Source organism: Varanus komodoensis, unplaced genomic scaffold (assembly GCF_004798865.1).
Source record: "Varanus komodoensis strain SLA01 unplaced genomic scaffold, ASM479886v1 scaffold37, whole genome shotgun sequence".
NCBI lineage: Eukaryota > Metazoa > Chordata > Lepidosauria > Squamata > Varanidae > Varanus > Varanus komodoensis.
The window spans coordinates 4,324,769-4,442,268 of NW_025335889.1; the positions used below are offsets into that span (position 1 = coordinate 4,324,769).

General features: G+C 42.7%; 1 protein-coding gene across 5 annotated transcripts; it reads left to right on the plus strand.

Moving 5' to 3' along the window:
• The first annotated feature begins 4,302 nt into the window (after window positions 1-4,302).
• Window positions 4,303-83,837, plus strand: STK4 (serine/threonine kinase 4). 5 transcript variants are annotated; one of them, XR_006415686.1, is made up of 12 exons: window positions 4,303-4,422; window positions 9,441-9,521; window positions 17,293-17,421; window positions 18,806-18,920; window positions 19,749-19,913; window positions 21,468-21,635; window positions 23,360-23,497; window positions 24,462-24,590; window positions 26,425-26,611; window positions 44,300-44,451; window positions 56,332-56,453; window positions 80,166-80,180. XR_006415686.1 is itself a non-coding variant. In XM_044440247.1 (11 exons), the coding sequence occupies exons 1-11, from the start codon at window positions 4,391-4,393 to the stop codon at window positions 80,322-80,324; spliced, it is 1,455 nt and encodes a 484-aa protein (XP_044296182.1). In that variant the 5' UTR covers window positions 4,303-4,390; the 3' UTR covers window positions 80,325-83,837. The 5 variants fall into 5 exon arrangements, 4 of the variants coding, with proteins under 4 accessions (XP_044296182.1, XP_044296183.1, XP_044296184.1 ...); XM_044440247.1 differs by lacking the exon at window positions 56,332-56,453 and having other exon boundaries at window positions 80,166-83,837; XM_044440248.1 differs by lacking the exons at window positions 56,332-56,453; window positions 80,166-80,180 and adding an exon at window positions 66,306-66,375.
• Window positions 83,838-117,500: the final 33,663 nt, after the last annotated feature.

Consider the following 117,500-nt stretch of genomic DNA (forward strand, 5'->3'; position numbering starts at 1 on the left):
GCTTGCAGTCATGTACGTACAACTCGGGGTGATGCGACTGATTTGTGTCCGCCCGGAGAAGAGCTTTCTGTGTAGGTTCTGTTTCCTACCTGGTAGAGGTCAGGCAGGCACGAACATTAGGACTGATTGCGTTTTTGGCACCTTCTGAAAGCATCGATATTCCAGGAAGACTTCCCTGGTCAACCAGCCACGGTTTTTACTAATTTTGTGCTAACATACTGGTTTATCCTTTTTATCTTTTTATTAATTGCTCCTGCATTATAATTGCTTTTTATTAATTGCTCCTGCATTTATAATTGTTGTAAATACGTAATAAACCCATTGGGTGTCTCTGTAACTGTGCAGAAGTATGTTTCATTGATTTCATTGGGGCTTATTCCACTCCCAGGTAGCTGTATATAGGATGGGCGCCTAAGATAGGAATCATGGCATTTTCACATGAGGCAAAGGCAGGGATTCTTATGCAAATATCCATGTGAGCAACTATCCATCATTTTAATTAAGTGGAATTTAGCTTCTCATGAGAAAATGGCTTTGATCATATGCACACTTAATTTGAGAGTAAATCCAATTGAACTTGCAGTATAATACTGCCCATTCATTGAGTTCAATGGAATTCCTGGGGAACTGTTTTACTACCCAATTTACCTTTTCCTTCTTTGTTGCTTTTCCTTGTGCACTGTGTAAGCCGTAGGCAGGGGCTTTATTTTATTATTTGAGAGCCACTCCAATAACCATTTGTACTGAAAAGCAGAATCCTTACTCATTTACACACACTCTCCGCGTTTCAGAATTCTGGATAAGACATTTTTCTGTCTAAACATGCACATAACTGCATCATAAATAAATGTGTTTAGAATTGGCAGCTGAGTTACTTTGGGGTGGGGGTAGATAAATTTGAGCCTTTCTTGAGAAACATCACACCCTACCTGCTTAGTAGTTTTAAGAAAGGGCTGCTTTGAGGACAACTCAGGTGAGAAAGTAGGCTCCCCACAACAACCTCTAAAGTGGATCACTAGTATATTTAATTGCCCCAGCCACCACAAACTTCTCTTGCCGCTGGACTGGGTGGGAACTGATACTTCTCAAGTGTATGATTTGGCCCTGGAACCTCAAGTTGCTTATTCCTAAATTTTACATTCATATGTGTTACAATCTCTAAAAAGTAAAGAACAAAAAAGTTTTGGTTACATCTGAAAGATAATATGGTAGGACTGGAAAAGGTCCAGAAATAGGCAACAAAAATGATCAAGGGACTGGAGCAACTTCCTTATGAGGAAAGGTTACAATAGCTGGGACTATTTAAAAAAAAGTGGGGGGAGTAAGGGGAGACATAATAGAGGGGTACAAAATTATGTGTGCTGTGGAGAAAGTGGATAGGAAGACATTTTTCCCTTTCTTAAAATACTAGAAGATATAATACTTGGGCTCATCCTATGAAGTTTATTGGTGGGAGATTCAGGACAGATGAAAGCAAGCATTTCACACAGCACAGAAGGGAATTCACTGCCACAAAAGGTAGTGATGACCACTAATTTGGGTAGCTTTAGGAGGGGATCAGACCAAATCACCAACAGCTCCTAGGAATGATGGCTATATACAGCCTCCAGTACTAGAGGCAATATGCTGATGAATGCCAGGTATTGAAGGACACGAGCAAAAGAATACTATTGCAATCGCACAGAGGGCTCTACCAGCACTTAGAATCAAAAGGCATTGTCCAACTTTTGTGTCTTTCCCTCTTTAATGTTTTTTTTTTTCCTGGTAAGAAAAAAATGTAAAAACCAAAAGCAAACTGATGATGAGAAAGTCTGATCCCCTTATGTGAAAGAATAAAAAGATGCATGTGAAAGCACCCTGAAACACAAGGCATTTAAAAAAAATTGGGATGAAATAGTTTTCTAACAACAGTCTTAAGCACATTAAAGATTAGCAGGTCAATTGTGAATAACCTTTGTTGACAACAGATCACTTCATTATTTATTGATTTCATTTCATTTTAATGCCACTCAGTACCTGCATTAGGTTCATAATGACACAGGCTCTAGTCTGTGCAGAATATGCAAAGAACCTATTTACACATCCAGGCTAAAACAGGCTTTCCCACTCAGGATGTAGCTTTCAAACTGACCAGAGTGCCAGGTAAGAACTTCTATGGGGTGGCCATGTTAATATTTTATGGTCTTGAGACACCTTAATGTCTAATGTTTGTGGTGGCTCAAGCTTTATGCCACCATTAAAGTACCAAAAGACTATTTGAGCCGAGTAGCTTGCCTTTAAAGTGACAAAAGACTCTAAGAGTTGCTGTCAGACTAAGAAAGCTGTCCTACTGGATAGAGCCTTGTTAAGCTCAGTGTTCTTAAATGCCATCAAGTCATCTCCAATTTATAGTAACCCTATGAATTAATGCCCTCCAGAATGTGCTGTACTGGACGGCCCTGCTCAGCTGTGACTTCCATTATGGAATTGATCTCTCATATGTGGTCTTTCACTTCTTCTGCCTTTGACTTTCCCTAGCATTATTTTCTTCTCCAGTGAGTCTTGTCTTCTCATAATGTGCCTGAAACATGTCAGCCTCACTTTCATCATTTCTGCTTCCATGGTAAGATTGTCTGTTAATCCAGGCTATTTGCAAAGCTCTCATCCAGCTTTTTTCCCTGTCCAGCTTTCACACCTGTACATAATGTTCAAGAAAATGTGCATGATCTTGACCTTGGTCTCCAGTGAAACACCCTTACACTTGATGATCTTTTCTAGTTCCTTCATTAGGCTCAGTCTATTCTATGAAAAATTATTTCACAGTACGGCTATTAAGCCAGCTGCAATCCTTTGCATGTTTACTGAGAAATATTTTTCACTAAGTTCAATGCACTTTTTTCCCCTAGAAAGTGGCTTTAGGGTTGCCACCATACAGTACAATCCTAAATATGTTGAGGTAGAAATGTATGCCTTAGAAAATGTTTTAAGCTGCAGTTTTACTGCAGAATGCTATGGACATATACTGAGAAGTATATCTGCCCCCTACCAGTTCAGTGGGGCTTAGTTCCAAGTGTAAATGTAGATCGGACTGTAATCATGCAGTGCAATCCTATGCTTGCTTACTTGGAGTTCTATTAGAAGTGGTTACAATAGTGGACTAGGATAGGGCACATGCAGGTTCATATATCCACTCATCCTTGAAGCTTGCTGGGTGAACATGGGTCACTATTGCTTTCTTTCAGCTCAGTGTAAATCACAGCTTGTTAAGAAAACAAAGGGAGGATAAGACCCTGTATGCAGCTTTAGCTCCTTGGAGGAAATGTGGGGTAAGTGTGGTGTGGTAGTTAAAAGCACAGATTGCGACTCAGGCTATCTGGTTCTAGTCCCTGCTCTGCCACGGAGCCAATTGGGTGATTTTGGGCCAGTCACACTCTCAGCCCAGTCTACCTCACAGGGTTGTTGTGGGGATAAGATTGAAAGCATCAGAATTATGTGAACTGCTTTGGATTCTTTGTAAGAAAAAAAGTGGGATATAGATAATTAATCTAAGTAATAAATATGGCTTACTTGTGCAAATGATTATAGTCTTTCATGGCGACCTTAAACATGACTAGTCAGAAGTCCTATTGAACTAAATGAAACATTTCCTAGGTAAGAGCCACCTAGAGATGCCAGTGGTGAGATAGGCGGTATATAAATATTTAAATAAAATACAGGATTATTGCCTTTGGGGATAGACGTGCCTGTGCCCACCCCCACTCGTACCTCCCTTCCCTTCAGGTGCCAAAACCAATAGCCTAATCCGTGGCACTACCTATACACTTGGAAAAGGAACCAAGGCTGCCCTTTGCTGTTGAGCCTCAGGCAGCAAAATCTCCCCGCTGCTTAAAAAGAAGCGCGCGCGCGCGCGCGCGCACCTCCCCGCGTGCGTTATGGGGAGCAATCTTATGCCTGCGCAGACAGAAAAAAAAGTCCGTAACTCCTACGACGCCCCAGCCAATCACGCTGAGAGGTGCAAGGACTTCCTCCCCCAACACCGGTCGAAACAAGTATGCGCTCGCGCCTTAGATGCGAACGGATGTAGTGCGGCATCTGAGAAGAGTCCGGGGCCTCGCCACGCCCACCCAAAACACCGGCGGAGTTACTGCCAAGAGCCGCGAGGCCACGTGGGCCGCCTCGCGCTCTCCTTCCCCCCCCGCCGCGGCGCCTGGCTGCCAGCCCGGGGGCGGGGCCCGCGAGAGCTGCGGGCGCGCGAGGCGGAAGTGCCCGTGGTGCTGGGGAGGCGGGGCCGGCGCCTTGCTCAGGGCTGGTGGAGCAGAAGGCGAGCGGCGCGGGCGGGGATGGCGCGCCCTTGAGCGGTGGGGCGTGCGCCGACCTGCCCCTTCTCCTGCCGGCTCTTCCTCTTGAGGCTATGGAGACGGTGCAGCTGCGCCATCCGCGCCGGTAAGGAGCCGGAGTTTGGGGGCCGTGCTTGGTGGCGTGATTAGGGCGGTGGTACAAATGCGCTCGAGTCGTCGGGGTGGCAGGGGATGGCGACATGGGTGTACTTATTCTTTCTTCCTCTTAGGGCCTTCCCCCTCTTAGCTGGAGAACGCGCTCGTGTCATTGCTCTGCCCGTGTTTGCTGTTCAGGGTTCCCACGCACACGGTAGTGTTGTTGCTGCTGTGCAAAAATAAAGGAGTAGAACCGAGGGGTTTTCTTCTTTCTTTGGCGGGGGGAGGGGTCTTTTGGAAGTTACTTCTCTGAAGTGGAATCTTAGCTTCTGAAGGGGATAATCGGAGTAGCTTGCTTCCTTTTGTGGCGCTTTTATGATTCTTTTTTCTTAAAACTAACTGCTGGTTTGGTTAAATAGCTGGAAGTGTGATCACGTTAGTGATTTGGTGCTAGTTTCTGAATGGGAATGGTTTACAGTGTTTCCTGACTCAAGACCTGGTTCTGTTCTTTAACGTCGACCTCTATATATGATCATCATATAATAATTATTGTTGCATATATGAACCTGATTTTCTGATGCATGTTTTTAAAAACCTAAAGCCAAAAATAAAAGGTGACTCGATTAGTGCTTGGGATGGGCAATTCTGGGAGTTTGACTATTTTTGCTTCCCAAACCTGCCACTGCATGGTCTTCTGGGTAACCTTAAAATTTGAGCTGTGGTGGGGGGGTTGCTGTCAGTAGTGCTATGAAGCACCAAAAAGGTCAGATTTAGCACATTTGCTAGCTAAATTTGGCTCTTCTGGAGCTTTGTTTTTTTCTCCCAGGGGGCAGAGAGTGACGGGAGTAACAAACCTTAATTCCATTTATAGGCAACTGTCATGTCAGCTTGTTGACTAGTACCACTTTCTTGAAGTGATTGCTGTGGTAGAAGCTCTTCAAACTCTTAAGCAGGAATCTGTCCCCAGCAGTTGAAATTCCATGGGTTGACTATGGGAACTTGTGCATGCAAACATGTGCTCATCTTTTGATTTATGGGTCATTCTCCAGTTGAAGGCCAAAGGGATGGGCAGTAAGGTAATAGGCCTTCAGTAAGCAGAATATACTATTTGCCTTGAGAGCCATTTTTTAGTAGAACGGAAAAGTACACAGCAAATAAATGAATAAGATCTTGCTTAAATGCAAACTATTTCCTACAAAAAAAGTGTTTCTAACATAAGAATAAATAATGCACAGCAGTCACAAATTCATGCCTTTTGCTCTGTGTAGGAAATGCGTTAGGCCCAAATAGGAAGTGTTGATCTCTATTTGCTAATTTATCAGGGTAGTAAGCAGAAGTGAGTAAGGGAGTCTAGAGATGAAGAAGGATGTAAGAATTTTGGATAGCAAAACTTAAAAAAAGCCTAGTCTCTTCCTCTTTACATGAGTTTAAATGGTCAAGTAATATTTTTGAGTATTCCAAAGGCTTATTGTATGCTTGGCCGAGGGTGCTTGTGAATTGCACAGTCAGCTTACTGAAACAAAAAGCAATGGCTTAGCTTTGGGTGTAAAAATAATTGAATCAGAGATAAAAGTTTAGGTCAAACTTTCAGAACCTGGTGGATTGGATCTTTTGTGGATTGAAGGTGTCTTTCTCAACAGCCCATTCTATGCAAAAAAGTCTCCTCACCTTGTGTGTTGCATTTTGGGGAGGGGGGGAGAGCGCACTTCTGTCACCCTAGTTGCATGCTCCTAAATCAAATAAACCTACATTGTTTCTTATATTGCCCCCAAACCTTTACTAGGCTTTTAGTAGCAATACTGCTCTGAATGAACAAACGTAGAAATAGAGTTTATAGATCTATTTCACCCCATTTCTGCAATCAATCTGCAAGTTAAAAACTGCAGAAGAGTGTGTTATGTTTGAATATACATATATGCACCTGACTCTTAAACATACAGCTTAATCTAAAGTACAAATTTTGGTATGCAATTTTGAGCTGAAAACTGTATCCTAGTAACATAGAAACAGAGTGCGTTAGAAGGGTCCTCCCTGGCCATGTGCATGCCCAGCCTGTCCTTGAACACCCTCTCCGATGGGGCTGCAAACACCTCCAGTGGAAGCCCATTCCATACCCTTGGGGTCCTAACTGTCAGGAAGTACTTCCTGGCATCCAAATTGAACCTTGTCTCCCTGAGCTTTGCTCCATTGGAATGTTTCTTGCCCTCTTCCACAGGGGAAAACAGGTCTCTACCCACATCTGTGTGGCAACCCCTCACGTAAACAAAAGCATTATGACATCTCTAAGCTAACAAAGTTGTTATGGCTTAAGCTTTTTGGACATCTTTCCCTTCATTATCATCCTTTACACCAGGGGTACTGAACCCCTTTGAGAGAGGGGTGAACTTCATTTTAAAAAGCTCCTGGAAGCTGCATTTAAGTGCTGGATGTGTCCAGGGGGAGTGGGGCTAAATATTTCACGTCTTAATTTACATTTGTTACTGCCAGCATCTAGGCCTTAAGAGAGGTATTAAGAGCTTTTAGAATTGGAGGCAAACTGTACATCAAGCAGGAAACCACCTATTAGCAGGTGGGGCATCACTGTCTGGGGGACCCCAGAGGGCTGTACGGAGTCCCAAGCTGGGCCAGCTTTGGTTGCTGGGTTTGAAGTTCTCCAGTTCTGCTTTATGTACTCTGGAAGAAAGCTGTTTCTGCAGAAAGCACTACCAGGTGTACAGCTGTGGAAGTAGAACTAAATATAGCTGAGCATTTGTCCTCTCCCTTCCCATTAGCTGAAGCACAGTTCTGTGAAGTTTGTCCCAGCAATATGTTTAAGAGCACTGTTCTAATGCAGGGTTAAATTTGGCATTTTAATTTATTTCTGGTTTGACATTTTTAAGGAAGTCATTTTAGACCATTGTGAGGAAAAATGACTCAAAGGCTCATTCAAAACAAATGAGTCCCCAAAGAGACAAATGTCAAGTGGCAAGATGTGTTTTACATTTGTATATACTATAGTTATTTTTAAACTAGAAAAACTTTAGGATGTGTAATGCTTTTGCTGCATAATATGATAGCTGGTGATAGACACTGATAGTGCATGGTGAAGTGTATGTGATGGAGAGCCGCAGAGTGGTGGTTAGTTGTTGGACAGGAGACCTGGGAGATCCTGGTTCTAGTTCTCACTTAACCATGAAGCTGACTGGGTAAGTTTGGGCCATTTACAGACTCTCGGCCTAACCTGTCTGACAAGGTGGTTGTTGTAAGGATATAAATGGATTTGGAGGAGAACTATGTAAATCCCCTTGGGTCTCTCACAAGGGTCAAAAAAGCAGGATATAAATGCAGTGTAATAATAATTCAGTATCTTCCAGCTTTAATTCCAGGGTACGAAGATACTCATTGTTTGTCTGAGGGGACCAGTTTAATCAGTTGCTAGCCGTCTGCCATTACACTGCAGTCTACAAGTGAATAACTCTGGTCATGAAACCAACCCCTTCAGCCACTCAAGTTCCTGTTGGGTTAGAAGAGCTAATGAAGATGTGCAGATACTTTTTGTCTCGGTTTTTTTCTGGAGCATTGCATGAACAAAAAAAGCCTGCTTCCTTTGTTCCTTTGTGGTGTACAGAGAAGTACTTTTCTTTTTTATTCCCCTTGCCATCCAGTAGCATGTATACTGACCGTGTTTCCTATGTATTTATGACAACATTCAAGAAAACTGCTTTTTTTTTACTTATTCTTGAATCTGTTTGAGTTACTCATTATTGCAGACCAGCTAATCAGTATTTCAGTTATGTTATCACTGCTCATCACGGTTCAGTGTTTGCTTTCACATTTTATAAACACTTTCCAACAATGAGATGAGTCTGTTAAATATAAGTATGCTTAAATTTTACTGTCACAAAGCCCTAGTTTATAATAACATGCAACAAGTTTGAGTAGGGTAGGGACACTGGCTTGTTGGTTGCCAATCGTTTAACTTGGTTCAGTTGCACAATGAAGCCAAGAGAAGGAAACATGTACAATGCATATATATGTGCATTGTTTCAGTATAACAGTACTTACAAATGACTTTGCTGAAGTTGCTATATAGGTGTTTTGTTCAAGGGTGGGTTAAACTCAATTTATAACTTGGGCTTTGTAATTAGAATATAATTCCTTTCTTTTTAAACTAAATTTTATGCTTTAAATGTCAGGGTTTTTTCCCAAGTGAGTGGCTGAGACTGAAATATGAATTCAGTTTTTATGGCTGGGTTCACAGAACACAGCAGCCTGTTCTCAAGGTTGAGTGTGGGTTGTGTGGTTGGGTTCACACAGAAACCAGTCCATAGTTCAATAATAGCCCATGGCTCAGGTACAACTCACATTCAAGCCATCCCATACTCAACCTCGGGTATATGTTGATGTCCTCTGTGAACCTAACCAGTGGCCTGGTTTATACAAGCACCATGGCTTAAGCATGGTGGGGTTTAAGCCATGGTGTGTGCTTTTGCTTCATTACGCACCTAGGCACAGTTTGCTGTTTGGCTTCAGATGACATAGCTAGGTTGACGGAGAAGCGACCTTCAAATAACACATGATCTATTTGGGGGTTGTTTTTCCCTCAGACAAGCCTTCCTCCAGGCTCTCGCTGACCCACCCAAGCAGATAATTAGCAAATTGGGCCTACAGTCCACTGCAGCTTAAGTCACTGTGGTTTGTTTAAGCTTCAGTGATTATGTGAACCAGTCTAATGTGAAGTTAGCTTCTAAAATTCTTGCATAGTATTTTGACTTTCCAAACTGTTGCCCTGCTTTTGCTTAGTGGTTGTGTGTGTGGGTCTGTGTGTGTGTGGGGAGAGAGGGAGAGAGAGACTCAAATATGAATTTTATTAATATTCCTTGCTACCTGGGAAAGGTGATCTAGCTGTTGACTTCTCTTTCAAACAAGAGGAAATACTGTACTCTTAGTGCTTAAAGCTGAAATTAGCTTTATATTTCATCATTTCCTGGCTTGTGTTCTCTGTGAAATCTGCACAGCATAGCTCAAATGTTCTATCTTTGGTTTCAGGCAGCTAAGGAAGTTAGATGAAGATAGCTTGACGAAACAACCTGAAGAAGTGTTCGATGTGCTAGAAAAACTTGGAGAAGGGTAAGTATATTACCCCCCCCCAAAAAAAACCCCAAACAACAACAAAAACCCCAACCAAACATGAAATGCTTTCACAATGTAATGAATGCATTAAGCAGGAAAGCAGAAATTTGCTGGATGCTTCTTGTAGGAGGTAAAATAGCTGGTCATATAGTTCAAAATCCAGTGAAGTAAAGTAAAAATAAGCATAGAGCTGTGCCATTGTTAACTTTGGGAAACAAAATTCTACTTTTACTGTCTATAACTACATGCACAGGGCTTTGTTGTAGGTCTGAATTGCTCTCTGTAAATTGTTTCAGGTGCCATTAGTGCGGGTGATTATCATTACAATCCAAAGATTTATTTTTGCTGTTACTTTGAAGGTGCTGCTGTTTATGCCGAAACAGTATTTTAAAATCAAATTACAAAGATGGGGCAACACTTAATCTTTTCCATCTCTCACCTCCCTTTACATTTCTCATTCTTATAATTCTGTAGATAAGCTTGATAATATGCTGGCAATAGATGGATAAGTGCTAGATGAGAAAGATGCCAAAATTGTTCCAAACATGCTTCTAAATTTCATTTCTAATTTGATTTTCATATTTTTGATGAGCTGCTTTATGGTTGTGGCCCCATAGTCATCTCAGCAAGTTGGAAGACTGTGTTAAAGCAGACTTTTAATATATTGCTGTTTTTTCCAATTCAATAAGCATTTGCTTTCAAATTATACCATAGTTGGTGGTGTAAAATTAGTTCTTCGTCGTGGCCCCTGTGCAGCACACATATGGGTTCTGCGCCTGCACAGTGCCTTTGGCCGGAAGATTAACAGCTAACGGTTTTTGGCGGGAACTCCGCTTCCCCTCCCCCCTAGCATTATATGAGGAGCGGAGTGTCCGCCATTTTCCAGTCTTTGCGACCGCCGTTCGTTGTGCCTAGTGCCGCTTCGCTCTCGCTCAGATTGTTACTTACCTTCTTGTTCGTCCGAAAATCTCTCTCTTTCTCTTACCAAGTTTATATCCCATGTTCTCGCTGTTAGTATTTCACTTATATTTCTTTAACTTTGCACCATTTTTTCTTCTTTATCGTTCCTATTAAAAAAAACCAAAAATATTACTTTCCCGCTTTACTATCTCCTTTTTTCTTTTTTCTACGATGGCGCAACGGGCGGCGTTCCATAAGTGCGGAAAATGCGGTTCCAAAATGCCCGCCGCGGACCCGCATGATCTGTGCCTCCTTTGTTTGGGGGAAGGGCACAGAACCAATAAGTGCGGCCATTGTTTGGTCTTCTCTAAACAGGCGAGGAAGAACAGGGAGAACCGCCTCTGCAAACTCCTTTGGGATCAGGCTCTCCTCCAATCTGATCGGCTGGTGGCTAAGCTTTCCACTGTAGTGGCCCCACCCGAAGGCCGTCCAGCTTCGGCTGACCTGTCGCAACGTCCGGCCTCTTCCTCCATTGCTCCACCCTCACGCCCTTCTGAAGAAGGTGCTCATGCTATGGCCGATCAGTCTGTTTCCTTGCTGAAAAGCAAAAGGAAAAGAGAAAGCACAGCGACTCAGATAAATACCCTGTGCATAAGAAGGCCAAGAAAGATAAGACGGGCAAGCCGGTTAAGAAGCCGAAGAACCCCGAGCAGGCAAAACACCGTCACTTGGGCTCGGCCTCTTCCTTGATTCCAATACCTACTTCGGAACCGATTCCCTCGGTCCCGACCATCCAGGCGGCTATGAGAGTAACCCCACCGGGCTCACCGCGCCGGCCGGCAGCCGAACCCATTATGGATTTGAGGAGGGGTTCTATCTCTGATGGGGAAATACAAGACTCCCCACCTAGGGCTCGATCACCAACCCCGATGCCTCCGATCCCGATGGATACTGAGATCGCCATCTCCCCTCCAAGAAGCCATAGAAGCCGTTCCTCGGATGCGAGGTCTGATGATTGGTACCACTCCAGGTACTCCTCTGCTCTGAGACGGGAAGAGTACCACTCTACAGCCTACTATCCAATCTCTAGGGGACAATCTTCACCATCAGCGCCTCGGCAGCGTTTCCATTCAACGCCCAGAGACGCCCCAAGAGCACCATCTAGAGAGAGTGGCAGATCGGAGTCTCCAGGAGATTCTTCCTCCAGTGTACCACCCCCCTACTGGATGGAATCCGAAGAGTCTGAGGCTGACTCAACCTCGCCGGATGCTGTAGTTGCTTCCCAGGGTCCGGGGTCACCTGAGGAACCGTACATATCGTTTAACGATCTGATGGCCAGACTAGTGAGATCGCTCGATAAAGAAGCCCACCAACAGCCGGGACCGAGCACTGATCGTTTTTATGATGTGGTTAGAGGTGAACGATCCACATCTATTGCCTTGCTGTTTATTACAACCTTACGGCAGGCAATGACCCAGCCATGGGACCTCCCAGCTAATCCACAACCGACCTCTCGTAAATACGAGTCCATGTATCGGGTGCGGGAAGAGGACATCCCATTTCTTCTCTGCCACCCCAAGCCGAATTCGGTTGTTGTAGAATCCTCTCAGGGTCGGGAAGCCCGTGGACACACCTCACCTCGTGACAAAGAGGGTAGAAAAGTTGATTCTCTCGCCTGCCGGGTATATGCAGCTTCGGGCCTTGGTTTAAGAATCTCCAATTACGAGGCAACCCTGGCGCGTTACCAATATTTCCTGATGCAACGCCTGGACGCCATCATCGATACTCTTCCGGGAAACCAGGGCGAACTTGCTAAGACTTTTGTTAAGGAAGCTGTGCAAGTGGCGGTGCAACAGCTTTCTACCACGAGGCACCACGTGGACTCTGATTCGAGGTCGCTGGTCGGTGCAGTTTCCCTCTGCAGGCACGCCTGGTTGCGTAATTGCAATTTTCCAGATGAGATGAAGCAGAGAATTGAAGAGATGCCGTTCGACAGTTCCGATCTCTTCCATGCAAGGACAGACAGCAAATTGAAGAAAATCCATGAATCAAGGATGGCTGCCTGTCGTATGGAATTGCAATCTCTACCCCGACGTAAGTGGTCATGGTCACATCCACAGTACCGTCAACAGTTTCCGCCTCGGCAGCAGCAACCACATCAATGTCAGCAGCGTCGCAGACAACAACCGCCACAGCGCTTCCAACAGGGCCACCGCCATTTCGATACAGACAGGCGACAGCGCTGATGTGACGAGCGAACCTCTCCTCTCATTCCAACTCCCCCCTCCCCCCTCTCATTTGGGGATCGACTGAAGAGTCGACTCTCCATTTGGGAGTCCATCACATCTGATGGATGGGTGTTATCTATCATCCAGCACGGATATGGAATTGAATTTGACGTTGTACCATCAGCGAATCCTATTCGATATACTCCGACTTCTTTGGTACTGTTAGACGAGATGCACCAACTCCTCGCTAAAGGAGCTATTTGTCGCCTGTCGTTAACGGAAGGATTCCACGGATTCTATTCCAGATACTTTACGGTTCCGAAACGAGATGGGGGTCTAAGACCAATACTGGACTTGAGAGCTCTCAATAGATTTATAACACCAAAGAAGTTTCGGATGACTACACTTCAAAGTATTCTTCCGTTGCTGGGAAGAGGGGATTGGTTCACCTCATTGGATCGGAAGGATGCGTATTTTCATATTTCAATACATCCAAGTTATAGGCGTTTCCTTCGTTTTGCGGTGGACTCTGAAATCTACGAATTCAATGTGCTACCGTTTGGATTGGCCATTGCACCAAGAGTTTTTACGAAATGTATGGCCCCTGTCTGTGCACACCTTCGATTACGTGGAATTCGGATATACCCATACCTTGATGATTGGTTGCTGGTTGCCGACACAGAAGCAGGACTTTCATCTGCTGTTGAGTTTACATGCACGATCTCGGACTCTGTATTAATCAACGGAAATCTTCCCTTCTCCCTACGCAGGTGATCAACTTTATCGGAGCCCGACTGGATTCGACGTTGGCAAGAGCCTTCCTTCCTCGGGACAGACGACATGTGATTGCTCATTGCATCGCTCGGATTCAACAAACAAGAACTGCTCCCGCCCGGTCTATTCAGAGTCTGTTGGGTCACATGTCTGCTTCCATTGCTGTAGTTCCACATGCCAAACTCAGGCTACGTCCCCTTCAACTGTTCTTCAATGGGGTGTTTCGACCACAGATAGACCCCCCTACCAAACGGATTCGACCCCCGGCTTCCGTTCTTCAGTCCCTGTTATGGTGGATAGACCCAGCCAATCTAACCATAGGCGTTCCATTCCGACCTTGGTACCCTACAATAACCCTCGGTACTGATGCGTCTCTACTGGGATGGGGAGCAATCTGTTCCGATTTATGTAACCAAGGGATATGGAGTCAGCGGGATTGCAGGAACCATATCAATTTTCTGGAACTTCTTGCCGTTTTCAAAGCCCTTCAATCATTCGAGGATGTGCTTCTGCACCAGGTCGTCCAGGTGACCTCGAACAACATGGTGACAGTCTTTTATTTAAACAAACAAGGGGGAACCCAATCCTGGAAACTAGCCTGCCTGGCCATGCAGATTTGGGACTGGTGCATACCGAGAGGTATCACCCTTGTGGGAGTGCACCTTGCAGGCACGGAAAATACAGATGCCGATCTCTTGAGCAGACATATGTCGCGGTCCCACGAATGGGAGCTAGACCATCCGGTTCGCAACATGCTATTTCACCTATGGGGCCAGCCAGACATCAATCTGTTTGCCACGCAACGGAACAGGACATGCACGGCATATTGTTCCAGAGTGGGAGTGGGTCAGGACTCCCTCGGGGACGCTTTCATGATTCCCTGGACAAACATGACTTTTTATGCTTTCCCTCCGATCCCACTCATCATGAGAGTGTTGGCAAAGATCATTCACGAAGGGGCCACAGGGGTACTGATCACCCCCTGGTGGCCTCGCCAACCATGGTTCTCAACTCTCCTTCACGTCTCCAGAGAAGAGTTTCTCCAACTCCCTCTTCTTCCATATCTCATTATCCAGAGGGAGGGCGCAATCCGTCACCCAGGTTTGCTATCGCTGAAACTGACTGCATGGAGGATACAATGATCGCCTCTAGTACAACGGTATTGACACCACAAACTGTTCCAACTATTCCTGCTCAGCAGAGTCTACACCCAGACCTACAGTATATCCTCGAATCTGCGCTACGACCATCTACTAGGAAGTCGTACGCGGCAAAATGGCAGAAATTCTCTAACTTTGCCAATTTACACTCTTTTCTGGCCCCTTCAGCTTCTGTTTCACAGATACTTCAGTTTCTCTTTGAATTGCATCAGTCTGGACTCAAACCCTCATCCATAAAGGTTTATACAGCGATTTTGCATTATCGGGGAACTATACATGGCCTCTCCATCTTGGCTCAACCTCTGATTAAAAGATTTTTAAGAGGATTGAGTAATCTACATTCAACTATAAGACCTCTAATGCCCACCTGGAGTCTTTCGGTGGTTTTACAAGCACTGACTCGACCACCTTTCGAACCCATGGCAACGATCGATCTACACCTTGCTTCATGGAAGACGGCCTTCCTTGTTGCAGTAACTTCAGCCCGTAGATCATCTGAACTCTGCGCCCTTCGGGTAGACCCCCCTTTCCTAAATTTTCCTAAGGAAAAGGTGGTTCTTCAAATGGATCCGTCTTTACTTCCAAAGGTCGCTACTTCGTTTCAAATGCAACAGGAGATTGTTTTACCGGCATTCTTTCCGACCCCTTCGAATCCGATAGAACGATCTCTACATATGCTGGACGTTCGTCGTTGCTTAGCTTTTTATAGGTCCAGGACTGAGTCTGTTCGGCGTTCCAATAGACTTTTTGTGAAATATTCAGAACATGATCTGGGTTGCCCAGTCACCTCACAACGTCTTTCGAAATGGATAGTAAATACAATTGTCCTATCTTATCAGTTGGCTAAGTTGGACTTACCATCTACTCCAAGAGGCCATTCTGCAAGAGCTGTTGCTGCTTCTTCGGCCTTTGCATCAGGAGTCCCGATAGAAGACGTGTGCAGAGCAGCCATTTGGGCTACTCTGTGTACCTTCGCCAGACATTATAGACTCGATGTCCGTGCCAGACAGGATTGCTCTTTTGGCAGAGCTGTTCTTTCTTCTGTCCTTTGTTGATGACACCTCCCTCCTCCATTTCGGGTAAGCTTGCTATTCTACCCATATGTGTGACTGCACAGATGGCCACTTGAAGAACATCAGTTACAGGTAAGCAACCTGTTCTTCTTCATCGTGGCCTCTGTGCAGTCACACAACCCACCCTCCGACCCCGCTTGGTGTCATGGGTGGTCCGACTATTTTCTGTGATACTATGATATCTTTTTTCCTATGTGTCGTACCACTACTGAATTTGGATTTCTTGTCATTCTGACAAACCTTTTTTATTATACAACAAACACCGGTCTTTCAAAGACTGGAAAATGGCTGACACTCCGCTCCTTATATAATGCTAGGGGGGAGGGGGAGCGGAGTTCCTGCCAAAAACCGTTAGCTGTTAATCTTCCGGCCAAAGGCACTGCACAAGCGCAGAACCCATATGTGTGACTGCACAGATGGCCACTCGAAGAACATCAGTTACAGGTAAGCAACCTGTTCATTTGGAAATGAAAAACCAAGGGCATTTCTCATCGTGATGATGGATTACAGAAGTTGCTGTTGATTACACCTTTATAGATTGCTGTGTTGAGGCTCATGGAGATTGGGTATAGTGTTTTAGAACTGTAAGCCACAGCAACCACAGAAATGAACTTTCTGCACAGGCACAAACATCTGTTACAGGCCTATCTATTATTCATCCCCAATACTCTGTATAGATTGCACTTTGAACAGTTTTGGATATGGATATTGATGAATCAGAAGGCATCATGTTGTAAGGAGGCAGTGTGGATATTATTAACGCAACTTCTGGAAAGACATTGTCACCATCAACTTTCTTGATCAGGGTACTTGGTTTTGAAGGGAGATTTTGAATCACAGAGGTGTAGATGTGTGGCCCACTATTGAATAAGCTCTAGATAGCATGTGAAGTTGCTGGAAGAGCTCAGACTGGTCATCATGGTGATCAGGAAGAGCTTTTAAAGCAATTTTCATTGCAGCAGCAATAGCAGCTTCTTCTGCCATAACTGAATTCTCAGCACACAGGAGGTGAGCTAGCAGTCATGTATTGTACTGCTTTAGCTATAGAAGCAGGGCAAATTGAAGGAGAAATTGAGGTGATGGCAAAATGAAGGAAGGATGAAACTTGGAGTCAATGAAGAATACATAGCCAAATTAATGTACAAAAACACTTCAGCAAAGCAGAGGAAATGGCCACAGAGCCAAGCTTTATAATGCTGATTAAGCATGTGGGAAGTTGTGGTGAGAACATTGGTCAGTAAAAGTATTATCTGGGGTGGGGAGCCTCCTGTTGCTGCCACAGCAGGAGAACCACACTGGCCAGCCTGCTGAAGCAAACAGGGCTTGGTTCATCCACCAAGTTTTTCCATTTGTTTTGCTACAGATACCTGCAGAGCAGTAGGTGATAGTTTTCATATAGGTGAACTAGGGGTGTGTTAATAAATTTGATCAAAGAGTGGGAAAGTAGTGAATAAGTGGGTACTTTATGCAAATTGTTTCCAGCTGTATGTTCCTTGATGTTGAAAGAGTTACGGGTTTCAGGTTTAAGTTTACATAAGTTCTTCAGTGTGTGGGGACACCCACATAGAAGTCATGCATCTTGGCTTGTTTTGTTGGTTCTTTGATGTTTCAAATCATTCTGTTGTTGTTTCAGGTCCTATGGCAGTGTATTCAAAGCTATCCACAAAGAAACTGGCCAAGTTGTTGCAATTAAGCAAGTTCCTGTTGAGTCTGACTTGCAGGAGATTATTAAAGAGATATCCATAATGCAACAGTGTGATAGGTAAGTGCCAGGATTCAGTGTTTTTACTTATCAGTGGTGAGAGTTCCTCTCTGATTTTGCTCCATACTTTTAAAAATCCAACATGTGGTAGAAACACAGTTCTCCCTTCCATGGCTTCTGTCCAGCAAGCTGGATTTTTGTAGGAAGAAAAGGGAAACATGTCCTTCCATTCCACCTCCACAGTTCTTTGAGTCGAAGGAGAGAAAAGGAGAGAGTGATAGCAATCCCTTCTTGATGCCATTGTTTGCAAATCTTATAGGAAAAAAGAAAAACGGTCCTTCCTTTTCTACAAGAAGTAGCTGTTTCTCTCTTCCAGCTAAATTTTGCAGGAGATTAGGGCAGTGCAACACTACCGAAGCTTTGTACAAAAACCCAGCTTGCAAAAGAAACAGGCCCTCTGTTTTCCATCCTCTGTTGGTAAAATAACTATGGTTTCTTTCCCTTCTGCTGGGGTTTTGCAGTAGGTACAATAGTGATACACTGCATGAGCCTTCTGCAAAAGCCCAACACAACATGGGTTGGGCTTTTGCATCCCAGCTTCTCTGCACATGCCATAGGACTTGGGGAGGGGTCCATGGTGATCACAAATACTGTCTTAACTAATATGGCAAGAAAGAATTTGTGGACACTTCATGTTCTTAAATCTGAACTTTTGTGCAAAGGCCCAGTCCACAAAATGCAAGTTGTGTTTATCTAAAGTATATCATGGGGCACTGTTTTCTTTTTAGATTATCATTGCTTTGAAATAAAGTTTCAGCTTAATTTGGGGTGTGGGGGTTGCCTCTACTTATGAAATTTACCATTTCCAACTAGCACATCGTAGTATATTGGTCAATTATTAAATAAGTTTTCTGAGGTAGTCCTGCATAGTGACTCTGTAATGTCTTCTAGATGACTTGATTAAGCTGTTTTATTTGCGTGACTTTTTATTGCTTGCATTTTTGTGAAGTGTGTAAGGGCACAATCCTGTACCTGCTTCAAGCAGTCTAGATGGCCATAGGCTAGATTGTCATCTAAGCTCCAAGTACAGGAATGCCTTTTCAGTGATTCTGAAGCTGTGATTCTGACAGCAAAGTGACCTCACCACCAGTGTGGCTCTTTCTGCTTGGACTGTGGCTTCAAAATCACAAGTGCAACGTTGGAGCTGAGGTGGAAGAGTGAGCCTTCCCTTCAATAGGAGGAGTCCCAGCAGTGCCTCAACCCCTCTTCTTTGTGAATAGGGGAAGAAGATACAGATGGCCAAAATCATCTGTTTATGTCTTTGCTGAGTGGGAAAAGCTTGATGGGATGCCTGTAATCCTCCAGGTTAAAGACACATATTGGATGGTGCCTGAAAATGTATATCTTGTGCATTTCCGTAAAATATTCTCTTAATTTTCCTTAGTCCTCACGTAGTGAAATATTATGGCAGCTATTTTAAGAACACGGACCTCTGGATAGTCATGGAATATTGCGGTGCCGGATCTGTGTCTGATATTATTCGACTGCGAAATAAAACGGTATGTGGTCATTTAGCATAGGTGGTTGACATTCTGCCTATTAAAGTTTCAAAGGGTAATAGGATATTTTGATCTCAAAAATACTAGATTTGATACCAAATGCCATGTCGTTTGCTGGCTTTCTAGTCGTTAGCCTGATGCGTATGTGAAACTGCACAAATGTTCTATTTCTTTTCTGTGTTGTCATTGAGATGCGACAGCATCCGTATGCAGTAACCCTTTCCATGGTGGATACAGCTGTGCATGGCAGTATTACATTTGCACATATATTAGGAACCATATAGTAAGTGTGTACATGATTGCAATTGAGTGCGCTAGGATGCAGCAGGATATATTAGTCGTCAGTTACTTTAGAACAGCCATCCTCACCTTGGTGCCCTCCAGATAAATTGGGTTGCTGTCTGGAAACACTGGGAATTACAACCCAACAAATCTGGAGGGCACTAGGTTGGAGAAGGCTAATGTAGAAGATCCTCGTGGCTTAACCTTTCATAGTCAATAGATTCAGCAGAAGAATGGTAGTTCAAATGTCTGAGGACTGGAGGGAGAGTGGGAACCACTGAGCATGAGAGGAGGCAAGGAGGTGCTGCTGCTTTTTAATGCAAGTGAATGTGATGACCTGGTTCTTATAACGAGTTCTGATCATTGTGTCTAAATAATATTGGCAATGAATAAGTTTGTTGTAGCATTCTTCTAATAGGGTGGTCTTTTTATATTTTTATGGGACTTTTTATATTTTTATGGGACTTTTTATATTTTTATGGATCTTTTTATATTTTTATGGCAGCAGCAAGCTGTTACAGCTAATTAATAATTTTCCTTTTTCAGTTAATGGAAGATGAAATTGCTACAATAGTACAGTCAACACTCAAAGGACTTGAATACCTGCATTTCATGAGGAAAATACACCGTGACATCAAAGCTGGCAACATATTACTCAACACTGAAGGACATGCTAAACTTGCAGATTTTGGGGTAGCAGGCCAGCTTACAGTGAGCAGAAATTACCTATATATTTATTTATTTTGATTGATTTTTGCGATTCGGTTTACACTTGCTGAGCCTTATCGTGTGACTGCCTTGAAAGGGACTTCTGCAGAGGCCGGGAGGGATTTGCACAGATCTGCCATTTGGTCAGTTCTTTTTCCATGATTGCATACATTATAACAGAGATGGGCTACTTGTAGGTCAAAAAATCTGGAGCAGTGGTGGCGAGCCTATGGCACGGGTGCCACAGCGGGCACACACAGCCCTCTCTGTTGGCACGCAAGCCAAGTTGTCCCAGCATTGCCCTGGCAGCCAAGCATCGAATAACAGCGCATAGGGGCCATGCGCATTCTCGGAAAGGAGAAGTGGTACCAGGCGATGACGTCACAAGCCTCGACACATTAGCCGCAACTCGTCTGAGCAATATATATATATTTGCTTGGACTGGCTGTTTTCCGTTTTTATTGCAGTGTTGGCACTTTGCCATTAATAAGTGGGTTTTGGGTTGCAGTTTGAGCACTCGGTCTCTAAAAGGTTCCCCATCATTGGGTTAGGGTTAGAAAAACAAGGTGTCCTGGCATGATTTTAATGGTTGGAATGTGTTTAGAATGGGCAGAAAGGATGAGCTGTGCAGAACAAGCTACTCAAGGAAAGCTTTTTCAAAGTCGCCCTCTTTTCAGTGGTACTTTAGCCCTATATTAGGGTTAGGCGTGTGCACCAGGGTAAGGTTAGGCCAGTGGTATTGAACCTATGTCACGCATGCCACAGCGGGCTTGCAGAGCCCTCCCTGTTGGCATGCGAGCCAAGTCACCCCAGCATTGCCCTAGCAGCCGAGCATCGGATAACAATGCACATAGGGCCCATGTGCCTGCTTGGAAAGGAGTAGTGGTGCCGGGCGATGATGTCACGAGCCACAGCTCATTAGCCACGACTTGTCTGAGCTTTCCCATGGCTGGTCCATGCACTGCCAAGGATATAGATAGATAGATAGATAGATAGATAGATAGATAGATAGATATATTTGCTTGGACTGGTTGTGAGTTGTTTTTCTAAACTAAAAGCTCAGTTTTCAGGTTTTATTGTAGTGTCACTTTGCGATAAATACGGGTTTTGGGTTGCAGTTTGGGCACTCTCTCTCTAAAAGTTTCGCCATTACTGATCTAGAGTATTATAACTCCCACCAGCTTTTGCTAGCATAGTGTTGAGGACTGATGGGAGTTGTCCATCCCTGCATTGCAGTGCCTGTGTGAGCAGTCCTCACATATGGTGCTAGTTGACTTTCTGGCTGCAAATGTGGCTTTGTATGGTTTTCAAGTACTCTCTTGGTGATCTGAACCAACTCTGGAGAGACTGATTTTCTATGACTGTTAGCGTCATTCTTTTGAATATCCATATTTAATTTTAGTCCATTTGTGTTGACCAGAATGATTAGGAGGTGATGGTGTTATTTAATACTGCCTTTAAAATACGATATTCTACCTAGCTGTAGAAGTGTTCTGTTTCTTACCACACCTTTGGTTTATTAGCTTGCTCATTTTTTCTTCTTTTGCTTGTATTTAGGATACCATGGCGAAAAGAAACACTGTGATAGGGACTCCTTTTTGGATGGCACCTGAAGTGATCCAAGAAATTGGATACAATTGTCTGGCAGACATCTGGTCTCTGGGCATTACTGCTATAGAAATGGCTGAAGGGAAACCTCCGTATGCTGATATTCACCCAATGAGAGTAAGTATTGGGCAATCACTTCACAATTGTAATGCACTAAGTAGATTGAAATCCAGTTCTCATGACAGTATGTCAGTATTGGACAATTAGGCTGCCACAGTTGGGAAGTACAAATTCATTATATACTAATGACTCCATGCACACAGGGAAGAAACACTGCTGATCGTGTTTAATAAGATGTGTATAATACAGTGGTGCCTCGGCTCACGAATGCCCTGGTTCACAACCAAATCGGGTCACGAACAAAAATTTCATGAAAATTTTGACTTGAGTCGTGAACTCTGCATTGGGTTGCAACCAAGATTGCAGCCATCTCCCCACCCCCCTGAGTGGGGAGATGGCCACGATCGCAGTTGTGTTTGTGCAGGAAAGACGTGCATGATCACAGGCACGCTCCTGCAGGAAAGACGGGCGCAATCTCGGCCACCCCCCCATATCAGCACGATCATGGCCATCCCCCCCCCCCCCACCCTAAGTGGGGAGATGACCACAATCGCAGTTGTGTTTGTGCAGGGAAGACATAGAGGAGCTGACAACAGAAGAACTTGCTGAACTCCAGAGTGAGCAGCAGAAGGCACTTGCTGAGGAGGATTCCACTGAGGAAAGGAAGACAGGGAGGAGGTTAGCAGTGATGTGATACAATCCATTATGTGAAAATGGAATGAGTGCTAGGATTTCTTTGAGAAGCACCACCCCAACATAAGTGTAACGAACAGTGTTGAATCTGATGAACGATAACGTGCTCTCTCATTTCCGAAGGGTTATGCAGCACATGAAAAAACAAGTGACTATAGACAAGAGTTTTCACCAAAATTGACCCTGTAGCTAAGAGGCAAAGAAGAGAGGAAACCCCGAAAGAGATCTCCCCAATATCCTTATGGGGGGGGACTCTCCCTCAAAAGAATAACCTCCCCCCCCCACCTAGGTTAGTGGTCTCCACTGTACTGTACAGTACTTTGTTACTTTGTTTCAAATTTTTCTGATTAAAAAAGTAGTTACCTGTATTAACCTTATTTTCATTGAACCTTATGGGGAAATTTGACTTGGCTCATGACCAAAAATTGGCTCACAACCACATTTGGAGGGGGCTGAACGGATTAACCTTATTTACATTGAATCTTATGGGGAAATTTGACTTGGGTCACAACCGGAGTCGTGGAACGGATTAAGTTCGTGAGCCAAGGTACCACTGTATATGGGTGCATCTATTACAGGAGTGGGCAACTTGTGGGCCAAGTCATTCAGAGGACCATGAGTCATCAAGCCTTGCCTGCTCAGTCAGTGGTGAGGGATAATGGAAATTGTTAGCCAGAACACCTGGAGGGCCAGAGCTTGCTCACTCCTGAACTATTGGCTCCTGTTAACTCCTGTTCAAACATGACTTTTTTTTACCACTTTCACCTGTTCTTAGGCAGAGTACAATTTTTGTGGGGTTTCTTGAAGAGTGATACAATCTTGGTTGGCATGTGGGTATAAAATGCAGCACCCATGGGAGCTGGTACTGTGCATCCCTAATTTTACTGGTGGGCCTCCTGGGGTGGGGCGTTGCTGGGGGGAATAGGCATGCTCAGGGTTCCATTTGCCACTCCCTGCACAGAAGTGTCAGTGGAGCACTGGCCCTTTGGAGTCTTACAAGTAACTCCTCCAGTATGCTAAGCCTCTCTTTTCTCATAAGAGGAGCAGAGGGTGTCTGCCTGTCTCCCTATCTATATTGTTGTTTGCAGGCCATTTTTATGATTCCAACAAATCCACCTCCAACGTTCCGAAAGCCAGAATTATGGTCAGACGAATTCACAGATTTTGTCAAGCAGTGCCTTGTGAAGTGTCCGGAAAAAAGAGCCACAGCCACCCAGCTGCTTCAGGTCAGTGTCTGCTGAGTTGTAATGTAAATAAACAAAATGACCCTCCTTCCCCCTTTGCCTCAGTTGTCAATATAACAGGTGTTCAGCATTCCTAATGGTGTGCTTTGGAATGCCTGGTTTTTATACATTTATTGTATATAGCATTGCAATTATATCCTGTGTTCTTTATGATTACAAGGAATACAAAGTGGCCCATACGATCCATCTGTCCTCCAGTTTAGCCTGGCAGCAAACCACTGAAGTGGATTAGACTGAGAGTCAGTGACTGGCTCAGAGTCATCCTGTAAGCTTCATGTCCAAATAGGGACTAGAAGCCAGCTCTCCATGTTCAATACTCTGTTATGCCACCTTATGCTAAGCACCTTCACCAGCTTTTCTAGTTCACCCTAGACATTAGGTTTGTTTCCTTCCCCCTGTGCTAAGATGCACATATGCATGTGTATATAAATATGTGTCTCTCATATTTTTATTGTGCATCTCTTTTGAAGACGTTACATCGGTACAGCTTTCAGTGTATAAATTGAAACTGTCATGCAAACAAGTGAAGTCCCTTCTTATGCATGCTTATTCAGAATTAACTTCCGCTTAATTCACTGGGGTCTCCTTCTCAGCAAACATGCAGAGGATTGTTACTGGCAGATTCAATGGAGCATTTGGAGGTCACACATATATATATCTGAACCTGAAGCTCTGATGCTGACAGACTGGGCTCTATATACTGCTTACTTGGCAAGGGTAGTTCTCATGCATTCTAGGCTACTGAATTATTCTAACATAGTGCGCTGGAATCTCCTTTGCCTTATGAATTGCACAGATGGACTAGGACTGACTTGCCTTTGATTAAACCTGTTGGTTTGCCACCAGCATACCTATTGGATCAACAGAAATAAAGTGATAATTGTAGCTATGGAGTTAAGGCTTTTAAATTTTAGTTCAAAGTTCTTAATTTTGATATGTGTTTTAGCATCCATTTGTAAAGAATGCCAAAGGAGTTTTCATTCTGCGAGACCTGATAAATGAGGCAATGGATGTTAAACTGAAAATTCAGGAAGCTCAACAGCGTGAGATGTATCACGATGATGAAGAAAATTCAGTGAGTACAACTGCTCAAACCACTACTGTTCTTGTAATAGCACAGTCAACTTGTTTCTTCTGGTTCACTGTTTATAATTCTTCCATTAGAATTTTTTCAGCCTGGCACTACATTTCCTAGATAGACTTTTTTTTAAGAAGCAGGCCAGCAAGATAAACTGTCGCTCTGCCCTCTCAAGTGGTTGTGCTGGACTCCTCTTTCCTTTTCATTGAAGCTCTCAGTTCTGAGTCACCTGCTTTGTGAGGAAGAGCAGACCGCCACCTGTTCTGCAGCTGATGTGTGTCAGCCAGGCCCAACAACCGCAAAAGTATTTTAAAGTGACAGTGGCACTCACATATTCCACTTGCATTTCCAATGATCTCTTTATTGGGGGAATTTCTTAGACTTTGGGCCAGTCAGAAATGAAATAATTTTAGTAGCCATTTGGAAGTTTTAGAATAGCCATTTCCTACTTGGTTACTTTTAGAGATTTTGAATCCTAAAACCAAGCATTCCTCCTATTGGTCATGCTGGCTGGGACTGATAGCAGGTGAGGTTCACAGTATTTGGAGGGACCCAGTAGAGAGAAGGTTTAGATAAAACTATATTGTCCGAGATAAAGGGATTTTTCTGAAACATGTCAGAGCAATACTTTAGCACAGCTGTCTCTTTCTGGTCAGATGGCTGGTTTTGTTGTCTGAGCACTCCCCAGGCCTTTCCTGCCACAGCAGAAGTGACAAAAGGCCTGTCCTGTAAAGTTAGCTGTGTCTGGCTACATTACAATCGTTTCCAAGAAGCTCAGAACACAGGCATCAGCAGCTTGTCAAAGGTCCTCTTCATATACTATAAACAGCCTGAAGGAAGAGGATTACCCTTCCTGGAAGTGATAATTTTATCTTGTAACTAAAATCTGTTGCCTGGGTTTGCTTCATTCCTTCTCTGTCCTAATCCATTTTCCTTTTGTATTGTCTTCTGGATTGTAAACCAGAGGGCAGAGGCTGTCTTACTGTTGACCTCTGTAAGGCATATGCTCCTAAGAGTCTTTGATCTGAAGAACCAGATGAAAATTAAGTCCCTCAGTTTTTCAAGTGCTCTTAGAACCAAATGTAACATATGCAATATAACAGCCAAGCAAAGTAACTTAAAATAGGCTATTTTCTTAGAACTGAATGGTGGTGGTTGCTCTTAGAATGTCTTGGAATTTCCCTGTAAAGTTAAACATAGTGTTTAGCATCATTTGGCTGTTAGGCAGCATATGGACTATTCTTTGAAGCTGAGAATTCTGATTAGATGCAAAGCTAAGATGACAGTTTTGAATAAAATTAAACAAATATTTTGGCTTTTCCTTTTTCCTATCCTGGTCTCTCTCCAAGGAACTTGAAGAAGCATGCAGAGTCACTTTTGGCAAATACGGCATGAGTTCAGGACATTAACCAATTTTACCATCTTCTCTGGTGCTTTCTTTTTATATTAGCTAAAATATTGGCTTCTACCATAGCCTTGATTTTAGAGGTTAATTCAAAACAACAAGAGCATAGGATTTCAGTAATTTGCTCTGTAGTTACATTAAATCATCTCTATTTTTTTCAAACAGTTTAATCTTATATAACTTGTTCCACAGTTTATTATTTTTAAAGCTTTGCAATGTTCCTAGTTCATCTAGCATGTGATACTTCCACTGTGACCAAATACAAGGTTTCATTCCATGGAACAGGTTGTGACTGGATGCTGGAGTAGAATCACATTTGTCAACATTACATGCCCTTTTCATCTTTATGGACATAGTAGCAGAGAGGTGCTGTTCTCTTGCTTAGAGTAACTGATTCAGAAGTATATCTCTTGCATCTGTGTTCAGGAAGAAGATGAAACTGATTCTAGGACCATGGTGAGAGCAAGGGGACAAGAAACTGGAACAATCAGAGCTGCTTGTGGAATGAGTGATGGCATCAATACAATGATAGAATACAATGACACCTTAGAGTCACAATTGGGAACAATGGTCATAAATACAGAAGATGAGGAGGACGAAGGGACAATGAAGCGTAAGTGCCGCAGTTGTAGCAAAATACAGTGCAATGCAGAGATGTGTATGCTTTAGGGGTTCAGTGGAGGGAAAGTACTCTCTAACAGGTGACATTGCCAAAAATATAGCAGGGTTGCAGGATTTCTTTCAGCCCAAGGGCTGAATTCCAGTTTGAAGGTTTTGGGGATGGGCAACCCAAAAATAAGAGGGGTGGGGTGAAAATGACATCATATTTTACTTAAAGCTCTTGTTGCCAGTCATTGCACCTGAGAAAGAGCATTCCGACCTTTTAAAATGGGAGAGACCCTATACAGAAGGTGGCAAACTGCCAAGTGATAGCTGATTAGGGGAAAGTGGGTAGGGCAAAGGGAAGAAGGTATAGCTGTCAGGAGAACCCTGGGGAACCATAGTGGGACCCTGAAGGGGCTGGATTTGGACCATGAGCAAAAGGTTTCATACCCCTGAAATGTTATAATAACCTACCAATTTTGTGCTCTTGGTCATTTTTCTTGATCTTTTTTTCCTGTAAGACCAGAAGGACTTAATTAGCTTTAACCATAGAAGAACAGAATTGCTCCAGAAAAACCAAGTTTTTCCCAGATACTGTTAATCAAACTGGGTTCTCAAACTGTTCCTTTTCATCAAGGAATTGTTGGTCTCGGTCTCCTATGAATTACTAAATATTACCCCATTGGACTAAATCAGCTGTTTATGCCATTTTCTTTCTTGATCTTCTATTTTTTCTTGGTTTCATACATCAGTATGCCATGTGGGCCTACTGGGGCTTTTGGGTTATGTTTGGGTTATGAACAGAAACCCACCAATGACAGGGGCCAAATTTGGAGCATGTTTGTTTGAAATAAGAGTGAGAAGCTTCACCCTAATCACAGGCTGAGTTCAGGCCTTTTCACATTGGGACCTTTCCTGTAGTGGAGCTTGCTGTTGCCATCTCTCCTTGCTCTCGCCCCTGCATCCTGGCCCTGGCCACATCCTTCCTCAAAATTTATCAATCACTTGCAAAGTTTGAGGCCTTTTTCTCTGGTGTGTAGGATGTGGCAGTATTCAAAGTGCCATGGAACCTGAGAAAAGTTCTCCAGAACATCTTAAGCCACAGAAGTGTGGGAAGACAAACATCCTTCTAGCCTCTCACCTTCTTCCATCTCCCCTTCCTGCTACCAGAAAAAGAGAAGAGCTGGACAGCCATCAGAAAGCAGGAGTGAGTGAAGTGTTCCAAAGGGTGTCTCTAGCTGCTGCTCTCTGTTGTTGGGCTGCAAATGCAGCTTGCTGCCTCCTGGCCATTGTTTGGCTACACTGCTCTGATTCACAGTAGCAGGAAGCTGGGGACATCAGGGTTTGCACAGAGATAAAGGATGCTGCTGTATATAAGCTGCTGGTTGCATCCCCAGCTTGATAATACGTTGTGACTTTTGCCTGATTCATTTGGGGAAAGGGGAGCCAGGGGAACACCGCCAGGTGATGAAGTGCAGGAAGAAGTGCTCCTGATGACATAATTCAGGGTTCTGAATTGAGATTATTTTCTTCCAAGGTATTTGCTGGTTTCTTGGGAAGTGACTTATCTTGGCCAGTCTGAATTGAGCAAACCCCCACTGGCTCATAACTTCATGCAGAAAGACGTTCCCTTGAAATGAAGGAAACTTTCTGAAGCCATCTGTGGGTTAGCCCTAGGGTCAGAGGAAAACAAAACGCCTTTGAGTATGCTCTATCAGCTCTCGTGCTTTCAGTCAAAAGGTTTCCCTGCTGGGTAGAAGGCATAGAACTGTGAACTCCATTTTTGGCATATTATGGTGGCAAGAGGAGGGACATAACAGAAAAGAGATCTTTCAGAGGTGTCTTCCATCTGTTTCCTTGCATACTGACAGTGTTGAAACACAGGTTGCTTCTGGTAGGATGTAGCCAGGTGATACAGACAACTTCTGTATCAATGAGTACTTCAGGATTGATTGATTGATTGATTGATTGATTGATTTAAAGCTTTTATAAGCCATCCTATTATATAAAAATCTCAGGATGGCGTCCAATGTTTAAAAGAACAATTAAAACCACAACAATTTCTAATAAATAAATTAAAACAGAATAATATATAATGCGAAACAGTAAATCACAAAACAAAACAAGAGAGACTGACGTTAAAAGTTGATATATGATGGAGTTGAGAGGGTGTTGCCAGTATTTCCTGTGCCCCCAGCAATGATGATCTAATATATGTTTGCATAGGTTATGTGTCTGCTTGGAGTAGTGCCATGTCATTTGCAGAGTAACCTGCCTTGTATATTTTCTAGGTACAATTCACAGCAACCTTCCCCAGCCTTATTCCCTAGATATGAATTACAGCAACTCCTGTTATTCCCTTCTGGGAGGAGCAAGGCTGGGGAAAACTCACTACAGTTTTAATTGAGGAATGTAGGCAGCTGCTGTACTGAGATAGCCCTGGTTTGCATATAATACTAATCATGGATTATTTATCATGGCCATCTTAAGTAGACAACCAACAATCAGTGATGGGATGTTCAAACTTGTAGGCTAATTGTGGTTTATCCTACAACCAGAATGGACTGTATCCATTCAAGCTGCAGGTGTGAGATGCCTTTATGAATTGCTTAATTTAAAGAGATTTCTGAGCAAAGTGCAAACATACCTCTTGAACCAGAAGATAAGATTACCTTCTAGGGAATGCCTGTGGGAACAGATAATAGACTTGACAAAATTTAACCAAGAGGGGGAGCTCAAGCACAATTTTTAGTGGAAAACTAAGTCGGGGAAATTGTGTAGCACACCGGAATGTTCTTCCATCTCAGTACTAGCATTCTGTTCTGGTGATACCAGTCATGAATAGTAATTGAATTTCTTCCATACATTAGTTTTGCATAAGAACCAGTTGGGACTTCAGAAGCCCCTAAAATGAATGTGACATGAATGAGAGATGTATTTAAAATGTCACTGTCATGTTGTACAACTATATTCATCAGAGACATTTGTTCTGTGGCTTCCTCTTTGCCTTGATGGCAAACCTAGATTTATTAATTGTCCAGGAAACCAGCATGCCAGGTAAGTATTTGTATGATGCACAACCATTACTTATCCAAGGTGAAAGAAATTGATCATGTGTTACCCTTTTGCAGGAATGGAGAACCTCTGGCCCTAGGGCCAGTTTGGTCCACTGCACCTCTTTTGGCATCAAGGAAAGAGGGATTCCTATGGTGTTTCTGCTGTGAAATCCCCTGTGTGCCACTCCCATCTGTTGAGTGGCTGAGCAACATGTTGTTTTGCCTCCACTGCATCCTTCCCCATGCACAAAGGTGCAGGAGTAGCAAAACTGAGTCCCCAGCAGTAGGACCAGCCAGAGGAGTTGCAGTTGGCTCTTTTGCTGGGGATGGATGAGGCCTTTAACAACACGTTGCTGTGTGGAATTCCTCCAGTGTAGGCTCTGTCTTCTTTCAGAGTAATTTTCCCTCCCTACTCTTTTTACCTGCCATTCTTAAAAGTCCTTTATTATCTTGCACACTTTTCTGGGTGCCAGTCTACCCTCTGGCTTGATCTTGTTCCCTTCTGCATTCTTTCCTTGTTGTGTTAAATAGTTTTAATGGTCTTTAATGTGATTGGTGTCTGTTTTAAAATCCATTCTCCAAATTGCCTAAATGGGATATAAACATTTTTCTAAACATTTACAAACCTCTGTGAAATTCAAAGCACCCGTTTTTATGCTCCTTTCCCTAGTTTCTTATGTGGAATATGTTGTCCATCAAAGGCAATCAAAAAATGCTGTGGTTGGGAGAATGTTCGTGTTTTCCTGCTTGCATTACTCTACCTTTCCCTTGGATTCGGAAGTATGCAGTGGAGTCTGTTCCATCTGTTGGGCTGCATGGCCTATCTGTAGTTCAGACACTCAGCAAAATTGTTGGGAAACCAAAGTAAAGCTTTGTGTGCTATTACTGCCCGACGCAGTGAGGAGGAAGGTTAGTAAGACAAGACATAAGACAGACACAGGAAAGAGGAATGCAGAGAGATATGTCTATATATGATATAAGACATGACAGTAAGGGAAAAACAAGTGTGTGTGTGTGTGTGTGTGTGTGAGAGAGAGAGAGAGCGCGAGAGCGAGCGAGAGCGAGTGCACTGTGCTATGAAGAGAAAATAAAGTATGTCAATGGAGTGTCCAGAGGGAGTTAACAGAATTACTGGGTTCACACAGCATGATAGGCCATGGTGGTCTTCTAGTCGGAACTCTGCCAGAGTGGTTTGTGCATGGTTCACGCTTGCTGCTGGATTCAGAGAACACAACAAGCCACCACTGGCTTATTGTGGCTTATTGCCTGGCTTATGTGTGTGTTGCGTTTTGGAACCCAAATGAGTTTAAAACAACATTATGCTGAGATGCTCTTACAGATTCTTCTTTAAACTGGAGATGCTGGCAATTGAGCTTGGAACTTTTGGTATGCAAAACTGATTCTTTTACCATTAAATTGCAGCACACCCCATCACCACATTTCAATAATCTGTGTTGATGACCATTGTTAAAATTGCTCTAAACTACTTGTTACACTTCCATACTCAAGTCTTACAGGACTGGATACTCTTGCCATGTTAATTTCTTTTGGTATAATTCTTTTTTATCTAGGTGACTTGTGCCATAATCCTTCTGTGGAAGCTCTGCATCCCTGTAAATTGCTTCAAGTGCTCTATCTATTACCTACAGTAATGTTCCTTTCACATTCAGTTAAAATTGATTTGGCTTTATCAGCCTTGAGTAGAATTCTTCTGAGGAAAGAGTTTTAATAATCAGTTTAACTCAATAGTATTTTAAATGCAGTGAAATTGAGGTCATTAATATCATCCAAGTGGTACCTATTTCATGACTGGTGTTACAGCTGGTGAAAAGGAAATTACTAAATTTAAATTATTTTTGGGTGTGCATGTCAGGTATTATAGGGTAGGATTTTCTACATCCCCCTCCATTTAGGTGGGGGAACCTAACATTCGCACATCAGTTTTTGTGTTCTGTGTCTGAAAGAAATTCTTTGAAGCGGAGTTGCAAAGAAAACTTTCTGCGCCTATTTTTCAGATCATACTTTAATGCACAGATGCTGGTATTTTGTTCCAGAGAAATAGTATAGTGTGGCAAGGGATTTTTTGCACCTACATGTTTTGCAGCAGGCTAAATATGAGCCAGCAATTGGATGCAGCTGCAAAAAGGGCAAATGCTATTTTGGGATGCATTAATAGAAGTATTACTTCCAAATCATGAGAAGTAATAGTTCCCCTATACTTTCACTAGTCAGATCTCATCTTGGATACTGTATCAGGTGCAAAACAATTAGGGTTCAGAGGAGGGCAACAAAAATGATATAGGATTTTGAAACACTGCCCTTTGAGGAGAGACTGAGAGAACTGGGTATGTTTACCCTTGAGAAGAAAAGGCTGAGTGGGGATATGATATCCCTCTATAAATACCTCAGAGGCTGTCACAAAGAGGAAGGGCCAGAGCTCTTCTCTCTGATACCAGAGTGTAGGACATGGAATAATCAAGTCAAGTTGTGACAGCCCAGTCATCTGAGTGGGATGGAGTAAATTGGTGTCCTGCAACAGCAGGATGTTGGATCCAAAGGCTTTCTTGGTCCCTCCTGTCACTACTATTTCAACTCTACTATTCTGTGACCATCTATTTGCATACATTTATGTCTGTGTGTTCACTTTGAGAATTCTCATGGCTGCTGTGTGCATAGCTAAGAGATCTGATTAGATTTACATCTGGATTTTCTGATAAAATGATGCAGAGGTATTCTTGGAAATCTTTGGATTTTGGCTTCTTTACAGATTAAATCAATACTGACAGAAAGCCAGTGTGGCAAAGTAGTTAGAGTGTTGGACTGGGACTCAGGAGCTCCATATTCTAGTCCCCACCCAGCAAAGTTCACTGAGAGGCTTTAGGCTAATCACAGCCTACTCTGCCTCACAAGCTTGTTGTGAGGATAAAATGGAGAAACCGAGAACCTTGAAAGCTACCTTGGGTTCTTTTGAAGAGAAAAAAAGGGGTATGAATGTCATGTAAAAAGAATTACTAGGAGTATTTTAGAGCTACACTTAGAAAAAAAGTTTAATCTTATACCTGAAGGAGTGCCTATTTCTGTTTCAACTTTCATATTCTTAAAGATAATCTTCCAAGGCTTTATTGTAACTCCATCAGAGATGCAAGGCAGGGATTTCATAGCAGTGGTACCCCACCCCCCAAAAAAAGCTCATCTGGTATCAGTGCTGTGACCAGTTAGGCACCAGGCAAAACTACTTCTATTTAACTAAGCTTTTCTAGCTCCCAGTAGCATAATAATGGGACATAAATTTGAAATCTTTGCTAACGCCAGTTGCTTCTTGGTTACCATTTCCAGCTTTGTAATGCCCTTTTTGAGATGAGATAACCAGAACAGTACACAGTAAGTAATTAGGGAGAAGACACAGCTCAGTGGTGTTGAATAAATGCTTTGCATATAGAAGCTCCTGGGTTCAGTCTTTAGCAACTACGTGTAGGCTCCTAGGCCAGAAACCCCAAAGAACTGCTGCCAGTCGGTGTAGATCAAGAATTGCTGGCCAAGGGTCCTTAGAGCTGCCTGCACCAACCAAGACCTTCCAGTGCACCTATCAGATTACTTGCAACATTGAATTGTCTTTCCCAACCTCCTACCATTGCTGGTAACTTTCATGGTTCCTCTGAGTTCCACATCCTTCCTTGCTCTTTCCTTTGCCAGCTATGCCTTTTGTTTCATTTGAGCTGTCCCAGGAGTAAGAGCAAGACCTTGATGCCCTAGAAGAGTGTGAGAGGACATCCAACTCTAATGTTGCTCCTGTAATAACACATCATTCTATTTATTTAGAGCACAGTCCTGAGGGGTATGCCTTTATATTTCCAAACTTGGAGGGGTAGGGCATCCTATGCAGGGTAGGTGGAGTGCAGAAGTGAAAATCCCTTCCATGTTCTTCCAGCCCTGCAAAATGACATTTTGGGGAGGTAGTCAAGGAACCTGTCAGGCTATCTCATATCTGGGCGGTTCCAGTCCCCTTCCTTCTCCCCAGAATGCCACCAAAAGCCCTTTTCCGAGGTTGCTTTTTTGACCTCTAACATAGTTTTTTCTCTGTCTGCTGTAAGGGCAGAGGGGATTCCTGCAAGGATCCTCAGCTCTGAGGTCAGAGTGACTTTTCAACCTTGTAGCTGGGAATCTGAGAAATCCTGTGACTCTAGATGCTTTCTAGTGGCCATAGGATTGCTCTTGTCATTTATTGAACTTTTATATTACCCAATACTCTAAATTCTCTGGTAGTGTCCAATATATTAAAGACATATATTAAAGACATAAAATACATAACAATACAAGAATGAATAAATCCATCACCTGTATAGCCAAAATAAAGCTGGCAGCAAAAAGTAACAACACCATGACACACAAAACCACCAGCAGAATAAAACTGCAATGCTCTACAAAGATAAAATGCTTCTTAGAATGCCTGGGAGAATGAAATGGTCTTTGGCTGACACTGAAATTCTACGAAAGCCTTTCTGAGGAAAGCATTCCCCAGACAGAGTTTCTTCACTAAAAGGTTCGTTCTGTTTTAACCATCTACCTTGCCTCATTCAGCAATGGCACCTGGAGAAGGGTCTCCAATTCTTACCTTACTGTTAGGGTATGTAAGTATGGAGATGTTCCTTCAGGTAACCTGCTTCCAAGAAACTTTGAGTTTGAATTTTTTAAAAAATGTGTGAGCTGCATTGAGCCTTTGAAAGACGCTTGGAAAGAAACCCCACTAACTAAATGCAAGGCATATTTCATATTCATCTCCTATGTTGGAAGTTATTGGATGAGAAGAATTAAATGCAATTCAGAATTCATCAGTATTGATCTTTGTGCATTTGTTGACTCCTCTTTGCAGATCGGTAAGACCCTAACTATTAATCAAGTCTGATTGTACCTCATAGTGTGACTTAAACTCCTTTTCTCCTAATTCCCAGTTTGATATGTTATTCAGTAGTTACTCAATGCTAGAAGGAAGGCATCTCATGTGTGCTTCACCTCCCATTATTCCATGTTTCCAGCAACAACATCCATCATTCGAAATGGTATCCATAGTAAGTTCTGATCTAGTTCTAACTCAACCCTTAGTGGGGCGCTGTGAAACAATTTTCACCAGACATTCAATTTTGAGCAATTGGATAGAGCTGAAGCTAAAGTGGTGAAACCTAAAAGATGGGCAAAACATTACAGCATCTTCTAGCTTAGAACTCTTACTGTCAGTAACTAAGCCTTAGAAGAAGCATGACAAATCTTTTAAAGTTGGTGGAAAACATCACAACAGGAAAGTAGATGGGTTGGGGCCTTGGAAAGGGAGCACGGTCATTTGGGAAACCTGAGATAAGCTCCCCACTCCTGTTCTAATGTGACCTTGCCTATGGGGGAAAATGTCCTTGTTTTCTCTGAGACATTTTAAAAAACTTAATTCCTCTAGGAGACCCAATTCTTTGTTTTCACTCTTAAATAGAAATGAAAGTACTTATATTTTGCAACAAAATTCCAACAACCATTGCTGGATATGATTTGCTCAGCTACTGAAACATTATTTGGAAATAAATGAGTTTATTTATTTATCTGTTTAAGCTCCATTTTCAGTAGTGGTGAAAGTCTGTTACATGTGCTTTATGAATTAGTCACAGTTTTGGTAGCCTTATATTGGGAGCTTTGCTGTTATTGTACACAAAAATTCAGTAGAAAGCTTAAGCTAAAATGCTTTAGTTCAATAAACCTTTCACTCTGAAATTTTTCGTGTAAAGGAATGGCTCTATTTTCTCTATAAAATCAGAAAACTGAAATGGAGTGTAATTAAATATCGGTACCTCAGAAGGCATCCATTCAATATATAGTTGGGTTACAGTTTCAGACAAAGTGTTATTGATCTGGGCTTTTCTATAAAGGAGAGATTAAGGTAGTTTAATAGCAGAAGGTTTCCTTTGTCATTGCACTGGTTCTTAGCATTGTATGTGGTTCTTACTGCTGAAAAGGAGGATCACATTGTAGCAAATGAGTTTATTCAGTATTACAGCTAGCTTTTCCTGTTTCCTTGGAACAGGATCTCTGAATTTTAAAAGTATGTCTACCATTTAAGAATACAGCAGGACCTCCCATCCGCTGTCTCATTTACAGTGGTTTCAGTTAACCAAGGTTGACTGTTGGCCCTCCACACTCATGGGGGTTAGTGGTGCAGGCCCTCCACAAAAGCGGCAAAACCAAAAATATCTTTAGGGAACTATGCATTCTGTTTGGGGATGCCACATGCTTTGTCTTGATACTCGCCAGCCTCATGTTTTGTCTCTTGGTGGAGATATTTGTAATGTTTCCACTTTTGAGGGGATTCTGTACCCCTGCCCCCTGCAAATGTGTTCACCACTATCTGCAGTTTCACACACATGCTGGGGGGTGGGTTGGAACCCATCCCCTGTGGATATTGGGGTCCTGCTGCATTACTGATACTATGTACTGGATTCATTGAGGAAATGGTAAATACCTAGAGAGATTAATGTTCATCTTCCTCACTGCATTGTTTCCATTACTTCATACAGAATATAAATAATGGCGAATAAGTATCATTTTGCCATCTTGCGAAATTTGGACTACTTTTGCCATCTGGGCTAATAATATTCTGATTTGCTGCATGTAGGACATGAGCCTGCGTTTGCTCTGTTGGTTCTACTAAGTACAGTGCTGCAAACATCCTCTTGAATTCTTTATCAGAGGCACAGTGAGAGCCAGTATGGCATGTTGTTTGGAGTGTTGGTCTGGCAACCAGGAGATCTGGATTGTAGTTCCCGCTTGGCTATGAAAGCTCACCGGATGTTTTTGGGCCAGTCACTTGCTCTCAGACTAACCTACCTCGCAAAAATGTTGCTGTCAGGATAAAATGGAGCAGGGAAGGGGTATGTAAGCCACCCTGGGTTTCTTATAAGAAGGAAAGAAGTGTTTACTGCTTTTCTTGTTTCATTCCAATAAAAAATCATTTTAAATTTTAAATGAAACAAAAATGTTTAATATGCTCACAATCTGACCAATCAGTTGTGCCTTCAAATATTTAAATATGATGACTTGTGCTGATTTTCCATTTGTTTCTTAAATGTAGACAGAGTTCTAAGTGCGAATATTACCCAAATCCCATTTTAAGGATACAGAAAGGTAAAAAAAACAAACAAAAACCAAACCCATTCTTACATAGCAGTATGTCTGGCAAGACAGATATTATTCATCCTTGGAAAATTGAGTCTTTGACCAAACAGGCTTTGAGGTGTGCTCTTGGAAGGCATCTATGTGATTATAGCATTCCTTGATGTTAAAAATTCAGGCAGAAAAAACTTAGGAGATTGTTCAGTGAAAAATAGACGGATTAGAAATACCCCAAATAAATAAATAAATAGGAAATGCAATTAGCTGTAGTATACTTAGGAGATTGTTCAGTGAAAAATAGACAAATTAGAAATACCCCAAATAAGTAAATAGGAAATGGAATTAGCTGTAGTATACTTAGGAGATTGTTCAGTGAAAAATAGATGGATTAGAAATACCCCAGATAGATAGATAGATAGATAGATAGATAGATAGATAGATAGATAGATAGGAAATGCAATTAGCTGTAGTATACTGGATTCTTAAATAGTAGCAAAAGCTTAGTATGGTTTTCACACAACTTAGTCCCAAAATATATCCATGAATATTTGTATGAGGAAGCATCTGGGCAGTATCTCTCAACCATAATAGTACAGTAGCATTCTGGGGTAGGTGGTAGTTTCTGAGAATCAAATGGAGTTTCTTTGGACCAACAGCAGTTGGGAGAAGGGTAGGAAAGTGTTAGAGTACTGCAGAATTCACCAGTAGGTGGAATATGTAGCTGCCTGGTGTTTGAAAACTTGATAATTATCCAGTTCAAATTAGAATTCATCTTTTATTTGGGAGGTAGCCATTTAAATTAACTGCTATTCATATTTGAACATCTAGGGGCCAGTTCTGAGGTTTATAGACTCATGATTGGTTTACTCTTCTGGTGAAAAGCAGAAAATTAGTGAGTTCCAACCGAGTTCCTTCTTGAGCTACTTCATCAAACTAATAGCCTGAAATGCAAGTTAATTTTGCTTCGACAGCTCTCTACCCCATATCTTGCAGGAATGCAGAGAGTTGGTGGTCTTGTTCTCTTTCTGTTTTGGAGTGTGTGTGTGTGTGTGTGTTAGTTGTACAAGCTCCATATTAAGTATTCTTTTCCCCAAGAGGTGATGGAAGCCCAACATGAGCCTGTTAAAAATATTGGTCCCTGCAATGATTAGACTTTATATTGCCACTTAGGGTTCTGTGTGCCCACTTAGGGTTTAATAATGCAAGAGAGTTTTGGCTATTGGGCCAGTATAATGCAACAAGTAAATAATACTTTCAACAATTTCTTAATGATGTGTTATTGACAGTACACATGTGGAAAAAAACTTCAACTGTGGAATTTTGGGGCTAATTAGCCAGTGATGGAGTCTGTTTACAAAGTGTAGACTGTGGAAAAACTGTCAACTTAAGCCTGGTTACTAGTGGAATGTTTTTCCTACTGGCAGACATCAGTTGCTGAACCATTATTACAGGCTGTTATTCTGCTGCTTATGTGCATATAGGATGATTTACTAGCACAATCTTTAAAGAATTTTCAGCAAAAGCAACAAAGTTTTATAGGACCTTAAAACTAAGATGGGCATTAAAGCATTCATAATGAAAGGTTCTCTCATCTGAAAAGGATCCATACTGGTCACATAGTAATATTCTTCTTTATTTGTTCACTCCAGTTCTTATGGGTCAAAATGCAAGACACTGAACCTTCAGCTGAGTAGAGTGTATGTGATACATTTTCCTTTAACCATTTATTTTAATAGGAATTTAATAGTAAAATTGTCAAGGTTGTCCAGTCTGGCTGTCCAGCTTGGTAACATGGGATATTTTGGGGCTTTGTATGCCTCAATTAAATTAATAGGTAGTTGAATCTACTATGAAGACATTGTTATTGCCTTCTTGGAAAAATTATGCAAGCATCTAAAAATGTAAAAATCAGTGGCTTCATTTGGCTCATCCCTATTAAATCAGGAGTAACTTTGCTTCTTTTAAGTTGTTTAAATTGTTGGTATTATTTTTATCAAATTGTACTAATATTAATATAATATTGGCCTTAGTTGTTTATGGGATGTCATATAATACACAAATGTTAGGTCCATCAGACATTTTAAATCTTTGCTTAACTGAATCAAATATGTCAGCATTTTTGTCCTTTTCCATATTCTAACCTCCTATTTAATTTTCTTGATCTGAAATTATGCAATGAGGATGGTTGAAAGGGGAAGCTGACAGCAGCAGAAGAAAATTGCTTGTCCTTGATAATTCAGAAGTTGATGCATTTATTTTTACAATTGAGTTCACCTTTGAACCAGGAATGATTGTTGACTTCCCACTGTTGTGTTTGAAGGCTTCTGTTGATATTTTAAGACACTGTGTACACACTCCCTTTCATGTCTTCCCCCCAGAACATTGTATCATGATAATTAGAGAGTGTTACCAAATAACCATCTCTTTCTTTTATTTCAATTCATTTTGATGCCTACCTCTCCGTGCACAGAATATCCCCCTTTAAAACCTTCTGCAGATGTGTATAACTACATACATGCATATTGAAAAGATAAATGCAAGAATAAAATAATATAGCAGAATATCTCTGTTCGTTGAGCCAATTAAAGAAGGCTGTGGAGTTTTAAAACAGTTAAAAATCATTTTCAAATCATCATTGACTGTGAAAGTTAGGCAAAACTACACCTTGGGTTGCATCCAAAGGTTTCCTTTTTTCCCTTTGAACCTTTATTTCTGTTTCTATTATTCTTTGGGTAATGGAACTAGAAACTGGAGTGGGACTGTTTAATACTCTTCCATTTAATCTGTTTCCTCCACGTGCTGCTACCCATAGCGTTTATCTTCCAGAGAGAGAAAATGTGGCTGGTATCTTTTATCTCTTGGAGTAAGGGTGAAGTAAACCGCCTGAACAGGAATCAAAGAGATGAGAGAACTAGCCTCTCCCCACAATCCCTTAGTGTCCTACCAGGGCTTGGTCCTCTGAACAAATGATATCTCAGCTCCTTGAAACCTGACTTGATTAGAGGACATGTTAAAATCTCACGTTGCCCTTGCTTTAAGCAGAACTACAAGCATGAAGTTATATTCTTAGTGAAGGGCTGAGAAATATTTGCCCAAGTCCAAGTTTACCCTCACATATTTTGCAGACTAAAATGACACAAGGGTGCATTATATCTTACCTTGAGGCTTAAAGGTAATAAGTGCAGTATCAAGAAAACCAGAGATAATTGACTTTAGCTTTAATTTGTGTTTCCACTTTCACATGTAAAAAAATGTGTCGAACTGTCTTGCATGGAGCTGTACCAGCAAACCCAGCACTGTGTAATCTGGCAGTGATGCCCCTGTGTAAAAGTCTGTTCAGCCCTTCCACCTAAGATCGTAAAAATAAAGCCTGTGTAGTGGAACCTACAAATGCCATTTCGTGGCATCAAAATGTGTACTTGACCAATGAGTTATGGTGCTTTTCCTAACAGCAGCCGGATCCAATGGTTGCTGAAGAAAGATGGGAGTCTGTGTGGAAAGCATCTATTTGATAAAAAGCTGCTTTGGAAGAGGGTCACTTCATGTGCAGCTTTGGCAAATAATTTCAAGTGCCTGTTTCTCTGTAAATGACCTAAGTTGTTTCACAAACTAGTTGAGAAATATGACTAATTCTCACTCTGTTTATGTTATCCCCTTGACCTGTACCCATTGCATGTAATTTTGCTTTTGGTACATTTTTCTTTCAACACCTGCTGTTTAAAATGTTCAGAGGAGATCTGTTGCATTATATAAAAACAACAAAGAGTCTTGTAGCACTTTAAAGACCGAAAATGCATTCTGGCCTAAGTGCTCATAGACTACAGTTCATGAAAGCTTATACCAGAATAAATTTGTTAGTCTTTAAGATGCAGCAATACTCTTAGTACAGTAACATGGCTCCCTTCTAGCAACTGCAATATGTAAGAGACTGCAATTTTAAGGTCTCTTTTCCCTGTGTCTAACTATTTAGAGTGCACTGATTTGATGCAGCAGAGGAAACTCTCTCTTGCTCTCTGTGTAGGTGGAATAATAAATGCAGTAGTCATCATACTGGGAAACAATATTGCATTTAGCTATGAGTCATCTTGGTAAATAATGTTGGAACACTCATGATTCTAAGACTCCTTAAGGCCCCCCTCTTCATGATTCATTTTGCAGACACATGACGGTCACTTTTGTGAATTCCATGTAGAGAATATAGACAAGGAGTATTTAAATTTGACTCTGCAAACCTGTGAGTTCTCCATTTCCTTCTAGAGTACCTGGGAGGGCCCTCATTTTAATGGTTGCACAGATAAGAATGCAGCAGAGAAATAAGGGTTCAATGCTGGGGATTCATTTTCTGAGAATATAAAAACTTTGCATCTTCGAGAACTGCACATTTATTGGATATTTGCTAGCATTTCACTCATATTTGGGATAAGCATGCCTGAAAATAAGACAGAATAAGTACCACTTTCAATATATTCCTTCTTGTCTACTGAGGTAGGCTGGGTGCCCTTGCTTAAGATTTCTGCCCAGGAATGTAGGTTAATGAGAGGCAGGGGCAGGGGACTTTCTCAGTGATGTTGTGGAGCTTCTAGCTCAGAGAATGACATTGGCCCCCACTCTCTTCTTCTGAGCAGACAGTAAAAACGTGACTGTCTTCAGCAGGCTTTTGCTTCTGTCTAGGACAAAGATGGAGGTTTTATGTAAACTGTCATTCTGAATGGCTTGTTCTCTGTGTTATGATTGAGTGGGTTTCATTATTTTTAGATTGTTGTATAACACTTTTGAGTGTTATGCAGTAGGAAAGCATTTTATAAATGTTTAATAATATGAAGGAAACATCAGAGGACAGTGGATGGATGGCAGCTTCAGCTTTTCCTTTCCATTGCCAGGTTGTACACATCTTGCTGTGCAATATGCAATCTATGTTGCAGAAGCTTTATTTCTGGCCTGTCTGCTTGTGGAAAAGCTTGGCAACACATTAGAATACAATAAATCTAATGAGAGAGCATATCCATTAAGTTATAAAATATTGCACAATATGATTTTCTCTATATAACATGTTCAGTGGAGCAGTCCTATACATTTATATTCAGAAGCCATTTATTCAGTAAGGATTAGTTCTATGTCAGTGTGCAGAGGGTGGCAACCTAACTCTGTCTCACTTTGGCTGCTAAAAGTCGTCTTATCCACTGGGTGGAAGTTGTGGGGGAACTATGGAGCTCGTGAATGAGACTTCTGTTCAGTGCATGGATTGTTAGCCAATATAGATGTGCTTGATAATGCACAGTTTTGAAATCAGGGTCCTGGGACATTATATTGTTGATTGTTTAAATTGCTAATATTATATTACCATAGTGTATTTTCAGGTTTTGAACTTTATAAGCCACTCAAAGCACTTTGGCTGTTGTGTAGTATAGAAATGTAATAAATGAACTGTATCTGAGTAACACAACGATCTTTAAATTAGACTCACAGTTCATGATTTTGTATGTCCAGCAAACACCAGACCTTCGCTCGGGCTCTTTCTTTGGATCAGGAAACATATTTATTGGAAAAATACAATAATTATATACATAAAACTGGAATAGGACCAGGAACAAATTAAGTCCACAGAGAAGTTTAAGAATGGTGGGAAGAAACAGAGATAAGTAGAGAAACATGCAAGTGACTTAAATGCATAGTGGGAAGTGCTGCCTAGTACAACGTGAGGGGAGGCTGACATGAGCTAGATGGACATCCATGGGGTATAATTAGACTTGGACCGAGAGAACCCATGTAAATGCTTGAGGCTACGCAGTTGAAAAGGAAGGGAAGAGTTCAGGCAGAAGACATAAATCTAATAGGAAGAGAAGGGCTGAAGCTCAGATATCGCTGGCATTAATCTGAGAAGAAGAAATGGGATTCAAGGATTTGCCATGATGCAGGGCTTACCTGGTCAAGCAAAACACTGCAGTAGTAGTTCTGTACTAGTAGTTACAAATGTGGATCACTGAGTATCTCGACCTGCAAAATACACTATGTCCAAGGCTGGAAGTGACTTTCTAAGGTCCCTTCAGCCCTAACTTTGAATGCAAAATAATAATAAAAAAAATCTGGGTGAGAGAGGGAGGAGGAAGCAAGGGCTGGAAGGTAGGAATAGCTAGAGGCAGAAGGCTGAGAAAAATGTACTGAAGATTAAGTATTCCTTACACTATATGAGCAAAGATTCTTCCAAAAAGCAAAGCAAGTAGATGACGAGTGGGTAGGGATAATACATTTTTCTTACAACTGCATTCCATATTTATTATTTAAGCAAGGAAACTGAGGTGACTTGCATGGTTCTCTTCTTGTCTCCATTTTATCCTTATAACAAACTTGTGAAGTAGGGTAGCTTAAGAGCCAGTGACTGGTCCAAAGTTACCCAGTGAGCTTCATGGCCAAGTGGGGAGTAGAACCCTGGTTTTCCAAATCCCAGCTTTACTGTCTAACCATTATATCATGCTGTTTACCATAGGAACTTGGGGGAAAAGGATCCTCTGTGAAAACCAGAGTGGAGGTCTTTAACCTTACTACTAATGAAAGTTGATGTACTTACAGAGACTGCTTTGGAATGAAGCTTCTTTTCCACAGAGCCCAGTTAAAGGGTTGTCCCTGAGGGATGCCTTGATTGCAGTAGGAACTCTATACCCAGTGAGGTATTGAAATTTTCACTCCTCTTTCTATAGCAAGGATAGGCTATTCCTAGTTTATATGTTACAATGAGGGCAGTGGATGCATACTGCCCTTGCTCCTCATGCCTCCAGTTGATTCTTGTTCCCCAGGAGAAATTGAGATAATAGGAAGCTTAAAATGGCAGTGATACAGCTTCTTGATAACAGGATGTATCTTCAATATGATTTTAATTTAAAGCTCTTTGATGGAATTATAAGGAATGGAGCAGATGCTAAAGTATTTTAATGGTTTTTTGGTCAAAACCAGTGCCAATTGGAAGACAGCTGGGTCTGTTTTATCAGTGTCTGAATGGTGGGAAGGATCAATATTCAGTGTTTAGCCCCAACATAATGTAAAATTCATTGGAGTAGTGTCATCTCAAAGGTATAAATAATGAGTACGTGAAACAAAGAGAGCCACCACCTTCTCACCCGGTGGAATTGGTAATGTATATTCCTGATGCTGTAACCTGGGCTCTGTGGTGCAGACATTGATGTATAAACAGCCTAAGGTTCTGGACATGAGTGATTAAAAGAGTAGGAACCCCATCTATTATATTCCTAACACTCCTATTTCTAGATTCTAAAACCTGTTCTCTTCTCTGCCTCTGATTTCTATTTAAGTGAGAGTGTCTGTCTTTTCTCAAAAATCTTCAAGTATTTACTCCTATTCAGGAGTTTTTAAAATTAACATCTCTATTTATCAATTGTGGGCATTGCTGGCAGCAATGTGGTTGGCAATTATTTTGTTTAATGGGGCATAAAATATTTTGCCTTTGAATTAATGAAAGTGATACTTCTGTCTTATATTTGTAGGGAGAGATGAAACAATGCAGTCTGTCAGACCATCTTTCCTTGAATATTTTGAACAAAAAGAAAAAGAGAATCGGAGAAACAACTACGGGAGGCAGGTGTCTGAAAGATATTCCTCAGATTGGAGAGTACCTCAGGATGGTGATTATGAATTTGTAAGTAAAATACTCTGGATATATTCTGGGATCGCAGTTTGCTCCTCTCTCTCTTTTTTTTTAATAATATAAAACAGAAATGATCCCTGACAAACAGAAACATGGGCAAGACAATCTGCTGTTTGTTCAGAGTGTTCCAACATTTCCTAAACATTACCATGCTCCTGCCAACAAGGTGGACTAAAGGAAGGAGAGAAGTGTGCTGCTCTGTTCTTCCTTGTTTGCTTTTTAAAACTCCTCCTGTCATGATGTTGTAAGAAAACTTGAGGGCTTGTTGGAGGGCTCTGCATACAGTGAATCCAGCATTTTCCCCATTCTTCCTACACCAAGATCATCTCCTTCTGCAGTGTCAGATCTACCCTTGTAAGAGAAGGAAGGGAGATGAGAGATCAGAGTGGGAAATCTCAGGGGTAGTGAGATTGTAGCCATAAGAATCAAAACACTGTTACATACAAACATCTAAAAGATTCTTATTTAAAGCAAGATATTAAATTATTTTAAAAGAATACAAATAAAATTAGCAAGTTATTTCAAGTAATAATTTGAATGTATGGCAAGCAAACAATCCATCTAATAATCCTTACAATTATTATTATTATTATTATTATTATTATTATTATTATTATTATTATAACATTTCTATGCCGCCCCTTGCCGAAACCTCGGGGCGGCTTACAACATGATAAAATACATTGAAATACAATAGTACATGATAAATTACCATTAAATATAAAAATACAAAAAATACATTGATTTACAAATACAAAATTAAAATTATCAGTATAAAATAAAAATATAGGAGGAGAAAGAGAAGGAAGAAGAAGTTGCCCAGGCCAGATCATATGTTTTAACAATTGAAATGATGTTTAAATAAAAAGGTCTTTACCTGGCGCCGAAAATTAGGCAGAAAATAACAGTTCTGATTTTCATTGAAATAGTGTGTAATAGTGCTGTTCGCTAAATTTGTTTCACTCCTACGGTGGTGTTTAGAGGTATAAAAAGCATCAGAGTTTACCTGATTACTTCATTATCCTACAAGTCATGAAAACAGTAAAAGACTGGAAGACTCTAAAAACTAAAGGGCTTAGGCTAGTGGTATATAGCCTATTCACTTCTGAAAGCAGCTCTTAATTTTTCCTCACCCTAACAATCACATCATGTTGTGTAAGGGATTTTTCCCCTCTTCACAGCAATAGAATAATTACCCTATTTTTAATGTTGTCAACTAGGAAAGAGAAAATTGATTCTTAGTGGTTGGCACTTCTTCAGCCTGTAGAAGAGGCGGAGAAGGTCAGGGGACCACTGTGAGCTCTGTTGAGAAACTGCCTTCACTGGGTTTTGTGCTCATCCTCCAGCAGCTGGTTCATCAGGCTATAGCAGAAGGAGGGAGACAAAACATGGCCACTTCACTTGCTCCCTTGAGAGAACGTCAGTTTTTGGTTTTTCTTCTTCTAGGTGGTCATCTTCTTAATTTGTTGGAAGCCGTCCAATAGCAGCATGCTATTGGTAGCATCTGGTATAACTTTAGGAACTGATCCCTGAGTCACCTTATTTTCCACTTCCCTTTCCATCTTTTGTTTTCTTCATACATATATTTTTAGATTTTGAGCCTGTGGTCAAGGGGCAAGCTTATTTTTATTAATCTCTAAGCTAGTTCAGCAGCTTTCTGGATGAACAGCATTAATAGCAGTGCTTTAAAATCAGTCTTTCCCAATCTGTTCCTCCCCACCCCTTTCCTGATATTTTGGACTAACTTCCATCAGCACCAGCCAGCATGTCAGAGTTGAGAAATGCTGGGAGTTGTAGGCTAAAACATCTGAAGGGAACACGGCTGAGGAGGACTGCTTGAGATAAACAAATCTACTGACAGTTTTGAAGAATCTCGACTCTGATTGTTGGACAGATTATAAGCACAACTGGATCTGTGTCAGTCAAACCTTTCTGTTTCCATAGACAGCGGTGCTAGAGGAAGAGTTATGTTTTGTAGCTTAATTAAATGTTAAAGGGATTTTGACAGTTCGTTAACTGTTTTAGAAAGGAAAAATCTGTGTTCCTATATTTTGGTAAAATTAATCAGTCATGGAAATCTGGACAATGGGTGTACCTGGTGAGCAACTCCTGGTTACTGTTACGGCTTCTCTTGCTGATCAGACTCGACATATGCCCTGCTCCTCTCTCTGCTCAGAGCTCACATCCCTTGATCATACAGGGTGTTAAAGGTGGGACAGGGATATGGGAGGTGAAGCTCGCATAGGCTTTCCATTCCTCATAATGGCCTGGCATGCTTTTATTTGCATGTGGGCTGGGATGGAGGGAGGTGGAGAAAACAGCTGTGTTAAGCATTTTGAGGATCCCTCCATGCATGGACCTGGATCATGCCTTGTTGGGACATTTGCTAGTGTTTAGATAGTTTAAATTTAATGTCCGAGCTGTTCATTGTGGTCTTTGTTTACTGCTGAAAGATCAAAGTAGATTCCAGTTCAAATATGTGTACACATCTAGTGGACTATATAAGCAGGGGGATAATGTGCAAAATACACCTTGCCCTGGCAGGTATCACCCCCTCCCCCCCAATCCCACCGGTGTATCACAAACTGCTTTGTCATGAGGCAGAGGAACATAGGAAGCTCTTCATATCAGGTCAAGCTCTTTGTTCACCTTCTAGACCGAAATGGCCTTGCCTTACTGTCACAGTCTCTCCAGGGCCTCAGGCCACAGTCTTACAACCTGCTTCCAGATCATTTTAAATGGAGATGCAAAGGACTGAACTTGGACTTTCTACCTTCAATGTGTATACTGCCCCATTTTGCTATGGTCCCTTCCTATAGTTTTCACTTGCAGCTGTTTTTAATTTACATACTATTCAATAGACACCTTTAAGGACAAAGGTTAAACTTCTGAAGAACCATATTGTGTATTTAAGATGCAGACATATTAATGTAGTGTTTTGTATTTGAATGGATACTACAAAACCTTTGCATAAAACTCTATAGGTTACAGCTGTTGGAGAGAGTTGTGCATACAGAATTTCCAGTTATAATAATCCAGAGCAGTTGTAGTGATCCAATAATAGAGGCTTGAATGCCATTGCACCAGTGCATGTAATTAGTCACGTACTGTTGCAGAATTAAATAAATCATGCTGCCCTTTTTATCCTGAAGGTTTTACTCATATGATGCACCATTTCCTTTTTCTTCAAGTGAAGTATAGCATAATTTGGGGTTTACAACTTAAGAATTACTTAGTAACATTTCCAGTCTTCTCAAAACATCCTTAAGCTAAGTAGGTCCACTTTCAGGTTTCATTTATTTGTCAGTTGGGAGATGTCTAAAAAAGCTTAAGAGGTTAGAATGTCATTCAGTGCGCAGGTTTACTCAAGATTGTCATGGAAATACATACCCACAGTAAATACTTGGGACTATATTATAGTTACATAGAGAACTGCTTGTGCATAGGTAAAAATAAATGATGCTGCTATGTCTAATAGAATAGCTTTTTAAAAATGTAGCTTTCCCCTTTAGCATCTCTCAGTATGGCAAACTCTTGCCTATATTAGCAAGAATATTGGGAGGGGGAAAAAGTAAGAATAATTGGCTTTCTTCCTGCTTACAGTACAAGATGTTAAGTGTTCCTTTATTAATCACTCTTTAAAAGCAAAGAAGCATAATTCAGTGATTGTGTTCCTGATCTGTGATATGAATCTAAACAGCTGTTTTCAGTACTACAAACTAAAGAACCTTTGACCATGTCATCCTATAGCTGATATTCCTGCCTGTATAAATGAGGTTGCCTGAATACATACATTCTAAGATATGCTGGGGCTGTAATATGGAGGTATTTGCATTACCATAGCATCAACAGCATCTTTCACTACAGAACATGGTGGCAAGAGCCAAAGTGCTTGTAGTGGGATTCTTCAGTGGTATCTTTCATAAGCCCTCTTGTATGAACTGCAGGCCAAAGGCCAGTCTAGCCCAGCATTCTGTTCCCTCTTGGGCTCACCCAGCAATTTGTATAAAGAAGCCCTTGATACTGGAGAGAATGCAAAACCATGACTAGTAGCCACCGACATCCTTATTCTCCATGAATGTATCTAATATTAGATTAGGTAACCATCTCTACACCCTATTGTAGCAAGTTCCATGATGTAATTACCTCTTGCTTTGTGCATTGCAAGCATAGTATTTCTCATCTGCAGTATTCCTGGCCTGGTATATGTCATGCTGCTGTTTAGGCTTTAAATCACATTAACTCATACTTGCATTAATCCCGCCAGTTTTGAAACTCTGTTCACAACTGTTGTTCCGCTTTAATGTCTCTAGGTTCCTTAAATTTGCCACTGCACACAATGTATCTCATGGAGGCCAGGTGCAATCCAATGTCTGTGAACTGCAGTACTGTAGACATGCCTTTAAAAAAAGCACTTCCTGATCCTTATTTTGAGAGATATTGGTAAGATTATGCATCTGCCATGAATCTCCAGGCATATAGGCCAAATATCAGATGTAATACTTTTGAGAATTTTGGGACAACAAATCTTGTGCTTTGGCTCTGTGGGAATCTGCTGCTGAAAGTGTTAGAAACGTCACATGAAATCCGTAATCATTCTGGAGCTCTACAGGATGTCCATTGTTTAGGATGTATATCAGGCAAAGAGGATGTTATGCAGGTTCATGACTGGCTACCTGTTAGGTGGAATGAGATAGCCAACTCAGTAAATCACTAGTTATTTAATTTATTAATGTTATATTTACTGCCAAGGAGAGTCACTTGTGGGATTTCTTTTTCTCAGGTGCCCAAATGACTTGGTCAATCATGTGCACTGTGTATTTTGAGCTGAGTGTGGAGGTGGGGAGGCATTTGCAGTACTCCCACAGGCACTAAAACTGTCTTAGGCCAGCCCTAAGCAGATTTATGAGGCTGAACTACTGACTCATCTGACCTATGGGTGTAAAGACTGTCTCGGGGGGACCTGAGGTTCCATTCTGACACTCTAAGAATCCCCGGAAGGTCAGGCCCCTTCCCCCAAGCACAAATAATTTGGTGATTTCCTGACTTTCTGATAGGTTAGAATGCCTCTCCAAAGGCTGAGAGAGTTAGCAGAGTTAGTGTTGGACTAGGACTTGGGAGATCTAGATTCTAATTCTTACTTAGTCGTGGAGCTCACTGGGTGACTTTGGGCCAGTCATAGACTGTTCGCCTTAGCTACCTCACAGGGTTGTTATGAGGATTAAATGGCAAAGATGATGACTTTGTAAGCCATCTTGGGCTCCTTGGAAGAGGAAAAAAGTGCAATGTAATAAGAAGAAGCTAAATTGTGTCATTTTTTCTCTGCCCCCCTTTTTTTGGGCTTGTCAACCACTGGAATGCTAACCTGTGAGATGCTTCAGGCTCAGCATGGAACCTTTTGTGTGTAAAGCATAAGGACTAGGCCCACTTCCCCCAAAATACAGCACTGCAGGGTGGATACCTCAGACTGAGACTCTGAACTGGAAGAAACAGTGGAGCTAGACTGTTTAGCTGAAATGCCAAGGCCAGCCTGCTTTGAGATACACCAAGCAGCTGGTGAGAACCTCTGGGGAGACACTGTAGAAGAAAGAAGGTCAGAAGGAGAGGGGCTGACCACAGGCAGGGGCAGAACTCAGTCCCTAATTAGCTGGCTCATTTATTTGACCTTTTACATTGTATCAAAAAGCCAATCCTGGCTGACCAGCTTCAACATAAGACTGTAGTAAGAAGTTCCTTGTTTTGATCTGCTGGGAAGGGAAAAGGAGAGAAGGTGAGATGGGGAGAGACCAGCTCATGACACAGAACATGTGCTGCTATTCAGATATTGCTCTTTCCTTAAATGTGCAGTATTCTTTAAAACAAATTCTTGACCTATGACTGTATGACTTAACAGTGATTTAACAGCCCAATTTCAGCTGTATTGACATTCATCTGAGTCCATGTTGGGCCATATTTGCACATATAAACAAGTACTCCTGAGCAATTGTGAACTATGTATGCAACCTTCTCTCCTGGTCCCTTTTTCTGCAAACACAGGAAACACATCAGTCAGTCAGGTTTGTGCCATTTTTAGCTTTTGCTTCATTGTAGTATGGTTTATCTTCTCCTTCAGTCCTGAAGAAGTTTGAACTGCCATGCACAAAGAACTCAGTCTTATTACACTAAAGCATTTATTTGTTCCTGCCAGCTGCATCCCTTTGGACGTCCATAAAACTACTGTATATATCTCTCCTTCAGACCCTGTAAAAGATGTCTCAAATCACAGTAAATGCCTTGCCATTTATGAGCAGGGAGAACTTGCTATGTAACTGCCCTAACCGTGCTGTACATTGTGGCAAGGTAATGTAGCCTCCCAAATCTCCTTTCTTTTCTCTAGCCTAGTAGGTTTCTGGGCCTATTCTGAGGCAGGGCTTTGTCTAGGAAGCTGTATTTTAATGCATCTGTTAGCTCAGTTCTCAGAATAATCATTCCATGTATGAAGTGCATCACTCACTCTGACACACGTGAGTTTTCTTAAAGAACATACATAGGCCCACCCCATCATATGGATTGGGACTACAGCAGCAAGAGGAACGGGTTTGGTTCAAATCAGGCCCCTGCAACTGCTATTTATACTTTTAAAAAAAGTTGCAGTTGCCGATTTAATACCACAGCTTGTTCTGTCCGAAGTAACCATGCTCGCTCTAGCCACGCCTCTGGGATTGTGTGATAAAGTGTGTTTCCAAGATATAAGTTTGTGTACCTTTGAATCCTGTAGCCTAAAGAAATATTAATATTGCTTATACTTAAACTGTGAATTGGTGGTGTTTACTTTTACTTCCATATGTTCTGGGAAATGTGAAGAGGCAAATAGGAATCGTAACGTAACTGCATTTCCCCACTCTACTGCATATGGAATTGTGCTTGCTTTCACTCAGTCTCAACGTTTACATTTTTAAAACTTTCTGAGTAACTAATGCTCTGTTACCATCAACATTTCTACTTTGTTTCTGTTACACAGTGGTAACAGAAATTAATGAGGATTTTGAGCAACTTCAGGTATGTTTCACATTCTAAGCATTGATATATCATCTCATTTATAACTTGCTCTGAAGAATGTTAATGGTTTCCCCAGTTGTGCAGAGGAAACATCTATTATGCTTTCTCAAAATGATTGATAGTGAGGAACTGCAAGATGCCAAGTGATTTATTGTTCATTGATCAGCAGAAACACACTCTGGTTTACAATGTCCTGTCTGCAGCATTGCAAGTTTTGGGGCTGGAATCATTTGTCTTATGAACAGACTGGTATCCTGATACTTCACCTCCCCTCCCCTCCATAGTTTATTTTCTATTTTAAATACCAAGGTTAAATTGAACATTAATAACTTATGGAACAATTGAGAAAGAATGACTACAACTCCTATCATGCCCCAGTTCTGGCTGAGGCATGCTGGGAGATATAAGCCTTTCTTCCTGTCTAAATTTGCATAGGGTTGTGCTTTAGATCTCTTTATTTCTTCTTTCCCTTTTTTAGTCCCTGTTTGTTTGATTAGCTTCATCAAAGCCTTGAGCACTATAGAAACAAGACTATTCTGCATGTGCCGATTTTCAAGGTCAAAACAAGAGCATGTATCTAAACTTCCCAGTGTCTCAGCCTTTATGCTATAGGGAACAAGTTTTATATTGACAGAGTGATTTTGGAGATTCCCTGCCATGGCAATTCTCGTTTAGAAATTAATAGATTGCTTTAGAGCAGGGGTCCTCAAACTATGGCCTGCGGGCCAGATACGGCCCACCAATGTCATTTGCTCGGCTCGCCTCAGAGCTTTCGGACTCATTCGGAGAAAACGATCTCCGAATGAGTCCAAAAGCTCTGAGCCAGTGCAAGTGTACTCTGAAACTCTTTCAGTTTTGGAGACTAGCAGAGAGCCAGCACACACGCCAGATTGTAACAACTACCTTCAACTGCACATGCACTGGCTCTCTCTGCTAGCTCTGGCTGGTTCCTGCTGCTCTGCTGGTCTTGCCAGCGTGAATTGTGCACATGCCGGCTCTTCCCTCTATTGTACGCATGCATTGGCTCTGAATACAGAAGAGAGGAGCAAATATGGTACCGGACACTGACCATCTCATTAGTCAAAAGCAGGGCCATACTTCCCATTGAAATACTAATAAGTTTATGTTGATTAAAATTGTTCTTCATTTTAAATATTGTATTGTTTTTTCCTGGTTTTTTGCACTACAAATAAGATATGTGCAGTGTGCATAGGAATTCATTCATATTTTTTTCAAACTATAGTCCGCCCCACCCCCCCAACAGTCTGAGGGACAGTGAACTGGTCCCCTGTTTAAAAAGTTTGAGGACCCCTGCTGTAGAGAGCTTGATTTTGAAGGATGCATACATTAACTATTAACAGTCTCCTCCAGTGAAGAGAGAACTTGGGTCATGTCCTGGCTCCTGATCTCTAATGCAATGGGGATTTATCAGTAATTCTGCTAGCAGAAACATCTGTTAAAATGAAACATAAACTGTGGTGCACTTAAGATTTTATGATTCAAACCCAGCACTTTTACTGAATCTGAAGGGGTTTTTAAGTCCTCCATAATGTCCACTGGTAGATTGCAGGAAGAAAAAAAACTGCTTAACACTGCCTATGCAAAAACACACCACCCCTCTGGTATCACACTTTGACCATTCTTTAAATGTGTGCTTGATAGCTTTGTATGTTAAACTGGAGGTGAATGGATTGATGCATCTTGGCTGTAGTTTATCATAGATGATCCTGTGTTTTAGAATGGGATAGTGTTTTAATGTGTCTGCACTCTGCTGCCTCCATAATGGAGAAGTTTTGTCTCCATACAAGCACTGCATAATATTAGAATTTGAGAAATGAAACACTTCAATAAGATGAATTTCTGTACTAGTATTAGGCTTTCTTGTGTTGTATGGTTTTTAATTAAATGTTAGATGAAAATCTATAGTGTTGAAATAATTTTTGATGCAAGCACCTGGTGCATTTTCTTCAAATAGCATTTCTTGGCATCAGTATTTCATGATATGGATAGCTTTTCAGCTAGAGCATTCCCATTCTGCATAGACAGGGCTTTGTGCAGACTTTACTAAAAGTGAAAAAAGGTAAATTCTGCATCAAAGTAGTTCAGATTCTGTGACAAGAAAAACAGGTTTCTAAATCTTGTGCATGTTTCTTTAATACAGATCTTTTTCTGCTTCGGCTTTTGCAGAGTAAGGCAGTGAAGTACCACTCTCTGTTACTTCACTCTGCTTCCTTTTGAGACTTTACCAGCACTTGAAACCATAAAAGTTAGAGATTCCATTCATTATGGACACAATCCTATAATCTCCAAATGTTATTTGGGTGACCATAGAATTTTCTAAAGCTGCAGCTGCAATCCTGGGGCTGGGACCTCTTCACAGCCGGCATGGAAAGAATCACTCTAACTGCCTCCTTCTCCAGTTTCAACTGGGCCCTGGAGGGGTGGAAAGGAGTTGTGCCAAGGAGAGGAGGCTGGAGCCAAGGACTTGCACTGATTCCTGTTTGTTTCTTAGCTTCCTTCCCTCCTGCTATCTAGCCGAAAACTGCCATTGAGATAAAACACTCATTGTGAGGAATGGCACCAGTAGAGATTCCCGCTGGTGCACCCTATTCTGGGCTTAAGGTGATGTAAGCTTCAGAGACATACTTACACTGAGGGCACAGGATTGTGCCTGAGAGCAGTAATCATACACACACTTACTGAAGAGTAACTCCCATTGATACAGTGATCCTTCCTTCTGAGTAGATATGTATAGGGCTATACCGCAGAAATTATGATACCTTATTTTGTGCCTTTCTGCACTTGAGATTCTGTTTGCTGTCATTTCCAGACTACATATCCATCAGTCTGACTTCAGGCATGACATAGGAAGTCAGGGTCTTGCCAAAGTCCTTTCTCTGTTATACATATGCAGTATTTGTTTGTTTGTTTTTTAGTGATCTAATGAATTTAGTATCCAAGGAACCTCTGACATTAGGAATCCTTTATGAAAGAATACCCCATCGCACACCTTTCAGAATCTTTTTTACCATATATGAACATGATGCTGTTCATGACTGCTTTATAGTTCATCCTTCATTTATATCAAGATACATGCATACATACATACATGCTCAGCACAGAAGCTGTGAATTCCGTGGCATCCCACAGTGGGAGCCTATCACACTTAAATTTAGAAAACCTGTAAGTATTTGAAATTTGGAGAAGTCAGGTAGCTTGAAAGGTTTCCAGATCCTGGCACCCTTTTATCTCTCTCCTTAATTGGGATAAAATTCCCACTTCACAAGATAGGCTCATCATTAAGTTTTACTTTTTTAATAAACTGATCTGATTTGATTTGTAAAAAGTGTATATCTCGATTATTGTTGCTAAGGTCATATAATGCTATGTGTTATCCATCTGATTCTTGAAAGTATCACTTCCATGAATTTAAAAGAGGCTGTAAAAGAATGTTCTGTTCTCCCTACATATGAGCAGTATCTGTTCTGATTAGCTGAATTAACTAGCCTTAAGGTTGCATGGCCATGGGGTAGCCCAGTGGGATCATCAGTCTAAGATAGTCTCCTTGAGTTTTGGTAGTAATGAGAGTCAGTTGTAAGGAATTGGAGGCAGGGGTCAAAAGAGCATTTGCTCCTTAGGAGATGGAGAGAAATGCATGTGACTAATATGCAGAGAATCTGGTTGAATGGTCTGTTAGTGGCTTTTGCAAAGAACTCTGACTTGACCTTTTTGACTTTGTGTCCCAATTAAGTATTAGTGAGTGGCAGTACCAATGAGGCATTGGACAAGTTTGAAAGATGGGACTTCATTCTGAGGAAAACAGTGAACCTTTTATCTGCTAAGCAATAGCCATAAAACTTTACTTGAAAAGTTTCTTCTGTTTCCTTTCCAAGTCAATTTTGCAAGTATGAGATAATGTGCTAATGTATGCCATGACAGTCTGTTCTGTGGCTTCTGTTTTGCTTATCCAACGCTCTTTGGGAATTGGATATGCTAGGGTTATTTGAGAGTTAAACAACAGACTTTGTGCACTTACTTAAGCCTTGCATAATCCATGCCCACTGACTTTGCATGACATGATAACCCACAAATTGCAGCTTGGACATACAAAGTGGTGCCTGAAAGTGCCACAGTTTAGCATGGATTAAAGGTTGCAGCTTCTGGTACGGCATGTGATATATGGCCATCATGGCTAGTAACTGTCCACCATAGTCTCAAATGCTCTTTGTCAGTTCCCTTTATATCGGACCTCATTATCATAATACCCTTTATGAATAGTTTTATTTTAGCATACAGTAAACGGCATTTGACACTTTATTTCCCATTCCTCTGTTACACCAGGTAATCTTAGGGAACATGTACCTTACGGAACATGCACCTTAAAAGATGGTGCTTGTCCACTAGATTGCTTTGAAAGATTTGAGATCTTTTGCTGGGGTTTTTACATGTGCTTCCAGAGAGAGAACAGCTTTGCATTTGCACAGACACACACAACAATTAGAAACTAAAGGAAAGCTTATTCAAGCAGAAAATACAGAGTAGCTTTCTAGTTTCTAGGCAGCCAATTTTCCTGTTGCATCCCATTCATATGCTATATTTCTAAGAGATAAAGAGCCCAACAGCCTCATAGAGATAGGCTAATAGAAGATGAGAGTTTTCTAGACTACTACCTGTCTTTTGGTTGTCCTGAATGCTACACTTTCAGTAGCAGTCCTTTGATTAGGCAGGAAGGGATATAAGAAGTCCACATTCCAGGCTGGGTTGTCAAGTCTATGTTCAGAGCTTGCTTGCTTTCATTTTCTAAGTCCCTGGTCCTTAAACTTCTTTCAATAGGAATGGGAAGCTTTCCATTGTTTCCCAGACTTATGTTGACTTGATGGGTGCCTGATTGCTCCTGGTGACCTTATCTATTGCTGTCCACTCTGTGATCATGTCTGTTTTCTATGGGTAAAAAGGTAAGTTCTTTTCTGCATTTGTTGGCTGCTGTTGATGGAATAGTTTGCAGGGGTCTTAGGACAATAGTTGTCATCCTTGCAGGGTGGTTTTGTCTAATTTGTCTAGGAGGAAATGTGTTGAGCTTGACCGTTTTGCTTCAAGAATTCCAGCATTCATTATTCATAATTCATCCTTATCTCATTCACACAGGTTAGCCCAGGATAATAGGTCCCCACTGCTGAACAAAGGCTTACCCAGCATGGCTCGGGAGCCTGTCCTTGTGGCACTACTTCATGGCCTGGGAGCTTATCTTTGTGTAGCTAATAATGATAGTATATGCATGTGCTATACCCCCCCCCCCTTTGAAGAGATCCCTTTTAAGCTCTGTGTGTGGTGGTGGGGGTTAGTCCCTTTAAATAATGTACTGCCATCAAATTTGGCACTTTCACTGGCCCCAATAAAAAGCCTTGTGAGACACCACTGCTTGTATCATTCCATTGCAAGAACTGCCCATTTATTCCTACTGTCTGCTGTCTGTTTTTAACTAGTTAATGATCCATAAAGAACCTCTCCTCTTATCTTTCGATTGTCACATTTGCTCCAAAGTGAGGCAATCCAGTTTTAGAATTTCTAATGAATAATATAATCTGAATATAATATAATCTGAATAATATAACTCCTACCCACATGCTATTTATTCTGAATATTTTGTTTTGCTAGTCACATGCTAAATAATCTGTTTTAAATATTTGAATGAAAAGTTCTGCTTCTACTTGCTAGCTTTTTTTTTGTCTAGAAGGTGGAACTTCATTCATGTTTAATACTTGATCTGCCCTTATCACCTGTGAATGCACATGTTTTTGAACAGGTACATAAGCACTATTTTTGAATGTGAACTCCAAAACAACCTACCATCCTTTAAATGTGTTGAACTTCAAACAACTTCATTCCAACAAACATGACCATGCTGATGTGGGGTGATTGGAATTGTAGACGAACACTGCAGGGGTGTGGGATGCATCAAGCAGGAATCTTTGCTTCCATTCTCAGAACTTTACTTGAAACCTTCCTGCACTTCTAACTAGGTAATTGGTGGTGTTAAATGTGTGATGTTCTCTAGCTTTTATTCTGAAAACCAAGTTTGTTGAAAAATTAGTTCATAAGTTGGATCAACAAAGTTTTGAAATTACTGGAAGCAATTAAAGTAGCATTAAAGGTTGCTTTTCCCCTACAGATTCTGGGTGTGGACTTTTTATCAGTGAAAATGTCCTATACATCTGCATGGAAGTAGAATTATATAACTTTGGCCAAGTGCAATATGTAGGTTAGCTTGACTGAATTATATTCTCATAAATGTAGACTAGTGCTGTTGCCAAGTATTGTATTTCCTGTCTTGAAAATAAGAATTTTGGAAGCTTCCAGTGCTTGTCTCTTGTACAATTCAGGTACCCAAGTTTTTGCTCTGCCTTGGATTTTAATCAGAGATGGAAAGGATTTTGTGTCCTCCATGCTTCTCTTTGTAACTACTGTTCACCTCTTTTGATGCTCTCCCAGCAGTTACAGGGTGTTTCTCTTCTGTCCCTGGCATAGAGACAGACAACTTTTTCCATTACTCTTTTTGTGCTCAAGGGCACATTGGTGCCTCTACATTTTTCAGGATTCTTTTTTCTTCCTCCCATTTCCTTTTATTCTGGTGAAAATTCCCTGCTCTGTACCTTTCCTTTCTATCATCCTTCTGCCACCATCTCTCCCCCTTCCCCCATGTTGCTGCATAACATTGAGGAAGTAGATAGTCTTTCAATAGAATTAGGGAGAAGGAGCAGCTGAAAGTGTGGTGCTTGTAGAGTTGATGTACATGGGGTGGGGGGTGCTCTTGCCAGGAGTCGTAATGGTTTTTTAGTACCCCTGGGTTCTGTGTTACCCTTGATCTAATGTTAGTTTTCTGTTACTGTGGTAGCGTGCCCTTGGCAGCATGTCAGAAACCAGAGGTTGCAGGAAGAAATCTCCAGCTAAATGGAGTGAGGACGGGATCCCACCCCCTATGCCCGCATTTCTGGATGTATAGGAAAATCTGATGTGACTCAGGATGGGTTTTAGAATCAACTAAACTAATTTGATGGGAGTTGTTTGAAGGGAAACTAGTTTTCTGAGTCTGACCATGGGAGTCCTCCCTGTTGATAATACAGAGACTGCTGGATGGAAACAGAGACTGGACCAGTTGTTCATCAGGATAGATTACTGCTTTCCATATTTAAGCCATAATAGGTGAAGGCAATTAGAATTTAGAGGTGATCGTGAAATTGGAACCTCTTTGACAATGGAGCCAGTTACGCTGCAGCTGTTCTTACCCACCACCAATTTTTTGCACCTTTTTCTAGGGTAAATATGGGTCTACTTAGGTGACTTTAAAAAAAATAATAAGAATTGGGGAATGGCACATATGCCAGTGCTGTAGTGGCACAGTTTGAAACTCATCATGAGTGCTTTCATCATTTTGCTTTTAAAGAAAATCTATTGTCATGGCCCCATTTTTCATTCTTTTACATTATTTGTATTCCAAGCAGCTAAAACTCTGCTTTAACTCTCAGATCATCCTGGAAAAACCACTGCCTTTGCTTTAAAACATGAATCACAGCCATCTTAACCTCACATAACAGTTTACAGGGTGTGACTCAGTCCTATGCATCGTAGCTGACAGTAAGCTTCGGGATGCTTGCTTATGATCTCACAGGTTCGACTTGACATGCACACTAAGCTTTAACAAAAATACTCAGCCAGCTGAAATGCAGCATTAGGACTTAATTAGAAATGAAAAGATTTTTGCAAAACATGGTTGTTTAAACTATTTGCATGAATTAGGAACTCCATAAAAGATTTATGAATCCCATCCACACTTTTTGTCTGTTTCCTCAACTGCCAAATGTTTGATGATTTCACTGTTGTTGTTGTTTGTTGTTGTTTTGTATTTGTGCCCCTTCCCTTCTGAAAGATCAAAATGCCTCTTCTAGGGCTTAGCTATCAGCAGCAAGAACTTTAAGATGAAGTACTCTGGCATTCTTTTCCTTCAGCCCAAAAGCTTCTCCCAAAATCGAATTTAGTCTTCTGGCTAGAAGAGGTTTGATGCTTCTGCTCTTAACTGTGAGAAACTGTAGGAAAAATTTGAAGTTCTGTCAACTTAATCTCTTGTCAGAAAAAGATGGAGCTTTCATTCACCCTGGTTCTCCAAGAGATTAGATGATAGTGTCAATTCTACGCTGGAAAAAGATCTGGATTTGTGCTTCTCCTTAACTACACTACTACATATAGCTGCCTGAAGGTAGTAGTTTGAAAAATCCAATATGTCACCCCTTCAGCTGTTCAGGAGGTAGTCCTGTATACAAGGGGTCCCCCACTTTTTGGACCTATGGGCACATTTGGGAATTTGAGAGGCTGATGTGGACACCACCACAAAATGGGTCACATGGAGGATGTGACTAATTACATCAGGGGTCCTCAAACTTTTTCGATAGGGGGCCAGTTGAAAGGCCATGGCTACATGCGCAGGCCGGTGAGGTGGGGTGCCTGGGAGCATGGGCTGGTAAGGTGCCGTCGGGTGCGTGTGAGGTATCAGCGGCTTGCTCGCTCGGAGACCATCTCTGATCTAGCGAGCCACCACCTCCCTACACTGCAAGGCAGCAGCAAGCGCGCGCCTATGGGAGGCAGGCGGTGGCTTGCTCGCTCAGAGACCATCTCGGATTGAGCGAGCCACCACCTCCCCGCCTGTGCAGCAAGCACGCGTGCGGGTGGCAAACGGCGGCGCAGGCCAGATGGATGGCCATGACAGGCCGGATCCATCCGCGGGCCGTAGTTTGAGGACCCATGAATTACATGATGACTGCTATGGGACCCTGGCTAGAGAAAACTGAGCTAGCAGTGGGGGTAGGAGGATCATAGTCTGTGGCTGGCGGGGAGGGAAAATAGTAAGAGTTAAAGAAAAAGCAAGGCTAGAGACTAGGTGGAGGGAGAAACTGAGCTAAAGAGATAAGGGACTAGCAAGGTTATTGATATTATTAGATTTACACCCCGTGTTTCTTCCTCAAGGAACTCAAGGTATCATATAAGATTTTCCTCTCTATTATATCCCTACAAGGATAACTACCCTGTGAGGAGGGTTAGCCTGAAAGTCTGTGGCTGGCCGAGAGTCACCCAGTGAGCTCCATGGCTGAAGGGGAACACAAACCCAGATTTCCCGAGTCCTAGTCTAAGCGCTGCACTACACTGGCTCTCTGGCTAAAGGCTGGGAGGCAGGGGGGAAATAGCAAGGCAAAGGACAGAGGGAGAGATGCTAGAAAGGAAGAGAAAGAAAACATTTTCTGGAATTTTTATATTAAGAAAAAAGGTTATAGACAGGAAGTGGATAGCTTCGTGAGCACCATTGGAAGTTCTCCTGGGTGTCATGTGGAAACGCCTCCCTAAATACTCAAAAAATTGTCTTCTACCACGTCAGACCCTCTGACCATTTAACTCAATATTGCTTATGATGACTGGCAGCAGTTTCCTAGAGTACAGGCAGAGTTCCTGTCCTCTGTTATTTCATTCTTTGTTAGCTGAGATGGTAGAGATCAAACATGGGACCTTTTGCATTTAAAGTATGTGCTCTACCACTGAAGAGTAGTCCAAATACTGTTCATACCCTAGAGGTTCTATAAGAAAAATCATATGGGTGTAGAAGATAATGCTTTCTTGTTGTGGAAAAACACCTGAAATCCTAAAGTAGAAAAACGTAGGAAACCAGACCCAACACTGTAACAAGGACCACATTCTAAACAAAGTGAAATATCTCAAGGTAAACAAATAGAGACATTTTGGATGTACTCAAAAGAAATCTGTGCTTCATGAATCTTAAGCTCTTATTTGTACAAATAGAGGGTAGTTATGACTTTTGTGCTGCATCTGATCTTTGAACAAATGGATGTAATCAAATTCAGTAAAGCTCTCTCATTGTGTGATGCTTTTTTGCTGAAGGCAATTGATGTAGAAGCTCGCAAAAGTTCAGTAGGGTTGAAATGATGGTAAATCTAGAATGTCTGTTTTCTCATAATTGTGAAGATCATAGCCTTGGCTCCTGTGGCTTAAGCAGAAACACAACATTTCAGCTTTATACTGCTTAGGTGGCTGCAAATTGCACTGACTTTTATTGATGATTCTTTCCTACTAACTCAAATTGCATTTCAGTCTTATTTTTCATCAGTATTTCCACCTTAATTTACATCTGTAGGCTGCATCATCATTACTTCCATCAGCTGTTATCAGTATGGAAGTGTTGTATCATGACCAGTTGACCAGGCAGCTGTTTGTCCACTGTATTTGCAGAATATTGGACTAGAACATTTGCTGTGACTCATCATGGCTGCTCTTAAGTTCTTATGTCTGTTGTAAATAACATTTATTCAGAATTAAATAGGCAGAATGCTCTTCTCAGATGGCCTGCTTTAAGCAAAACTAAAGGTACCTAATACCGTTGCTTTGTGTATAAACCATACACATGCATGACCTTCAAAGACAAGCAAGTTGATTTATTGCTGTGTCAAATTCTTAAGTACTCTGCTTGCTGAAATTGGAAAAAGGAATAATCATTTTTACAGAGGAAATATACTGTCATGAAACTGCAGAACTCTGCCAGTATGTAAGCACTTTTAAAAGCATCAGCTCTAGGAAATAAATATCTGTCTGAGGGAAAGAAACTTTGTCTCTCTGTAGGTGTGTGTGCATGTGCGTGTGCGTGTGAGCATTTGTCTTTTTGTTGGTCCAGAGAAATTGACATTTGCTTGTCATGTAATTCAGTTATAGGGCAGGGGTGAGGATAGACGAGCCATGTCCTTTTGTGTGTTATTGGATTAAGTCATCAGAGCCTTTTGATGTCCTTTAAAGATTTAGGAGATGAAATGTTTGTAACCAGGTATTGTGAGACAAGACAGCTGAGGCACCTTGACATTTCATTCCTTTCAATTAAGTGTGCATAGAATTCAAAATGCTTGTGGCCATGAAGCAAGCTGCCTGCAGTGCATAGAATTACAGGCCTAAAAGTTACTTGCTTTGACTGTTCTCCTTGGTGGTTTGGTTTATACATACATTGCCAAGTCACAAATGGGGAATTTTTGTTTAATGTCAGTTAACTAACCAGATTAAGCCAGATTTATTATAAATTAAATGGAAGGGATGATAAAGCTGCAAATAGGTCTTTGGGGAGTTTTCATTCAAATCATCTGGAGTCCACTGCCATGAATGAACTGCAGCAAACACAGAATTTCTCAAAATTGTTAATTCAGCTTTGGTTTTTTTTTTATTTTTTATTTTTTTATTTATTAAAACATTTTTATGCCGCCCCATTCGCCGAAGCCTCGGGGCGGCTTACAACAGCCGTAGAAGCATCTAATGCTCCCATGATTAGATGCTCCAAAACTAATTCCTAACTTGAAGTATGCCTGTCTTTTTGTATTTACATCCATCCCCGATTGATGAGTTCAGAATGGATTACATCATTATTGCTGGGACTCCCAGAGGGATGACAGGTTTATGTTAACCAAATGATATTAAGTTGTTTATTAAGGGGTAGATTAAACAAAAGGCAAACATTGTTTTCCTCATCTTTGTATACAATAGGCTTGCATATATTTGCTTATTTTGCATTCCAGTTTGCTAGACATGGGGAAGTATAAAGAATTACGCATAGCACTAAAGGGCCATTCCAGTAGATATTTTCCTTCAATCTCTAACCCTAGCTCCTTGGATTCTTCTAAGTATCCCACAGCTTCCAAAGAATTGCTGAAGCTATAAGAATTAAGATTTAGCAAAACTGAGATTCTCTGGTTGCTGAATATATATTGCTCACATTCCTAACTTTTTCTGTATTGGCACCAAACTGTAGAATTAAAGTAAGCTGTTCAATTATGCTTCATGGTTTGTGAATTTCCACTACCCCATTCTACTTAGTTCTGGTGTGTGTGTGCGCGCGTGCGTGCGCATGCGCAGAACTACCAACAAGCTGGGTGCAAGATTATGGTTCCAATTTATTTTGTCAATAGGGGGTCATACATACTGCTGAAATTTGCTGCAGTGCAGTGATGGGGATATGCAGTTCTGTGGCTTGACTGCTGGTCTTTAAACCCGATTGTTTTTTTAAATGAGACATTCTGTTTGTGCTAACTAACATTCTTCATTGGAGAGAGCTTAATTGGTTGGAAACAGAATGCAACACTTTATACATGCTCCCCTGCCTTTTCTTCTCCACAAAACATTTGGGTAGTCTTTAGGAAGCTTTATTCACATTTCCAGCTTGTTTGGTTGTTGTTTTTTAACCATTGCTACCTCTTCCCAGCTGACCATATTGCATAATACTTCCACACATTTTAAATGTGCTTCTCATCCTTTTTGGCCAAGCTTGCAGTGTGTAAAAAGTTCCTCAGGTTGTCTTAAGTAAGTCTCCTAGTCCTTGTTCTGGAACTTGTGCTTTGGGCAAATGGGTTCCCCTTTACAACTTTGAACATCTTGAACCAAAATTCAATGTACTTTGCTAGAAATTGCTTGCATGCTGTAGCCCATAGTGTCGTTCTATCCAGCAGTGTACCTAAATAATTAAGTTGCATTAAAAGCAGAAACTTGTGCTAATTTTTTTTGGGGGGGGGTTGTTTTTTTGTTTTTCAAATCCTCTGAAAGATTAATATCATCTGTGTCAAAAATTCACAGGAATTCCCTCATGGTCAGCCATTTGCAGGCCTTCCCAATTTTCTCTGTCCAATCCATAATAAATTCTGTGCAAGCCCACCACCCCCACTCAAAAGGAATATATCAGACTTCTCAGATCTAGTTTTGTGGTTAAGTCTTAAGTCTTATGACGGTTTGGTTCATCTAAAAAGTAATAACTTGACACTTCATTGAGTTGCAGTGGTTGCTTTTATTATTATTTAGAAAATTTGAATGACACTAGGAGAGCTTTCTTGTACCCTGTAAACCTTTTTAAAGATTTTTTTTCACAAATCTGTTTTGCAAGCATTTGGGACACATAGACACACAACTGGACTATCGTTCAACAAAGCCAGAGATTCTCTCTACTCTTCCCATTATTTAATTTTTTAAAAAAATCACCTTTTTCTACTAGGGGTTCTATTTATGCCTGTTTCCTTCCAGTCACTGATCCTATATTTCCTTTCAGTTCTGCCTATGCTTCTCTTTGTTTAACAGCACTGCTTGCTCCCTACTCACTGCTAGCCCCCAGGGAGCCTCATTGAGTACCAGCAAAAATCAATGCTGCTTAAGATTCTTATACTAAGATTCTCAATAGCGCTGTTTTGATTAAAGTGCCCTTTATTTCTGTGAGACAGTTTTAGTTGATGAGTTCTGGTTTTCTTCATTATGTTGCCCCCCCCCCACACACACACACAAGGTGAAGCAGCTAAAAAGAACTACTTAGTTTTGCAACACCGAATTGAAGAGCGTAATGTATAGCTGTATTATTACAGGAAATGTTGAAGTCGCTATGTTGCTGGCATTTGATGAAAGAAGATACTTCAGTAATTTGAAAGGTTTCTTTCTCATCCATATCTTTTCTGGTTCTGTGATACAGGCAAATAATCAGTTTCCCCATAGAAATGCAGATGAAAGCTTGCTTGAATTTCCTTATAAAATTTAGAAGGGTACATAAACACTTGAAAGGTTCTTGCCTATGATTACAGCAAATCAAGTATTAAAAAAGGAAATATCAAATTTCATTACAACTGGGAAAGAATTAACAGTTGTATTTTTCTGTTGCTAGCAGGCTTTGACTCTTGGTAAGGTAAAGTGATTGTCCCCCTCCCCCCCCCAATAAACCCTTTAAATGAAAGATAAATAGAGGTATACACATATATATCTGCCAGTTAATCACACATTTCTATATATTATTTGTTTATACTAATAAAGTGATACATCTGATGCACTTTTCCAAGAGGGAGTTGTATTAGTATGTTGCAGCATAAACAACATAGAGTCTTGTGACACCTGAAAGAATAACACAAGGTTTTGTGTATGCTGTTCAGTTTATCAGATACATGAACTGTTATCCTCAAAACTGAGGGAAATATAAACTGTGTTTGTCAGAAGGGATTGAAATGCAGAAAGTACAGTTATGGCTAATTACATGAACAGCTGCCATTCACAAAAGCTTCTTAGAAGTTCACATGGAACATCATTGCATTGCTGAGCTGATTAACATATGTAGTGTGATAAAAACAGCAACTTGCCTTTGTCTGTATTCAAATCACAAGAAATAGAGTTGAAACCTTTGATGATTTTTACATTGCTATAGAATCACAGAATCATAAAATAGTAGAGTTGGAAAGCGTCAGTAAAGCCATCAGGTTCAGTCCCTGGCTCATGCAGGACCCCCAAGTTACAGTTGGTGGTAACAGACATTTCTGGCTGAGATGGATTATCTGGATCTATTTCAATTGGGGTTCAAGCCTGGTTTTGGCACAGAAACAAATTTGGTCAGCCTGTTTGGTCACCACCTAGGTTGGGAGTGAGACAGGGGGAAGCGTAATCCCATTGGTATTCCTAGACCTCTCAGTGGGTTTTGATACCATCGATCATGGTATCCTTCTGGGGCATCTGTCCGAGTTGGGAGTGAGTACTATATTGCAATGGTTCTGCTCCTGCTTGGACCACAGCTCCAGAAGCTGGTGCTTGAGGGATACCGCTCAGCCCTTGCACTCTCCAGCATGGGGTTCCTCAGGGATTAGTCCTGTCCCTCATACTATTTAGCATCTACATGAAACTGCTGAAGGGTGCCATCTGGAGTTTTGGAGTGCAATGTCGTGCTGATGACACACAGCTCTATTTCTCCTTTTCATCTTCAGGTGAGGCTATTCATGTACTAAACTGGTGCTTGGCTGGGACAGTGGACTAGATGAAGGCTAACAAACTGAAGCTCAATCCAGACAAGACTGAAATGAGTGGTACTACTGTCCAGATGGAGGGAATTCAACCTTTTTTAGTTGGGGTTCTACTTCCCCTGAAGGAGCAAGTTTGTAGCCTCAAGGTGCTCCTGACGCCATTTTGGTTGTTTAAAGCCCAGGTGGCATCAGTGGCTTCGCTTGGAATGCCTTTGGCTGATGGATCAGCTATGGATGACGGATCAGCTATGCCCTTATCTGAACAGGGTTAGCCTGCTATCAGTAATCTATGCTCCAGTCTCTAAAATATACTACTGCATTGCATTCTATGTGAAGCTGCCCTTGAAGGCAGTTCAGAAGGTACAGCTTGTGTTAAATGCTGTAGCCAGATTAAGGACAGGGATCAGATCATATAACACCAATTCTGACTCACTTGTATTGGCAGCCTATATATTTACAAGCCCAAATTAAGGTGCTGTTTTTGACCTATAAAATCCTACATGGCTTGATGCCACAGTATCTGATGGAGGACCTCTCTCAGTCACAGTCTACCCAGACACTACTATCAAGTTCTTGGGTCTAACTCCAGTTGCCACGTGCAAGCAAGGCTCAGCTGGTAGCAACAAGAAGAGGCTTTTCAGTGGTGCCTCCCTCCCAGTTCTGGAACCTGCATGGCACTAGGTTAAGACTGTCCTCTGTTGTAGGGCATTTAATTAGCTGAGGGGTGGTGGGAAGATTTGTTGGATATACAACTCCATCAATCAGTGAAATAATTAAAGCATCCCCAACAGACGGTTGTCTAACTGCATCTTCAGTGCCTCCAGTGTGGGAGAGACCACAGCCTCTCTAGGTAATTGGTTGCACTGTTGTACTGCTCCTAACAGTCAAGAGGATTTCCCTGGTAGAATGATTGAGAAGATATCTTGGCCCTCCTCTGTGTAACAACTTTTCAAGTACTTTAAGAGTGCTATCACAGCTCCTTCCAGTCTCCTTAAGGCTAAGCATGCTCAGTTCTTCCAGCTTATCCTCACAGAGCATTTTTTCCAATCTCCCAGTTATCTTTTCTGCCTTCCTCTATTTTTTCCCAATATGTCTGCACCTATCTTAAACTGTGCTGCCCAGGACTGAATACAGTACTCAAGATGAGGCCTACACAGTGCTGAGTGGAGGGGAATTATGTCATGTGATTAGGAAGTGATACTTCTATTAATGCAGCCTGAAATAGCATTTGTCTATTTTTCACCATCACATTGTTGACTCAACATTCAGCTTGTGATCTACAACAATTTGAAGATCTTTCTTAAAGACTCATAGCATTTTTTATTCATGTTTTCCCCATCTTATAACTGTGCATTTGGCTTTCCTAGGTGCAGAGCTTGGCATTTGTCTCTGTTAAATTTCATTCTGCTGATGAAAGCCTAACATTCCCAACTTACCAAGATTATTTTGAATTTTTGTTCTGTCTTCCCAAGTATTAGCAACCCCACCCAATTTTGTCTTACAGACAAATTTGATCAGCATTCTGTGCACCTCCCTTTTCCAGAAGAAGACTGGGACAGAACTGTGCTCTTCTGCTTTTTCTTCTTTTCATCTTACTATTTTGTAATCCTCATTTGAGTGGTTCAACTCTCTTCTTTGACAAGTAGTTGAGCATTTCTTCTTTGTGGCCTCTATGCATCACACCTAGGGGATCTGCAGCTGCATGCAGCCTGTTGTAGGGAAGATTTTTCAGCTAAATGTCAGTCTGGGTGGGAACCCTGCCCTTTCCTGTTCCCTGCTTGCATGGGAGGGGCTCCCTCCCATTGGCTCAGTTCCTTTTCAACCATCTCCTGCCTAGATCAGGAAGTTCTTCCCTTCTCAACTTAAGTATTTTTTCAGTGTTTCCTTTGCCTTTTACTATGCACATATCTGAATAAGGATTCTTTATTGCTTTTAGCATCCCTTGCTAACCATCCCTCATTCTCAGCTTTAGTTTCCCTGATCCATCTCTGCAGTCTAATGCTATCTGCTTGTACTCTTTCTTAGTAACTTGATTTCTTCGTCGTGGCCTCTGTGCATCACACTTTGGCCTTTGGCCGGAAGATTACAAGCTAACGGTTTATTTTGGCGGGAAAAGCTCCGCTCCCCTTCCCCCACAGCCTATAAAGAGCGGAGCGCCCGCCATTTTGTTCAGTCTTTGCAACCACCGTTCACTGTGCCTCGTGCCGCTTTCGACTGTCGCTCTGACCGTTACTCATAGCCTATTTTCCTCTTCTTTTACTCCCAGTTTTATATCCGCTACTTTCTTACTTCTTCTAAAAAAACAAAAATATATTCTTACCCTCTGCACTGTCTTCTTTTTTCTTCTTCTTGTGATGGCGCAGCGAGCGGCCTTCTGCAGATGTGCGGAATGCGGGTTGGAGATGTCACCATCTGACCCGCACGACCTATGCCTCCTCTGCTTGGGTCTCCCCGTCATGTGGCTGACCTCCCGGCCGAGCCGCTTCCATCTCTCCACCAGTGGTCGATCTCTGATGGGGAAATTCAGGACTCTCCCCCCAGGGCTAGGTCACCCACACCTATGCCCATGGCCACGATGGAGGCGGATGTAGTCGAATCCCCGCCCAGGGCCTGCCAGAGTCACTCCAGGGAGCAGCTGTATGAGCGATTTGAGGACTGGCGTAGCTCCGACTACCCATCTTAGTAGGACCTGGCCATACTCAGCCGGGTACTATCCTGCGCCGAGGGATCGGTCCCCACCACGCTCTCATGATCACCCACTGCCGCTGGATCCGAGGCGCACATCCCCGCTTCCCCGGGAGGAAAGCAGCCGGTCCGTTTCGCCAGTGGAGTCTTCTTCTTCAGCCCCTCCATACTACAGCGCGGACTCCAATGACTCAGATGTCGATTCTACCTCTCCCGACGTCACGGTGACCTCCCAGGGCCCCGCATCACCGGACGAGTCCCACATTTCTTTTGCGGAGCTGATGTCCAGGCTCGTCCAGTCCCTGGACATCGATGCTGTCCAGCTCCCAGGACCGTCTACAGATAAGATCTATGACGTCGTCCGCAGGGAGCAGTCCACCTCCATCATCCTGCCCTTGATCACCACCCTACGGCAGGTGATGACCCAGCCCTGGGACTTGCCCTCTCACCCTCAACCAACATCACGGAGGTATGAAGCCATGTACCGGGTTCGGGAGGAGGACATACCATTCCTCCTCTGACACCCCAAGCCGAACTTGGTTGTGGTGGAGTCCTCCCAGGGTAGAGAGGCAAGAGGCCATACCGCTCCGTGAGACAAGAAGGGCCGCAAGATCGACTCCCTGGCCAGGAGGGTCTATGCAGCTTCAGGCTTGGGGCTGCGTATCTCAAACTACGAGGTGACATTGGTGAAATACCAGTATTTTATAATGCAACACCTCCCCAACGTCTTCTCGGCCCTCCCAGACCAACAAAGCGACTTGGCCAAAGTGCTAATCAAGGAGGCGATGCACGTCACAGTCCAACAGCTGTCCACAGCCAGGCACCATGTGGACACTAACTCGAAGGCGTTGGTCGATGCCTTTTCTCTTCGTAGGCATGCGTGGCTGAGGAGCGCCAACTTCCCCGAAGAGACCAAGCAGCGTATCGAGGAAATGCCCTTCAATGGGTCCGGGCTTTTCCATTCGAAAACGGACCATAAACTTAAAAAACTTCATGAGTCCCACATGACGGCCCGATGAATGGAGCTCCAGTTGCTTCCGAGGCGCAAGTTGCCATGGAACCGTCCACCCTACAGACAGCCTTACCATCCCAGGCAACAGCCTCAGCACAGGCAACAGCAACAACAACAGCGCCATTGACAACAGCCCCAACAACGCTACCCACAGGGCCGCCGCTGATATGACAACAGGAGGCAGTGTTGACGGGACTGGCGAACCATTCCTCTACCCTATCCTATACCCGCCCCCCCTCTCATCTGGAGACCGGCTGTGAAGCCGACTCCCCATTTGGGAGTCCATCACATCTGATGGATGGGTATTGTCTATTATACAGCACGGCTATAGGATAGAATTTGATACCGTTCCTCCATCGAGTCCGATTCGGTTTACATCTTGCTCACCAGTACCGCTCGATGAAATACAACAACTGCTTTGTAATTGAGCAGTTTCATCAAGTAACTCAATATGACGGACTTCACGGATTCTATTCTAGATACTTTACAGTTCCCAAACGGGACGGTGGCCTACGTCCGATTTTAGACTTACATGGTCTGAATCGATTTATCGTGACGAGGAAGTTTCGGATGACTACCCTCCAAAATATTTTGCCGCTGCTTAGGAAAGAGGATTAGTTTGCCTCATTGGATTTGAAGGACGCTTATTTTCATATTGCAATCCATCGCAAGCACAGACGTTTCCTTCGCTTTGCTGTTGCCTCCAATTTCTGCGAATTCATGGTTCTACCTTTCGGTTTGGCTACTGCTCCGAGAGTGTTTACTAAATGCATGGCCCCTGACTGTGCTTACCTACGCCTCCAGGGCATACAAGTTTATCCTTACCTTGATGACTGGCTCCTAGTCTCCAGGTCCAGGGAAGCGCTTCTCACTTCTATCCGTATTACCTGCGCCTTATTGGACGACCTAGGCCTTTGCATTAATACTGAGAAATCTTCTCTCCTTCCGGTACAGAAGCTTACGTTCATCGGAGCCAACTTGGATTCGACGTTGGAAAGGGCATTCCTCCCTCGGGACAGACAACTGACTCTCGCTCGCCATGTTCATCGAATGCGATGAGACAGATCGGTTCTGGCGAAGTCCATCCAGAGGCTTCTAGGACATATGGCTTCCGCTGTTGCGAAGATGCCACATGCCAGACTGCGACTCCGTCCTTTGCAGATATTTTTCAACAAAGTGTTCTACCCACAGAGAGATCCACCGTCGAAACTGCTTCGAGTCCTATCCTCGATACTCCATTCACTACTATGGTGGTCGGTCCCGGACAATCGGACTGCTGGGGTCCCCTTCAGGCCCCAAGGCCCATTGATAACAGTCGGTACCGACGTGTCTCTTCTGGGTTGGGGAGCGTTATGCTCCGACCTGTATACTCAGGGCACGTGGACTCGTCAGGAATCCACAAATCATATCAACTTCCTGGAATTGTTGGCCGTATTCAAAGCCCTATGCTCTTTTGAAGATGTTCTTCAACATTGGGTTGTTCAGATAACATTGGACAACATAGCCACCGTTTTTTATCTGAACAAGCAAGGTGGGATGAAGTCTCCGACCCTGGCCAGACTTTCTATGAAGATCTGGGACTGGTGCATTTCGAGAGACATTACGATAATAGCAGTCCATCTGGCCGGTATGGACAACGTGAAAGTGGACCTTCTCAGCAGGCACATGCTCATCTCTCACGAATGGGAACTAGACCTCCAGACAGGCGAGGACCTTTTTCATCGCTGGGGGTTTCCCGACGTGGACTTGTTCGCCACCCAACAGAACAAGGTGTGTGCGACTTTCTGTTCGAGAACGGGAATCGGGTACGAATCCCTAGGGGACGCCTTCATGATTCCATGGAACAACCTGAATTTCTACGCCTTCCCACCAATTCCTCTGGTGATGAGAGTCATAGCGAAGATTGTTTGGGATCGGGCCACAGGGATACTAATTACTCCTTGGTGGCCACACCAACCTTGGTTTCCCACACTACTGGACATTTCTCACGGGGAATACCTTGATCTTCCACCACTCCCGTACCTGATAACCCAGCAGGATGGTGCACTTCGCCACCCAGATATATTATCGTTGAAACTAACTGCGTGGTGAATCCGATAGCTGACTTCGCTACGTCTATACCGACGACTACTTCAAGTGGTTTGAATCCTACCTTCGAATCCACTACTGACTTTGTTACGTCTACACCGATGACTGCTTCAAGTGGTTCGAATCCTACCTTCGAATCCACTACAGTTGCAACCTTCGAATTCGCTGGAGGTGGCGCTGCTCCAGCACTGTCAGACCCAACTATTGTGCCATCGAATCTGACAACCTTTCATCCGAACATTCAATACATATTGGACTCCGCTTTAAAGCCTTCTACATGGAAGTCTTACGCAGCTAAATGGAAGCGTTTCTCCACCTTTGCCGACTCTCGTTCATTCTCTCCATTTACATCATCGATACATCAAATTCTTCAGTTCCTCTTAGAACTACACCACTCTGGACTGAAACCATCTTCGATTAAAGTGTATACAGCGGCGATCGCCTATCATCGTGGTATGGTGGACAGCTCGTTCGTTTTCTCTCAACCCACTATTAAAAGGTTTCTGAAGGGACTTTATAATCTGAACCCGTCGATCAGACCAATAATGCCCACCTGGAGTCTCTCTGCTGTTCTGCAAGCGCTTACGAGAGCTCCTTTCGAACCGTTGGCAACAATCGATTTACATCTTGTCTCGTGGAAAACAGCATTCTTAGTTGCGGTTACCTCAGCCCGGAGGGCCAGCGAGCTGTGCACCCTACGCGTAGACCCACCTTCTCTCAATTTTCATAGAGAAAAGGTTGTCCTGCGGCTCGATCCATCTTTTCTGCCTAAGGTGTCCACACCCTTTCATATGGGACAAGATATTATTTTACCTGCCTTTTTTCCGGCTCCGTCTACTCAGTTAGAAAGGTCATCACATTCACTTGACGTTTGGCGCTGTTTAGCCTTCTACATATCCAGGACGGAATTTATTTGACGTTCACATAGACTTTTTATTAAATATGCTACCAGGGGCCAAGGCACCCTGTCACTCTGCAGAGACTTTCTAAGTGGATAGTTCATACCATCACCTTGTCTTACCAGCTGGCCAGTATCGACTTGCCCACAACCCCTCGAGGCCATTCGACTAGGGCTGTGGCTGCCTCATCGGCCTTCGCATCGGGAATACCGATTGACGATGTATGTAGAGCTGCTACTTGGGCGAATCCTTGCACTTTCGCCAAACATTACTGCTTAGACGTCTGTGCTCAACAAGATTGTTCCTTCGGCAGAGCTGTTCTTTCATCTGTTCTTCGTTGAGGACACCTTCCCTCCTCCATTATGGTAAGCTTGTTAATCTACCCATATGTGTGATGCACAGAGGCCACGACGAAGAAAAGCAGGTTGCTTACCTGTAACTGATGTTCTTTGAGTGGCCATCTGTGCAGTCACACAACCCACCCACCAGCCCCACTCGGTGTTGGTGAGTGGACCTTAGTCGTTATTAAATGTTATCATTGTTTCTTGGTACCGATATTCATTGTTCTCTTAGTACCGATACTGTTCACGGTAGAACTCATTTTAGAAATCATTTTTTCCACATGGGGGTGCCCGTTCGGTCGTCAAAGACTGAACAAAATGGCGGGCACTCCGCTCTTTATAAGCTGTGGGGGAGGGGGAGTGGAGCTTTTCCTGCCAAAATAAACCGTTAGCTTGTAATCTTCCGGCCAAAGGCACTGCGCAGCAGCACCCATATGTGTGACTGCACAGATGGCCACTCGAAGAACATCAGTTACAGGTAAGGAACCTGCTTTTCTGTTTGATGCCGGGAAGTACTTCCTGATGGTTAGGACCCCGAGGGAATGGAATTGGCTTCCATGAGAGGCGGTTAAAGCCCCATCAGGGAGGGTGTTAAAGGATAGTCTGGACATGCACATGGTAGGCATATTATGAGTGGAGCCAGCTGGACCCGGGAGTCAGACTAGATGGCCTGGGAGACCCCTTTTGACTCGCTCTATTTCTGTGTTACCAGGATATACTTTTAGCTCAAAATTACGTACCGAAATTTGTACTTTAGGTTAAGCTGTATGATTTAGGCTTAGGTGCATACAAACTGCATATGTTATAAAAAGTATATTCAAACATAACACACTTTTCTACAGTCTTAACATGCAATTTGATTGCAGAAATGGGGTGAAATGGACCTATAAACAAATGCATGCAAAACTTAGACTGGAACTAATCTGCTCTATCCATCCCTCTTCCAGTTGGTGTGGTGGTTAGGAGTGTGGGACTGGGACTCAGGTGATCTGGGTTCGAGTCCCCGCTCAGCCATGGAGCCAACTGGGTGACTTTGGGCCAGTCACAGACTCTCAGCCCAACCTGCCTCACAGGGTTGTTGTTGTGGGGATAAGATGGAGGAGGAGGAGGAGGAGGAGAATGATGTAAGCTGCCTTGAGCCCTGTGTAGGAAAAAAGCAGGATATAAATGGGGGGGGGGGATTAAGTACTAGAAGGTGGCACTGATGTATCTGGCACGTGGCACTGTCTTCTGTGATTTAGTCTGGTTCTGGAGAGACCTGTAGCTATCCCCTTTACAGCTATACACTTACTGTTCTGCTTTGCTACTTTATTGCAGCTCTGTTGGTGCATAGGCAATAGATTACTTGCATTTTGTATTTAACCTTTTTTGAACAGTTAAGGGCACTGAGAGGGGAAATGTTTTCCCTATCTTCAGTTTATGTTCCAGTAAGTCTCTTCATGAAAATTGAAATTGCCCCATTCTATCTTGAGGAAACAACCATATAGCTGTTATAAAATGGTCTCCGGAGGTCAAAACAGGCCTCTGATGCTATAAAGTTACTGAGCAATGCGCCCTTGAGAATATGAACTGTGACTAATGTGTCTGCTTAGCTCTGTTATGTATTCTTCCCATCTAGTTTCACAGATTCAGTAAAACTTGGTATATACTGGCATGTTATTTTGACAGATAAAAGATTATTTTAAAAGAGAAAGGGGAGTAGGATCTTGACACACACTCCCTATGTCAAAATTCCAAGGTGGCCATACATTTCTCAGATTTGAGTGCAAAGTAGAAAACATGGTATGCAACTCACCACCCCAGATCCAGATGTACTCTTTAACCTTGCTGTTTAAGGTCACACTTGCACAATGAGACTACCTTATATGCCCACTGTGTTTCCAAACATATGGAAAAGTGTGATGCTGTTCATAAATTTGCAGAGTTTTATCATCCTACATCTTTATTTGATACTGTTTTGTGTACTTGCCATGCAATAAGCTGAAACTGATGCTTTGGAGGAAGAGTGTGAAGACTCATTAATGGCCTACTGGTATTACGATTTTGTCTGCATCTGCTTGACTTATCTAGTTTGTTCCTGACCACTTTTTATTAAATGAAACCTTGGGAAAAAATAACCTTGAACACAGTGCATTTTGTGAGCATGGCAGCCTTCCTACCTTGTGCTTTACTTCAGTTACTGTATTTTTTTGAACAGGTTTGCTAAGGAAAAATGGTGGTAAAAAACCCAACCTGAAATTAGAGGAAGATCTATTGATGTTGGCGAGCAGTCAAGGCTTAAGTGGAAGCAAATTTGATCAGTATTTCTGTGCTAATTTCGCAAAAAGAATTCACATATCACAAAAGTGTAAAGGCTTTCCACAGATTCCTTTATTTTGTGATGTGACATCATGGCACTCTAATAAGCCAGTTGCAGAATGCAATGGAGATAAATTACAGGGGGACTGTAATGTAATATATCAAGAAAACCATGCAATTTCCAAGATTTCAAAGGCACTCTACCTCTTTCCACCAATGGCAAGGGAAAGGGACCTGTTCCTCTCCCCTAACATGCATATCAGCACTACACTTTTACAGAAATAGGAAATCTCTAGGTATATCCCATATGATCATCCATCCCCATTTCTCTTCCAATCAGTGAAGGAACAGGCACCCAGGGTATGTCTATATGAGAGGCATGTACACATCTCATTCCCTTTAACGGCTTGGCAAAATGAGTACCTTATGGAGTTCCCTTTCCTTGTAAGTACTGTAGCCACATTGGAAAAAACCGTGTAGCTTTCCAAATTCTTTCTAATATAGGCATTTGTCTAGTACTTTTTACTAAAAAGTACTAATTGGTAGTGTTGTCCTAATGCTCCAGGAAGAGGATATTGGACCTCTTGCCCTTTTTGCTTGCAGTATATTTTTGGATGCCTTTTGCAACATACAGTCTTTGGCAGCCAAGGATGCCAAAAGCTTCAAGGGCACAATCAATTGATCTAAACACTTCTTCATAAGCACTTATATTGCCACAGCCCTGCTTTGGTTTCTCAGCCTGTAGACATTGTGTCTCCACTTAAGCAACAGTATGAATAGCTCTGGAAAGAATTAATTTGGAGAAGTTGTAAATTACATCACTTCACATGTTTGTGAGTAACTGTAGTTGAAATGAGATTGTTGCCTTACCTTTAAACATACATTGCATTTCCATACTTTTCTTTAGCTAAAACTGTCCATTCATATTCAGTATGATAAAATATAAAATAAAACCATGAACATTCAAAAATTTAAAAACAGTTTAAAAACAAGTTAAGCAATTCAAATTACCAGTACCTGAAATGAATGTACTACCAATGAAAATGCCCCATTGTGTGCTGTCAAATGGTCTGGTTGTATACCAAAGTCTTACTCTGCTGCTGAAAATAAGAGAATGTTGGTGCCAGACAAACCTCACTGGGAAGAGTATTCCTCGGTCAGGGGTGTGGGCTATGACTGAGAAAGCCTTCTCAGTCTTGTTGCTATCCTCCAAACCTAATTGATACCTCTGAACAGGCTAACATGTAAAATGCATTTTTATATCATCCCTTAACTTACAGTCTAGAATCTTTCTTCAAAGGATAGCATAGCCTATTCACATGGAATAGTGTTGTACTTATTCCATATGCTTTCTGTTTACTGTAAATCTGGTCACTTCAGCAAAACAAATTGGCCACGACATGGATAGATTTTCCTTAATACAAGTGCAGTAGTTCTCATGGCTGTTTATAATAGACAAAATCAAAAAGGCCCATGTATGTCTAAGCATTAGACTTCCCCAGGCCAAATTCTTCCAGTTGTCTTTGCTTGCTCTTCCCCTCAGCTACAGTCACCATAGTCAGTGATCATAGTTCTTAGACAAAACAAGTGGGGACCAACCAGGGGAAGCAGGATTTGATTTTATTTCCTTTTGAGTTCTCAGCTCTCTCTCTTTCTGACTTGGAATTCCTTATCTGGGAAAGCCTGGTTCAAATCCAGTGAACTTTGTGGCTGAGCATGGATGTTCTCCACTTAAATAGCATTGCTGTGAGGGCAACTGAGGGTTGAGAATAATCAATGCTCCCCCGCCCCCCAAGCTGCTTGAAGGAAAGACAGGATTTAAAAATGCAGTAAATTCCTTATATTGTCTCAATAAAAATCGGATACCTTAGGCAGGAGCTTGTATTTTGATGATTTGTACTGCATCTTGTGCCAATGTAAGTGCTCCAATAAATGGACAGGAACCAGTTCTATTTTCTGCTTATGTCATTAATGCTTCAACAAGCCACTTGCGTGCTGTCCCAGTTGCCATTATATGGCACTCGTGCCTATAGCTGTGTGGTTCAGACCTGCAACCTGTTTTGATAGCCCATGGAACTCCCAACTCCTCCTTGCCCCTCTGAATTTAAGCTAAACAAAGTAAACACTAGCAGAAACTAGTGTATTTAACAGTTAAACATTTTTGTGAAGCACTTGTGCTCACAGAACTCTGGTTGGAAATCACTGATCTGTATAATATCCAAAGAATGTTTGATGCCTAGAACTGGGATTTTAAAGCAGCAAAGAGATAGAGGAGAGGAGAAAGAGTGGGAGGAGAAAGGTTAATGAACCTGAGGTGGTTCTGTGGTCCCCAGTTGAGAGAGAATGAGAGAGAACCAAAAAGGATAGAAATAATTCATTCTTTCCCTCTCTCTAACATGCACTCACCTCTCATGCAAACTGAAGACAGGATTCTTTTTAGTGGTGCTTCAGCAAAAAGAACTATTCTAAAATATTAGGTACTGTATTTTGGTGATTAAGAGAAACTTTAGCTGTAAAGCCAGAAGAAGATGATGGAAGATGTGGTACCAAGTGGAACATCTGGCAGCCTTCTAATGGTTAGAGCTGACTGCGCTCTTTAATCGACACACTCAGCACTGAATTAATATTTCCTCCTTTTCTGTTATACTTTATTATATCCTTTCAGCTCCTGAGGGCTGGCTATTGAACAATTGCCTTCTCTGAAACAGATGTTATGCAATTAGCATAGACTAGTAGCAGGTCTCATACATCAACTTAAAGGGCCATCCACTAAAACTGTGTTAATGTGCATGCATAATGCATCTAATGAGGAAAGTGCTTTTTTTCCAATGAACAGAGGCAAAAATCTGCATTTTCTTTCTCTTGCACTGTAATCTATTATTATGAATAACTTTTAACACAAGTGACCAGTGGTAGGGAAATGGAGAATACTTGTCAATAGCAGGCTGAACATGAGCCAACAGTGTGATGTGGTGGTTAAGAAGGCAACCGCCACCCTTGGATGTATAGCCAGAAGTGTGGCTTCCAGATCTAGGGAGCTGTTGATACCGCTCTACATGACTCTGGTGTGCCCACACCTGGAGTCCTTCATGCAGTTCTGGGTTCCACATTAAAGGAGAGACATAGCTAGGTTAGAATCAGTTCAGCACAGGATCACAAGAATGGTAGCCAGATTGGGAGGAATGAGCTTTGAGGAGAGATTGTGGGAACTGGGTTCAGTCTGGGTTTCAGCCTGGAAAAGACTCCGAGGGGATCTTTTAGCAACTTATAGGTATGTGAGGGGATGTCATGTGGAGGAGGGCTATGACCTGTTCTTCCCTGCACTGGAGGGCAGGATGCATTCCAGTGGGGCAAAGCTCAAGGAACCAGGCTTGACAGTTAGGACCCCTAGAATATGGAATGGGCTTCCAAGAGAGGTGGTTAAGACCCCGTCAGTGAGGGTGTTTAAGGAAAGATTGGACAACCACATGTTGGGGATTATATAAGTGAAACCAGCTGGAGCCAGGGATCAGACTAGATGGCCTGGGAGGCCCCTTCTGACTCACTTTGTTTCTTATGTTTCCATACATTTAGCTTGCTGAAAAGATGATAATGAAATTGCACAAGTCACGCTATCTCCATTGCACTTGGGAACTTTTGTGACCTCTTCTCCATGAGAGAAGTTTGTAGTAAATTCACATATGTGCTCTGCTGTGCTGGAGAAATGCAATTTATCCCTTCCCTGTGTAAAGAGAAACACCAGACATACCTGAGAACCAGATATGATGCAGTCCGAAAGGTAGACTTTCTAGAGTTCCTGTCTTGTAGGTGTTCAAACTAAGTAGAAGACAAGGTTAAAAATGATCAGATTCTAATAAACACGTTCAAGAACGTGTGGTGACAGTGGTACCTCGGCTCACGAACGCCTCAGTTCACGACCAAATCAGATCGCAAACAAAAATGTCATAAAAAATTTGACTCAGGTCTTGAACTCCACATGGGGTGGTGTAGGGATTAAAGCTGGGCACCATTTTCTTCCCCACATCTTTCCCCAGTACAGTTCTGCTCACAACTATTACTGGTTCCCCCTTCCCTCTGCAACCCTATTCCTGGGGGTTGGGGGACCCATGAGAATAGTATGGGGGTTGGCAGAGGGGGTTGCAGAGAGAAAGGAGAATTGGAAAAATCTCCCTTTCACCAAGGATAAGCTACCTCTTGATCAAAGGCCCTTCCACAAACAGAAGAGCTCTTACAGGAGCAGGAGTCCTTTCACAAGTTGATGTGTCCAAGCTGTAGATTCCACTCAGGATCCTGACCATAGTTTTTTTTCCTTGTGCATTTAGTACATTTTATTGTTCTTCATGCCAGATCATTATTCTTGAAGTAAAACACATTCGCATTTCTGCTCAAAGCAGGTAGAACAAACTTTGTAGTGCATAGGTGGATGTATCTTACCATTTCTTAATCTCTGATTTTTCTGCCACTTCAAGCTCAGCATTTTTGTGTCTTTTGTGTCCCTTAGTTGAGGAACTGGACCGTTGAAGAACTTCAAAGGAGACTTGGGGCACTTGATCCCATGATGGAGCAGGAGATAGAAGAAGTTCGCCAAAGGTATCAGTCAAAAAGGCAGCCAATTCTTGATGCCATAGAGGCGAAGAAAAGACGCCAGCAGAACTTCTGAGGGAGCTTGGAAGTAAACTAGATGACCATCATCCCTAACAATAAACTTGCTTCTACTACTACTGTGTAGGTGGATTTCTGTTTTAATTGTGTTAGCAAAAGCAGGCTAATGTCTGCTCTTCATTTTACTGTAGCACCTTCTTGAACTCAGGAACGCCATTGTGTGGAGTCCTTGTGAACAGATTTTGAAGTGTTTCAATGTTAGATGCATTTTAAGTAGATTGCATGTTGCTTGGGAGGAGTCCTGTTAATGTTTACAGCTAGTCTTTTGGTTTATGAATCCACAAGACAATTGGAAGTGAACTAAAGAATGTTGGCCCTTAGGCTTTCAGTCAGTTTCATAGGTCTGCATATGAGTTCAGTCTGCACTGTGATCTTGAACTACTTCATTTATGTGTGAAAGTAAAATGAGACTTCTTGCTGGATGAATTTATGTTGATGTGCAAGGAATGCAAAGTACAGAATCCTTGAAAGTGTTTGTGAAACATATTTCTCTAGTCACTTAAGTTGATCCAAGAAAAGATGCATCATTTAACTTTTTCTGTATTGCCTATTTGCAGTAACAGCTGTTTATTAAACTACTCTTTCTTTTATCTTTACCCTATTAATGTTTTAATGGAATTTTGGAAACAGTTTTAAAAGGAAAAATATTTCACTGCCAAGAATATGCAATCTGTTCTTGTATTTGAAATGGAATATAAATTTCTTTTTCCCGTCCCTTCCAAAAGCCTCTAAAAGCCCCATGCCTTACATTGACCTTTGTAAAGAATTCTATTTCAAGCTTGCATTTCTGGCATTTCTACTGTGTATGTAACTTGAAGTGACTGATGATACCTTTTGAATGATTTCTTGGCATTTTTAATGTGAAAGCAATCCCTTGCTCAAGATAACGTGAATCCTACAACCTTTATATTTTTTCAGAATCCCTTACAGCAAAGGAATGTCAAAGTACTGCAGCTCAGGAAATTATAAACTTCCTTGAGATAGCAAAAGGTTTAAAATATTTAAGGAATGATAAACATTTATGGACTTGGCTATATTTGGCATAATTTGCCTGACACTTCCAGTATTAGTTTTAAATTTAACCTGGTATGTATTTTCAGGTTATTTGGAAAGGTTAAAGATGTCAGATTAAAATAAAGTTATGGTGACCCATAAGAATACTATCAAAATGCCCTTTTAGTCAAACTTGGATGTGGCAAGTTTAATAAAGCAGTAGTATTTCAGGGAACTGGAACTCTACTAAAGAAAATGAGAAATGTACAAGAAGATGTCTGAAGGCTTGTGCAGTTCTCAGTACTCTTAGATTTTCACAGGTGAAGGTTTTAGTGGATTGTGCTTGTGACTAATTGTGGTCTTCCTGGTTTTCAAAAGTATAAACAGCATTGCCTCTTCTCCCAGTTTTCATAACATGTATGAAAAGAATGGAATAGCTGCACTTCAGAGAGGATTCTTTGCAGATGCGAGTGCTTCATCATGTGACTAGGGAGTCTGATAGTCTTCTGGTCTTGCAGCACCTTGTTCACATGGCCTCTTGACATCTGGAAGGTGCATGGGAAGAGTGTGGCTCAAAGGTCACATTTGTGCATGGAAGGCTGTGCAGGTACTTTGGATGCTGGATAATGTCTACCATTATTGACTCTGCAACTTGATAAACGTGCACTGGAATAAAGGCAGAAGTGTACAAATCCGATCTACTCTTGCTGTTCAAGGCCTGAAAATATACGCAGGAGCCCAAGTATAATTTGAACTCCACCAGATTCTTCTCCCTATCCAACTCTACTGTACTGCTGAAGCAGAGGTCCTTATTTACTGTATAACTTCTACTCTGCTGTTATCCATGCAACAGTCTAAGTGTGGATTCACCATGCATTCTTTCCAGACAAGTACACACTTTTTTGTGAAGCAATCTAACCTCCAATTTCAAAAAGAAGTAGAAAATTAAAGAGACGATCAAGTCTTTCCTACTGCTAGTGAGTCTGATAATTGTCAATGGAGCCTAGGTCTTTTCAGCATTAATGCTGTGGAATTTTGCCTGCTACAATGTAATGGTTAAGACTACTGATGTTCGTAAGATCCTAGTCATTATTAACTTGGGCTTTGCTCTGAGTTAGAAGTACTAAAAAAGCCAAACAGCTGTTTCACTGAAAACAACATACAAGTCATAGAACTTTGATGGAAAGAGAAGCATTGAATAATAAACCAAAGTATCTTCTATATGAAGCCATTCCATTCAGATACTGGGCAACTACCTATTCTTGACATGGTGTTGCTTAATGGAACAACAGTTTTGAACAAACCCTATTAAGACAAGTCAGCTTGAAATACAAGCCAGCCTTTTTAAGATAGGTTTTCTGGTGATAGTTAAAACATTCCAGCAAATAGACATCAACCATGGAGACTAAAAAGCTGTTCACTCACCATGGAATATGCCAAAGTAAGGAGGTGCTATCTGCAGAACAAATGACTTTGGTACCATTCATTCCTTTTGTATCCCTGCATGTGATTTCCCTGTCTTTTCAATACAGTTGCCACCTATACAAACAAGGTGGTGGTGTGTGTGTGGGGGGGGTGGGGGCTTGAGTAATGGATGAAGCCAAATGGCTTCCGAAGTGAGAACATTTTACCTCTGGTTGTGATGCTTACACAGAATGTGACTTGTACATGGATCAAGTTGAATATGTTGCTTTAGCTAGGAATGCTTACCTCTTCCTGTACCATATGTGCCACTGATTCTCTTCCTCCACACTCCTCCAAACTGGTGGTAGGGAAAGACACATGTTCAATATGTGTTGAGCTAGTGAAATTCCTGTCAACCTGTAGTGAAATGAAACTTTTTGCTGTGGAAAAAACCCAGCAGTCTCAGTAACTTATTTCCTAACCCTCCTCCTCCCTGCACCCACCAAACAAACTAGATGAGGACAAAGGAAGGACATGCTTTCTGCTCTTGTAGTGTAGCATGAAAAAGCCAACTTTGTCAAATTCAGTAACTTCTTTCTAATTACCAGACTCCATTTCTCATTTCATTTTGGAATCTTCTGCAAGAATACATCGCTTCATCTGTCATCTGGACTGTAATTTCAGAGACATCTCCTGAAGGAATAGTGCCCAGCGCAAACAGTATTAGATCAAATATTCATATGCTTTTTCACACAGTTGATGGTCCCATATTGCCCAGCTAGAAGCAAATCTAAATTAGCTGCCACATTTTCTTTTTGCAGTCATAAATCAAATGCCTGGTGTCAGTTCCGTGAAAGACTTAATGTGGAATTAGTAGCTTTAATGATTTGTAATAATTTAGCTCATCATACAACTGTAACTTGAAATCTGATTTGTAGAAATCTGTTTTGTATATAATATTGAATCTTTAGCTTGTATATGTACAAAAATAACTTTTTATTACATTTGTGAGTTTGATACACAAAGTTTTGTTTTGGATTTTAAACATCTTGCCTTATGTGTTCAAAAGGGCAAAATAAATTGCCCTAATAATAAAAGTGTTTTTTTTATGGTATAAGACCATTTTATTGCTGAAAGATACAATTTAAGGCAATGCCTAATAGAGCTGGATTACATGTTGTTTAAGGACCCTTAGAGAGCGATCCTGTTGGGTGCCATAACCCTCTGACTTCTTTGGTCTTTGTTCTCCCATGTTTCTAAAACAAGATATTTGTATATACTTTCTCACAGAAAAGGAGCAGAAAAGAGATCAACTCTTGATTGAATAGCAACCCACACACACCTGATCACAGTTCACTAAGAGGGAGTTGCTCTGGGCAAAGCAAATATCTGGGTTGTCTCCAGTCAACACCTCCCACTGATGAAACAGATGTCATTGGTAGAATGGGACTGTTTCCTCTCCTGGGAGGAGGTACTGAGAAGGGGAAGTTTGCTTGCATGAGTTGGATCTCACTCCAAGCATTTCAATAGACAAACGCCAGTGTAATATAGAGAAGAAAGGAGAGATGCACTTTGGGAAGTGAGCCAATCCTAGTTCTGGGTAGGCTAGGCGTCTACCAGCCATGCAGAGAGCATCATTCAGTGAGGCTGTTGATGAAATACACCTATCCACGAAGTGAATGGCATGTACATGTGAATTAAAGGTAAAGGTAAAGGTTTCCCCTTGACATTAAGTCCAGTCATGCCTGACTCTAGGGGGCGGTGCTCATCTCCGTTTCCTAGCCGAAGGAGCCAGCGTTTGTCCACAGACAGTCTCCGTGGTCATGTGGCCGGCATGACTAAACACCGAAGTGCACAGAAGTGGCACCTTTTTATCTACTTGCATTTGCATGCCTTCAAACTGCAAGGTTGGCAGGAGCTGGGACAGAGTACGGGAGCTCACCCCGTTGTGCAGATTCGAACTGGCGACCTTTTGATCTACCAGCCCAGCAGCACAGCAGTTTAAACCACTGTGCCACCTGCAGTCCCTATACATGTGGATACATACCAGTAAACAGGATGATTCCAACAAAGTTTTTTTAAGACTTCAGAACTTATCATTGTTCCATACCACCCGATAGGCAAAGCCTTATTGTAGTGTTAGGCAAAATAATTCACTAAGCTTTAGAATTCTAGCTAATTCCCTTCACAGTTTATTTTAAGTGGTTTATTTATGCCATGTATAGGCCATCCTGGACCTGAAGTTTTTTTCTGTGTAATTTGCTTGAATTAAAAATGTAAATTTCAGTAAGACAAAATACAATGAAGAGTGCTATTATATGGTCACAAAACTCTTTAAGTGGAGAAGACTTCCACAGCAATGGGGGAAAGGATATTAAAGAAAGGAATTGTGTTTTGGTGGGCTTGTAGAAATGGAGGAAGAGGCCCGATTTAGAAAGGGGTAGAATTGCCAAGAGCAGGTTTTGTTGTCAGGGAGATGGGGAGAACAAATAGTGTGCAATGAAGGAATTTTTATGAATGGAATGGACTGACAAGAATGACAATGTAGCCCTAATTCAGAAACATCCCCCTCTGTTAAAATAAAACAATAATAGGGCTATTATTGTAATATTGATCAATATTGGTAATATTGTGTGGATAGATAAAATAGAAATCTCTTCATCCCAAAGTGTGCTTTTGGAGCTCAGGACAAATAGGGAAGGAAGAGAATGTGGTAATTCCTAAAGCAGAAGCTATAACTAAGATCACACCAGGGAAAAGCTGTCCCTGGGCTGCCACAAAGACTATCCTTGTTGCTCCACCAAAGACTATCCTTGTTGCTCCACCTAGCACAGCCTTGCCTAAGCTGATGCCCAGCACACTTGTGGGAGTGTGTTTAATGGATCTTAATGTGTTCATTCTCTGATCCCATGTCTTACAAAGTCAATCCAGACATTTGTTTAGCAAAAACTTGCAACTTGCACCATCATTTCAGTTACAAAAAAGCAGAGGCCCCAGGGATAGGAGAAACACAGGAAAGGAGAAATAGATTTTGGAGTTGGATTGTTCTCTCTAGATGGGTCAGGTCATTCAAGGAGTAATTACATCCTCAATACAGCATATCCAAGCTGCAAATTAATGTGTCCTGTCTTTCCTTTATTATCATCTATGGTACAGTGATGCCCTGTATTGAACTAGACATCAGTTTCAATGGTCAGAAATAAACTGCAGTAAAACTATGCATTTCTTGCAATGATTCTTGAAAGTGGATATATAGGAAAGAACATTGAACCACATTTTCCATCTCTCAAAAGCTGGCTATCATTAATAATCTGACATATGGTAACACACAATAAGAATTGGATCCAGTCTGAGGTTGCAATCCAATGCATCAGTAGGACTTATCAGTAGACATGTAGGAATTCATTATGAGTGAACTGAGTCTCCATTGAAATCATTGGCACTTGTAAGTGATGGCTAACATCACATTGCTTTCAGTAGGACCCAGTTCTGATTAACATATTTGTAGCACAAACTGTTTTTCTGATCTGGGAGCTCCAAAAGGAACATCACTAGAAATGAATGTACTTTAAGGAATGTGAACCAACACAGAAGCAACTTAGATGATAATTGGGATGGTAGCCCTTGAGAAGTTTCTGCTTACAACCCCCATAATTCCTAACCAGGCGACTCAGTAGTGAAGGTTGGTAAGTGCTATATGGCAAACATCTAGTAGACCAGATGTTGCCTTCCTCTATTTTAGCACAAGCCTGTTCTGTTCTTCACATGTCATTGGGAGACTCCATTGTTGCTCCTCTTGGACCTGATTCTGCAGCCTTGTCTAGTCTTTATCTAGAAGGTGTCAGGTTGGGGACACACATGCAAACACCATCCAGGCTGGGAAGTACATAATCCTTTTGGATCCTAGTCAATAGACTCTGGCACTTCCTCTGTAGAATCCATTACCTCAGAGTTCTGCCAGGTGTTATTCATTCACTGACACTCCAAATCTTAGGTTTTAAATGAGATTTTCTGCAGCTGCCGCTTTTAGTGTTGGCTTGGGGATTTTCTTTAAATGAAGTCTTATTTTATCTTGTAAGTTGTAGCCATGGTCCATGGCTTTGGGTTTTATTTAATAGAAAAGTGACTTAACTTGTAGGTGTTACAAATGAATGTTACTCTTCATAGCTTTTGTTTCACACAAACATACTTCATTTTTCCACGGCAGTGGAGTCTGGTTAAACCCCAACTTTTAGCTGAAGCAATGCACTGAGCTGCAGGGATCTCCTGTTAACCTGCTGTGTACAATTAGTGCAAATTTCTCAAAACAAAACAAGTAGCAGGAGGTTTCCATCACTGCTAATCGTTCAGCCCTGGCCCCTGTAGCATTCCATTCCTCATCAGACATGTGTTGCAACCAACCCTCTTTTCAACAGCCCTGCCTTTTCTGCCTGTCTTTCCCGGACTCATGGGAAGTTCTGGGTATCCTTTTCATGGATGTCCAGTTCTCTTTGGGAGGGACAAAACTGAAAAATGAATCAAGACTTCATGAAAATATATTTGCACATAAACTGGGGGAAGAATTGCAAGGAGATGGTGTGAAACAAAGCAGAATCAGGTTATTCCGGACAGATGCAAGGAAGCACTTTGTCACACAGCACGTAGTTAATGAAGGAAGAGGCCATCCGTGGCTATTAGTCCTGATGGCTACATGCTACCTCCAGCAGCAGCGGCAGTGGCCTCTGTACATCAGTTGGTGGGGGATATGGTGGGAGGGGGCTGCTGCACTCCTGCCCTGCCTCTGGGCTTATGTGGGCTCCTGATCAGCCACTGCACGAACAGAATGATCGACTAAATGGAACTTGGCCTACCAGCGTGCCTCTTCTCATGATCGTATTTAGTCTGCTCTTGTTATCTCATCTCTCTCCCACCTAATAGCCAATCTTTGCTGACAGTTCAATAATACAAGATAATAAAAACTTAATATGGAATTATTAACACACAACATTTAAAACTGTTTATACAGCTAAAACATTTGCAGTAAGATACTGAATGTGATAGAAACAACTGAACTTTTCGTCCAGTTGACCTTTCCCTAGAGGTTCGGGGTCTCTTACATAATGGAACATCTGATGGAACCTCTGAGCTCTCAGAGCTAAATTTGTATATGCAATAAAGTCATGCAGGGGTGCTTTGGCATGCACCCAAACCAGTCAAAAACTATCTTATGTCTGAAGCTACTATTGTCAACCTGCACCCAGGGTGGTCTATGGGAAGAAAATTAGGAAACCCTCGTCCATGACAAGAAAAGGAAGGAGCAAGAGGCTTTTTCCTACAAGAGGCTTTCCGTACACCCAGCCTCTACGGGATTGTCTTTTCTTGTTTCAGACCTATGAATATTGATAATTATGTGTAGTAACCTTCTACAGGGGGCCCACTTCTACAAAGGGAATCCATCATATGTTCCTTTATCTGCAACTACAACTTGACACATAGCTGCTAATTAGCAATGCTAAGGCAGCTCTTCTCCCTTCCTATGGTTCTTTATTTTTTAACTGGATATAGATTGGGAAGCCCTTCAAGTAGAGGTCACCTTTAAAAAGGGGATTGTGCCCTGTAATGTAAGTCTCATGGCCACCCTAAAGCTAATTAACACATGACCTGGCAAACATAAATCTCCTCTTTTAGCCTAATTTATCTACATTTTGACCTCCTGTGCCTTAGCTAACTTAACGAAAAGCTCCCTATTGTTCCCGGAAGGTGATTCAAAGACATCAAGGGGTAGGCCAGCTCTCTGTTATTTGAGCTGGTTTTCATGGAGCATTTCAAGGACAGAGTCAGTCAGCATGTGAGCAGCCAGCCAGCAACTTAATATCTCAACATAAAAACTGGCAAGGAAGGAAGACTTGCTGATGGGAAGAGGAAAGCACTGTGAGTAAGAAAGAGGCCATTCGAAATCAAACACTGTATTTCCCAAACAGTCCTTCACTGCATCTGGCATTGCAGGCCCAGTAAATTCCCATTCATTTTATCAGGAAGAGAATCTATTTCCATCTCCCTCAGGCCACACCTGTGTGATGCTGCAAGCTTCACAGGGCACTGTACACTCTGCAGGGTGATACCCACATGAAAAAGAAGCTAAAGGGATTAAGAAAAGGAAAGGATGGAGAACATTTCAAAGACTAGAGCAGCAATATAGATACGCTGTGGTCACAGATCTTTTTAAAAGGATTCCTCCTTGACAGTGGATATCCTTGTCACTAGGTGATACGCAGAAGACTGGAGTTCTCCCGAAGTAATTTCTTTGACAGTCTGCTCCTCCCACACATGCAGAAGCAGCGAGGAGCAGGAGAATTCACTGCAGTCAGATTCAGATGAAATGATCTCTAGCGGCTCTCCTACATGACTTTGTATTAACTTTGATCTGGATAAGAAACAGCAATATTATAATCAGGCGTAGGAAGACTTCAGTAGCTTCTAAACCATTCGGGTAGGACAGATCTTTGCATTTCTGTTTCTCCTGCATTTGGATTGTTTAAATCTCAAATACATTCCCTCTTAAATATGAAGAAAGTGGCAAATTTTGGAATAACCTCCCCACAATCTGAAACAAAAATTTGCAGCAGCCAACAGTGGCTTCATAATGCAAAAGTGAACACACCACATGGTTTTGTATTAAAATGTAGATGCCCAGGTTACAACTTTTTTGGAGAAACAATCATGTAAAATGCACGGAACACTTATCCATTGTATGGCATCAAGCTTTTCAAGGGAAATATTGATATATTCTCCTTATTGTGAAAGGATCCTATTCTGAAAATTAGAAAAACCCTGAATGAGTAAAATCAAAGAAGACAAGCTCCTTAATAAACCATGAAGGGAAAAAGAAACTTCTTAATACTGTTCTACATTATGGCTGTACTAAAGGACCATAGACTGTTACAGCTGATTGAGAACTACTAAACTGAAAACCTCTGGGAGTACTCAGTCTACTTCTAGCCTTTAGTTCATATGATTTTGAATGTAAAAGTCCCCTTAAGAATGTACACACTCCCACACACCGTATTTCCTCCAAGTTTAAAAAACTGTGATAGTGCAGTTTTGCATTGTTGCTTCCTTTTACTCTGTTTTTTATTTTGGTTTTATATTTGTGTAAGACTCAAGGTTTTCCTATTGTGTTTTACTTACCTTGTTGTATTTATGGCTACTTGGTGACATAGAAATGTAATCAACAAATAAGCAAACATAGATATTAAAGTCTTTCTTCCCTTACTAAGTTGTAGGGTTACTTTCGTACTATCCATGGCTGGCTCATTGCTAGCAGATCATTGCATGCTCTCTAGAGAGGATTCAGTCTATTAATTGTTGTGTAAATAAAGAGCTAGCGGAAGGTGGAACCCAAACAACCCTTTCCCTGGGCTATCAGAGTTTCCTTCTCTATGCAGAGGAAGGGTCTTGCCAATGACCCAGCAAGGTTGAGGTGTGAATGGACCCATTTCCCTTAGTTTCCTCTGGTTCTGAATTAATTAAGTCATATGCCCTTTTCGTGTACATTCCTATGCAAGCCCCACAACTGCCAGCATCTCTCAGCTTCTGAACCCAGGATTACAGACATCCGATGGAGGGTGGAAGTACAGAGGTGAGAACTTGGTGCCCCTGCTGCTCTCAGAAACACTGAACTGTCACAACACAAAGAAGCAGTGCTGCGGTGGAGTCTGGGTTCACACGTCTGTCAGCCAGGAATATGGAAGAGCAGGAACGTGTCTCCTTGCCCCTAAACTCAGCTGCAATCTTCACAGGAGCTTGGGATACGTGGGTTTTCCAGCAGGAAGCTATTACCTTTAACTTGATTAGATCCATTTCTGTTGCCCTTTCATTGGCCTCTAAAGTAATTTGTGGCTGAGGGAAGTTTTAAGCTGCTGGGTGCAGTTGTTGGGTTCATAATTTTATTAGCATTTTAATTACACGAATTTTTATTTGAGGAGCTCCTATGTTTTAATTAAAGCTTTGTTATTTCATCTGTATTTTGTTATTTGTCTTGACCACTAATGCTAGCAGGAAGGCAAGATATATGCACGGGATGCAATCCTATGCATATTGCAACAGAAAAAAAAGTCGTACAACTCGCAAGTCTGCTAGCTGGGGCACTGACAGTTGTAGGATTTTTCTTTCTTCGCATGGATATGATCTCATCCTTATTAAATAAATTCTCATCAAGGTGCAGCGCATGGGCATAGTCAGATTTACCAAAGGAACATGGGTTGCTCCATGCTTTATTGCCTTTGCTTTCTAGTCCAAGTCCCTTGTGTCTTGCTCACCACCAGGAGTCTGCTTTTATGTTTTCTTTTTAGGAGCAACTTGATCTGGATTGCTGCCTACCATCCAGGAGTCATCCAGACTGTAGTTCTCCAGCTGTGCCTCCAGGGATCCTGACCTGTAGCTGCTCTGAGCCTTGTCTAGGATCATAATGAGCCATGGATGGGAAGTTCACTTTGGCAGCTCTGCTCCTCCCCCAGTTCTTGACCATAATGTAGTGTTTTAAGTTGCTAGTCCCCATACAAAATTGACTATGTTCTGCTGGTGGAGGGATAGACAGTCAGCTGCTTTTCCGTGCTTGGTGTGGAGGGGGTTGTCTCCTTCCCCTAGCACTTTGCTCTGTTTATAGGCTGGTTTATGTGCATGTCATGAGCAGAGCTGGATGGAGCAGGGGGTCAGACTAGCTGGCCCTGGAGACCCCTTCTGACTTGCTCTGTTCCTTCATTTCAAAGGACAGATGGAGCACTCTTGCATGCAGCTCCTGGTCATTGCTAGGTTCCAAGCCAGTGCTCAAATATAAGGCTAGGTTACCGTGAGCCTCTCATAATAATGGCTTTTGAACCCAACTCAGTTCAATTGCTTCTGGGAGTGAAGGTTACAGGAACAAGCCATTACTGCCTTCATGTGTAGCACTGCTACAACAGAACCCCTGTCCCAGCTGTCCTGCCCTGCTCTTTTAGGTAAAGGCATCTGGCTGACAAATGGTTGCAGTGAAATTCAGAATGGCAGAAGATCAGCTTTCTGCAACATTTAATGAGTAGATTAGTAGGGTGGTGGGGAGGGGCGGGGGATGAAGTGAGTACCTGCATGAAGTGAGTACTTCTGAAAAGTGGAGGTTCCTTTGACAGTCCCTTGGTAAGGTGTTTCTTGTTCCTGTATTTGCAGAGACCTGGGGGCTGCAGTTGGGAGAATACTGGACTGCTATGCTGTTTATTGAAGCTTCCCTGTCAAGCTAGAACCTCTTGGACCAAGATTTTAATTCCCACAGTACTCGCAAGGCATCTATTTTTAATCAGGACAAAGAAATCCATGCTGGATGGAATATTTTTCTTATTTGTGTTTATATGTATTGAAACTTTCATGACAGATGTCAAAATTGCATGCCACTTAATATCAAAAGAAGGAACATTCTGTAACTTGAAGAAAGAGGTGATGAGCAGTGATATGAATTTTATTGAGGGTGGAGAGCTTCATTTTCTGCGTCGTGTCTACAAAAGCCATTATCAGTCTAGGCTCACCAATTTTCCAGCCGGCTCATGTCTGTACTTTTAAAAGTGCAATGATTTTACATGGTTTTGAAGTGAACATGATAGTGGAGTAAAAGTACACACTGCTGGCAGTGATGCCCTTCTCTTTTGTATCACTTTGAATAATCTGAATGCAAGACTGCTTTTCAAGAGCTTTGTGAAAACCACTGCAAGGCACATGTTTAACTTTTCCCTAAATTATCCAGGGAAATTTAAGATAACAGATTGTGGTAGCTGACAAGTGGGCTTGACAGCAGGGCAAATGTAGGAGGAAATCAGGTGGTCAAAGTTTCAGTCATCCTCTCTATGTGTGCCTTCAACCCCAGCTTGGAGATGTAAAAAATAGCAAGTGAAACATTTCAAGGCAAAAAACCTCTGGAGATCAAACTGTTTTAACTGTTTCAAGATGTTGAAAAGCAGATAATCCCAGGACAAAGGTGATTGTGTTGGAAACTGTAAGAGAGAAGGTTCTTTGAGTCAGAAAGTAATTATCTGCTTTATATTCTTTGCTTTGTATTATATTGCTTTATATTTCTGCTAAAGAAGTAACATCTCATCTTCAGTCTTACCTTACATCATATTCCTCTGCTCTTGCATTGCAAAGGGATACATTGCCAAAGGGTTTTCTTTGGGGGGGGGGGTGTTTTTGTTTCCACTTTTTCCTGCTCACATGCCTTTAAGAATTGCTTTGTTTATAAACATTTGCAGCTGATAATGTCCCTCTCCATGCCTTGAAAAGCTTCACTTATTTCTGCAAACTAAAATGGCTGTTTGAATGCCTAGAGATGAATTGTCTATTTGTGTGTCAGAGAGCTTCCTATTTTTCTCCCACTGTTTGCTCCTACAAAGTCAAAAGAGTGTTTTCAAGTTTTGGCTTCATAAATGAAAGTGTTTTAGAGTAGGAGACCGGACATATGGACAGGTGTTCTTCCTATCATGTCTAAATAAGTAAATATGAATACTTTTGAGACTTAGTTTAAAAAAACTTTGAATGGGTTATGTAACTGGCTAAAATTACACCATGCTCAGCTCTTTTAGCATTTTGATATTGTTGCTTTTAAATTTAGCTTGTCTATTTTTATGTCAGGATGGTTCCCACAGACTGGAACTAAATGCAAGAGGTTCATTTACATCTTGAACAGAATGGTAGTGAGAACTGCAAACTGTTAGACAATTTTTCTGCACCCTACCAGCAATTCAGAGCAGGACAACCTTTTCACATATGCCTTCTTTTAAAGATACAAATTGAGGGGGAGTTGTGGGGGGGGGGTAGGAGAGAGAGAGTGAGACAGACAAAAATGCTCTCCTTTCTAAAACAGCTTCTGATAGAGGAATGTTGAGTTCATGGAAGCCACTTCATGGGAAAGAACAGGAGTTGGATTTATTTGCTGAACTTGAAGGTCCACATCTGTGCTCAAATGGCTCTTAGCAAGCATCAGGAGAAAAGATAGCAAGTCTCTTTCCAAAGGAAACTTCCCAAGTCTAAATGCACATTCAAGCAGTGCTCTGTTTGACCTAACTGGAAATGCCTCAAAATAATGAGTAAGTTTTTTTAAAAAATGTTCTCAGAACTATTGATCAGACTGGAATTTAATATCTGGCTTGAAGTTGCAACCAAAAAGTCTGTATATGGCAAGTCTTAAGATTCCTTGGAGAAAATGCAGATTCAATTTGGTTAGGCTTTATTTGATTCCCTGAAGATTTCAATGCAGAATTAATCCAATTAAAAGGGCAAGTTTAAACATAATGACTGGGGCATGCTGGGAGTTGTCAGACTTTTTTCTGTCTAAACATGCATCAGATTGCATGATAGGTCTTCAGTTTCAGGCTAGGTTTTGCTCTCTCCTCCTTATTTTGCTAATCATCCAGCCTGATGAAGACTTTTGGAGAGCTCAAGAGCTTGCTCATTATTTTGCAGTATTTTGGTTGTTCCAACATTGACATTTTTCCCCAGCATGGTTTGCTATGATTTTTAGAGTATAAGCAACACACCAATAATTAAATCAGATTCCATAGTAGGTCACTTAGATCTTTAATAAAATAAAGCATATGCATCCCATGCATAAATATAAAAGTATTACTGTACATGCATTTTGATGATCTACTTGCATAACAGTTTCCTTCTGTATCATTAACTTGTATATCGAGTCCATAGCATTTTGCTACTAGGTTATATTGAAGACTAAAAGGGCATTCCTGTATTCAAGTATCTGTAGCATCTTCCTTCAGCAATTCCTTACAGAGATGAGCAAAGTCTGGACCATGAATGCCCCTTTTAAGAATGGAAGACAATGACTCAGTTGTGAATAGCTAATACTTTCATGTCCATCACGGTGTTTTTCTTGGGGGTGTGATTGTATGTATTGCACTTCAGCCTCTGAGCTTGAAAGTCTTGGAATGTAGCAGCTGTTTTCAGACATGTATCTTGAAAATCAAGCTGCATAAAAATGGCTTAACTCTTACACACCTAAGATATATAAGTGCCCAAATTCCTATTTGGCTTGTTATGGTTGGTGCCTTAGCACACACAGGAATAGTAATCTGCACATACATTTATGTAAACAGGGATTCAGAAACTTTACATACCATATTACGCACACTTAAGAAAACAACAAGAAACCTGGACCCAAGTTACTGATTCCTCACTTTGCTCCAAAATCTTTCACAGCAATTATTGACATTGGAATCTTCAGTGCCAAACTAGACATGATGTCAAGTATTTGTAACTGCACATTTTAAATGTGTGTGTTAAATGCAAATAGTAGTAGCTCTGGAAAAGGTTAAAATTGCAAGGAAGGAGAGTTGGACCCTTTCCTAGTGAAAATGGCCCCTTTGAGGCTGCTTTTTACCTTTGGAGAAAAGCATTGTTGCCAATGCTGGAGTTTTCTTCCCAATACGAAATGCTCCAGGGGACTGATTTTCATCAGGACCACAGCAGGGGGAGAAAGAGTTAAGTCCTCTTCTCACCTGCTGCAATCTTGAACATAATCAACCCCACACGGGCTCCAGTGTGGATTTTTAAATATACAGCTTAAAGACAAAGACTAGTTGCCTTTAGTTTAACACCATGGTTGGGTTCATACTTCACAACAATCAACCTTGCATGGTTTCCACGATGTGTGGTTTTTGCCTGGATGTGCCTGACAGAAGATCAAGTGGTTCCTATGCTGGTGTGGCTTCTACCCGCTGTGGATAGTCCTGGCATGTTGGTACATATCCCATCAGCCACCACACCTGAAATTCAGTCCAACAGTGGATGGCTGGAGCGGCTCCTTCAGTGCCACTCTTTCCATGGGACTCTGTGGTAATTGCATACCGGTACCATGGCAACCACAATGCTAGTGCAGACAACTAGAAAAACCATGGTGAAGTATAGAAACCAAAGAAACTGACCGTTGTTTCTTACTGTGGTTTCTAAAAATCAAATGTACCATGCTGAAATACCACAACAAGGTTCCAATGACAAGAAACTGATTGGGCTTGTTTGTTGCACAAACAAACCCATGTCTACTTTGGCCCTAAGTCACCTTTCAGACTGAGTTCATGCATGAAAATTCATCACTACACAGGGCCACAAAAACAAATAACAACTCATATGCTTAGAGCAGCCACCCCCAATCAAATGCTGCACATACAGTTTTGGAGCATGATAGAACTCAAGGAAGGATGCTTCCAGGGTGTGTGTGCCCATATGCTTTAAATACAGTGGGTTTCTTTTCCTCCAAAGAGCTCTGAGAATGGAGCTTTTTAAAGAAGACAGTCCATGTGTTTAGCTGGGTGTCACTGAGAGATGATGTGCTATGAGGCATGTAGTTTTGCAGTTGAGGTTCCCTTTCTTGTGTATACACACACTCACATGTAGACACAGAGGAACTGCAACAAGATTTTATAGGAACAGCTCTGCTGTTGGGCAGAGTGAGGTGGTCACTGCAGATCCTGGGGGATGGAGAGAGGTGGTAAGGTGCTGGAGGATCACACATCCTGAGCGGCACCCCTAAGCCTGCCTGTTGTCCCTGGGCAATGGATGATGCTGTCTTGTGAGGTGCCATCTTGTTCTTCATGCCAGACAGCAAAATGTCTTAGCCTAGTCCTGACACAAGACTTGGGAGAAGGGAAGAGTTAATCCTCAAGTATTTGCTTAGAAAATTCCAAGAAAATGCAAGTCAGACTGAGTCCAGTGTGCTTTCATACTGAAATTCTTCCTTGATCTTCCTTGCAAGATTTGATCTTGAACCTTTTCTCCAGTGTGAAGTCAACATGTGTCAGGCTCTTTTTGAGTTTGCCATGGGTTTCTTCTCCTTCAGTGGCACCAGTGTTTGGCTTGCCTCATTTTTCTTGTCAAGCTAATAGCTGATCTTAGGAGTGCCTGTGATGAATGCTGCAGTTCAAAGATCATAGAATGAAAGATGCTTGGGGACAACACAACCAAAGAGCCCCATCTTCTCAGTCACCCCGGCAAAGGATTACGGTTATCCCAGACGTTAAGAGGATCCCAACAATAAAAGTCATTAGTAGCAAATTCCTTACAAAAATGGCCAAAACCCACAAGATGCTTATGCTTTTAAAATCAGAATTTACACCTTGCTTTACTTTTGGACTCAAGAGCAGCACTTTGAGGGGTAGAGACTTATCCAAAACTGTTACATACCTGAGTATCTCAGTCTGGATCCCTCTTGCACTTTGCACTCTAGCTATATTACCATACTATAAAATACAGCTAAAATGATTTTAAGAGAGATTAAGACTGCAGCTCTGTGGACACACTTGGGCATAACGAGCTCAAAGAACGTTGAGGTTTCCTACCAAGTAAAGTTGCAGAAAGATTGGGGTAGAAGTAACCTCTGGTTGGGTAAAGCATGGGCATGATCAGGTTTTGAATGAAGGATGTTTCAGTACTAAGGCTAAATTTGACTCAGGGTTCTACTATGGCAATCAATGTAGAGTTGCCTTTGAAAATAGTTAAGGAGCTTCAGTTAGTCCAGAATATTAACGTCTGCAAATTGTCTATTCTGCTGTTTATGATTTTATTGTTTTTATCCTTGTAAATTACCCTAGAAATAAGTTTCAAAGGGCAGTATAGAAATCCAGAAAATAAATAGCATCAGACATTGGTATGTTCTGTTTGAGCAGAAAGAATGTTAATGAACATTCCATAATATCATATAAACTCATTTAAAGGTCTGAGCTGTGATGGCATCTGCACCATCAGTGCAACATAACTAGTAACTAGAAAGAACTCACATTCAAGTAGATTACTAAGAGTCAGAGAGTGGGTTCGCATGACATATCAGCCAATCATGGGTAACCAGTCATCATCTGAATCCTGACTGCTTCCCACAGGGTGTTTCATTTATGGACAAACCACCCTGACAGCCTGTGGCTTGCTCTGCAAATTTGTTGAATGCACAATGGATCGTCTACATGCAGGAGACTAATCCCAGCATGCATTATGGGAGGTGATGAGCTGCTTTTGGTGAGCATGCCTATGCCACCATCAGTGGCATTCATTCCACCGATGCCTAAGTAAGCACATTGGAAAAACAGTTACTGGCTCATTGGAAGGCACACATGCCCAATTTCATCTGTAGTTAAAAATAATGCCCCAGTCCTTCACAAGTGCCTGAAATGTGGAGTCTTCCTTGGCCAATGTTCAGGTAAGTATCTACTGTCAAAGAGCTGTCGGAACCATCCATGGACGCTGAGCAAATAAGGCTACATTTAGGTTGCTCTGTGCACACTTGGCAGCCATCAACAGCAAAGGGATTTTTCCCCAAATGGGTGTGGTAAGTCTATCTTCTCCCCCTTGGCTCTATGATGCTCTAGAAATTTTAATACTCAGAGTGCCAAAAAAACCTGTATGCACATTTTAAGAGATGTTATCTATGTATTATTTTTCAAAGTTGAATTGAATTATCCTAGCAATGTGTAATGTGGCAGTCACTCAAAAGATGGTGTTAATGCAGTGAATGCTAGCGTCACCATGTGAGAGGCAGGACAGTCAAAGAAAATGGCGGGACGGCACGCACAGCGATACAACTGGACACTTCGGTCAACATTGTTCAAGCAAGTCGTTCACCATAATCAGAAGTGTCTGGGCGCCGATGGGAGCCACACTGAGCACCTCTTGTAATTGCATAAGTCAAATGTGACTTGTATTCGCCTTTTGTTATTGGTATATATTGAGTATTACAATTTTAATACAGTTTTTTCCTTTCTGAAAGTGTGTATACATTTTTTGGCATCCTCTGTATATTGCCTGGGCTATTCTTAGTGTCCTCCATCTTTTCCACATTTCCCTGAGTACACCAGAAAGGAGAGACCTACATTCATCCCCTTTCAGGAGCTCTTTCTAGAAAGGGTTCCTTTCTTTAAATGTGTATAGCAAATTTGAGATTTCTTTTCCTTTTCCTGAACAGGCAAACAAACAAAATCAAAACCAGATTTCACAAATTTGCTAGATGGGGTGTGAATAATGAGCAAGTGCTGCTCCTTCCAGAGTGCAGCTGGCATTAGTGGGGTGGCTGTCACTGGCGGCAGCAGAGATTCCTGGGGGAATTGCCCCTCAAAAGAAAAGGGGAAATGTTTGGCGCAAAGAGAGAGAGACAAGGTGTGTTCTGCTACTTCAGATCCTGGGATATTGGTTGGCGGACCAGTGAGGAGGAGCCCAAGGACAACTCAGAGCATGCCCAGTTGTTTGCCAGGTGCACTGTGGGTTGTTCTCCACAGCTTACTTTGAAGGGTAGTTTTCCAGGTTGTGCAATTTCTCCTAGAGTAAACTTGTTTTTGTCTTTCTTAGAAGCAAGCTTCTTTGATTTTTTGGGGAGGGGGTGATAAATGGGCTAATCTACTTTTTGACACACCCACATACTCCCCTTTAATTCACTTGTCATTCATATTACTGTGATGGTGTAAGTGCCCTAACTTGGCATCCACATAAAACTCTGAGCTTTGAAATAAAATGTGAGTAATTCAAAACAGCTTTCATTTCCTCCAAATTCCCATGGGGATGAAACAAATCATAAGGATCACTTCTTAAAAACTTTGAAAATCCACTTGCCTCACTTCTGCTCATTGACAAACAACTTGTCATAACAAGAAAAATAATCTTTGAGACTGAAAGGTAAAAGTGGTGTTGAAGATGGTGGGAATGGAGGGATGAGAGAGCAGTGCCGCAGCTGAAACTGCGCAGGCTGAGAGTCACTTGCATTTTAGTGCTCTGAAAGGTCCCCCAGGCCTTGGGAGATCCAGGTACTAGCCAGGATCCAGGATCCCACCTCTGCCATGAAGCTAACTGCATAACTTTGGACCGTATCTCACAGGGTTGTTCTGAAGATAAAAAATGGAGAAGATGATCATGTTGGTTTCCTGGCAAGGGGAAGAGTTCAGATCATTCTCATCCTTGGAGGGAGAGTTGTTAACACAGGCTTCCCCAGTCTGATAGCTTCCAGATGTGTTGGATTGCAACTCCCACAATTCCCTGCCAGACTGGAAATCCCACCATGCCACGGAGAGATAGACTGGCCCAAGCATTGGCTTTGATACTGCTATTGTGATGGAAAGCATTTTTATACAGCGGGTGGCCCTAGATATGGCTGCACCTCTTTGCTTGCATCAGAAGATGCATCCAGACAGCTCAATATAGCTTGAGCACCTATTGTGGCATGGCTCTGCACTGCTGGTGGGTAAACCTATGAAACTGCTCAGACCACTGGTCCGTTAGACTGGTCTTGTGTTTCCCGAGTCAAGAGACTGCTCACAGTCATAAGAAAATATTTCCCCCAGTTTCAACTCTGGAGATCTTTGAAGGTCCAATCTTATACATGTTTAGACAAACAAAAGGTCTGCTACTCAGATTGCAGGCCTTCTGTCTCTCTGAACATGCATAGGATTGTGCTTCTAATGAAAATGCCAGGCCTCCTTCATGCAAAGCAAGTGCATGTGCAGTGCATGTGCAAAGCCAATGAGAGCTAGCCCCTCTCCTACACAGCCAATGCAAGGAAATCTGTCCTGCTAGCTCTGTGCAATCGTGTTGATAAGACTGATGAATCAAGCAATAAACAGGGTTTTCTAAACAAGAGATCAGTGATATATTTCTCGAGTTCTGACCCAAATAAAAGTCGTAAGGGATGTTAAAGTTAAAAAACGTGGGGTGACTTCAAATATGTTTTGCATTATCTGCATGGTCTTGCAAAATTAGTAAGTCAGTGCACATGCTTCACATGGACCTTCACAAGGACCTCCATGTAAAATGTCTGGGACTGAGCGCTCTCCCCACAGCCTCTCCACTTCGAGTTCTGTTCTGACTCAGGGAGTCTGCAGCCTATTGCAATTTAAAAAATACTCCACAACTTTCCATCCCATTCTATGACTTCAGGGCCAGCAAGTGAGCAATTGGACTGCTGCTTTGCATTAAAGAAGAATCCTGAATAAAAAGGGAAGAGGCCTTTTGAACAAAGTATTGCAGCGTTAGCATTAGCCACTCCCCGGTGCAACAGCCCCTTGGAAGGATTAAAAACCCAAACACAAATGTACTTTTTTTTAAACAAAAGCCACCCCCATCAATTAAAAAAAAACCAAAACAAAACAAAACTCAAATACAGCCTGAGCCATAAATATACATACAGAACTGAATAGCTATTCTGTAGGCATTTCGTTCACTCTGTCTCCACTTCTACTCACCCCCAACCAGCCATTCCTAATTTAGTGCCTTCCAGATGTTTTAGACAATGACACTCAACACTTATGACCATTGGCTGGAGCTGCTGTCCAAAACACCTGGTGGGCTCCAGGGTGGGGAAGTCTGCCTTAACTGTGATTGAGGGTCCATGTGGTCATAATTGTCATTTTGCTGGGTGTGGAGTGGAGAAGGCTGAGCAACTTCTGCTTGCTTTTGAAAGCCTTGGAGCTCCAAGCTCTTACACTCAGAGAGAGGTACCAAAACATTTTGTCAGTATAAAAAGAAGAAAGGCTGCATTTCTCTGAACCCTCATGCTTGCCCTAATTGGTTCTCACTCATTCTCATTGGCTTGTAATGGCTCAGGGTTCATTAGATCAGCCCTTGGCCATCAATATTACAGCTTAATGTGGTTTTTGGCAACTTAGGCCATGGGAGCTTAAATTCCTTTTGACTTTTTATTTATTATTTTATTTATTTAGGAGACTTCTATGCCGCCCCATTCGCCAAAGCCTCAGGGCGGCTCACATCCATAAATAAACTTCCCTAAAATAATATAAATTAACAGTATAAATTAAGTCGCCCTGGCCAAAGAAAAAAATGAATAAATAATATTAACAATTAAAATAACATTTGAATAAAAAGGTCTTTGCCTGGCGCCGAAAAACAAATAACGACGGTGCCAGGCAGACCTCTCTGGGGAGCACATTCCATAGATTGGGCGCCACCGCAGAGAAAGCCCTCCTCCGAGTACCTACCCTTCTAATTTCCTTCACAGAGGGTTTCCGGAGAAGGGCCTTTCCCGCAGATCTCAAGGGGTGGGCAGGCATATATGGACGTAAGCGCTCCTTCAGGTAACCAGGACCCAAGCCGTTTAGGGCTTTATAGGTCATAACCAACACCTTGAATTGGGCCCGGACTTCAATGGGAAGCCAGTGAAGCTGACAGAGGACTGGAGCCATGTGAACATAATGCCCAGTCCCCGTCAGCAGCCTGGCAGCTCTATTTTGAACCAATTGAAGTATCTGGACCATCTTCAAGGGTAGCCCCACATAGAGCGCATTACAGAAGTCAAGGCGGGAAGTCACTAACGCATGTGTCACTGTCGCCAGGCAGTCGTACTCCAGGTAGGGGCTCAGCTGATGGATCAGCCAAAGCTGAAAGAAAGCGCTCCTCGCCACCGCTGTCACCTGAGCTTCCAGTGAAAGCTCTGGGTTGAGGAGCGCTCCCAAGCTGCAAACCTAGTCCTGAATGGGGTTGCACTCCCTCTTAGGGACAAGGTTTGCAGCCTGAAAGGGAGCGCTCCTCAACCCAGAGCTTTCACTGGAAGCTCAGGTGACAGCGGTGGCGAGGAGCGCTCCCAAGCTGCAAACCTTGTCCCTAAGAGGGAGTGCAACCCCATTCAGGACTAGGTTCAATTCACCCTCCCCAAAGCCCGATCCGCCAACCAACAGGACCTCCGTCTTGTCTGGATTGAGCTTCAGTTTATTGGCCCTCATCCAGCCCATCACCTTGGCCAGGCACCAGTTCAGCACAGCCACTGCCTCACCTGGATTGGTGGAAAACAAGAGGTAGAGCTGGGTATCATCAGCGTACTGATGATTCCGCAGCCCACACCTCCTGATGACCTCTCCCAGAGGGTTTCATGTAGACGTTAAACAACAAAGGGGACAAAATGGACCCCTGCAGTACTCCATGGCATAGCTGCCATGGTGCAGAGCCATAGTCCCCCAGCACCATCTTCTGGAATCGGCCATTGAGATAGGAGCGGAACCACTGCAAAGCAGTGCCTCCGACCCCCAATCCCGCTAGCCTATCCAGAAGGATACCATGGTCAATGGTATCGAAAGCCGCTGAGCGGTCCAGAAGAACCAACAGGGACGCACTCCCCCTGTCCTTCTCCCTGCACAGGTCATCGTACAGGGCGACCAAGGCAGATTCAGTACCGTACCCGGGTCTGAAGCCGGACTGAAATGGGTCCAGATAATCAGTTTCATCCAAGAGTGCTTGGAGTTATCCCACCACCACCCGCTCCAACACCTTGCCCAGAAACGGGATGTTGGCCACTGGTCTATAATTAGTGGCCATCTCTGGATCCAGTGATGCTTTCTTCTGGACCAGTCGGACTACCACATCCTTTAAAGGGTCAGGTACCTGACCTTCCCTCAGAGAAGCTTTAACCACTTCCAAGATCCAGATCCCAATCCCGTGCTTGGCATTGTTTATTAACCAAGATGGGCAAGAATCTAATAAGCAAGTGGTGGGACGTACTTGTCCAAGCACCTTGTCCACATCATCAGGCCGCAATAACTGAAATTCATCCATTAATTTTGGACCAGATGGCGACATTGGTATCTCCCCAGAAGCCTCTGAATCACTAGTAGAGTCCAGCTCGCAACAAATCTGAGCCATTTTCTCCCTGAAATGCTTGGCAAAGTCGTCACAGCGGGCCTTCAAGGGTGGAACCAGATCTTTCTTAGGGCCAGGGCGGACCAGGCCTTGTACCACTCGAAAACGCTCCGCTGGATGGCATTTTGAGGAGGCAATGGAAACAGAAAAGAATTTCTTTTTCACCGCCCTCACCGCCACAGCATAGGCCGGATAATGGGCTCTTAAGTGTGTTCGGTCAGATTCATCCCGTGATCTCCTCCACCTACACTCTAACTTCTCCCAGCCTGCTTCATTGCCCACAATTCAGGTGTATACCAAGGGGAAGAGTGCGCTCTGCCTGGTGGGAGAGGACGCTTAGGAGTGATCGTGTCAACAGCCCTAGTCATCTCCCCGTTCCATAGTTCGACCAGACCCTCGACAGGAGCACCAGTCTTGTCAGCCGGAAACTCCCCCAGGGCCTTCAGGAATCCATCCGGATCCATCCAGCTCCGTGGGTGGACCCACACAATTGGGTCCGCACCCTTACAGAGGGAGAGGCCGCTCTCGAGCACAAACCTCATGAGAAAGTGATCTGACCATGACAGGGGTGTCAGACATAAATTCCTCACCCTCTTCCTGCCCCGTCGAGAAAACCAGGTCCAGAGTGTGACCATGTTCATGGGTCGGGCCTGTGACATGCTGAGACAGCCCCATGGCCGTCATGGAGGCCATGAAGTCCTGAGCCACCCTGGTCAGACCAGTCTCGGCATGGAGATTGAAGTCCCCCAGGACCAACACCAGGTCCGAGACGATCTCCATCAGCTCAGGCAGGGAGACTGTTGGGCAGAAGGGTTCACGGTTCACCAACAGAATCCCCAATCTGTCTCGATCGCCCAACACCAAGTAGAGGCGCTCCAGCCCTGGTCTCGAACGGACTGGAAGACCCGTGAGGGAGATGGAGGCTCGGTAAAGCAAAGCAACTCCCCCTCCCCTCCCCTTTGGGTGTGGACGGTGCTGAACCAGATACCCGGGCGGGCACATCTGAGAGAGGGCGACATCCCCCCCTCTCCCGCCCAGGTCTCCGTTATGCAAGCCAGGTCAGCCCCTTCATCCACAATCAAGTCATGGATGAGGGAAGATTTATTGTGGACCGACCTGGCATTAAGCAGCAGCACCGTCAGGCCCAAAGGGCGGTTGACAAGACTACCTGGAACCCTCTGGCTGGTGGCAGAACCAGAAGGAGGGACGGGTGTCAGCCATCTGTCCCTCCTTCTTCTACGCGGACACGTTAAGCCCCCACCACTGTAACGTCCATTGCTCGTGACCACCCCAATGGCGGCACCCACGCGCTCCCCAGGAAACTCAACTGTCAACATGGCCAGGGACAACTCCATAAAAACAAATTAAAATACAATAAAACTTTAAAACAGTAAAAAAAACTCCCCATCTACCCCCCCCCATACAAAATTCAAAATTCCACCGGCTGACCTAGCCCCCTGCCAGCCCAGCCCCGCACGGCCACAAACAGCCACAAATGGTGGCGACTGCCCTTTGGCCATCGCCCTTCGGCCGCCGGCCCCAGGCGGCATCCGGCGGGTTAAGCTGGCGCCCGCCCGTGCACCCCACCCCAATCCGGCGTCACTCTCACCAACCCCGGTGGGGGGGGGGGAGCAGAGAGGGGCACGGAAACCCGCCCGGCTGCGAGATGGCGGTGCCCTCCTCCGCACCATCGACGGCGGCCCTGGCGTGGCCCTGGCATCCTCCGTGCCCGGGGTGACCCAGCGGTGGCCGCGGGAGCAGCGTCAGCTGGCTCCCAGCTCGGCGGTGCACCTCAGGTCCAGCGGCGGTGGCAGCGGTGGCGGCGCGGTGCAGCACAGCAGGTGTTCCGGGGATGGAGGGAGGGGGAGGGAGCTCCAAACCAGCCCAGCCCCAGGCCACGTCTGGCGGGTTAAGCCGGCGCCTGCCCGTGCGCACCACCCCAATCCGGCATTGCTCTCACCGATGCTGGCGGGGGGGGGGGAGCAGAGAGAGGCGCGGAAACCCGCCTGGTGGCAAGATGGTGGTGCCCTCCTCTGCACCGTCGACGGCGGCCCTGGCGTGGCCCTGGCGTGGCCCTGGCGTCCTCCGTGCCTAGAGTGGCCCAGCGGTGGCTGCCGGCGCGTCGTCAGCTGGCCCCCGGCTCGCTGGTGCGCCTCAAGTCGGCAGGTGTTCCAGGGAGGGAGGGGGAGGGAGCTCCAAATCAACCCATTAGGTGACTTCTCTCACCTCATCCCTCTTCGTAGCACTCACTGCTCTTGGAGGCAGATACATTAGTTGGCTGTGCATGATAGCTGCCGATGTAGAGCAGATATTGACTGGAATCCACTAGGATTCCCACCAGCCTTCTTAAAATGAAAGGGTAGAGCAGTGAGGTCTCAGAGGGTGCATTTGACTGCCCTGCAAGCAGTCAGAAGCACATCTAAAAGCATGACTTGCCTCTTTTGTGCCTGTTGAAGGCACAGGTCAGACAAATGCAGCAAAGGAGAAAAGAACCCATGGGTCTACACAACAGCAAAGCAGACTGTGCTTGAAGATTCAGGAATACGTAATCCTAAACATCTAAGTTTGGAAGCTGTTCCTAAATGAAAGGAGTGGTAGCAACAGAAGCAGTTACTTATCTGAAGTTTTAAAGACTGTGTTGGCTAGTATAGTGCAGGAATGCACAGTGCCAGTATCCACAGAGGGTGCACTATGCTCCAGGGCAGTCTTCCCCAGCCTGCTGTCAAGGCTCAGGCAAAAACAGGGCTTATTGCTAGGCTCAGTCAAGGCTCAATGAACAGGGGCTCAATCAAAGTGGGGAGGGACAAAGAGGAGGAGCATCAGAGCTTCTCTGGTTACTGTCTGCAGTTTTTTCACAGCCGCTCACCTTATCAGGATAGAAGAAGGAGAGATCCTTCAGCGTATCAGGCACAAAGTATCTAAGCATCAAGGCCAAACAAGATGTTTGATGACAGAATTGGGTCTAGGACCCATGTCACCAGCAAGCAGTCAATCAGTTGTGTGGTGAGGAAGGACCATTTGCAATGAGTACAGGTGGGAAGGTCAGTCAATCTCCTGCTCCCAGCTGGAGTTATAGATACATTTTTGGTGCATTGCAGGAAAAACAGCTGGCAAGATAGCTGCAGGGAGAAATCAGCAGATGGGATGAGGTTCAGCTCCCCTCCACAAATACACACACACAAACACACGCCTGCTGCTTCTCTTCTTCAAATTGCTTTGCTTTTAGGCAGTAAAGTTTCTAGATCCAAGTGTGCTACTTCCCATCTAAGCATATCTGCTAATGCCTGGTTTTAAACAGATGGTCCTTCTACTTGAAGTACAGCCTTACACTCATGAACCAAGTTCACAACCAGTTATGCTAAGGACCTGTCCCCAAGCTGTCTTGGTCACTAAGGGCACAATCCTATGCGAATTTAGACATGATGGAGCATGCTACGACTTTCTTTCTGATGTATAGGATTCTATCCTAAGAGATATTCAGATACCTTCTGCGACATGTATAAGCCCCACTGGATGGGAAAAGATATTCCAAGAGAACATCCAAGAGAATATTGGATACACATTAAGCTTGGAAAAGATAATCCAAGAGAATAGCTGGCTGCTTCTGACTGTCTAAATGACCTGACAGGGGCAGGATGGGACAGGAAGGAGGCTGGGGCACCAATAGGAATCAGCATAAGCTATGAGACCCAGCCCCTGGCATGCCTCCTTCCCTCTTCCCTTAGGCCCATTTGGGACTTCACAGAAGCAGCTGGTGCTCTTCTTTCTGCACTGGATATGGGGGTGGGGACAGGGCAGCACAGCCTTCAGGCTTCCAACTCCTAGATCACAAGACCTCAGAGCGGGGGCTCTCAAGAACCCTATGCCCCCTCCACAACATTGGGAGGCCCCAGGATTGTACTCTGAGGTAATTTTATTAAAAGAACACAAACTGCCTCTTTTCCGCAGAACTGACTAAAGGCACAAATCAATGCATATTACCTATACTGTGCACAGGCAGTGAAGATAAACCAATCCACTCCAACACATTAATGCAATTCTCCCTAATTAAGGGAACTAGGAGCAATGAATGTAATAAACCTCTTGCTTTGCTTGGGCCAACCCTCTTTTCCTGAACTCTGCTTAACACAGTTAGCACCTTCTGCATCTCTTCCCTACACTTTCCTCTTTTTGCAAGTATGTTCACTAGTTATTGCCCCACAAAATGAATGTTACCTGGATGTGCCTATTTTAGGAAGGAAGGAAGGAAGGAAGGAAGGAAGGAAGGACACACCAACTCTTTTCCAGTTAGAAAAGCATTTCTCTGTCCTGGTGCCTGGAGACAATTCTTAATTGCTATGGGCAACAAGACAAGTGCCTATTTTATAAAGTCTGCTTTTGTGCAGGTAGTGGAGGAGACTAGCAGGTCTACCATTCTTCTGCCACGGATTTCTGTTGCTGAACTGGGGAGAATGGCATAACATTTTAATTAAAACTCTCTTAGTTTTTCCAAGTCACATCCCTGCTACTTTCCTTTTAATATTAAAAAGTGTGAATTCTGGTGTGAATGCAAGGATTCTGCTTACATGATTTCAAGGCAGTCAGCAGCAGGGAGAGCTCTGGTTACATTGAAGGAGAGCAATATAGATACAATGATCTAGGGAGAACTCTGTACTAAACCCATAGGTACAACTGGAAATGTTGCAGGAGATATAGAATGAGTAGCTTCCACTTAAAAAAAATAGTGTGGGAGGGAGCCCTGGTCTGAATCACACTGAGCTGTCATGTAAAAATCAGATCTCTCCCATAGCTATGATGTGCCCCATGGGGGAAGATGCACAGCTACCATGTGGCACCCCCGGTTATTAGACTGAACTGACAGCAGACAAGATTTGTATTAGTCTTACTAGGACTGAATGAATCTGGCTATAAAAAAGGAACCTACAGAATCTGTTTCGATACCACTGAGCAGGGACTGCACATGCTTCTAGATGAGGCTTTTATGGTGCCATTGCATTGATGGGGGCAGGTCAAGGGGACTTCTTCTAGTCATAATTCTGCCATGTCCCTTTTACTACTTATTCCATCAGAAAGACCATTAAGGAGCAAAAGATGGAACAGCTGCACAGTACCTTCCAACCGCTACCCTTCTAGATCAGCTTTACTCTACCTGGCACCTTTCAAATGTGCTGGACTACAACACCCAGAATCCTCAGCCTACTAGATCTGGAGTGGACCGGCTGGGCAAAGCTGATCTAAATCTTTTTCCCAGAAGTACACTGGGAAAAGCATATATCATGTTTACAGAAATGTGCTTCTCTGCAAGAGGGCAGTTCAGTGCCAGTCAAGAACAAGGATACACACTTTGCAGAATGTCTGTGTGGGCAAGAGGCTTTCTTTAGAAAAGCAGACCGTTACATACAGGTACTTGAGTCAGATACAATAAGAAAGAACCGCTTTTCTCCCTCAGGTGAATAAAAAGAGTGGCTTTCTCCAAACCCTGAGTAACTAAAGGCAGATAAGCAAGGAAAGCAACCTCTGTGGGCTTTTTCAGTGAACAAACGGCGCCCGTCTCCCACCTCACCTGGACAACAAGTTGGGTTGATCAAGCAATCGTTTGTGAAAGGTCCTTAGCATTTGCCATGGAGACATCACTTAGGCTGAAAGCTGATTGGGTACAGTACCATCACAGAATAATAATCAAGCTCCTGCTTTGTTTGTTTGGCCTTGAGAAATCTACTCGTACCATAAAAGAAAGTGAGATTTAAAAACAGAACAAAACAGAATAAGGCCTTGCAAATGGTTCTTTAAAAGACTCTGCTCCACCACCGATTTCTTCTGCTCTCGTTCTGTTTTCAACCTTAACAACCCTAAAAGGCCAGGGTCCAGGTCACATCCTCCAACCTCCTCTACTGTGCCCAAGCAATACATTCCATTTCTAAACTCCTGAGATCCTCCACAATCAGAGAAACTGCAAGTGGGATATGAGAGGTACTGAGCTTTTTTGGTGGCGGCACCCATAATCTAGAACCACCTCTTGGATCAAGTCTGCCTGGCTGCACCATTGCTTGGCTTTCCACAGACAGCAAAGACCTTCCTTGGATCTACTGCTTTTGAAGCAGATATCTGTTTTTTGTCATTTAATTGCTCTTTCAATGATTTTGTTTTTATTGTAGCCTGATTTTGTGTCAAGAAACAATCAATAGAAAAACTTTTGTGGAGAAGCATCCTTGTTGGCTGGCTACATTTTATTTTTATAGAATAGAAGGAGATAATAACTAAAAGAATAATTGCAGCCACACCTGTGCTGGGATACCTGAGGAAAGTGGCATCAGAAACATGTTCTCAGCTTCCACTCTCAGCAAAGTCTTGACTGATGGGAGAGGGGTGTGAGAGCAGGGGCTTTGCTAGGCAATTAAAAGATGAACACATCAAACCCATTAGCCACAAATCTGCATTTGCTAATGTGAACCAACATGAAATAATTTAGAAATAATTACTAGGATTTATTTAAATTTCACAGGAGACATAACCAGCCAATTTCTCATCCAAATAATCTCAAATAAAAATATTTTTATAAATTCTTCCAAATGCCATTCAAGGTTTGTTTGTGTGTGTGTGTGGGGGGGGGTGTAAGGAGTTAGGCAGAGTTAAACATTCCCTCTCCACTTGCAATTGCCTTGAAAATTGCTGCCTCTTGGCAAATAGACAGGGAAATTCATGGCTCTGTGGAACAGATCTGGGGCTGAGGCCCCAGGAGTCCAGATGTAACAACACACCTGGTTGGGAAAAAGAAGGTTGATCTTCCAGTACAATATACAGTAATACTTTACTTTATTGGGGATTTTGTTTAGGGCCATTTCACGCACTACAAGAAAAGTGCATTTGTCTGCTAGAACACACAAAGCAGGGTTCTGCCTCCCATTCCAGCACTCTTTGCACATTACCTGTGTAATACAGGAAGGACTCCTTCACACAGCACATAGTGCAGCTAGGGAATTCACTTCCACAAGATGCAGTGACAGTCACCCATTGGGACTGGTGTCAAAAGGGACTGGACGCATTCATGGAGGAGCAGCCTAGTCTTGATGGCTCTGTGCTACTCCAGTGTCAAAGGCAGTGTGCCCATTTACACCGGTTGTTGGGGAACTTGGGCAGGAGGGTGCTGCTGCAGTCACATCCCATTGTGGGATCCTGTGGACAGCTGATTGGCCACTGTGCGAATGGAATGCTGGGCCAGAGGGAGTGTTGGTCTGATCCGGCATGGCAGTTCTTAGGAGATGCATGTGTTCCATATATTCAGTTGCCATAGTCACAGTTTTTAGATGTGCATAGGAATATGCTACTCAGATATAGGGAACATGTGGACCTCCAGCCACTGGGAGGACGCTCCCATCATCCCTCACTATTGATTATGCTGGCTGCAGCTGATGGGAGCTGCAATCCAACAGCATCTGAAAGGCTGCAATTTCCCCATCCCTGAAGTAATGTGTGAATAAAAATAAAAGAAAGAAAAATAAAACTTATATATACCACTTGAGGGAGATGCAATGCTCAATAAAGGGTTTTTGCTTTGTTTGCAGATGTGGTGGTGATGTAACAACATACAAGTCTTTGGGGCAGCGATATTATAAATAATGGAGAATATTACAGGAGGCACTCTTTGCTTTATGCCACACAAGGGGCCATCTTTAATGACCTGGGAGACTATAAGTAGTCAAGAAAGTAAATAGAAACTTGGTCAGTGATATTTTAGTGGGTGCTAATATAATAACTGAAAAAGTACTGAAAGCTCTCTCTGAGGAATAGTATAGCGAAATGTGCAAATTAACTGCATTAATTAAGAAGCGATCTTGTAATACCAATACTTTGGCTTTGTGTGTGCAACATTAGAAAAATATAAGTTCTATTGGAATAAAAAGCATCCAAGAATGCTTGGATGTGCATATATTGGGTTCATTATTGGTATAAAGCTAGTGCTTATGTACAGGACAGATGGGATACGTATGTGCATGTGGGTGTTCTGCACTACATGTTTTACTTAAATTTATTTGAAATACGTAACAAGTTTCAGAGAGGTGTATCAAGAGTTTCAGAGAGGTGTCTTTCTCAGCCCTATCTGGCTGTGGGCTCTCCCACACCAGAGACATTAAAAAAGAACCTGGACAGCCATCTGAGTGGGACGATGTAAATTGTCTTGCAACAGCAGGGGGTTGGACCTGATGTTCTTCACAGCCCCTTCCAGCTCTACTATTCTGTGATTCTGTTATTCTATCTAGAAATGCCAGGGACAGAAACCGGGACCTCCTACAGGACAGTGTACACTGTGTCCTCTCCCTGTACTTCTTCCCTTCCTCCAAAGATCATTTTGGCTTCCCCAAGTAAAGTATATTAGGGAAGGATCCTGTGGCCCTGAGACTTTGTTGATGCTACAGGAAAGTTCAGCTTTCCAAATCCAAGCTTGAAGACAGCATCTGACCTCAGGGCTGGCAATCAGACTTCCAATCTCTCATTGCCTTGTAGTTGATGCAGAAAGAGCCAAGTCAGCTGCTCTCTCAGGCTGGAACAGTGGCCTTGGAGAGGGGGCAAAGGGGGGACTTCCAGGAACAGAAGTGGGAGGATACTGAGCGGCCAGGATATATGAGTTATCCTGGTGCTTCTCTAGCCTACTTCCCTGTCTCTCCAAAGCATCCCAGCTAGATGGATAAAGAAGCCTTTCCAGGCAAAATGCAGAGGAGAACAGGAAGGCAAAGACTGTGTCCACCACTCTTCCTGCTTTGCATTTGATACACATTAGCCTCCAAATCCGGGGGTTGATGAGCAGCCAGCTTGGCTTGCTCACTTAATGTCTACTCTGTGTGAACATGTCTGCTCACAAGTCCCACTGTTTGGTGGGCTGGGAAACTGCACTGCCTGACAGTGGGAAACTGCACTCCATGGTGGGTTGCACTGCCTGACAGTGGGAAACTGCACTCCATGGTGGGTTGCACTGCCTGACAGTGGGAAACTGCACTCCATGGTGGGTTGCACACCTCCCCCTTTGCCACTGGTGAAAGTGACTGTAGAATCTCTGGTGGCCATGGTGGCAAGGGATCCAGTTGGGTCCATGTGGACCTCATGGAGACTGGACCTTATGGACATGGCCCATGAGTAGTCCAGCAATGATTTAGGCAGATGCTGGTTCTTCTGGGGGTACAAGTACTCATATTTTCTGGGTAATCCCTTTGCCTAGTTGAGAAGTTGAGAAGCCTGTCTCATCAGGAGATTAAGAGAGCAGTTTGCTGGCAAAACATCTAGAACCAGAGTTCCTTCTGCTGCTCAGCATAGATGGAGCTACAGCATTTGTCATCCACAGACTGTTCAGTTGTGTTGAATCAGCATTTCCAAGGGTGCTTGTAGAATGCTGTACTTTTGTTGCCTAGATTATGCCTTCAGCATTACAGTCCGTTAATCCCCTAATTGTTATTTTGCATTAACATCACTTTCCTTTGCCAGGCAGAAAAAAACCCATATGCTTGGCACCCTGAAAAGCCACTGAATACATTTTAGTTTACCAGAAAAAAAACCTTTATGGCTATCCAGTTCAGAAGCTGTTGTAATGAGTTAAAAAGATCCTAGTGTTTTTGAGAAGGGCAATTAGAAAGGGTGGTAGGATTCCTTAACATCACATGCATCTGCATTTGGCATTACGATGGGTGTCTATCAGACTCACTTTCAAGCTTCATCACAAAAGGAAGTTGGCTAATGATATATTCTGCACTGATCTATGGAATCTTTGATGGTTTGGAAGTTAAGTGTGAATGGGGGAGAAACTGTCTACAATTTTATATATTGTAATATATAAAATTGTGCCTGTCCAGTGTAATATATACATTGTGTGTGTATCTACTTCTAACATAGCCAGTGGGGAACACGAGAGCCATTTCATGCATTAACAGGAAACTGGGCTTAACCTCAGCCCACTACCATGTAATACTGATGTTATGAATGTATTAATCACATTCAAACTTCACCTTGTTTGGAGTACATTTACAAGATATGATCCTGAAACGACTCTTGGGCATGGGGGACATAACGCAATGGGCTCAAAAGAAGAAACAAACAAGTTCATGAAGGACAGGAACTTCAATCACTGTTGACCAAGATGGTCATCTTTTTGAAAACTGGGTTGGAGTTCCAACCATTTTTAGGAGACTCATAGTTGGGCCATGACTCATGATGACTCATGAATCCAATTCACTGACAACTAGTGAAGGCTTTCTTTATACATGGTCATTTAACTGTGGTTGCTCCACCAGAGATTCTGGTAACGGCTGAAGGAATGAGTTACATTCCTGATCAAGTGGTGCTACTCATGTTCACATGCCCCTTATTCCCAATATAGCTTGGTTTAGTAACAGTATGGACAATTTTCTGGTACTCTCAGGTGCTTCTGCTTTGTTTGAACATTAATGAAACATGCAAGATGCAACCACTGAGAAAAGGAAACCATGACACTTTGGTAATATGGGCAAGAGATGTTGGTAGCCTAGCATTTTAAAGATGTGGGACACTGAAGGGTAAATCCCCATAAGGAAATGGATGCATTAAAAGCATGATTCTATCTGAGCTTTTAATGCATTTATTTTATCTTTCTGTAACAGCACTGCTACCTGAACCTGCTTGAACTGTGGCATGGAAGAGGTGGCTGAATTGCAAATAGACTATATGATAAAACAATCATATTGTGGGTTGGGACCAGAATTCAGCTCTGCTTCAAGCCGACTCACTGAAATCAGTGAGAAGCTAGTTCTGGCTAGTATAAGCCCCACTGCTTTCAATGGGTCTGCTCTAAACAGGATTAATTGTGAACTTAACTCATTGTTCCACTACACGCTGAAAGAGCCCAGAACTGTTTTGACCCACATTCCCAATATTCTGCCCCAGATCATACAAAGTGGGAGCCAACACTTGCATGGTGGAACCTATCCCTGTCCCCTCCATTATAAAGATGCCTAACCTGAGCCAGGTGCTCTGCAGGAACACTCAGCCAGTCAGAGGTCCAGTTCACTCTTTTTGCCGTACCCCTTTTCTTGTGAAAAGGGAAGATACGTATGGACTGGAACTCTGGGCCATTTGCATGGGATGCCTAGCTCATGCTAAACTGCCCAGCGCAGCAGTAATCTGATCACTAAATAAAAGGGACCCCTCGCCCTTTTTGGTTCATTCATTATGAAATGAGCTGAGTGCAAAGAAAGCAATTAACCATGCCCATATATGAAGGACTACTTGCAACAGGTACACAACAGAAAATAAATAAATATTATAATACCCAAACTGTTTTAGACTAATAAGTACACAATGCTAATTGAAAGAAAGCACTACAATGCCCAGAATTCCCCAGCCAGCAGAGAATCACGCCCTAATTCTGCTTCTTAAAACAAAATGAAACACAGAATCCACACTGGCAAAATCACAAAATGGCCTCTTGAACAAATTGCAAGTACAACCTCATTTATTTGAACATCACTAGCAACATAACAGAGGTTCACAAGAGAGGGTTACCATGAAACCAGGGGACAGATATTTCACTCTTAACAGAGACTCATAGGATGCATCCAGATTATGTGCTAAGCTTTAAGGGAAGGCTGTCTCTGAAAAGGAAGTATCTTTGTACAGGCCTGAGCAAGCCTCTTCTCTCAAGCCACAAACACCATTATAATCCCACAGCGGCTTCCACCACTGACATGAATAGGCCTGGACAAGCAGAAGAATTGTGGACTTGTACGCAAGTGGCATGATTGAAATTGCCCGTCTCTTTTCAAAGCTGTCAAGAGAATATACCCATAAAGTTATCCAGATCGGCCGTCCCCTGTGCCCACTTCCCATAGTATTATACAATACCAGGGGGCAAATCCTTATGCATGCATTTAATACACATCTCGCATCCTCTGACAGTCTTCTAAGGTCATGCTGTTATACATGTTACACCTGCTTAACCTTTCTCAGCTACTAAAGACAAAATGAACATCCCTCTGTCCCAGATCTGTTGACTGCTGTGTTGTAAAACTCAGCCCAATGCAATCTGCTATTAATCAAAAGACCTTTGTCAGGTCCAGAGAGCAAGAGGGAATTACTGGTAGAAGGCAGCCCCAAAATGGAAGAGGACCTTTTTATCTATTTGAACCTCATGTCAAAGAAACAAATATATATTAAGGCTTCATACCAGAACTTTACAGAAATACACACTCCTCTGATGTTACAATAGATGCTGCTCTGAGGAATATGGATGTGCACCCGACCACCTCGACGACTTTTGTGCATAGGAGAATGTTACACTGTAGATGTGAAGGAAACACCTGAGACATAGAGCCAGCAGGGGAGGGCAGCCAGTTTTGGCCCAGAATCTAGATGACAGGTAGGAGGCCCCTACCCCAGGAAGCTCCTCCCACTCCCATGACATTACTCACCATCAGCCATTCCCCTCCATCCAGTTGCCTATTTGCTGTTCCAGGCAGGAAGAGTAAGGGGAGAGGCTCAGTTCTTGCAAGTTCCAGCCAAGCCTCACTGCTCCTTCCTGCATCACTCATGTCCCCATAGGGACATGAACAGTAAGGCCAGGGATTCAATTAGTGCTTGCAAGAGCGGATTCTCTGAGCTCTGGCTGAGTCATGGATAGGGAACTCCAATTTGTCCCTCAGTGAAGATAAGGAGCAAATTCCCGTTTGTGTAGTGCTTGTCTCTGGATGGGGATTCCTTGTCCTGAGGGGCCCCCTTGGAGGAGAAGGGCTTGAGAAAGGGTGGGACTGGGCCTGTGGAGGTGCTTCTCTCTCTACTGGGTAGATTGGTCTTCAGTACATCCTGGATCACGTGCGCAGGCCAAAGGCTGCCCTCCCCGGGACTACAGCATTATCATCATCATCATCATCATCATCATCATCATCATCATCATGTTCTTGCAGCATTTTTGCTTTTCACACTTGGAAATGTTGGTTTGTTTTACAAGGGTTTTAACTGTTCTGACAAGTGCCAAAGGCAGGCCAGAATAACTGCAGGTGCTCTTATTTTCCACAATTGTCAGAGAGAGAGCAACTGTTGCTCCTTTCTTCCACTAGCTCACCCTTTCCCAGTCTGGTGCCCTTCAGATGTGTTGGGCCGCAGCTCCTGTCAGCCCAATCAGTAGCTGAGCTGGCAGAAGTGGAAGTGCAGCACAAGCTGGGGAAGCATGCAGTGCTCTTTGGTAAAATGTAAACTGCTTGTTTTGTTTTGCACTCTCTACTAAGCTGAACAAGTCTGCACACCTTTCCACTTGAATACATGGTAGTTGCTGGGGCTTTTCAAAACACCCAGCAGCAGGTGTTTTGAAATCCAGCATTTTTGCCTAATTCCCTGTTCTGCAGACTCAAAAGGTTGCTCATTCTGTTGTGCCATTTTGGCAGTTTCATGGCATTTTTTTTTACTGTTGCTGCACCAAGTCTTTCTTCTGTGTGTCAGACACAGTTATAACTCCTGGGGACCAATGAGGATAAAACCCTTTCTATTCTCTTGCTAGCAGCAGGAGGTGCATGTGAGCCTTTGATAGAAATCACTTCACCACTTCTTCCTCTGCTGTCCACGGAGGCCATGAACTTCCAACAAAACGTTTTGAGAGATGAAGCCTCTTGAATAATGAGGTAAGTCCATGTGCTAACATTAAAACACCTTAAAGGTGCTTTCTGCATATTCCAGCCTTCCCTACACAACAAGACCACAATGGAATGACCATCTAATTAGTTTCCTGAGTACATATTGCCATGGAAATGTCATGGAAAACATAGAGAGGGTAGATAAACTCTAGATGTTGCTGCTTTACAATGCCAGTCATCCCTTATCATTGGCCATGGGGGAGACTGGAGCCTAATTTCACACATGTTGGAGATTGTGAGTTGGTTTTTTAATCAGATGGAAGGCTACAAGTTCCCCACCCTGACCCAAGCGATCTTTCTGCAGCAGTGGTCACTATCACATGGAGAGTCTCCATACTTTCAGAAGTGACTGCCAAGGATATACAGCATGGGCTCTCTCTCCAAATGATGGTAATCATGGAAGACATAAGAAATCTGCTGGGGATGGAGCCATAGTTCATTGGTGGAGAACAGATCTTGTATCCAAAAGGTTCCAAGTTCAATCTCTGTCATCTCCGGGTGACCTGGCA

What these genes read in the sequence shown, in the direction of transcription:
- STK4 (XM_044440247.1), top strand. Translation starts at nt 4,391, where the DNA reads ATGGAGACGGTGCAGCTGCGCCATCCGCGCCG. An exon ending in ATAATGCAACAGTGTGATAG is followed by an intron (nt 17,422 to 18,805) that starts GTAAGTGCCAGG and finishes AATTTTCCTTAG; the next exon opens with TCCTCACGTAGTGAAATATT. An exon ending in GGGTAGCAGGCCAGCTTACA is followed by an intron (nt 19,914 to 21,467) that starts GTGAGCAGAAAT and finishes GCTTGTATTTAG; the next exon opens with GATACCATGGCGAAAAGAAA.